The sequence below is a fragment of the Brachyistius frenatus genome, unplaced genomic scaffold (genome assembly GCF_029030835.1).
Source record: "Brachyistius frenatus isolate BFR_SWC_R1_liver_20210118 unplaced genomic scaffold, ASM2903083v1 Contig_12, whole genome shotgun sequence".
NCBI classification, from domain to species: domain Eukaryota; kingdom Metazoa; phylum Chordata; class Actinopteri; family Embiotocidae; genus Brachyistius; species Brachyistius frenatus.
In genome coordinates, this window is record NW_027210611.1 from 3957275 (window position 1) to 4083018 (window position 125744).

Here is a 125744-nt window from a genome sequence, read left to right on the forward strand (position 1 = left end):
TTGTCTTTTCAGGTAATAAATCATGGTGTGGTTGAGAGAGAAGGAGAGAGAGAGACATGGCAGTGATCTTTTGTCTGCTAGAAATCCTCCTTTCGGGTCGGATTCTGATACTGTAATGTTTTCGGGACAGATTTTTATCAAACTGTCCTCTGCCAAGACTTCTCAACTTTTCCTCTCTTCTTCCACGACAGTTCTAACGGAGTCAATTGTTGCAGTTGTTATTGAACGTGTTATACTTCTAGCACTGTAATTTGAGAGGTATAACAAATAGCAGAGGTTAGTGAATCCGAGTGTCTCGCTGACAGTTCTTGCCTGTCAGCTCTTTTAATTATCACATTATCAGCTTTTATAGGCACGGCGCGCGGTGCAGAGCTGCAAATGAAGGCGCCGCACATCGCATGCTGAGTTGGAAGCGTTTCTCAATTGATGTCAGCAGTTAGAGGGAATTTGTGTCGGGATGATGAGTGCAAGGTGAAGTGGTGGAGAAGATGATAATGGTGTGATAATACAACACGATCCTGTCCAAAACACAAATCCAGAGTTACAGCTTAGAGGTAACTCCTTAAGCCCAACCCCAAGAAGCAGCTACAAAGCGAAGTGTTTTTAATTCTGACACCGACTGTAATGAGCCCTGTAATGTAAATTTTCAGTTCCTCAATGAACTAACAACTCCCCCTGTTTATATTGCATCGCCTTACACAGAGCTGCATGTACAATTAACAAAATTCAAAACACTAAGTGGAAATGAGGATGTGTTTATGCAGCGCCACATACAAGTAAGTGCAAGTCATTTATTTTGAGTACTTGTTGATACGTAGATGAACACTTCCGTTGCTGTTGATAATTATCTCAAATTCTTGTTCTCACACCACAAACCAGTTGTTGGCAGATTTATTGTAATTTCAGTAATTCCCCCCCAAAAAAATGCTTCCACAAATGTTGCTCTCTTATAATACCTCAAGTGTACATAGTCTTTTTCCCCCTTTTGTGCTTCATTAAAAACATACAACTTTAAAATCTTATTTCAAAGAAGGCAGAACAAAATTGTCTTATAGTAATGAACTCCAAACAGATAACAACTTTGACATGCATGAACCACAAATTAGGTTTTATCAAATACAATCTTTTTTGCATCCTGAAATCAGCATGTGGTCACGTTTTGGCAACAAATGTCTTTGGTTTAGTTCGAAGGAGCAAATTTCGGTTTAAAGTTAAAAAAAAATAAATAAATAAACACGTTTCATTGTCGCTGAAATTTAAAAAACAAAAATGTAACTAAGACTTAATATCTTTCCCAAACTGTAGTGATTTCAGTGCCAAAGCATTAATGTGAAAAACTAAATCCTGCGATACTGTGACCATATATTGTGGAGAAAACGAACTGATTACTTTGTCAGTGAATGATTTGCAGATACATGCAGTGAGAACACTTTCCAGCTTGTGCAGATACGTTAGTTAAAAACATTTCTTCATAACATCAATAAATTCCATACAAATACAGGAGGCATTATGTTTGTCTACCCCCCCCCCCCCCCCCCCCCCCCCCCCCCCCCCCCCCCCCCCCCCCCCCCCCCCCCCCCCCCCCCCCCCCCCCCCCCCCCCCCCCCCCCCCCCCCCCCCCCCCCCCCCCCCCCCCCCCCCCCCCCCCCCCCCCCCTGACTATATTTTCCGTTACTAGGATATACATGTAGTTTCTAGAAGACAGTTGAAAAAACAAACTGAAAAAAAAACCAATATATACATATATATATTTTATCACACACAGCATGAAAGGACATACATCCAAATTAAAAACACATTTTCAACTAAGGCAACCGTTTTTTACGGTTAACTTGAAGTGACCTTTTACCGATTTAAAAACATCTGTGTGTTGTTTGAGGTGGAACGTTTTTATGTCCTTTCTCACCTGTTTGGAGAACTGAAACCTTGAAAACATCAGAGAGTCAATTTTGGCCATTTCTCTGCACAAATGTGTGGAAACTACAAAGATTGATAGGATTTATTGATTAATTATGGAGCAATCAGTCTTTGATTGGAAATAAGTGCTGTTCCAGGTGTATTAATTGATAAGCAATAGTCCAATAGTCCTTGTAACATATTAAACTTTCCAATAGAAAATCAAGCAGTTAAAATGGAGCTTTACCATGTACAACGTTCAACTGGACTAATAACGATCCAATAATATCGTAACCTCACAGTGACAGACACGAGTTCTTTTACTTTTGACATGCTCATTATGTTTTCGAGGTAACATTTTCATGTTTATTAATTATGTATTTTTATTGTGTGGTTTTGCTATTTTTGATTTTTTTTTTTGTAAATGAAGTGAATAATTTTTCCACCAGTGGAAACATTTTTCTAATTCTGGCCATAAGCAGTGGGTAGAATTGAGGTCCATATTGTCAGCTGCCACAGTCGTGCTTCCCAAATGAGTCAAAAGGGAAAACCTGTTGTGAAACCCTCTTAGTGGTCAAGTTTCTTGCTGGTTTCAGCAGTGAGATCTGACACCACCCACCCTCCCACCGAAGGCTCACACGCAGTCCGGCGGATGTGCAGAGGAGGGCTTAGGATTGTGGGACTGATTACCAGAGGCCAGTTCCCGGACTGGTGTCCTCCAGCTGTGCTGTTCTACCCAATTAGAAAGTCCATATGCTGCCCCACTCAGCTGCTGAGTGGCCACACCTCCCACCCACACAGGTGGGGCATTGTGTGTTTCTGTGAGTGTGTGTGTGTGTGTGTGTGTGTGTGTGTGTGTGTGTGTGTGTGTGTGTGTGTGTGTGTGTGTGTGTGTGTGTGTGTGTGTGTGTGTGTGTGTGTGTGTGTGTGTGTGTGTGTGTGTTTGTCTTTGTTGCTGTTCTCTATCAACACAAACACTCCCGTGAGTGGTAAAAGGGAAGTTTCTCCAGCGTTGTGTTTAGATCCATATTTTACGGCAACATAATCGCCTCACAGATCTAATTTAACTTTGCGTGAGGGGTCCACCATTGCTCTACTTTCTTAATCTCATTTCTTCACATGCAAAGCAACTCCAACTGTCACTGCTCCTTTGATAACAAACACACAGGTATTGAGGTGGGTGGCATAGAAGTGGTAATAGTATTAAAATATGGGGATATGAATAATGGATATGTTTTTGAAAATGTATAATGTAAAGATGTTAGTCCCGTTTTCAGGCAGAGACGGGATGCAGACGTGAAATGTTGCTGGAGGCGTCCGTTTCTTTTTCAAAGCACAATCTGTTCACACGCGTTCAAAGTGGCAGCGACAATCTGTTGTGGTAGAATGCGACACTTCCATACGCAGAAAGTGATAAGATAAATAAAAATGTGTCAGATATCAAATTTAAGTAAGAGTCACATCTTTACTTTTGTATAAGTATTTTAATGAAATGGATGGTAAACTCTCTTTGCTGCACTGTAAAACAGAGGAGTTGTGTGACAGCAGTAACCTAAAAGAACTAAATGGCATATGTCAAAAGAAATAAACACAAGATTTCGCATTATTTCTCAGAGACTCTTAAAGCAGCCAGCAGGAGAGGCATTTTCACGTTTTACTCTGCGATGAAGAACCTAAAACCGGAGACAAAAAGCTCACGATATCAGCTTTTTAGCGTTTTTGACTTGCTTTTGATTCTCCTGAATTTTACACATTTTTCATAGCAGCTCAGGATTTTTTTTCTTTCAGTGCTGGATGGATTGACAGGGCTGTGATGTCGTTTTCTCACCTAATCGACACTCTTGGTGTTGATATGATTTCGTTCCCCCTCTTCCCATTCCTTCACTTTTTACTCATTAGCCTTTAACTGTCCGTAACCCAATCAGCTCCTCTGAGGTGTCTTCCTTTTTTAATTTTTTATCTTTTTTTTTCTTGTGATGTGCGTTACCTCCTTTCTTTTGTTCTGTAACGTTGAGTGAAGTTGAGTTCAGAGTTCCCTCATCAGCTGTCTGTCATCAGCTCCCTGTCGCCTCGCTGTGTTTGAATCCGCTTCTCATTCTGGACGAAGCTTACGTAAAAGTATAGCATGAACAGTTTTTGGCTCGCAGCAGGATTTCTGTTGAAGTTTCATGTCATCGGCACGAACGTGTGCTTTTCTTGCCATAGTACTGTTGACACAGATGATGCCACTGCTGCCAGTGTCATCAGTCACACACAACAAGCTGCTTTTGCCTGGTAGCTTTTACTTATAACTTTGGAGGTTGAGAGGAGCCATTGCTTTGGTTGCGTAACTTTTCTTTAAGAAGATCTAATTCAATGATAAAAGAAACATTTTGGGACATATGTTTATTCATTTTCAACCAAACAACAACAATAATTAGAGTCGTGGTTTTTCTTTTTAGTTCGTTGGGTTTCTTGTTTTACTTTGAAATCACTCTTGTGTTTGTGTGTTTCACTTCCTGCCTTTGGTTTTTCTTCTGCCAGTTCTTGCGCTCACCTGTGTCTCATTCGCCCAACAGCGCTTTGTGGATTTAGTTCTGCCTCTCCCCTTTTAAGTTGCCAGATTGTCTGTGTTCTTCACAATGAGCTCAGAACTTTCCAAACGTTTTGTTTCTAGTTAGTTTTCCTTGTGGATGACTTTTGCCTCTTCCTGGTTTTTGTTCGCTCATTGAGTTTTGGGTTCTTTGTTAGCCTGCAGTTTACACTAAAACTCCCTTTTGCTTGGAGTGCTTGCCTCAGTGTCTTGTGTTTGGGTCCACCTCCTTGTAACACTGTAAAATATAAGGATTGGATACCACGCTCGTGCCATAAATAACTGTTTTGACATGAATTATGAACCAGACAGTCCAGTTCTATTAACGGATCTGCAAAGTTGAAAGCTTCTCAGACACTTAAATACTTCATAGTGGCTTCTACTCCTGTGAGACATGGTTTTACAACTCTGGAGAGTCCTTTCTCTCACATGACCTTTGTGTTGGTAACCCCACTGTATCACTGGACTGGTTTCATTCAGATTATGGAGGTGGTAAAATCGGTCTATTGTCGCCTTATTAACATGTCTCACGTTTGTTTCATAGACCGAAATGTAAAAACATCAATTTGCGGTTTCACAGAGAGTGACATGCTGTGATTATTATTTGGTAAACAACAGCCTGGAGCAGTCACTTCTCAGAGTGCTTTCATTGTCACAAGTGCCTGGCAAACAGAGTGACTGTCGTTCGTCAAAATATACAACTCTACGGAACTCCTTCTAAAACCACGAATTGACCTCCTTGCTTTTCCATTTTTGTACGAACTAAACAAATACAGTTTGACATGTCCATTTATGAGCTTTAGGGATGTTTTTTGGTGACTTTTCAAACTTTCGTCAAAACAAGACTACCTGTTTCCTTCTCTTCTGCTTAAAGTCTGAAAGTTTCATAGATCATTGAATTATCGGACAGACATGAAAGAGGTAATGGTCTTCTTATCATTGCAAACAAATGAATAAACATATCTCCAAACAATATTTTTAAGAAAACACAACAAGCAGGTACGATGTCCTTATATGTATGACCTTAAAAGTTACCATATATTTATGAAAACTCCACGTAAGACTATGCAGCAAAAAAGATGTTACTGCACAGTATGTCAGATTATATAACATATAATATATAGCAGATGTTCATTTCATTTAGTCTACCTCCTGTGTCTAAAATAGAGTTAAAGTTGAATGTTTTCTGTGCAGAGCAGTGAAACTGATAATGAAAAAAAAAAAAAAAAGAATTCATAATGAATGAATTCACCCCTTAAAACAAACCCATCTGAAACGTCGCTGGAAATATCTCCACGTGACATCATGCCATCTGTGTTTAACCAGTTTTAGCAAGAACAAGCGACATGGTGTTGCAGTGTTAAATTGACTTGAGGTTGATTTGAAGGGGAAAATGTTGTAAGATGAATGGGAGCTCAAAATAGAGTCAACACGACAAAAGGAACGAAATATTCGCTGATAAATGGCGGTTTGAAGTTTTAGGAGTTCTTTGTTTGCCGTTAGTTTCAATGGTGATTGTGTTACTCAGTGTATATCATACGATAATGTCAACATTGTGTTTACGACTTGCTTTTGCTGCTATTCTCATGAAGCGCCTTGCAGTAAGTGTTGGGATGCTGGTATTTTTCTAATCCATCACTGTGGAGTCGCTCACAGCAGATCTTTGTCTGGAGACATCTGGGCATTGGAGACAATGCCCTCTGCGACATGTATCATCTGCTGCGTGTCACGATGCTGCCGCCATGATGAGGGTCTGCCCTGCCCCTTGTGCACACCTGAGGGGGTTACAGTTGGCAGGCACCACTCCTCACCTGACAGGCTTCCAGGAAAGAAACCACTTGGCTGCCAGCAGAAATAGCTTCCTCCTATTTGGGGGTCGACCCCTAGTGAAGATTAGGGAAGCTTGGCTCTTTAAGAGTTGGGCCAATTCCCAGACATACTAGCAAGCTCGTGCCACAGGGCCCTTTGATTCTGGGCTCTCGATCAGTCACTCTAACTGCAGCTCTGTGCTCTTTCCAGTGGACAGACAGGGTTTAATTTTTATTAAACGGCTTGATATGCGGTGTCTGTACTTTACATGCTGCATGATGTGGCTGTGTGTAGTTAAGTGGCGAGAGCATGCTGTCAGTTCTGGTTAGGTTAGAGGATGGTTTTGTAAAAGGCAAGTCGTGCTGCCTTCAGTGCGACTCAATCACATTTTTTATTCAGAACAGGCACAAGTGGCTTCACCAACTCGTTGATGAACAGATTAACAATTGGCAACAATTTCACTAAAAATGTCAAACGTCCCCTCGATTGCAGCTTCTCAAATTTGAGGATCTGCTGCCTTTTCTTTTTTGTATATGATACGTAAACTGAACATCTTTGGGTTTTGGACGGCTGGTTTTACAACACAAGCTACTTGCAGATGTCCCTTTGGGAACTGGCAAATTGTTATGAACATTTGTCTCTGTTTTCTGACATTTTATAAACTACTTGATTAATTATTTAACTCCAAAAAGTATCAGCAAATGAATCGACTAAGAAAATATTTTTTTTCTCGGCTGCATACCTCTTTTACTTAGTGTTTCTCATCCCCGCGGTAGGTGAGTTTTTGTTTGGGTATCGATGGGTGTATGTGCCTCCACATTTGCATGCGTGCATATATTATACATATGTAATGTGCAGTTGAGCGCATCCTTCCCGCAGGTGTGGCTGTTTTCCTTTTGATGAAGGAAAAGCAAACTGATTAGCAGGCCCAGGTAACATCAGAGCAGCAGTTCCCGCCAGTGGCTGTGTGATTAAATCACACAGAGCGAGTCTCAGGGAGCTGGGTAATGAAGGGACAGGCTGGTGGATGCCTTCACACCCCACCCCCCCTCCACTTCCTCCTACTCTTTCTCCATCAAGCAGTACTGGAGCTCAGCCCGAGCCCAGGACAGGAGGTGGGGTGGAGCACAAATACCAACACACACTCACACACATGTGATCACTTTGGTTAATGTGTGTTGATTTGAAATGCACTCTTCTTCACTTCACTTAACATGTATGTGGACATGTTCATGTGGGTGTAGTCGAAGACCTAAACATACGTGTCCGTCTCTTAGGCTCAAAAGTCACGAGCATGACTCCACAGTGCGCACACGCAAAGCAAGAGTAGGATTTATGTATCTGTAAATCAGCTTTTTCATGACAAAATGATGAAGCAATCACCACAGGATGCATACTCTATGCAACCACCCTTGACTGGAGTTAATACAGCAAGGAAACTCATTTGCACATTTTACTTCCAAGCAGATTTAATAGAGTAATGATGAAAAACAGCAGCTCTGTAAATCAACAGTGAGCACAAACAAACAAACACAAAAAAATCCCACAAATCTTTCTTTGCAGTCCCACCAAATTCCTCAATCAAGCCAAAAATAAGCATTAAAAGCTCCTTAAAATACTGTTGATGGCTTTTGGTTACAGGCAGTCCCCATTCTCATCCCTGGCAATGGTCTTTTATGGCCAGGGACCTAATACAAGATTTCTGTTCTAGTGCAAACACAGTGGCCATGGGCACCAAGGAACAGCTGCCGTATAATTGAATTAACATTCGCCTTCTGCTCCGGCACTCAGCGCTGTGCTGAGAACTCATACACATCCCTCCATGAGCTCCATCAACCTGCTCCATGAATATGCATGCTACTGGTGATAAATATGCATTCTGTGTCTAATGTTTGTGGAGTTTCCTATATGGCGGATAAAGAGCTATACACTGACTATCTTGGGTGAGTGACACGATATACATCAAGTCCGTTGATTATTTTTAGTGCCACAGGCCCTCTGAGGTTGAGAGCTGAGCTGTTTGTAGAGTCTGTGTAAATTAAGGTCTGACAGAGACATCTAGTGGATCATTTATTACCATGCCAGTCATGTTTTTTTTTTTTTTTGCAGTTAAAGCAAATGACATATTGTAATCTTTTACCGATGGCAAATAGTCTTTTGGAAAAATCATCTTTCTTCTACTATGATCATTTTTATGTAAATCTGAAAACAAATATTTGCCTTTCACTGATCTAATACACAAGTCTGAAGTCAACCGTCAAACCAATGCTGGATTTGTTTATAACGGTTAAAAAGAGTCATAGAAAGGTCGATTCACACAAATGTACATTTCAAAGGTTGTTTAATCAGGCTTGAATATTTTTATTTTGATAGCTATTACTAAGATTAAAAATGGTCGATGAGTTAAAGAATCTTTTATATCACTTTCAGACTTTAAAAAAAAAAATATTATTCATATTTATGTCAATCTCTTCAAGGCATGTGTGGTAATTTGACACATAGAATCTTATCGTAAAGAAAGACTCTAGGACAAAGATTAGGGAAAGGAATGTACCAAACAAAATCTATCTACAGCTAGTCCATAACAATATTGTAAAAGAGCATTGAATGAGTGTATCAGTCATCTGCAATGTAGGTTGTGCATTAAGGTGGGACTGACTGTTGAAAGAAAAGAAAAGAACAGCGTCGAGGTCCTAATGTCATGGTGACAAAACCAAATGGATGTCTGCCTGGGGAGGGAAGTGGAAGAAAGTGAGCAACTGAGGTGGGTTCACAAACTGTCTGAATGATTTTTTTTTTTAGGGAGTTCACGCAAAAACAAATATAATTTATTGAAACAAAATCATATAAAAACATCAATGGATTGCAAGCGGAGGGTGTCACACTTGCTTCAGAGTTGTTGGAAGTAGATAGAAGCAATGGACAGAGTGAGCTGAATCACCTGCTAACTACCTCAAGACCATGTTGACGTGGCTGGAGGAGTTAGCAGATACGTGCCCACCCACAGTTTTGTTTAACTTCATTTTTGTTGTTTATGTTCATATTCTAATGATATTTTGATTTCAGTAAGTTGTTAAAAGTGGATCTTAGGCTCTTAACTTTTCATCCCTGCGTGGAAATGACATTTAAGGTCAGAAAAACAAGTCAAAGGTCTCTGGGGACAAAACAGGCACAGCAGCACGAGGAAAATAGTGATGCTAATGCAAATTTCAGATTTCTGTTTCAGACCAGCATCAACAACTGACAGCAGCACCTTCAGCACCCATGATGTTACGAGTACCTCGGAGAACTGTTTGGCAGCGAGAGAGCATGAAGCTATAGTTTATCAAACTACAGGAGAGGAGGAATTTATATGGCACATTTAATACTCAACTGCAATGCAAGAGGCAATACTGTCTTTCAAAGGTTGTAGCAGCTGAGTTCACTGGTATCATGTCAAACAAGATGACCAAAGTATCTATTGGTACCACCCAGGTCTTGTTTGTTGGGAAGGGGGCTAAATACCCTGACACACACTGCTGAGCTGCTTCTCAAATTAATCCTCAGGTGCCCGCATATTATCCTACTTAAATGTGGCATATATCCAAAATCCTCTATCCTGAAGCTGACTTTGAAGTTATTTGTGTGAAAAAAAGAGGGGCTCATGTTGGCCCAAAAATATTGTTTTGAAATGACAAAAACCATATTGATATTAGAGGTCATATTCATTAAACTAAATCAGGTATAATGTTTATTCTTTCATTTTTGTATACAATGCATTTTGGTACTTCAGCAGTCCGAATTAGACAAGTTAGTCTTTTTTAGTATAAAAATTTAAAAAAAGGAAAACTGAAAAAGGAAGATTTTAGACTATAAAGACAATAACCATGAAACATATACACTTGATTTCTTTTGTCAAACTATCGATGCCTCATATTAACTTCGGATTAACTGAAAAAAATATTTTTTTGCACAGCAGGAAGTCTGGTTTTTGTTTCTAATCACATACATTGAGATCAAGTTAGGAAGTTGCCTCTTCATGACCAGTAGGACCAGCAGATAATAACGTCAATAACAAGTGGGTTAGTATTTAGTGGGCACGGGACTGTTGTTTTAATAAACTTGAAAAAATATGAACTATTTGCTGACAATAACTACAGCCTTATATCTCACACTTCCCAAAATACAACTCACTTGTAGTATTTTGTGAAAACAGCCTAGGCTCCACACCCTTACTGTGTTACACAGTATAACCATTTTATTTTGCAGCTCAGAATAACTGCGGTCATTTTTTCGGACTTGACAAAAGTTACCCCAGAGCCAAAGAGAATCTCTATGTGTAAAATCAGTGGAGTGTCCCTTTAAATATGATAATAGTAGAAATAAAGACAGGCACACATGATCTGAGCCCTTTGAGTCCAGATTTATTGATACGGCTGTGCAGTGACAGAGCATGGTGGCACACACGGCCGCCTGGCCGGCACGAGACAGTGACACACACATACATACATACATACATACATACATACACACATACATACGCACACACACTCAGTCTCACTCTCACTTTCAGTCATTCTGTCCATTCAGGGATGAAGTGGAGGGTAAAATAAGGCGGTTTACTACTGGTTTGTCCACCTCGTTGTTTGTTGAAATGTATTGGCCACTATGTTGTAATTTGTCTGCTGTTGATTTTCATAAGCAAACATAATGGTGGTATCAGCCTGATAAGATTTATGGAACACGATAATTGGATTTGAGATGTTCACTCAGCTTTATTCAGTCCACCACATCTCTCGCTCTCTCTTTCTCATGCTCATCATCAGAGCAGGTCACAGTGAGGAGATCAGAAATGCACATTAAGTATTTTGTGGCAGTTTCTCTCTCTCTCTCACACACACACACACACACACACACACACACACACACACACACACACACACACACACACACACACACACACACACACACACACACACACACACACGATTAACATCTGTCTAACCTCAGTCACTAGTACAGGTTGAGATCAGTCATTCAAGAGTGATTCCATCTAAACAAGGAAAGATAGCACGAAACAAACAACAAATAATGTGTTTTATCGTAACCATTACAAAACTCCATGTTTAGAAGTCTTTACATGTCATAAATACAGCTAAGTTTCTTATTATGGTCGGTATAAATTCCTGTTAAATATTCATACAGTAGGCTATCACAGTAGCAAGTGGAAGGTAGAGCAAACTACAAGACTGTACATGTGTTGGTCCCTTGATACAGACAATACAATCTGCTTTACCAAGTGTCAGGCAACCTATTTTGAGGATACAGTAAGTTTTGTTTAATTAAAATTTTCCTAAATTGTTGCACTTTAAATTTACAATTTTTCTGACTTCAGAGCTGGTGGAATAAAACATGTCAAATGGACTGGCAGAGGAGAGACAACGTGAAAAAGAAAAATGTCCGTACATCATGTTGAAGACATGCTTTTGGACAATTCGTCCTCTTGGGTCAAAAAAGGAACAAACAGTACAATTAAACAAAACAAAAACACGTACACTTTGCAGCACAAAACAGCTAGAAAATAGACTTTTCTAAAAGAAAAAGAGCAAAATATACCAATATGACTACTATACTTCTGCAACATCAAACAGCTGTCTTGACAAACAGACTTTCCAACAGTGACTCTTTACTGTGCAATGTTGTTGGAAGATATGAATTGGTTTGTTTGACTGTACCTGGATCAGCACAGATTCAAATGACATCACAGAATTGTTTTTTTTCTACAGCTGGAAAGTGTGAAATGGAAAATACAGATAGAGGCACACATTCAGCCAACTGGCTCGCTGACCACTGACTGTAGTTTTTAGGTAGAAAGTAGCATGTGGTTACGTTGCGTGAAAAACTAGGGTACTATTGTTCCTGGGAAAATTAAATAACGGGGAGCAGATGTTAAAACAAGGAGGATAACAAACTAATTTATAATTCCTAGAATTTGAGTATGAATTTCCATGAATTTGAGTTACCCTTTTAAAATATAGAATTTTTATACTAAAAGAAGACAAGGAAAACTAAATCAAAGTGCACAGTTTTAGGAAAAACATATCCATCCTAATGTAAATCCTGCCAAAATGCATCTTTTCTTTGCTTCCAATTACACATATTAAGTATACAGTAAAAGCTGAACCAGCATCGCAGGGGTTCAATATGTTACATATGCACGTAAGCAATATTTGCATCGTCTACACAGGACATTATAAGCCTTAAAAAACTGGCAAACAATCAAGTAGCAGATACAGTTTGGACTCGTAGCCTCAGATGCATCACGGAAGCATGATGGTTTCGGCTGGCTAACAGGTGTACGAGCACACTGTAAACACGTCGATTAAACATTACACCAACAACCTAAGGAGGTGAAGCTGGTGTAACGTAACTGCACTGCAGACGAAAAGAAAAAAACATACAAGATTTGTCTCTAATTCAGCGACAATGTTGACTCTTTGCTACAGCTTGAATAACACATAAGAAGGCATCGAGAAGAAGACATATGGCGTGAGGATATTAGACACATCTAGTGCATGATTCATATGGGACGCAAAATGCAAAACAAGTCATTTTACAAAAAGGTAAACAAAGAGAGACTTTATGTATTACAAAAAAAATAAACTTGAATGCATTTGCGTGCGTGATATGTCAGAAATGCAAAAGCTGCATTCTAATTTTTGGATGTTTTTCACGACAATTATTTTACAATATATCTAAAAAAAAAAAAAATATCCCTTGGTAGATTATGGATAGATTTCTACTCCTTTTCAGGTCCTTACATATACAAACGTTTAATATATACAGAAAAGACGACAAACACACACAAAAAGAACTCGATATGTTCCTGGCTGCAAGGAAAATAAATGCATCAGAACTGCACAATGTCTGAGGAAAGCACAAAGAAAGTAAACATGTTCTGGGGGAAAAAATTTGCCACAACTGTTGGTAAAGATGTGTTTTTGTGGTAGCTTCAGCAAGAGGCTCTCAACAGGAGATCCCAGTTTACTGTACACATACCCATATATCATAGTTGTAGCAGTCGTAAAAGTCCCTCTAATGTGCATCTACTGTGTATTTCACACTGATCTGCAGTTATGTAATCATTTGCAAGGACCGAACTCAATAACTGTAACACAAGACCTTATGTCTTTTAATAAGTCTAATAAAAAGATGCCGTGAAAGTGGGACTCGTACAACGGCTACATGTCTACGGTTGTGTTGAACATACAACTCAGGGCGAAGTACAAGAGTGACAAACAAAAACCAAAAAAAACAATAGCAGTCTGTCAAAGGTTCCTCCTGACTGCTGTCATTTTAAGGTCATAAAATTTTCTTCATCATCTTTATCATTAAGCAGGAAGGGATGAATAATGCACACGGCTCTGCATACAAGAACCTGGCAGGATAAACATAGTAAAAGTAAAAACAGTTGATTCAAAAGAAACACAAGAGGAAGCAAATGTGTCAGTTTCTCGGTCTCCTGTAGAGGGCAACACAGTCCAACTAATGGCCTTCCCGCTAAGTCTGAGTTCTCCCACATGGGGTTTTAAAAGCAGGATCAGGTCGAAAGAAGAGCAGTAACAGTTGCAGCATTGAGGCCATGATGCCCCCCTCCCACCAGCTCGCTCACTCCATCACGACCTCTGCTTTGGAGGAAAAGGAAAAGGATTATTATCAATTTAGGGGATTTATGTTTCAACAAAGTGATCAGCTATTACGGGGAAATCCGCCTGCAGGCCCAGTGAATTATCTTATTTCACTTTAATCTCCTGATCAAATACCAGAGAGTCCAGTCCCCTGCTTCCCATTATTAATACGTTGTCCTATTTAAAATGTTGGATGGAAGTACTGTGTTTTTGTAAAGCCATAAAACAGATATTTGACTTTAATTTTCCGTCAATAGTTTTAGGCTGCGGGATTCAACCCACCATCGACTGCTTTGTTCTTGTTGTCTTCACCCGCTGGAGATTCAGCCCCTTCTAACAGCTCTCCTGAAAAAACAGTATATAGTTGTGACATTTGTCATCTGCACTTGACTGATATATTTAATGACAGCAAACATTCACAAAGTCTCAAAGCCTCATCTCGAAGCGTTTTTATTTTTTAAGTAAAACATTTTTCAGACCAAGAGAGTTTTTATTTGAAACTCTCGTGCAGATTTGGTAATTGGTGTATTAAATGATGTACGATCTACACATCTGCTGTATTATATCTGATGGGAATTTGCAGTTAGCTTTGAATGTTTTACTGTGTAAATATAATTTTCTCCATGAAGACATAGAACAAGCTGATATAAAATATGTACGACACAATCAGGACATTTTTTTAAAAATTATATTTCAAATCTTGAAGCTATTCATAGGAAAATATTTTTTTTTTTAATATAAATTAACAATAACATTTCTCCGTTTCAACATTTGACATTGTTTTTGGTTTATTTTCATTAAATATGGGTTCATCTGATTTGCAAATCATTGCATTCTGTTTAGTTTTTTTTTTACATTTTACACAGCGTCCCAACTTTTTCAAAAACAAGGTTGTAAACAAACTGGATATCAGAAATAAAGTTGCAACAGTTAGTCAATAAATTGAATAGTCAATCGACCCCAAATGAATCGGAAGCTTTTCTGCGGCAAACATTGATACTACCCTTGATGTCTTTGAATTTTGGAGTTTTGATTGGACAAAACCAGACATCTGTATTGCACCTTTCGCTTTAAGGAATTATACTTTAGAGAGGAATTTAGAAAAAAAAAAAAAAAAAAAAAACAGGGCAGGTTAATCGATTAATCTCGTTAAAACCTTCAAATTATTTAGAAAAACTCTTATATTTCTAAGAGGGATTGCATTAACACACTGGTGCGACATCTGTATTGTATTTTATCAATATTATACCTGTAGAGAAATATCCTCATGTCACATCTATTAAGACGGGCGATGCTGTGGGATTACACCATTAAAAAGATTTACCGTTCTGCAGTGGGGCATTGGACTTCGTGGCGCTCCCAGGCTGCGCTCCCTTCTCTGTCTCCCCTGTGTTGCCATCTGGTGGTCTGTTGACCTCTGCTGACTCATGCGCCTCAACCTCCAATTTGTCCTCCTTTGGTTCAGGCTGTTCGGTTTCTGTGTGGACCTCTTGGGGCTCCATAGCCTCTTCCTGCTGGGCTTCCTCCTCCGCTTCCCTTTTAGCTCGCTCTTCTGCCTCTGAGGGTCACATGGAGGCAATTTAACAAGAGTGAGTGTGTGTGTGTTTATGTGCATTAGTTACCGTTCGTTACTTTAAATCAGTGAAGGTTAAGAGAGCTCAGCATTTTTTTTTTTTTTTCTGTTTTAGACCGCAGATTTTTCAAACTCTGCTGAAACTTAAAACCGGCATTAACAATGTTTGGCCACTGGGTGGCAGCTTAAACAAGCTGTACAGATATTTTTCACTTTTAAATTGACAAGTACATTTATTTGGAAGCAGATGTCAAGCAATTTCAGAGAGACGTTGTCATTCTGTCACTTAATGCATTCAGGTCATATATTCACTCTGTTTTAGCTCTGTTTTTGGTCTTCACCAAATATCTGGCTGCTAAATGATTCATACGTTCACTGGCTCTAGTTGCTGACTAAGTCTGTTGATTGTTTTTGTATTTTATCAACTGAAAACAACTGCCTTATGCAACTGAATGCAGCACTCATCAAAACAACTAGAGGTAACCAAAAGACTAAACTTGATTGTTAGCAAAACCCCAAATAATAACCTGAAAATGCTAAAACACTCGTATATAAGCATTTGTTCCAGTGTTGAATAAATATAATCATGATAGCTGCAAAACATTGATCATTGGCACATTAACGGTCCTATTTTCTAACAAACACACTGTAGTTCTAATCAGTGGCTCTTGTATTGGTCAACAACTATTTAGGAAATAATTCCTTTGGCTAGTGTTTATGCTGTTGACTTGACGATAAATATTTATCTCTCACTCATAGACTATTCAATCTAAAGTTAATATTTAATTCCTTAATGCTCCTTATAATAACCCATCAACTTTCCAGTATGTAGATATACCAATATGTAAATGTTAACAAACTATTAATTTTGAATACACTTAAGTGCTTGTCTGAAAAATTGAAATAACTATAAAGTGATGTAAACGTTGTCCTTATTATTGGCTTATAACTGACATAAAACATTTACAAACAACAAATAAGGCTAGTGAGTTACAAATGATAAACTATCTCTCGGGGTTTTTTTTAGAAAGTGGTGTCAACTTGATTAAACATATGAAATAGAAATTAATGCGTGCGCTGATCAGCAGTGGCAGATTTTAACATAATGAATCAAAACAGATCATTTCCTCACAAATTCCACACTTCCACAGGTCAGTAAAATCCCTCTGTGATTAAGCTAAGAGCATTGCAGCGTTATAAGCCAATTTTCTCCACTCTGGTGGATTTCATGATCTGTTCGGACAGATCAGTTTTACTATGGCCACAAATCATCCCCATTTGACCAGATTTACGGTTTGTACGGATGTACAGTACCTTTACCAGCCTGTGCTTTCCACCTCTCTCTGTTCTGGTAAACCTCTTCGTTCCACAACGCCTTGAAGTTCTTCATGTCCACCACCAGCAAAGAACTTTGGCCTGAGGAGCTGCTGTCGGAGCCCATGCTCTTGACACTGCGCCTCTTGGCTTCATCTGAGCTAATACTGTTCAGACTGGACAGATAAAAATTTAAAAAAATAAGATAGAGGAAGGCAGTTAAAACAGAAGTCTACAGTCATAAAAACAGCTCTGAGGGAGAATTTTTAACATGAACTTGCAGGTAATTTTGACCAAGTTTTCTATCTTTGTTTAGCATATTAGCGTGCTAAAATTTTCGAATCATCAACAGACACAAAGTAAAACTGAGACTAAAGGGAAAGTCATTACTTGAATGGAAGTGTATGAATTCAGAGCCTTTTTTGGAGACAATCCCTCGCGTTTTTCTGACCCATAAGCCATGTCCACTTTTATATAGGCCTACAGTCAATGGTTTCAGCCCACAGCGTCGCTCACTGAATCTATGGTCACAATAAACTTCCTGTTTTGGTGGGACACAGTTGTTTTTCGGTTCTTCATGGGGGAAGGAAGGTTTTGGAGGTTTAATGAAAGACACTGTCAACTTGCATTATGGGAAATGCAGTTGTTGTTGTTTTTTAGGTCGAGCCAAGTCAGAGTATTTATGCAGCTACTGCTTCACTTTTGACCATTGTTTATTTCTTTATGTGTGTTGAGGGTCTTGAGACTTTATGAAAGTGTGATGGAAAGAACCCTTTAAGTTTATTCCAATTCATCATGTAGGGTATATGAATGTATGTAAGAAATGTTTCTAAAATCCTTCTAATAATTGCTGAGATTAACCACAAATGTCAACATCACGGTGGCACTAGAGGAAAACTCGGGAGGCCCTCAAAACCGGTAGGTTTCACCCTCTGAGGGCTAAGAATGCCCGTACAAAATTTCACGGCAATACATTAAACTGTAGTTCATTTTGGAGTTGTGGACTGATTAGCAGATCAACATTGCCTGGAGTCATATTCCTGTTTTGGCTAAAAAAAATTTTTTTTAAAAACACGAGTTTCAGATGAAGCTGTATGTTGAAAAAGAAAAGAAGCAAGACAGACGGATAAACAAGAGGCAGGCAGAGACTGCAGACACAGTTTATAGGTGATTGAAAGCAGCTATAAATGCTGTGAGGGAACACTGCAAGGAACCAAATAAGCACCCGGGTGTGTACGGAGACAAGGAGACTGCACAAGTGGTAACACTATCTGCGATTTCCACTCGGTTAACTGTGACTGGAGGCCCACTGAGTGATGCTAATGACTGCTGTTGGGGAGAATGTGGATGCCGACATTGACGTGCAGGTGCAATGGAAGATGCAGAGCCAGACTCCCTAAGTGCTGCATTATTTTCCAGTGAGATAACTTCACAAGACACAAAGTTTAAACAAATAAATAGACACAAAGTTTTTTAATTATCTTTGTCTGGGTAGTTTTTTAACGCAATGGCAAGTTGTGCTTTCTTATTTAGATGCTTTCACAGGCTTGCACACAGTGTACCTGATTTAATGCGATGACGGAGGAAAAGTATTGAGCCAATTAATTAAACCGGTGGGGACAACATCTCTTCCTTTTGCAGCTAAAGAGGCTGTTGTGTATGCCTGTCCGGCACCAAGGCCCATTCTTGATCAGGGACGGTGAGGTGAACTTCACTAACATCTCTAAAATGTCAATTTCAAGGTGTGTGGCTCTGCCTGATGAAAGGTGGAGACATTTCCACGCACAGAAATGGATTACTCATGGGAGACTCATCTGCTGTTCCCAATACTTCCATTAGATATGCTGTTGGTGCAGAGGAGCTGCTGAGTTTTAATCATGTCATTGGGTGAGCAGTTAGTCAGAAAGGTGTGAGAGCTGAAGGGTAGAAAACAGTACATTTTCCGTCGTTGATTAACCAGGCTTGCCGATTAATATCTTTTCTGATTTACATATAGTCACCCACTTCCATCTGCTCAGTTATGCTCCAGAGCAGCATTTAAAAATCCAAACTTTTCATTCACAAATATAATCTCACAGAGAAAGAGCTGCAGCTCACCTTGAGCGTCTAAAGCCGGCAAAACCTGCATGGGAGGCCTCGTCAATGAGCGGCGTGACGATGCGCTCCATCATGTCCGTCAGCACAGTGAAGGTGGGCACCACAATGAAGTCTATGAACCCTGGTGGTAAAGATATCAGCAAACATAATGTTAGTCTATATTCACATTGTACTGTAAGTGTATCCAAAGGCAACTGGACTTGCATCTTTAAACTCTCGTCCAAAAGGCTTCTTCAGTTCTAACTGAAAATTGTATTTAATTTCTAACTGTTAGACTAGAGTTTCTGTGTACTGACTGACCTCCACAGAACTGAAGATGCTTTTCGAATGAGCGGTGAAACATCCTCAAATCAAATAAATGCAGTTGCCTTTGGATAACACTAAGATTGACCATGAAATGGATGACTGAGAATCTTTACAGACCTATATTCACATTCTTTACTTAATTTGAAGTGTTTAAAGCCCAGAACAATCACTAAGAACACTGTGGAAAACACAATTTAATATAATTGATTTATTACATTATTATTATTATTGTTATTACTTAAAAATGGATAGCATCCCATGGAAATTGTTTGATTTTTTTTTTTTTTTTTTACAGAAGCAAATATTTGAACCTTTATGAAACTGAGATTAAAAAAAAAAAAAGGTTGTATACTTGGAACCACACCACAAGTTAAATTAGATTTGTCATTATTTATTAAGCAATAATATTAGTAAATGTCATTTTTTTTCCCCCCTGCGGACGAGGTAAGGACACAGTTGGCCTCAGTAGCTAGTACTGACACCTTTTTAGCAGAAATGACCTCATGCAGGCGTTTTGCATCATAGCCCATCACAAAGACTTCATAACATTTTTGACCATTCTTCAAATCAAAAGTGCCTCAGTTGCAAGATTTTTCTCAAAAGACATCATCCTATCCTGGAGTAGAACTTGCGTCCCCGTACGGGGAGAAGCCACTCACCGATCTGGGACTGTGCCACCATCGTGGACTTCCGGTCGCAGAGAGGGGAGAACGGCAGCCCGAGCTCGGACTCTTTGTCCCCCTGCAAACACAACAGCTCCCTCAGTACAGTCATTTAGTTGCTAGAAAAGGCTACCGCACCCTTCGGGCATGCGCACGCATCTCACTGGGCATGTAGACGCTCATAAACCCACACTTACCCCCGCACGCCATATGCTCACACTTCTATCAACAGACTTTGATTTGTCTGAGCCCCACCCAAAGTGCTTTTGGGCCACAAATGTGTTTCATTTTCTTTTCTGATTTGTCGCAAACAGATGAGTTGTGGAGTCGGGAGACAATGTTCTTTGGAGAAGCTATTTATTGACAATCCGTATCCCGAGAGACAAAGGCCTCGTGAAAGCAGCCACCATGACAATATCACTGATAATGAGAACCATGTGGATTAATAATGGAAGAGATGAAAGCAATGTGGCACCATTTAAACCAATGTAATTTTTGAAGACATTTTCAAATACATTATTTATTATTTATAGCCTAATGCAAATTAATTTGGGAGGTAGTGTTGTGCCAAAGCACCATATTAAACCAATGTTTCACAATTATTGTCATTATTTTATCCGTCATGTTTCACTGCAACTTCAGAAAAAAACAAAAAAAACACGGAATTTGTACTGCATTGACAGAATTAACAGCTTTTGTTGACAAAGCAGCCAGCAACTAATACAATCATAAACACAGCAACAGAGAAGCGACAAACAAAAAAAAGACAAATCAATTTTACTTTACTTCAAATTGTGTTTGCACCAATACAGCAAATAATTCACGCAGCAAGAGAATAGTATTCATCATACTTCGTCTGGTGACAAAGCTAGTCTTTTATTGTTGATCTGTGGATGGACCGTCTGCTCGGTGCTTCACTCCCAAATGACACAGTTGTGACTCATGACATGCTAGCTTTACCTCGCTGAGTTTGCACTGCACTTTATTGTCGTTTATTTTTTGAAGGAGTACCACAAAGAGCTTTTTGATTAATCGTAGTCTTTGCATGTTTTCTGCTGTTTGTACTGTAGCATCTAATCTCACAGCGTCACGTATTACCAAAGCCTGGAAGTAATGTGTTCTTCTTCTTCTTCTTCTCCTTTTTGTTGTCTATTTGATTTTTTTTTTTATTTCCTAAGGAATATTTTAAAAAATTGTAACCCATTCCTAATCTGAACCACAAAAGCACTAAAGCACATGTTTGGCTGCTGTCATCCTGCATGCGACTGTGACCTGACGGGTGAACCCACTCACCTGTCTGAAGAACTCCTCTAGTAGGGAGGTGGTCCAGCGGTTGTGGAGGTCCCAACTTTTGGCTGGGTGGCTGATGTCCGCCGTGTGCAGCAGCAGGGACAGGGCTTTGGGTTTGTCGATGCTGAGACGGGGAACATTGCAGTACGTTAGAGAGTTGTTTTCTGGAAGGGTCCGGTACTCTGGCTTTTTGTTGTTGTTGTTGTTTGGTTGTTTGTTTTTGTTTTAAATTGATTTGCTCTAGATTTTGTATTTTGACAGAAAAATATATTAATAATAGGTAATTGAAAAATACCAGTTGGGGGGAAGGATAGAAGTAAATGTCCCAGGCAATGGGTGTACCTGAAGACACCAAGGCAGTTGTTTGTGTCACAATCCGTGCACAACATCTGACACTTTGTGCAGCCTGAGGTGGGATAGCTTTTTGTTGGCATCATAGCCTACTGTGTACTCAGTGGCTAGAGTACAGCCCCAACACTGGGCTGTAGATGTCGTCCTCCATCCCTGACACTAGATTCAATTACAAGAAGGATCACTTTGCTGCCAGTATGGACAGAAGGAACAATTATTGAAACCATGAAACTGTGCTGACATGCTGATATGTTTTACGATAGACTTGGCAATATATATTTTGCGTACAGTGTGCACCAAGAACTTGAACTGACTAAATTTACTAAGACATTACAAGAGAGGAGTGGGACGTGAGCTGCAGGTCAAACTGCCGCATGATATCCCATTCAGCCCTAATAGGATGTGGTGCATGGCTGCAGGCTAAGTATAAACACATCACTGCTAAAGATTTGCTTACTTGCAAATTTACCTTTAGAGTTCATGTTTAAGCAAACAAAGAATATATAGTTTCATTTAAAAAATTTAAAAAAAAAAGAAAAAGGCAATTTCTTAAAACTAATTCTTCTCAAACCGCATGATATCCCATTCAGCCCTAATAGGATGTGGTGCATGGCTGCAGGCTAAGTATAAACACATCACTGCTAAAGATTTGCTTACTTGCAAATTTACCTTTAGAGTTCATGTTTAAGCAAACAAAGAATATATAGTTTCATTTAAAAAATTTAAAAAAAAAAGAAAAAGGCAATTTCTTAAAACTAATTCTTCTCAAACCGCATGATATCCCATTCAGCCCTAATAGGACGTGGTGCATGGCTGCAGGCTAAGTATAAACACATCACTGCGAAAGATTTGCTTACTTGCAAATTTACCTTTAGAGTTCATGTTTAAGCAAACAAAGAATATATAGTTTCATTTAAAAAAAATAAATAAAAAAAAAAAAGGCAATTTCTTAAAACTAATTCTTCTCAAACCGAAGAAAATAGTGCATCTGGTAGGGACTATTTGCAATTGTAGATTAATACACTTTCCTTAGTATTTCCAGCAGCAGAACAGTGCATGTGGGATTGTCTTAAAATAAACTAGTGTGTGTGTGTGTGTGTGTGTGTGCGCGCGCGCGCGCATATTTATGGTGTAAAGAAACATGACAACTAGTACGAGTGTGTGGCTCGCTTGGCACGGGCAAATGCAAAAATACTTCTCTGCTAATACGTCTTATTAGCATGTGTATACAACCGCGTGCTCCGTTGGCAACTCAAAACACCTCCATCTGAAAGGAGGGGGAGAAACAGTCCCCCTTTAATCATGCTGCCTCCATTAGGCTGGCCGGTCCTCTAAACTGGAACACAGTGTGAAGATGCACCGTCTCACCTCATCAGAAACAGTCGTGTCTGAGATATGACCTGATAACCATATCCAAATATCATGTTTAATGGACAGATGCGTGAACGGACAGAGTCAGGCCAATATGGAAAATAGGCGGACAAATGAAAAAAACACACACACACACACACACACACACACACACACACACACACACACACACACACACACACACACACACACACACACACACACACACACACACACACACACACACACACACACACACACACGCAACGCAAGGTTAAACAGAGGTGAGAAAGACGGCTCACATTTCCCCTCATTCCAGCGGAGGCAGATTGGGTTTTAAAGTGCACTCTAAGCAAGCCTGCAGCTGACTGGTTTGAATTACTTCACATTAGAGTCTATTCAGCATCGCAGCTCCCTGCAGACTGCAATCGCTTATTTATGTACTTGTGTGCATCTGTGTGTGTGTGTGTGTGTGTGTGTGTGTGTGTGTGTGTGTGTGTGTGTGTGTGTGTGTGTGTGTGTGTGTGTGTGTGTGTGTGTGTGTGTGCGTGCGCGCGCGTGCACCCCATACTGTAGCTTGATGATAACCTTGCACTCAGCACTTTTTCTTTATATTCACAAACACTGGAAGCATAATATTGTCGATCACAACATGTATTCTTCGGGAAGCTATTTATCTCCTGAGCAGTTTCCTGAACGCGACGCGTGCTGAGCGTTATCACAGTGAAAGCAATAATATCCTGAAGGTCAAAGGGTTTCTTAGCTTTCTCTTGTCTGTGCGGCAGCTACATCAGCAGCCACGACCCGTTTGCGTCGTATGATAGTTTGCTTGATAGCTCTTTTTTAATTTCTGTTCTAGGTCTGCATGTACAGCGGGTTTAAGTCACTGCCCACAGCATATGTGAAAAGGAAGTTGTGTCAGGAAGGAGACAAAGATATGCTAACCACAACAGTCCTTAAAAAGTCATTACAGCAAGGAGGGGGAGGGGTACAGTGTAAAGCTTGTACATCAATCTGTCACGTTTCTTTATTCTTTAACTACTGTTTAGTTTTGAAAAAGCAGCACTTTACATTTTTGTAATTCATGGCAGCAGCGTCACCTAGTTTAATTCATCTTGTAGACGTTGTCGATTTTTATTAGTGCAATTTTTTCTAAGGTATCTTGCTTTTATTTTTCCTTTTTTTTCATGGCTTCTTTGGGGTTTACATTGGGTTTTAAGATGAAATTGTATATTCATCATCATTTTCTTGATATTGTAGATCCCATATTAAGCCATCCTTGGTAGCTCTATTGCAGGATGAGAAGTGCTACATGTGTCACTGGGAATCCTTTGAAGTCCTTTAATGTGTATTTCACAAGTCTTTGCTATGTTAAGATATAACTGTGGATTTATTGCAAATAACGAAAATTCAAACAGTGTGTAAAATGATTACATATTTTAAAACTATGTATTGCTGCACAATAATCTATATGGAACCTGTGATCGGATGATATGAGTTTCTTTAATTATACCCATGATTTGTTCTCTTGCTTAAATTGTTAAAGTTAAGACCAACAAGTCCAGAGCCGAGTGTTTTGGTGTGCAGCAAACGCCTTCCTTTGGATTTCATTCTCCTCGCTCTCCTATTCTTAACCACAGTTTGACTGAACTATTTTCCTGTGCAGAGGACTTCTGATTTTTTTTTTCAACAAAATCACAATCCCCATAATCAATTTTTTTCTTCCATTAATCCATTTTTAAAAGAGAAAATTACACATGACGATAGAAATCTTTAATTTGAATGCAGTTTTGATGAATAAAGCCTAACTCGGGTTATTATCTGCTACAATTTAGAGATCCCCTGCATGCCTGACATAACAGGCGATTAGTAGACGGCAATGCAGCTGCGCACAGAGAAGCCTCCTCTACTCAGACAGACATTAGTTTGAACAGTGAAATAAGACGTTATAATGTAAGATTTATTTAGGATTAATCTACATAGGCAGGCTGGGCTTGTATGGGAAGCTGTATATTGTCTGGCTAACACTGATATAAGATTTACTCCTGCATTAACATAGTAAAAGTTGCATGCTTTGAAACAAAAACGTATCGATGTGGATGAAGTCTAAGTATCAAAATTGTGCACCGAATGACAAAGGCATTTTTTGATCGTCGCTAAAATCGACTGAAAGGTGTAAGGAAATATTTATGTGAAAGAATACAAGCAGTAAAACAAGAGTGCTGGTGAAGACAATATAACATTTTTTTGTGAAAGATGAATGTTTTCTTCCCACTCATCAGCTGTAGCAGAACTTCAGCACGCCAGCAAACCTGCCAGCATTTTCTAGCGCCAACTTTTTTTCACCGCAGTGTGCAAATACATTTCGCCCTGCCAAATCTGGTGTGACTACACCGTAACTCTGCTGCAGACATCCAGCACAGAAGAAAAAAACTGCCTGAGAGGGTCAGTATTTATACCCTGCTGGACAACACTGTATAATGCATGACATTTGGTACTATTTGGCAGCAAAATACTCGTTTCTCTTCTATTCTTTATTTTGATTAAACAACAATAACTCATCCTTTGTTTGTTCCCTATAAAACATGGCTGTTTACTGTATTTCTCCATGAGTACCCCCTTCTGAGCAGGGTTAATTGGGTTGTAAAAAGCAGGTGGTATGTAAATAGTGGCTGATAGTTGGATTAATGGGGATGTAAATTGCGCAGGCGAGGGCAGGCAGTGTCAACAGTGCTGAGGGAAAAAGGCGACTGACCCTTCGGGTTGTTGGAGGAAGTTCTTCATGGCCTTAACCTGCTGGAAGTGGCAGGACATATCCGTGGCCAGAACCATCTCCACCACCAGAGCCCGCAGCTCTCTGGACGAAAACAAAGGAGAGAGAAACATGAGCCACGTGCAGCTTGATGAACTGTCAAACTCACAGGTAATAAGAGACGGCTTATTTCGGAAGTCTCTAAAGTGAATGAAGACTGATTTTGAGAGCTATTTATGAAATCTGCTTTGACAAGACCCGGCTTATGCTATAAGAAATCGGATTGCAGCTGTCGTCTTTAGTTTGTTGTCACATAACAGTTCCATTTAGTACAAAGTTGTTGGACCTTAAAGGAAATCAATTTTGCTGATTTTGACTCTGCGCCTCCCCTGAGCAGAGTAAATGTAGAAAAATAGGAGATAAGTTTACTTTGAGGCTTGAAAAAGGTGCGAGATTGTTCCGCTTGACCTGCCTGGTTTCATGCCAGACACTCGTATCTGTCTCTATCTGTTCTCACAGCATATTTTTACATCCGAGTTTAAAGTTCCCTTTTCTGTCACTCAACTCTTTCCACTTCCTGTCTGTCTTTCTTTTATGGTCTGTTTGTCTCAGATTGAACTGGCACTTGAACCACAATGCAAATTCTTTTTGAACAAAAGTACTCGTGCACAGAACAACAGAGTGTTCTGTATTGACTTTGTGGCTTATTTGGATTTATTTTGAGCACAGTGGAACACGGCCTTCTCACATGCCTTACAGATTTATAGATTATGTAAAGCAGCTATTTACATGCTGCATGTAAAAGAACATTTTTATGGAGGCAAGTAATGTTGAAGGATGAATTTGTAGCTTTACTTCCTGACTACAATTTAAACGTTTTAACATGGTGAGAACCAAACCCACCACACACGTTTGAGTTCCGTGCTCGGGCCACTTAAAGTGGTGACTATCTCTTCAAGTGGCCCATGTACATTATGGAGCGTTTGTACAACAAACAAACAAACCGGACTTTGGGGGTCAAACATGCCCAGGCATGGTGTGAGTGTATCCGATGTTTCACTGACCTCCAGTCGTCCTTGGAGAGGTTGTACAGGATGTTCATTTCATCGTCGTCCTGCAGCAGGCGATAGGCTGCGCTGACATGGTGACTCTCCAACACTGAGCGGTCATTATACAGGATAGCCGTGTCTGACCTGTCAGTCAAAGAGAAAGCAAAGCAATAGCCTGTTATTAGTCTATACTGGGAGAAAAAAAAATTAGAACAAACATGGAACCTTTACTTTCTCAGGAAAATGTGTCATCTAATGACAATACAAATGTGATCAAACTGATTCCAGCATGTGACTAAGACCTCTGATCTTTCCCTCTTTTGTGTTTCATTTATTTGCCCATTTTCTTTTTCTTCAGTTCACAAAGTGTCAATAATCTGGAAAAGTTTCCCTCCCTGAAATGTATCTTGATTAGAAAAAGTATACATTTGGAAAAAAAAAAGTAATTATTATAAACTCAAAGGAATCTGGATACCTTATTAAGAAAATTGACTATTCCAAGTTTATAAAATGAAAATAAGCATAAATTGAAGAATATTTAATGAAAACAGTGTTGGTAACAAACCAACTACTAAATTTCCAAACAATAACAGAATGTTTTCTTTCCATCTCAAGTTTTCATGAATGAAGCCGTTGAGGAATTTTGAGTGCTGGAGGACAAACAGACTTTTTTTTTTTCAAGGGCACTGAGTCTGAAGTTCATCTGGACTCCCATTCTGCCTCAGTGTTATTACTGCACTGCAGGCGATCACAGTGTGAATGTAAAGCCCCCATGCTGTAAATTACAACATTGATCGGTGGAGTCAGTGCCATGCATTTTTGATTTTATGATCCATTACCTGGTTTGAATGTGGAAGTTGTTTGTGGTCCCCGTGTGCTCATAGTCGTGAACCGCCGCTGCGAAGATCATGGCGAAGATCTCAAGCTCGGTCAACCAATGCTGGGGGCGGGGGCGGGGACGGGGACGAGGAAGGACGAGGACGAGGACGAGGACGAGAGGGATATTAAGAGGATCATATAGAAGAGAGTAGGGTGTTGAGGAGGAGGAGGAGGAAGAAGGGGCAGCGAGATGGAGAGGAAAGAGACATTGACAGGTAAAAGAAATGAACACAAGAGGAGAGAATGGACAGATATTAAAGAAGAGAAATGAGAAAGCAGTGAATGGAAAAAAGGGGAAAGCAGGGAATGGTCCATCAGGGCATAAAATGGAGGAGAAAAGTGATATAAAGGATGCAGAGAAGTAGTTGGCAAGAGGAATACATTACCATCAGGGAAGAAAGAAAACAAATGGGGGAGAAGGAGACAGAGGACATGTTAGAGAAGCAAAAAGCAAACCTTCGATACGACATGCACAGTTGAATGTCACATTTTAAACTGTCACTTTATCACTCTTTAACTTCCTCTTTATCTCTTTGACAGTCTCTACCTGGTTTGTCACTGTTACCAAATCTAAATGAAAAGCTCAAGCTCTCTTTAAATGCTGCCACAAAATGAGACTAAACATTAGAAGTGTGCCATATCATATTGTTCAGGATCATATTGACATAATTCCCAAAACAATAAAAGTCATAGTTATTAAGGCAATATTCCGCACGTCATAACATTGCACAGAGTAACAGTAGGATGTATGTCATGTGAATAACTTTCACACAACAACAGTAAGTAGGACTGAAAGTTGCTATATTTTATACAGAATTTGAATCTCACTCCTCAATTGTTGTTGTTTACAAACTAAAGACCTGACAGATAATTGATTTGGGTTTTACTGAATATTTGAAGGCTAACTACCAAGTTTATGCAGCCAAAATCTTTTTTTAACACTTTGTTGCATTCTTTGTATTTTGTCATATCGTCAAGACCATCGTCATCGTGGAATATTGTGATTTTATTTTAGGGCCTTATCGCCCACCCCTACTACACATTGCACTTGCAGCTGTGATTCATCACAATAGTAAGTAAGACGATGATCTAAAAGTAGCAGCAAACGGTTCCAGGAATACTTTGAGATAAGTTTGTCCGCATTCTGGTAGTGACGTCAATTCTAGCCCTGCAACCATTTCTGCTAATATTCAATTATTGGTATATTGGCCAATTTTTTTGGTAAAAAAAATCAATAATTTGTTCTATCTATTAAATCTATTGATTAAAAGTGCCTGTTGTAATTGACTTGTTTTTAAATTTACTTTTACTTAGATCAGTTTACTATCACCTGCAACAAAGAAATGACATCTAAGAACCAGACGTGATGACATGTTTAATGTTTGCATGTTTGTGCTTTTATTTTTTTTTGTCTGCTCATGTTTAATCTGTGTACGTATGCAGCATCTATACACACCAGTGAGTGGGCATTTCCCTCTGAGATGTGCATGAATGAGAGTGAGCTCACGTCCACATAGCAAAGATTTCGCTCAGGAAGCCGAGTCGATATTGATGACTAATTAGCAGTGGGGGAAGGGGGAGTCATTAAGAACAGGGTGGGTGCAAGATGGCCAATCCAGAGCTCAGTGTATTTCCTCGTGGGCCTGCTTCGTGAATGACCTGTTGATTGTTGATTTAATGGAGTCTGGAGGGCCTGGGAAATGATAAATGTTGTTCTCCTGCTCTCCCAGGAGCCCGTGGTTTTAGCAGTAATGTGGTTTACTCCACGAGGCACTGCCCAAAGGAACACACCATGTCGACAGCTGTCGCAGCCACCTTATTAAGGTGATTAAATAAAAACACTAGAAGCGTGGGCGGCCGGCTGGCTGGCTGGAGACTTTGAACTGGTGGTTTTTTTTAGGAATGAATGCAGCATCAGAAAATGCCCTAAAGTCACTCCACTGGGAAAAAGTGAAATATAGGTCACCAAATGGAAAAGGAACAAAAACCACATGAAATATGGAGTAGAAGTGAAGCAATGTTGCAGCAAGAAATAAAGGATACGTAAAATATTTGACTTCAAACGTTGAAAAAAGGACCATTACCAAGAATCACATTTCCCCAGGCAAAACTGGAATTAAAGAGTGATTTACTTTGGGTATCTTGTTTTTTTCCATGAAAGGACAGTTTGTGGATTCTCCAGAATAAAAAAAAAAAAAAGAAAAAGCCATATTTAGAAGCTGCATGTCAGACAAAGCTGCAATTAGGCTGGCATACGTCAGCTGACAGAGATGTTCTGAATACCATGTGGATAAAATCCCCTTGATTTCACAGACTAAGCTTCAATCCAATGAGCTTTCTTTCTTGGAACTAAACCAACATGTTCAAATGTTTTTTTGTAGGTTTTTAGCAGGTTAGTGTCGTTAGCGTCGTTAGCTCCTGATAACTCCGATAACATTATGTCGTGTAACCTGTCCGTGTCCTACTCACCACCATGCCGGTCTTGAGTAGCAAGTAGTGTACGGTCTGTGTGACATCGGCAGCGTGCATTAGATTGTGGTAGGGGTTTTTATGTTTGCTGTATCCGACCTCCAGGGCCTCCACAAATGACACCACCGCAGAGATCGGGATCTGACATCAGGCAAAGCAACAGGAATTAGCTGCGAGTTAAAAAACCCGCAAACAGCAAGGAACTTCTCCAACCCTGATGATTTTAAATGACAACTGCATACAATTTAAATGTGAGCAGCAATCTGAAATTGATGTAATAAAATCATAGTGGATAGGATAGTGAATCATTTAGGTTCCTGCAGACTACAATTACATATTCATATCAGCTTCATTGCCTGTGTCATTTACTCTCAGATACTGTCACTTCAACTGCAGTGTCCTCAGCTATAAGATGCTGTGGAAAATGAGCTCCACTACTGTCAGACGATATGAAGTATGTCCAACCCCCACATGAAACGGTCATTGTTGAAATACAACAACATTATCGTCCTCCTAGGAGACAGGAGTGTACTCCCTTCCATCAAATCAGGCATGAAGCTTCTTATTTGCACTGAAAAGTTGAACTTTGTCCTTCTTTTCATGACATCAACAAAAGCATATCAGTGACCATATAGCCTTGTGACTTTACCTTGAAACGACTAATGAGGTCGTATCTTGTGAGCAACTCGTAGAATATGAATTTGAGAGCGTGATCTCCGCTGGCCTCATTCAGAGCGAAAACGTCAAACGACCACTTGTCAACGTTCTGTGTGAGAGAGAAGAAATTCAAATGATGACATTGTCCTTGTCAAACAATGAAGTCATCCTCTACGACAATAGGGGCTTATGGGCCAGGGGAGCTGTTTTATAGTTATAAGAACTATGTAAATGGAAGTACCCCTTTTTATATCTGCACAGTTCTTGGGGGACTTATTTAGCTTCTACTTCAGGATTGGTACATTCCCACTGAAAGAGGAACTAAAGCGACGTAAGCTTACGGTTCACTGCTTTACCTTGCTGTCAGACAGCCCTTTCCCACAGGGGCAACTGCATCATTATATTCCACTCTTCAGAGACACCAGACTCCATTGATAAAAAGTCATTTTACCTGCAGAACTTGGGAGTAGGTTGTCTACCGCTGCCTCAAATGGTTTGTTTGTTATTTTGTGACTTTGGTGGTTTTTTAACCAGTTAGTTCAGATCTGACCTAACTCAAAAGTCACATAACAACACAAAAGAACCAATTGAGGCAACGGTACACAAACAACTCCTGTGTTCTTTGAGGTAAAATACAAATTTTGTGAAAGGAATCTGGTAGCTTTAAAGAGAACAATATAACGATGAATTTCCCTGACGGAAAAAGCTGTCTGACGGACAGACAAAGCCCTGAAAATATTTTAAATATAGCATGCAGTTGACATTGATTTTTTTTTTTTTTTTTTTTTTAAGGTGGCTAAAATAGAACTTGCTGCTGACCCTGACCACAGCAGAAGATTGCTGACGGCGTCTATGCAGGACAGCTGCCCGATTCTCCAAACAAGGGACATACCAACTCTCATCTGCTGCAGGTAACACACTGACTATGGATACGTTCCTCACACGACCCTACTTCAAACAATCCCAAACTAAAAAAAAACAGATCAAATCATGAACAAACAGACTATTGTTGTTGCTATGTATTGTACAGAATAGACATTGCCAACTGATGGCTGGCTTATGTTATTTCAGCATTTCAGAACGTAAACAGAAGATATGTAGTTCCTCTCAGGGACTCCCCAGACTGTTTAATGCCAAAACATCTTATAAGGAAAACTTTCAAAACACAACCAAAAAAAACACCAAATATACCCAAAAGGACGGTGCTAAAAATCAACCTCTTCAAAGTAAATCACAGTACAGAGTCTTGATTATGGCATGTGTTTGTGTGTCTACATTTTTCGAGTGGAGTTCTTTTTTCATATCGGAGCGTTTACGCTCAAATGTGAGTGCACATGTTAATACCTTCAGCACAGATATAACAGAAGCCGGGTAGCTGAGTCCCACCATGTTGGAGGTACGTCGGTACATCCTGTTTGGGCGAGATAAAAACATCAAATGAGGAGCACCACAGAGATGAAACACCAGAGGTTAGCATACGTGCCCCAAACCACGTATGCAAGCTTCCCTACCAAGACTCACTTTAAACCTTCAAATCAACACAACTCAGTGGGAAACTGTGATAGAAAGGTTAAGTTGAGCAAAGGTAGATGCTTCTGCAAGTCTTTTTTTTTTTTTTTTTTTTTTTTTTGCACATGAAAGGTTTAAGGCTTTATCCATTGTGAGGGATACAATATAGTTTAGCTTTATCACAAACTACAAAACGGGCTGTGTAATTTCCCCTGAGATCGGCTGACTCATTAGATTCAGTTGTCTTGTTGCTTAGCATCTGAAAAGTGTTGTAGAATACAGCAAAACTAATCTTGCAATAGTTTCTATAACTGCAACTACATATTAGGCTGGATGTTTAATGAGGGAAGGTGACTATCTTTTCAAATAAAAGAAAATGGTGGACAGCTCATGCTGCACCACTCTGGTCCACCTTTTCATTTTCATCCTCATCCTCCCTTTTCCAATCTTTGGTCTTTGTAAAGACAGAGTGCCTTCTGTAAAAACAGATTAAGAAAGATTACAGCTTACATGTTGGAGGCTTACTGAGTTAAACAAATGCATGTTGCATGTTAGTATGATAAAGCCCTGCCTTGGAGAGAGAGATACTTCTAACTCTGAATGATTGTGCTTAGCCGGGCTCGCCAAGGCCGTGATGATGTATTGTCGACTCGGGTGAGGGGAGCCACCATGCAAAGGATGCACTCGCATTTCCAACAGATTGAAATTGTAAAGGACTATAGCAGTTTTGAAACCAAGCAGCACTGCTTTAGATTTTGAATTATTTTGTTCCTCTTTCCAGGCTTTGGTCATTTTTATTGACACATGTTCATGGAGTTTTAAGAAGCATGCACTTCATAACCAATTCAAAATAATCTAACCTTGAATTTATACATTGCAAGATACATAAAGTCGATTGGCCATTGGCTGACAGTCTTATCTACTGTTTCTAGTCTCCTGTATCTCGGCCTTTCACCCAGTATCAGCGGGGAAAGGCTCAGGCCCCCTGTAACCATCTATAACAATGCAAAGTAAAGTGTGTCTGTTAACATTTGCTAGAATACGTCACACATCACAGTTTCCCACTTTTACATTTTCAATTGACAGAATGGAAAGATTTCATTCACAGCTATCCAAACCCACAAAAGAATACACTTCAATGCCTTTTTAATAAATGTATTATTTGATTAAGGGTTTGATAATAATTATTTGACAGTCTGCTGTAGTGCAATATGGGTAAAATCTCACGAATGAAACTATAGCCAATCATAATGTGCATAGCATTCCAGACGTATATAATCGATAACAAACTTTGAGTAGGTGTGCCTTGATGTTCTGGTTTCACCTTTGATTTGCCGATAAATGGATGGATGGATGATGCATTCAATAGATATCCGCATATATTATCATGATAAAATAGTAAACATGGCTGGTGGATTTGCCTCTCTCACCTTTACTACTTAAATTGTTGTTTAATGTATTTGGAGATACAAAAAAATGTCTCATAATTTATAATATTTGTGATATAGATGCCATTATGGTGGGCACCACTGTAGTTATTGATATAAAAAGATTATTTTATAAAATCTAAAAATCTAAATATAGGCTGAGATAAAAAAAAAAAAAAAAAATAGACAAGCTTCAATAAGCTTGAAAATCTAAATTCAAAACGTTAAAACACCTCTGTTTAAAAAAAAAAATGTCAATAATGTAAAGTGTAGCAGCAGAAAAAGCTCTCGAACGTGTACAGCTGCACTTGACCATTTCTTACGCAAGGCCAAATGAAAGTTGTTGATAGAATTGCTTTCAGTCGCTCGGGGCTGCACTGGTTTGGGTTCACCAATGATAGATTAGCCACTTCAGGGAGAGAAAGATAAAGGTGACAGTCCATATGAATTATTTAAGATTGATGGCTGCTTGCTTGTTTGTGATTGTTGATGTGGTTTGTCAATCACAAAACAAATTTACCTCTCAACAAATATGCCCGCCTGAACTGCGTGGACGATGCTGCGGAAGCGAGGTTTTTCTTCAGTGCGTCGCAGCATCAGGCCCATCTGTCTGGTAAAGGTGGAGGCCAGCCAGTCCCGCACCTCTGAAGGCACAGATTCCGACTGGATGTCGCTGAGCTCATCCTCGGTATCCACCAAACGCCTGTAAAAAGGGATGTAATAAGTACGAGACAGGAACAAAAAAAAAGATGCCAAAACTTCAGGCTTAATAAAATATATAGATTTTATTGCAGCGCTACTCTCACAGAGGATAAAACTCAAATCCCAGCACTGTCCATCAAATAATATCACCTCTTATGTAACATCAAAACATCTCGGGCCTCTTGAAACACCATGATGCAGAACTCAAATCCAATTGTGGGATATAAGTCTCCACGGCTACCCTGTTGTGTTGACATGTACGAGGGATCAAGAGCAAAGCCTGCAAACCCTCTGAACTGAATACATGTTGTTATGGCAAAGAGAAAGCATTCACATCACACTGATAATCACGGTGCTACATGGATTCTGCACTGGATACTTCATCATCCTCCATCCTGGAGTGGTCATGCCATTGCTGACCTTAATCTGGCTGGATCTAGATGATGATAAATTTACATAATTCCATAAACCTGGTCATATCTCCCATTCTGGACCTTAGTTCAGCTGTTGACATTTAGTGACCCAGTATGTTTCCTAACCTTATCCATACCTTAACAATTAGTTGCCATGAAAACAATGTTTCCATGAATTTAGCCCAGTACTTTTCTATGTCACTTAACCAGAAGGGCAGCAGATTAAAAAACTGCCTTTTCAATTGTGCAATGTACTGACATTAAGACTAAGTCTCCGATATGACGTATTATTCAGCTTGAGGTCTTGTTAGTTGTACATATTTATCTTCCCACATTTGCCACAAATAAATTTAGTGGTGGAGGAAGTACATGTATTAAGATGATTAAGAAGATTTAGTTTACTTTTTTTTAAAGTGAAAGTTGTAATACCACACTATAAAATTATTCTATGACAAGTAACATATTGAGACTATCATTTAAATAAAAGGAAAGGACATAGCACAATTGCAAGCAAACAGTTGCTTATTTTCACACCCAGCAGTTACAGAGCAACATTAACATCCATTTTGGTGTCATGCCTGTGTCTACCTGATGAATGTGAGTCCAATATATGCGCTGTATATCTGACTCTTTAGAGACTTAAAATGTTAAAAGTAAAAGCACTCCGAAGGGAAAGTACTTCCAGTTGATGTTATTATATTACTAGATATTTAATATTGATGCATGAACATGTAGTAGGAGTATTTTGATGTCGCAGCTGGCTGAGGTGGAGGTCATTTTAACTATTTATTTACTTTTGGGTACTTTATGTACAGCAACATGCCATATCTAATAAACTATGTATAATTTACTATAAAATCGTGGTCAGATGATTATGTAATAATTGAGAAAATTCTAGTTTTGCAAGTAACACGTATCTATGCAGTAGGGATCTGATATTCAGAAAGTTTTCTCTTAACAGTATCCCACCGATAGTCTTATCTGACTGGTTAATATATCACAAGGGAAAGAGGAATGCTGAGAGAGAGATGCATTGCTGGCAGTACTGAGCTTAATTTTTTCATTCACCTTGATTGCTAATAATGAAAAACCTATGCTAATTCTATTGAGAGTAAAGAGTACAATGTTTCTCTATGAAATGCTGTGGAAGGTAATTTGGTGCAGTATCTGAGTAGATGTACTTCAGATTAAGATTTGGGTGGAAGTTTTACATAATTTCTGATATGGGTAATATTCTGTAACCAAGCAGAGACTAAATGGTTTAAATCAATTGCAATACTAATTACAGTCATCAATTTTGCAAAGTCTGGCCGTTGTCAGCGCTGTGCCGTGGTTCTCAATTAATGAAGCATGTCAAAACTTGTCCCCCGGTAGAGACCTGTTGTTTTCTTACCTCGTCTCCTCGATGTAAACGGATTCCAGCACAGACGCTGCATACTCAAGGTTTTTCTTGAGGTCAGCGAGGGAAGCCTCTCCTCTCTCCAGTTGCTTCACCAGACATCGTAATCTAAAACAGAGATCCAACAGTCATTTAACAAATGGGATTACACTCAGGGCCATCTTGACATGATAAATTAATTGCAACTGATATTGAATTAATGCCGTCTGGGTTCCTGCAGCACTAGGCAACATTACTTTTTCCTGGGAATATAAACCTTTCCGCTCAGTGGAAATCACAAAGTGGGGCAGCAACAGACAGACAACAGAATACAATTCAACCTATGAACTGAATGTAACTGTGCTCTGGGATATGCAGGGTTTCCCACCGACGCAAAGTGACTAAACAGCAGAAAATCAAAGAAAACTGGATTCTCAAACTTTCAGACACCTTGTTTTTTAGACTAAAACAAGGAATCTTGGACCATGAGTGAGGATGGGACACATTTTCTCTTTTTATTTCTACAGTATACTGCCATGAAAAAGAGACATTTCCTCCCTTTACTCCTCTGACTTAATCTCCTTCTTTGAAAATATTTTCTTCTCAAATGATTGGCGTAGGTGTAATACTATCCTACGGGTCTTTATTATAAAAGACATTCTGACTTGTCAAACATTGAAATTAATTAAAATGTTAAAAATGGCTGCATTCCATCAGCATACATGAGTGAGCTCCACAGCGCTGGTGTTTTGCATGCTGGATCACTACAGGGACACTTAATTGGAACTAAGCAATCGTTAACGTTATTAGTTCCACCTGAGCTTTTCCTGCTCAAAGTCAAAATATCCGCCGTCTGAAAGGTCTATTTAACTCTAAAAATTGCACGTCTTTGATGTCTTCAGACTCCGCTTTGATTTATTTGCATGTGTTGGCTATTTAATATAAAAATAGCATTAATATTGCAGTTCTAGGTGCTTCTATGAAATGGCTTTTGACACCATCAATGTCTCCATTTTGTTAAACTGCCTGCTAAATTAGTACATTGTCACTTGTTTTGCCCTCGATTGGTTCGGCTCCTACTTTTTCTTAACATTTTGTGCACTTTTTAAGGACTGTGTTGCGCTTTATAAAGTTAGGTAATGAAAAAATGGTATAAGCATTTGAGGTTTTTGTATGTAATAGTTTGCATATCGGATTGAAAACATTATGCGTACAGTTTAATGGCGTTACAGTAAATTATAATGATGCACAGTTTATCTTTCAATGTAGGATTAACAGAAAGCTATTTACTGATACAATTAAAAAACAAAAAAAAAAAAAAACGGTACACTTGAGTGACATGGCAATATACTATACACCACCTTCTCTGTATTATATTTCAATATAGATTTACTCGTAACCATAAATAAATGTGTTTAGTGTGTCATTTCCTTATATTTTCATGCCCTCAAGCCCAAAAATAACATTAAAGGGAAAAGCGACTTCAATTTTGGCACACTGCAACCTCTTGCAGTTCACCACCTGCTGCTGTGCTGGAGGTCACGCGTTCCCTTTCACAGTGAATGCCCAGAGAGGCTACGCTTGTTGTTGAATTATTAAGCAGAGAGAGGGGAGAGTGGGAGGTTTCCGACGCACTCATTGATTACATTTCCTGACAGCATTTGCTGTTTTTACTACCTAAAGGATCCAAAACGTTTATGTGAAGATGTCTTGAGAAAAAAATGCTTTTTATAAAGATTTACTTTTGTCCATTTATTCTTTTTTATGCAGTGATCTCTGCCAAGATGTTTAACACGACAAAGAGCCTATAGCCAGGCTCTGTGAGGCTGCACTTAAACACAGCAGTACTCTGAAAAACTGCTCATATTAGCATGCTATCCTGCTCGCAATGGTAATCTGTTTAGCATAATTTTATGTGGGTTATCATGCTAACAATGGCCAGCCTAAGGACAGCGGATTGGAAATAAATCAGTTTTGCAGATATTTGGTAATAAACTAAATGCACATAATCAAATTACTGGACAAACAACTTTTGACTTCATGATGGTGCGAGATGATAGGAGCTGTTAATATCTGCATTAAACAGCTGTGGAAATGTTTCTATAGAAAAACTAAATGTCAGCCTCACAATGGTGCTAGAGGAAAATTTTGAGGGTCAACAATGTCATTAGGATTCAACCTGTGGTAAACATTTTTTTTTTTTTTTTTTTTTACCAAATTCTATATAAATCTGCTCCACAGTTATCCATATATTTAAATGATAGCCTGCTAGTTCCATAAAATCAAAATCCGGGCCATCACTGAAGTCATTAGAATACGATGTCTGGGAACTATATGAACCAAGTCATGGTAGATTCACTGAGTAATGCTGGATTCAAATGGAACTTGTGAGCTCGTAGTTACAAAAAGGGAAGTCGTGTGCACCGTATGCTTGGCGTTCAAGTCGTAAAAAAATAGTTGCTAGGCAACGACAACATGGACGCCGTCTAGAAGCAACAGAGGATAACAATTTAGCAAGCTAACAGGGGAATAAAGTAATGCAGGAATTTCACATCATATTGTACCAAAACCAGAAACATAAACCTTGTGGCGACGCTAGACATTCGGGTTTAATCCTCTGGAGAGCACGAATCAAATAAAATGTAATACCAATCCACCAGACTGATCTTGAGATATTGGTGGAAGGACATTGCCACCCCTTGAGCACTGCTGCTAGCCACAAATAAAAGGGTAAACAATTGATCTGATGATATAAAACATTCGCATGAATGAGATAAATGCGCTCCTTTGAACCACGACAACAGCTGCTTCACGTGCTGATATCTCTCTTAAGCTGCTGACAACTATTTTAAGAATCATAAGGAAGTGAATGGATGAGCTGCAACTCTAGAATCACTGCATGTGTGATTTGGATGTCACTAATGATGGTTATTAAGAACAGCTGTGTGCCAGTGAGCCTCCCTGCTAATACACATGAATACAGAAAATACCCTCCCTCCTCAGAAAATCTCACTGTCAGACTATAATTCACCACTGATGACATTTCTTCTGCTGGCCATTTGCTTTGACTTTGTCTTTTATCCCAGTTGTGCTCATTTGGAAAGATGAATGGCATTAGCACATGCATTGAAAGAAACGTCTGTTACAGGCTCCTAGTTTTTGTTTGTGTAACAATAGAATAAAATTGATGTCAAAATCAATTTTTGTTTTTGGTCAATGAAAAATGATTTCACTAGATATGGAGCATCCAGGAGGGCTTTATTGTGAGAATAAATTATTTTTATAAAGTGTTGAGAATAAAGAAAAAGCAATTTAGAGTAAGATGGATTTTGTTTCTTCTCTGGAGAGGCTGATCATCACCTGGTGGTGAGTTGGATCAGATGGCGGGGGAGTCTGCTGTAAAGACCTGGCAAGCCCAAGCGTGTAGTGAGGGTAAACTGTGAACGTCTGGCGGAGGAACCTGTCTGAGTGGACCACGTTCAAACCCTCTATTGTGGATGCAGCCGCGAGGAGTTGTGGTCGGAAGGTCATCGGTGCCTGTCGTGGCGGCAACCCGAGAACCCGGTGGTGAACACCGGGGGTGAGGGAAGCTGTCAAACTTAAAAAAGGGAGGCCTTTCGGGCCTGGTTGACTCAGGGTTCTCCTGAAGCACCTGAGAGGTACCGGCAGGCCAGAAAGGATGCAGCTGCGGTGGTCGCGGATGCTAAAACTCGGGCATGGGAGGAGTTTCGGGGAGGCCATGGAGAAGGACTTTCGGTTGGCCTCAAGGAAGTTCTGGCAAACCATCTGACAACTCGGGAAGAGAAAGCAGGGACTACCCCAGGCTTTTGTCAGCGGGGGGTGGGGTGGGGGGTCGTGACCGAAAGAACGAGGTCGCGGCTACAAGCGGCCGAAATTAGTTTCCTCCGTAGGGTGGCCGAGCTCAGCCTTAGGGAGGGAAAGGAGCTCGGACTTCAGGAGGGAACTTGGAGTTGAGGCGCTACTCCTTCGCGTCGAAAAAAGTCAGCTGAGGTGGTTCAGCATCTGATCAGGATCCTCCTGGGCGCCTCCCACTGGAGGTTTTCTGGGCACGCCCAACTGGCAGGAGACCCCGGTGAAGACCCAGAACACGCTGGAGGGATTATATCTCCCGGCTGGCCTGGGAACACCTCGGGATCCCCCAGGATGAGCTGGAACATGTTGCAGGGGAGAGGGAAGTCTGGGTTAGCTTGCTTGGCCTGCTGCCACCGTGACCCGACCCCGGATAAGTGGAAGATGGATGGATGGATGGGTGGGGGTGGATGGATGGATGGATGGATGGATGGATGTTGTCCTTTTTTTTCTTTATGCATTGTAGGATACAGGGAAATCTGATATGACCATTCAAAAATCATCTTGTCAAGGCTGTACATTATTGAGACACTCCTTTCAAAAAAGTAGAAAGAAATGTTTGTGGTGATGAGGTGAGTGCCAGGATGTACAATAAACGAATGTCTTTGCCAAGCAGAACAGAATTGGGAGGCGACACGCCAGGTTAATAGCTCAGGTCAGGCCCAAAGTATCTCCTGGGCAGAGAGCCACCTGAAAAATTCTGTTTAACCCTGACAAAAAGCCGGTATGGAGTCACGGCCATGTAATTTGCTGTGGATAAATACTTAGCTGCGAGGCAGTGTAATAATTTCCTTGATGCCTTTTATTATCAACGACAAGCACATCTTTTCAATCAATTTTCTCCAATGCACCACAAAATGAAAAGGGCACCTTGTAAAAGCCAGACCCGTTGAATCACATGGATCAAAATTATAAATAAGCATACCAAAGAAAAGTAAAGAATAAAAAACAGAGACTAATGCATTTAGAATATTCTAAACATGATGTGATTTGTTTATGGCTGTAAATAAATGTAAAGCATCAGAATATTGTAATAATTCCTCCCGATTGACACGAGAAATTTTTGTTGCTTTCAGATTTTATGCTTTGTCCAACTGCCAGTCTGAAAATCCAAATATTTTCAGTTTACAGTGCGAAAAGAAGCAAATCCTGCATTTGACAAGATGGCTCCATCAGATTGTTTGGCATCTTTGTGCAGTAAATGACTTAAATGGCTAATTAAGTAATAACATTTCGAACAGTTAATTCTATTAGTTGATTAAGCACATAATGCTGTAGAGTAGCACAATGGAGACAGAGATATAAATGTGAATGCTGACACTGGTGAGAAGTTATTAACATAAGTGTATATAAAGACTATTGCTTTGAAATAATTTTTGTTCAAACTACTATCCTGAGAATATTGCTTATACATATACATGAGATACAGTTGACAGTAGTGATAAATATGGTGGATGTATTGGACTGAGCTGGCACTGTATGTGACTTACAATACAGGCATTTGAAAAAATAAGTGAATCCTATAAAAAGTGTTGACTTCTACACCACATTTAAACCAAGCCAATTTTGTATCCTTTTTCAAACAACGCTTATTAGTGATACTGGTGATATACTGAAACAACTGACACATAAAATTGACATTTTGTCATTTTATAATTTGAATAAATAAAGAAACTAAGATCAATCACAGTGAAAAAGTATGTACATTTATCACACCTTCAACTCCATATCATTGAATCAGGGGTTCCGGATTAAGTGGCAATGATTCAAACCTCTTTAGGGAATGACTGGAGGAACCTGTCTTATCTTAACCTCTGATAAATTGAGTCTTGTGTCCTCTTTGCAATCAAATTGTTTGGTGTTATCATGCCAAGATCTAGAGCTCTGTAAGACCTTCAGAAAAAAGGTTGTAGATTCTTATAAGTCTGGCTATAGGGATTTAAAACCGCTCAAAATAGTTTAAAAATAAATCATTTCCTTTCAAGGTAAATCAAGTGGCATAGATTTCACACCACTGCCAATTTGTCCAGGACTGGCTGCCACCGGCTCCAAGAACAGCAAAATCTCCTTACAGAATATGTACGTGACCTTTGTAACTGTTGCCGCCAAAGTTCATGCGTCTACAATCAGAAACAGATTGCATACAAAGTGATCTATATGGAAGGCCTGCCAGGAGAACACCTGAAAGATTAAAATAGAATACAAGCAGCTTAAACGTTTGTCTCTTTTCAGTCTGAATAACATGGCGTCATCTACAGACTTCTGCAGCCCTGACCATAGCTGAGGTTCAGGGTGTTTGATGTGTGCTGAAGCGATGTCTCGTGTTTGACAGCTCAATATTTCACGGGCAGTCGCAGTCAGGCGGGGGTCAGCTGGTGAAGCCTGACCTGCAGGACCATAAAATGTGTACTTGAGCTGTCGTAATGTGAGAAATAAAGCTGCAGTGCCAAGCTGCATAGCTCATTAAAGACCTTTAGCTTAGTAGGTGAACTGTGGTTGAATAGCGAGCTACTGCAGACAAACAAGTGGATTAGCACAATGTTCTTAATGGTGTTTTTGACTGCAGAGGTCAGGAAGGAAAAATGCATTTACATGAGTGTGACAACAGAAAAGGAGATGGAAATTTCCAAGTGAAATTTCAACATTCATGATTTTACAACTCCGTCTTGGAAACGAAACAGTAATCATTTGCTGCAGCTATACAGCTATTACTCCCCAAGTAAATAATTTCACTCATAAACTCCCAAATATTGTCTCATGGATGTTTTTTTCTTTCCTCCTCTAAATTGTCAGATTTAAGCAGGCCAGTGACAGAGTGAAGCAGAGACATGCGCCTCCAGCTGTCTGCTTCTGTATCTGAAGATGAGAGATTTATTTGTTTTCCCTCGTAGGGGTGAGCAGATAGCAAAGAGAGGAGATTAGAGTCTGAGTTCAGGTTGGGAGCGTTTTTCTCCTCCATTCTTTTTTTGCCCCCAGTTCATTGGCCTCAGCTGACCTGCTCAGAGAGGGGAACGGAAAATAAATGAAAGGACTTGAGCGATGTGGTGTCAAAGTAATGCCACCCGGCAGTGTACAGTCAAGACTCCACAATGCTCAGGCTCTCGACAGCTGTTGTGACAGGCAGATGTGGGAAAAAAAAAAAAAGGGAAATTAAACAGAAGAGGGTAACGTAGCAATAGTTTTCTCCTCCCTCGAACAATTGCTTTGTCACTGAAGCAAAAAAATAAGATAAAAACACTCCTTGCACACCCACTAGGAAAAACATTTTCAAAATGAAATGTATCCCATTCTGACCTAACTCATTATAAAAACAGGTCCTTTTCTGCTTTGAGAAGCTGCAGCAACAGCCGGAGCTTATTTTCCACACAGCCAAACACAGAGGACGCCGTAAATGGGGCTGGTTGAGCAGAGGGGTTGGAATGAGAGCACTGCCTGGATGAAAAACATTGGTCACGGCCTGCGTTCCAATGACATGCTAGCCTAGATGGTGTGTAATCAATGGCCTGGTCAATGCAATCACCCGGGGAGATTAGCGTGCTTTTAGGGAACACACACAGGTTTGGGGCTGATAAGAGGAAGGACGCCTGTAAAAACATGATGACTGAGTTAAGCCGTGGTGTCACATATTCTGCTGCCTGCACCGTGATTTGTGACTGCAGCGGAGAAGAGATTCATCAATAAATACCGCAGTTCTGGGGAATTTTAACGAGACAAATGGGGTGAAGCAGAGGCATGGTTTAATATGGAGTTTGTGTCTGATTAAACAACAACTAAAAAAAACAGCTGTGCTTAGATCAGAGTAGTTTTTTTTTTATTGATTATGACAAATAGGACAGGTTTTAAACTCTTCATCTAATCCATTGGTTGAGCCTCTGCAACATACAGAACTGTTGATCAGCTGCTATTGACAAAGAGAGATGCGCTTTATCATCAGTGATTGCAGCATCTTATTTTTTTTCTGATGGCACTGCAGAAGGTATTTCAAAATAAATGGCATTACACAAGACACAATTTGTAAAAAAGTGAAATCTTAAACAGTATTACCTTATTGGAAGTAATCCACTTGCAGAAAGTTTTAAATAAGTGGAACGTAACTGGGTTTGTTTTGGACAAAAACTAACTTTTTTCTTTTCAGTCTTTGATGTGATTAGTCTGGAAACCTTGTACGCATAAAGGTTCACTCAGCTACTCTGAAGAACCGACCAATCGGCGACCAGTGGGTGTGACAACTTTTGATCAGATTGAAGTCAAGGGTTTATTTTGAAACGTGGTTCCGTGCTAGACCTACAGTGGGGTTAATGCTAGATGAATCCATATGAACAGCTGTGGCAACGCTAACAAATATTAAGGAAAAACAATGATTACGGTGGAGGGTCTCTGTTGGGTACAGCTTGGTGACTTTTGACATAAAACATACGTCATGTGGTCGTCAATATCGATTGGTTAAAGGCTGCTCCATTAGATTCAAAATGAACCAGAGGTCCAAGACCATTAAGATGCAATGACTAGAAACAATCCCTAATGGAGCCTGACCAGACCCATATATTCACAGTCAATTTGGGTCACCAGGCTGCCATTAGTTAACAAAAGATTCCTATTTTAGATATATTCACTTATCAACAGTATGTTGCAGAGGCTCACCAATGATTACCCAGCAAACAAGTTTTAAGTTCAGTTTTATGTTGTTCTAAAATGAATGAAAAATATTGTGAAGAATATATGGTTCATATTGTAGAAAAATGCAAGAAAGAGTTTAACTTTCAAAGCAAGCTAAGTCATTTTCTTCAAAGCACAGTCATGTGTTCTTTCTGTGGGTTTAATTAAAATAATATGGACCAAATTTGTGAAAGAGAAATTATTAAATTTGAATGCATTGTTGCACATAGAAAAAAATGTGTCTTGGATTCCGAAATATCTCAAAGACAGACATAATAAGTAAGCCTTTTTAAAATGTCTCTTTCCTTCTTTTTTTGTGTTATTGAGCGTGAGCTAAATGCTTAATTGTATGAAAATACAAATGTTAATGTAACACCCACATTGAGCGTAGGTGGCCATTCAGCCTTGACCGGGAATAACCACAGCAGGAACCGGCTGACTGTTTCTGCCGCTGTTGATGGCTCCAAATAAAACTTACAAACACAGTTAAAGTGCATGCACACGCTCTGAGCAATATTGATAACTCCTTCAAAAAGTTCCAATATCTGTTCTAAACAAAGCCTTTCCCGTGGGAGGTTGCAAATGACAGATGTGACAAGAATGACGTGGGACAGAAGAAATCTTAAAAAAGATCAGTGGTATGCTGAATGCTGCCCACTCATGTCAACGTCTGCCAATCAAATCCAATAAATGAAGTTAAAAAAAAAAAATCATCCATAAAACTGTGAGCACAAGAGACAAAGAGAGAATCTATCCTTAATATCAAAACCCTTTGTTCATATCGTAGAAGTGAATTCAGTGGTTTCCATTTTAATGCAACAAAAACAAAAAAACTACACGTTCCCAAAACATTACTGTAGATCCAAAACAATATTACAGACATTCAGTGATTAGACCCTGGAACATATTTACTGGTCAGCCTTCCTCTTTTATGCAATGCGCCAAACACAAGCTCATGAGCTATTTTAAGAAAACAAATTTCTGTCATCTTTGAAAATCTATAAAATTGGCAATGCTGTAAGACACAATTCTCTCATCCCAGTACCAGTGGGTTGTTTTGAGCCATTATTGGCATTATTTTCAATCTATTATGGTCATTATGTTATTCTTACTGTGCCACAGTGTTTGACACAATAAGCTTTTATGTTAAAAACGGTCAGAAATGTATCAAATGGTTTACAAAAAGAAGTGACATTTACAACTTAACAGGGTATATTATTGACATTGTTTTAGGTTTTTCCTACTTTGTGTAGTGGGTATCATTAATACAGTTTATATTGACAGAAATCAGGTTTAACTTATTAAGTACAGATAAAAATGATCGATGGACTGATGCAGTATAATTATAATAGCACAACACTGCATGTACATAAAACAGAAACACCGTGCCGTTACGGCTTGACTTCAACCTTGCACACCATCACCTACAGCCATCAGCTTTATTTACAGTATGGCAATAAAGCCTTTAGTTGTGTAGCATCTGAACTTTGGTTCAAAGCCGCTCAAGGCAGGATTTTTGTGGAATTCAAATCTTATCTAAAGAGGGCTGTAAAGGGCACAGAAAGTCAGTCCGCCTCTCATTCACATGCTGTGAATTCTTCTTTTCTTCCTCAAATAAAATCCAGGTGTTTGGTTTGACCACTGAATAAAGGAGTTCTGATGGAAGTCGATTAGTGAACATACTTGGAGAGAGCGGGGTTGACACTGCAAGATCACTCGTTTAGCAAAATTCAGTCCATAGTAAAGGACATTCAAATCAGGACAACATTGAGACAGATGCACACATGCTTCATTGTCATACCATTTTGGATATTAAGCCTTAAGAAAACCAGCTTCAGCAGTTTTCAGCCTGCACACAGTGAGTAAGTGAAGCAATGAACCATTTGGCAACAGCACAGGGTGGGTGTTTGATTTACCAACAGCTAAGTCATCATTTAAAAGGTTGAGCATTCATCTGCCATATGGGCTTTTATCATGCCACTAAACTCTTTATAAATTTCCAAGGTGCATGAGAAATAAAGCACTATAAATTCACAATGCAATTCAAGAATGTTAATTCATTCACATCCTCTTATATCCAAATGAGGTTCCCTTTATGGTATATTTAAGAGCGGCGAACGCCCTCAGTCAAAAAACAAAACGAGTCGACCAGAATATTTCCCTACAACTTGTAATTCTGGCAATTATTTCAATGATAACAATGTTTTAATCAAACTAACTGTTGAAATCTGTTAACATGTCAAGGCAGCTACATTGAAATCTGCCAATCTGCCAGTAACATAAGTTTAGCTAAATAATCTACAGCATCTGATCATCTCAGGTGTTTTTTTGCACGTGACTGTTTTTTATTGGTTTTGACATGGTTTGAGATCTCAGGTCTTAACTTGGCCAAAACTAAGAAAATAACATCCAAATTGTAATATACTGTATTATTAAAATTATTATAAATATATATTATAAATATTATACAATTATTTTATAAAGCCACTCTTTGTAAAACTTTTAAATGCTTTGACTGTTGCAAAGGTAATATCAAAAAAATGACTGCAGCAGACGGCACATAATGAAAAATTCTGAGCCGTTATCACCATTTAACATCTTTATCCTTAGTTAGTGGGTCAGAAAGTTCAAGTTGTGTTTTTTAACATAAATTGTCTGGGTATTTGGATGTTAAATGAGAATGAGAATGAGATGAAAATTCTTTGGATGAATATTTTATAGACTGAAGACAATGAGAGTGTTCTTTAATGGGTAGTATGGCACCTCATCTTCCATGCAGACCAACAACATAAAGAGACAACATTAAGTTTTGGCCACAGATTAAAGAGGCTAACAATGATCATACAAATGCATTTGGTGTGGCAGTGGTTGTACTCTCATACTGTATGTGTGTTAATGAGCAAATGTGCCTGTATTTGTGTTGCGTCTGCAAGAATAAAAAGCTTTTCTAAACCTAAACTACATTTCCTTTAATCCCAGTAAGCAATTTGTGAGTTCTGGGAAGTCATTTGTTCTGCAGAGAAAAAAAAACCCAAAGCCATCAGCTTAAAGGGATAGTTCAGATTGTTTGAAGCGGGTATTATGCGAGTTGCTCAGTGTACTACCTGCAGTAGATGGCAGCCTGCATGTCCCCAAGTTGGAGAAGCAGGAATGGAAGCTAAACAATGTATTGCATTGGATGGGCTGAACAACAAAACATACTTTAGCCACCTAGATAAATCAAAATCAGTTCAAGTGTCTATTATATTTGAAATGTTTTCACCACTTTACCTTGCAGTCAAAGAGATTGCTTAGCTCCTGTGCTATTACAGTTCCATGCTTCTTCAAACTGGGAATCTGCCAACCCCCATATGCTGCAGTTAGACTGCGTATTAGTACCTCATATATCCACTTCAAACGAGCCAAACTCTCCCTTTAACAAAGTGCAGTCAATAAGCATACAAGCAGCATTACAGCACAGTGACAGTCAGCACGATATCAGAAAAACATTAAACTTTATGTACCTGTATTTTGTATGTGTGTACTGTATACTAGGTGTGTTGTGATCAGTGAGACTTAGTCCACACGTGACAAGAATAATGTAGCTGTGGTCCAGTAGGCAACACCTAATGGAGCATGAAAAACATTGACAGCAGCCAGAAGGAAACTCTGAGCTGAGTATTCAGCCAGGGTAACACACAGCCGGCAAGAACATGTTTATACCTGCTTTAAAAACACTTTAAAAAAAATATCCTGGTATGAAAGAAATACATACATAACCCAGTTAATTCAGATTATAAAATCGGATATAAAGTCTCCCACTCTGTTCCAGATTTAACCTTAATCTCAACCCCTGCATGTGTTAATTTTTGCTATTGTTAAAGTTTGATCAACTATTTTAATATATTTCAGTTTAAATGGTTCAAACTGATTCACACAATGCAAGTGGATATCAAATTATTGTCAGAGTAATGTTGAGACTGACTAATCCAATTTGTATAATTATTATTACTTTTTTTTTTTTGGTTTAAATTGTGTACAAAAAAAACTGAAAGCAAATTGTTGGAAGATGGTTTATGTTTGAGGTGGATTGTTGGCATAAAAAGCGGAGAACTTTGATCCCGGAGCCCAGACGTGTGACTATGTGTAGGCAACAAAACACTATGACTGGTCTCCCACTCTGTTCCAGTGTTTGAATAATGATCAGAAAAGAGTTTTTGCAGGACGTACGATGTCACAGTGAAGTCTACCTTTGACCTTTTAGATATAAAATGTCATCACTTCATTATTTTGTCCTGTTCAACATTTGCGTGAAACTTTGACATAATTGGTGTAAAACATATTGAGTTATGGCCCCAAACGTGTTTTATGAAGTCACAGTGACCTTTGACCACCAACTTCAAATTAGTTCACCCTCAAGTCCAACTGAACGTTTGTGCCAAATTCTAAGAAATTTCCTCAAGGCGTTTATGAGATATTCCCTGCGTTCCAAATCGCATAATATGTCTTTTTTTACTTTTAGTATGGACTGCAGCTACCCTTAAAAAGAATGTACTGTTGCATGTAGTATGTGTACAATTAAGCAATATTACACGAGAGCGTGTGCTTTGTGATTATTGGCACAACAGTAATGTGGTCAGGAACGAGTCCGTAAGCATCCCTGAAGTGCATATTATATGAAATTCAATTCCAATTATATATTCCCTGAAGGTGGAGTGATATTTCCAGTGATGAGCAGGGTGTGTTGTTATGCTGATTTGAGCACGTTCCAAATGTGCAGTTGACCAATCAGATCTCTGGGTCGGAACTACTTGCTGTATAATCGGGACATACTACTTCATCATAAAAATGCGTTTTGAACTTTTACTCATTTTGTCATATCCGTGGGTCAGAACAGCTCGAGTAGCATGCTGGCCTGCATACTGCAAAATAAGACCGGATGTAGTCGGACATCCTGGTACTTTTGGCATCCTACGTTTAACATACTATGTATTGGGACATACTAAATCATTTTTTGGCATACTAAGTAGTATGGTAGTATGGAATGCATGGTTTGTTCAAGAGAATGTTCCGGACATAAGGCTGGACAACACGAAAACATCAGCTGTAACTGTGAATGCATAGAAAGTCCTAAAAGAATGGAACCAATTGTAGCTCAAAGTGCAATTTACTAAATCCACAAAAATGTCAATATTATACTTCCAGATTAAACATTTAAACAACTGGGTGGGTTTCGCGGCTCTGATCCAGCTGCTTTTTGTCAGTCCACACTGCTCCTCTCTTTCTCAAAGTGAAATCTGCCTGAGTAAAACCACTGAGAATAACACAAGTCAATGAACATGCATGAAACCTGAAAAAGCAGACATAGCCAATTAATGCTGCCTTTCCATGATGAATTAACAGAACCGTTAAAAAAAATGGTAGCAAGGGAGATGAGGTCAAATAGCAGCAAATGAACTCTCAGTAAAAATGCGAGTTCACTGGAACGAAGACACCACTGCAGAATCGCATAATTAAGGATTAATGGGCTCAGTAATGACTGTATTGTCCGCCTTTTCTTTTAAGCCTCAAATGACAGCACTTACGGGTTTGAGTAACACATTATGGAAATAAGGGAGTGTTGTAGAAAGTTGATGTAGCAAACCTATTATTTCCCGTTGCAAAGACCAGTCACAGATCCCGGTGCTGCTTGAGACATGAAAGTTTGACGTGCAGATACAGATAAACTGCATTTCAATCGAAAGTTACACTATGGCTTATTCAGTGAACTTTGATTACATTTTAAAGCCTTTTATCCTTAGATTCATAAACCTCTGAATATCTTTGAAAAACCTTTGGTGAACTATTCAATATACTGTATATTAGTGATTGTAAATTTAGGAAACCAATGTGTAATACATTAGAAGTCCAGTCCAAACCTGTAGTAATGACTGTGCGTGTGTGTGTGTGTGTGTGTGTGTGTGTGTGTGTGTGTGTGTGTGTGTGTGTGTGTGTGTGTGTTGTGTGTGTGTGTGTGTGTGTGTGTGTGTGTGTGTGTGTGTGTGTGTGTGTGTGTGTGTGTGTGTGTGTGTGTGTGTGTGTGTGTGTGTGTGTGTGTGTGTGTGTGTGTGTGTGTGTGTGTGTGTGTGTGTGTGTGTGTGTGTGTGTGTGTGTGTGTGTGTGTGTGTGTGTGTGTGTGTGTGTGTGTGTGTGTGTGTGTGTGTGTGTGTGTGTGTGTGTGTGTGTGTGTGTGTGTGTGTGTGTGTGTGTGTGTGTGTGTGTGTGTGTGTGTGTGTGTATTATGTTGTGTACAGTTGTAATGCTTCCATGCTTTAGGCAAGACAAGGCACGGCAAGTTTATTTGCATAGCACATTTCAACAACAGGGCAATTCAAAGTGCTTCACATAAAACCATTAAAAGTATCAAAACATCAGGCAAACGAAAAGGACATTTAAAAACAATTAAAAACAGCGAATAAAACATTTAGTCAATTATAAATGAAAAACTTTACATTACTGGCATTTTCCAAATACATTTTTAGAATGGCCACCAATCTCTTTGTTTTAGACTTACATACATTTTCTGTTGACATTTTTGAAATTTGACATTTAACATTCATAAAGTGTTGTATGGCGTTGGAAGACCAGAACTGCAGCAAATATCAACATAGTGATAAGGATAAAGTGTATATGGCTTTTCCTTGCATTAAAAACGTTGTGGTCAGATGACATAACTGATTTAAACTGTTTTGATCGTTTTACCATTAATTCAACGTTCACTGAATGATCTTTTCAAAAATATGTTTTAAGTCCGTCCAAGTCAAACCAGCACCAGCCTGCAAGATTGGAAACCACCTAAAACTATGTATGCATTAAAAATGAGTCAACAGCAATGCTACGTATACCAATCTGTGTGAAATAAGGACAAATAAAAAACACAGACTCTTTAATATGCTAAAAGTAACATTTAACAGACTTTATTTCCACCAGGCCCTTGTTTCCCAGGTAGTATAGGGAGAACATTATCTACAATCATCACAGAGAAGCAACATGTGGTTCATATTTGCATAAATAGATGGAAATGCTGTACCCAGATAATATGCCGGTGTTGTTCTCGCTATTATACTTGATTAGCAAAGCCAGCAGAGTGGAGCAGCTCTACCAAACATTCAACACACCACCGAACAGGAACTCAGGTCTGCTGAAATGCAACAGACAAAGAGACGTTTGGAATTATGGAATTATAGATTACAAAATTCAGTGGTCTGACATGAAACAACCCAACTGTGCTAATTAACCTCACTGAGAATCTGCACAGCTCCCGTCACTCCAACAATTCACACAGGAAATGATAAACATGCAGAGCTATGGAACATTCATATTTCTTTCTCTATAGCATGTCTTCCACTAAAGTATGACACCGTTCTGTCCTCACCATATGCCATGTAACATATGTGCCACTGCAGTATGTGCACTGTATGAACTCACACTGTCTTTTCATTACTATATCAAATTCCTGTGAATTTATTGTAGAGTGATTCTAAAAGTTATGAGCCTCAAGAATTACAACTAAACACCGCAAAATAAAATAAACACATTGTAACTTTAATCTCTCTCGCACACACACACACACACACACACACACACACACACAAATCCCCTCATTAATTTCCCCTGAGTGACTATACCTACAGTTCTACTGTCAAACATGCTCTCTCCCTTGACATGTGTCAGTGCTTGAAAGTAATCCCTAAAAAGATGCAATGCACGAGTTATGTAATCTGACAGATTAAAGTGCATCCCATGGCCAGTGTCTGTAGTAGACCGAAGAAGAAAGAAATTGTAATTGTAAAATCTGCTGCTGTCAGGTTGAATATTTGTTGCCTTTTACTTTACCGTGTTTGACAGTTTAAATGTTTTATGACCTCCCAGTTTTAACCAGCCTAATGGCATTTTTTTTTTAATAAGTGTGAAGTGTAGTGTTAAACATTTAAATTACCCCAGGTGGCCCTGTCTACTTTTTTGAAATTGCCCAACAGCATCTAAATTGTGGCCAATGATTCAGGGTTGTGAATCAGGTTAGAATTTTAAGTTAGTAGTAAAATAGTGAGAAGAACATTTAAACATTTCAAAATGGGAATTTCTTTCAGGCGAAAGAGTACGAGTTGGGTATATGTGACAGTTTAACACTTTTATATGACGCCTGTCAAGCCTTCCAGTGTAGCATGCCAAATGTAAAATGTACCTCTTGAAAGTCCTGGAAAGTTTAAAAACGATCCTTCAGTCGATCGTTGACTTCCTTGTCAGCTTTAATGAAATGTGTTGATCGGAGTATCAATTAGTCCAAGCTAACTAACAAATTTTACTTCATGAGTTGGTTAAAAACAGTCTCCAGCTGATTTTGAATATTTTCAGCTTTCTCATAGCCAAATGAAAACCCTGTTTAAGTGTGCTACATATACATTTGACAACTAAACACTGGAAATCATGGAAATTCAGTACACTGTAATAGACATACGGCTGATGCTAAAGCATACTGGTCTCAGGCGACACCTTAAAAAAAAAAAGCCCTCGTACTGTTCACTGTTATAACAAAAATATAATATCACTATTTGTCTGTAAAATGCTTTCTTGCTTGCACTATGAATTTTGTACAAGAAATAGATGAGGATGAGCAGAACAGGACAAAGCTGCTATTGTCTGATAATGACGTTGTGCATTTGGACCAGTTTAGTGTTGAGCCATGGGTCACCCGCATTTTGGATTTAGACCTTAAAGCTGTTGTTACTCACATAAAATACCAGAAAATAGCTTAAAGTTATATTTTTTAGGCATATAATACAAATAAAATGTACGCTGTTACACAGACTGTGTAGTAGGAGTGTATCTTTTCAGATCAGACATGCGAGAGACAGACTAGAACTTTACACTTGCCATTTTGTACTCTTGTCCCTAAATTGTTTTGAGATTTGATTTGATTGTGTGCCATGTTTTAGCAACTGAGGAGGTGAGGGGTGGTGAGTCACAGCAATTTGGACATTAACCACCTCTCACATCCACATTCTTAGACCAGAAAGGAGGGGGAAAGAACTTCACGCACAAGCACACCACTTGTGGAAATTATAACAAGGGTTTTTGCCAACTTACATCTAAACACAGACCTCGGATGATATAACTCCAGGACATACCAGCTAACAGGGTAATGTGCAGCTGTATATGAACTGATAAGTCAAAACATTATGACAACCCTAATATGCTGTTAGTTATTTGCGTTCCACCAAAACAGCTCCAACCTGCCAAGCCATGGGTCCTATATGACTATAATCGTCTGACCATATCTGTTTGCCCCCTTCCAGAGATGCTCAGGTCTTTACATTGATCATTTCTCCTCCATCCTTCGCGTTGACTTCAAGAACCCAGACCTTGACAATCACCATTGGTGTCAGATAATTGCTGTTGCTCTGTGAGTGAATGTTGGCTCACTGCTACCACCCAGATTCACTCTTGACTCGATACAATTTTCATTTACAATGTAGAGTCATCACAAGTAGGCCACTTTTTTAAATGATATTTTACAAATACCAAAAAAAGCAACAAAATAGCTGAGCAGCTCACATGCACACAGGATATAAAACATAGAAGAGGTATTCCGTACTTCAATGTGTAATTTGGGTACATCTTTTGGTGAAAATAAGGCAAAATTAAATCGAATAAGTATTTTTAAGTATTGAAAAAAGTGCTTTTTTTTTTAATATTCTCTTGTAAAATGTGTCCATGAGAACTGTGTTTGTTTATATTTTGTCTGTTCATTCAGTGGAGTCCACCATGTCCCCTGTTCATAACAGGGTCATTAAATGCCAGTAATTCACTTACCACAATCTAATTAGGTAAAACCAGATTGTTAAAGGTCATTGGATTCCCATGTCAGATGAGTCATGCAGACCAGAGATTACAAAGGCTTTTTGTCTCTCTCTGTCAGCCACAAAAAAACACACACACACACACACACACACACACACACACACACACACACACACACACACACACACACACACACACACACACACACACACACACACACACACACACATTAAGTATACACACATACGCTCACAGTCATGAAGCTGGAGGAAGTGGTAGAGTCTGCAAAAGTAATATCGAAAATATACGTTTCGCTGCTTCAAATGGCAAACTGTCAAATGCATGAAACAGTGTAGAGAAGCAGGTCATTCTCCCCAAACTGTCACCAGCGTGCCCTTGAGCAAATCACTTAACCCCAAGTTGCTTCAGTAATGCAGCTAAGTGGCCAAAAGTTTTTTTTTTTTTTTTTAAAAACAGCTACCCAAAGTCAAATGTGTTTAATGAAGTAAGTCAGTTGACGCTGAGCCGCAATCTAAGAAAACGAATCAAAATATTCATACTTGTTAAACACCAGAACTAAATAGGGGTTATAGAAATAGGTTCCCGCTCACAAATACAACATACTCACATTCTACAATTAGATATATTTGCTGTGCGACACTTAAAATTTCTTAATAATCTAAGAATAGCAATTAACCCAGGGACACTATTTTTAGGAGTCTTTCCAGCCCTGAGTAGCCAGCACCGCTCTGGATGCCAGCAGCAGGTGTTGCCATTGCCAAATGCTAAAGCTAAGCTAATGATTTTAACATGGATTTCTTCCAGCACTGACGGGCCAATGTGGGCACATCAAACTAAAATCTCTGTACAATAATAACCACCTCAGGGCAAGAAAAAGTGATAGAAAACTTGCTTGTGCTGTGGAAAGTATAGTTCATTTGCGGAGTAATTCAAACACAATTACAGCTGAGGAGTAAATAAAATGAAGTAGAACAAAGAACAAGCTGTGTAAAGCAATTACACAGGAAGACAGAGAAAGGTAGCTCAAAAGAAAGAGAGGACATTCACTGTTGTTTATTTGGGCAGGTCCCAGCGAGATGTGAAATAATTCCCTCTGTTGGTTGTAAATTAGATAAATTTATTTCACACTGTAGATTTAAAAAAAATGCTGTTTCAGTAGCAGGCAGTGGGATGTATCAAAACGAATGGCTCCAATGTAAGAATGGTGCACATACACAATTACTAGAAGCTGAAATGCATCATATTTTCCTACCTTGTAGATTATTTAATATAAGCTATCATGTATTTATGTTGGACAGGAAAATGGCCCATTCATTGTGGCTGGACACTCTGAGACTGAAATAATACCTCTGCAAAATAAATGTCTCTACAGACAGACTGTATGCAGAATAGTGTGTTATGGACTAATATAATATATATGAGCGCAGAGACCAACGTGCACTCCTCCCAAATCTGAACCCAACCCATTGTGCAGACCCATGTGTTGTGAAGTAGAGCAGTATGCTATTTAGTAGTCAGACTAGTTCCTTCTTTGTTTTGGCTGGCTGGTAGTGGGCGGGGCTTGTCAATGAACCTGTTGGCAACTGCCGCTGTAGACGGGACCCCACAGCCCTGTGCCAGGATGTCATTATTGTAACAGTGTCAAGAAAGCTAATTGGTTGATCCAACGCCCACGTAGGCTCCGTTCTACTCCAAGCATTTGTCTGAGCTTGCACATTTGCAGGTTGTAGCCTTTCCACTGGTGCATTACCTTTTTCTCTTCTGACCTTCATAATTTGACATTCATGGTGTCCCAACTCAATAGCCTCTCTTTACTGTATTTTCCTTTGAGCACCTTCATTTTTGCCCGACGGATGTTGCTCATCTCGTTCTGTCATTCCTGCTGAGCTCCTCCTTGAGCAGCTCATTGAAGCCTTAGAGCATGTTTACCTCTTTCAGCTCTAAAACTCTTCTGCTTCCGGCTGTTGGATACCCTTCCCCCTGCGCTGCTCCCGGTGTTGTTTATCGTCACACAGCGGACAGGGAGCCCCACCTACACCTCTTAGCTTTCTTGGCCAAGTTCCTGCAGCTGAAGGCCTGCTCTTCTCTCCAGTTGTCTATGTTGACCCTCTCTCCCTCCCAGGCTCTAAGTTTCATGCTGTGCTCTCATTTTTTTTCTCTCTTCATGGAGGGTTTGTTTGTGAGCACCATCTCAACAGACCTTTGGCGGAGCTATTTGATGTTCGTGTAAAGGTCAGTTTTCTCAGGATGTTTGTCTGAGCCTGGGTTCTCACTGAGCAAACACTGACAGAGCTACCATCATGGTGGTCACTGAGCTGTTTCTGAAGAGTCTCTGCAGAAGGTTTATTCTCCGCAAGGGCCTTTTTGGCAGAAGGTCTCATTTCCTCTGACGAGAGTCTCTTGGGTCAGGAAAGCATTTTATTGCTCTACTTCTCCAAGTCCTGGAGGATGGAGCTGTTGGCTTGGCGCAGGCACTCAAAAAATTATCACTGTATTTGAAAATAAGACAACTGAATCAGATGTATCTCCAGTTAATTGCAAATATGCTGCAGTATTCCCCTCATGTTTTCTCTCTGTCATCAGTGCTGTCCTCGTCCTTCCTACTCCCCTCAGAGCAGCTTTCACTTCCCTCCCTCTATGTCCCTACAAATATAAGGAATACGGATTAGCCTTTTAATATTGATTGCAATCTATCTTGGTTTCCTATGTGCAAAATCAACCCAACTTCATACTCTCAGCTCTTCAGGGGCTTAGTTGCAGCAGTAACAGTTTAACTAGATAACAACTAACCGTAAACCAACACAAACACATGGATGAACTGTGTTGATGAACAACAAGTAATATTTTGATTGTCTTTGCAACTTACATTTACATCATTCTATCATCCCTAAAGACCATGTTATGCCTTGGTGCACCTTCTGTATGAGTGTATGTGATTTAATTCCTGGAAACATTTATTTTCATGAAGCTTCAATGAACAGGGAGAATACTAATTTTAGTGTAATTTCACTTCAGCTGCCATTATCTCAAAGGACAGACCCTGTGAGTTTGTATTTCCACAGTGCTGACTGAGGTTGTTTTGCACTATTGGAGGAGTAAATTGTATTTATACCTTTCTAACATTTGACAAGAATGCATCTTTCAGCCAAATTTCACTGGATTTACACTTTCTTTAAAGATTGAATTACAGTGTGAATGAACAAAATACTCGTGTCTTTAAACGAATGACCTTGAGAAAAAAAGAAAGTACTTTTTTTTCTTTTTTTTTTTTTTCTTTTTACAGCCTTCTCTTGTCTTATGAGAATAATGTGTCGGAGAGACAAGGTGTTAAAATCCTTGCTGCTGCCTGAGTCACAGCTGTCTGGTTTAGAATCCCAACACAATCTAACATCATTACTGTAATAAACAAAACAAAATAGCCTGTTACAGTACAGTTCAACCACATGTTTACTGCATACCAACGACAACGAGATAAAATAACCTTAGAAAACCTAATGTTTTAACATCTCTGATAATGTACGTAACATAAAGAGTCTGTACACCCTGAAATGGTAATAAAGCCACAGCTGGTAACTGATAAAGATGTACAGGATGGCAACAATAGACACCTCGGCAGGAGAACATATAAGACATAAGATAATGTGTGACTGCTCTATGTTTACTCCAGGGAAGTTCCAGCTAGAGAAATGTTGCCGTACTGGAGCATCGCAATCGACTTTGACTGTCCTTTCATGGGTGACTTGAGTATGTGTTATCTCATGTAGGAGACCCAGAAGCCCTGAGAAGTGCAGATGTGAATGTTGTTGACAGATAAAGAGGAGGTTGGGCCGACATAACCTTAAACTACAATTACTGTAAAGGCAATTACATCCCTGGAGCAAAAAAAAAGTGGCATAGGTGACTCGTGAATGGTCAAACCCACACACACACACACACACACACACACACACACACACACACACACACACACACACACACACACACACACACACACACACACACACACACACACACACTCACAGCCCAGTGAGATAACTCAATGAAATAGGAGCGGCAGAGAAAATAGCGCTTTCAATTAGATTATCTGTTTGACTCGGAGCCAAAGCACCAACATAATAATAGATAGTGCATAATGCTCTGAGTCAGAGATTATTACAGCAGTAATCCAGACATAGTGATGGCCAACTATGGCAGCCCCGGTGTTACTTAGACAATGAAAGCAGGTGTGCCAACACAGAAAACAAAGGCTGTGTCCAAAATACAGTGCCCTATCCTCTTAAGCTACATTACCTCCATGATGTTATTGGAGAACAGATATGTTCATTGAAACCCACGTAGAGATTATTCCGTTTCGTTCTAAAACGCAAAGAGGAGGAGACAATGGGAAAAGAAGAGGAGAGGGAGGGTGCACGATAACTCAGCTCTCTCTGTCCTTGTCCTTGTCTCACACACACAAACACACAACCACACAGATAGATCAATAAAAGCTGAAAAGTGGTACACTGTGGTGAGCGAGGTCATCAATGGGCTGTCCTTCAATCCCTGGACAAACAAGGACATCAGAGTGCACTTTATTTGGCAATGCACCACTTCACACAATGCAGACATTCATGCATTTTGCAAACGCACATACACAGAAAAGACCTTTCTGCATCCTTTACTCGCAGCGAACCACTTTTCAGCCTAGTTGGAGTGGAGGGTAAAATGTGGACATTTCAGCATTTGAGCAGCAATAATTGTCCCTGGTAAAAAATATGAATACCAACTTTCTGTGAGAGTTTTTCTCCAGGAATTGCTGGAAACCCCATAAAAATACCTCGAGTTAAGACTTTGTTATTCACTCAGATATTATGCGCAACTAGATATTCACCACAGTAAAGGATGTTTTTTCATCAACCGAAGAGAATAATTTTACAGTTTGAACAGAGAGTTAAAAATAAATACATACATATTTAGGTCTTAAATAATTTAAATAGCCATTATTTAACTGTTTTTTTTAACTTATTTATTTTTCAAATCAAAGTGGACACTTTAATCAGCCCCATCTATTTTCCCCACCGATTTCCCATTGTTCCTGAAACAGCGCGTTTCTTAGTGAGACAGCTGTTTCTAAAACCTACACACAGTGAGTGCTTTTTGGAGTCTGCTTCGTACCACAACAATCTTGTCCTTACAATTCATCTTTAAACAGATGCTGCTGCAGCCTCGCTCCTCTAAACTGCTACCATTTTATGTGCTGTGTTGAAGCAAGCGGACTGAAACAAATCCACTCTGATATAACATATGCACAAAAATGGCCTCTGATTGTGTATTTTCCATTAGTGGGTACAGGTTGTCGCTGATGTACGGCTCATTTATAACAAAGGCTATAAAATATTACCATGGCAACATCAATAGTGCTATAATCAGTTAAAAGGAAGCAAAATAAGGAGCACAGATTTACATTGAGAGCATCCATAAGTTAATTTCATGAAGCATCTTTAACTAAAGTGTCTGACTTTAAAATGAAGCCTTAACGTAAACACTGTAGTATGTCTTTACATTACGCCACAAGGTGCATAAACTATACAAATATGTATTGACATCTCTACTGTAGTTTTATTTCAAAAGAGTGTAAGAGGATTTGGTCTATATTTTTTCTGCCAACTCAGCATCTCTTATTCACTGAGCACTTCATTAAGAAAACCTGTACACCTGCCTATCATTGTAATTATCTAATCAGCCAATCACATGCCGGGGGCTTTGGTTAATATTTACACCAGACATCAGAATGGGGAAAAAGTATGATCTCTGAATGTGACTTTGACGGTGTTTGAAGGTGAGGAGTACCTCTTAAACGGCTCATCTCCCGGGATTTTCATCACTACCATCTCAAGAGTTTACTCAGATGGGTGTGAAAAACAAAAAAACATTCAGTGAGAGGCAGGTCTGGAGAAGCAAATGCCTCGAGACGCCAGAGGAGAATTGGTAGACTTGTACAAGCTGACAGGAAGGCTACGGTAACTCGGATAGTGGTTTGCAGAATGTTTTCTTGGCCCTTAATACTAAAATAATCATGATTTTAATGTCACAGCTTGTCTGAGTATTCTTGATGACTATTTTCATTCCTTTATGGCCACAATGTACCATATTTGAATGGCTCCTTCCAGCATAATAACGCCCCATGTTTCAAACTGGTTTGGTGACGGTGAGTTCAGTGGACTTGAGGGGTCATCACAGACACCAGATCTAAATCAAGTAGAACCCCTTCTGGGATGTGGACGAATGGGAATCACGCGGCATGAATGTGTAGCTAACAAATTTGCAGAAGTGATGTGAAAATCTCAAAGGAAGGTTTCTAACCTCTTGTGGAATTTGTGCAACAAAGATTGAGGCTATTATGAAAGCAGAGGGAGGTCCTACCTAGTATTAATAAGGTGTTCATAATAAAATGCTTGGTGACTGTATATAGTGCTGTTTAGCTGGTTGTTCCTGATACCATCTACTCGTTTATGTACACCAAAGCCTCGTTATCACTTTGCTTTGAAACAATAATCTTTTTTTGTGTGCTTTTTAACCCAAAATGTAATGAAATGATTCAATTAAACAAATCTAGAACCTTCTAGATGCTTCCGAACATACCACAACTTTCGATGCTAAAACAAAGCGAAGGCAAGCTAAATGTAGCACCTCTAAACCAGGTGTCATTTTCTACTTGTTTTGGAGGGCTTGTTTTCTGATCCTTAGCCCCGGCCTTTTCTCCCTCTCTGCTTTGATTCTCTCTTCATCTGGATATCGTGAAGTACATACATGCATTCTCAGTCAGGCGGACTGTATTTGGGTGAAGCCGTTAGGAGGTGACAACATAAGGTGATAAGCTGTGTTTGGGTTGTCGGTGAAGTCTGGAAAGCAGAAGGCTCACCTCCAGGCCTGCCGTACCTTTGCCAAAACTTGAGACTGTATTCCTGGCAAAAAGGAGTCAGGCACTGCTGTTTTATTTAGCCTCCCTAAAATTAAAACAACTCTTTTGTAGGCTCTTTATCCTCGTGGCTTGGTTTTGTTTAGCTGTTTCACAGACTGACACTTTCAAGCTATTTATCTCCAGGTTTTAACTCTTTATTCCTTCAGCTTGTTTTAATTTTGACATATTTTTGTAGATTAATTGTTTTTGATATTCTGTAAAAAAAAAAAATCTTTTCTTTGTAGGACGTTGCTAATGAGCTCAGCGGTGTTTCTGCTGAATGAGTGTGGCCCCCGTCCCCCCATACAATACAAAGGGATTTTATTAATGCTACATATGAAATATTTTTTGTATGACTGATAAGTTTGTGTCAAAGCCAAGACCATTTTTCTTGCCTATTATTGACAAACATAATGTATTTAGATGGAGCACCAAGCAAAACCATCTGCTTGACAGATATAGATTGCTTGGATGCCAGCACTCTTGTATCTTACAGCAGTCAATGGACCAGAAGCTGGTGTAGGAGGATCCTTTTCCTCTACTATCTTAGCAAATGCTATCCCTTTAAGCCATCTTGAAACACCAAGTGTCTCCATTAAACTCCATGGTTATCAAAATTTGCATGCCATTTATGGCTCAATTACGCTGCATTATTTTCAGCAGGAGCAAACAGCAGTGGAGAGGATTGAGCCCCCTGGGTTCTTCTCCATTTTCATGTCTTTGCTGCTGCCCCGAGGGCCACTTATTTACCTCAGATTGTTGAACTGGGAAAGGAGGTCTCAGTAAGATACAACCAGTTTGCTAATGAAGTGCATACTGGAGTAGACAGATTAATGAAAATGATTCTGACAAGCATGCAAAGTGATTGCGGAATCATTTGCGGAATTGTTTGGGGGAAATCTGGGAATCTTTTTAAAATTCTTAGTGCTCCATTCGTATCCAGGGCTTATAATTGCTAAATCATGTTAAAATAGCATCCTATTGCTTTGCAAGTAATCGTTTTGAAGCAAACATCAATTTAACTCAAACAGCTTAACGTTAGCTAGAGCTGAGGCATATTAGTATTCCAAACCAGTTTATACAAATATGCAGTATAATTCTCCTGTTTTTTTTCTTTAGTAAAACAAGAGAAGAAAAAAAAGTTCTGAAACTTGAGAGAAGAGTGAAAACCGGCATTGTTAGCGTGTGTGTCTGTTACACAATTCTCTTTGGGTCAGCCACCTGCAGGAGCTGCAACTAACAATTATCTTAGTTTTTTAATATGCTGAATATCAGCCCTGATAAATTGAATACATGTTGTGTCTTTAAAATGTCAAATAGTGAGAATCCATTATAATTTTCTAGAGCTCTTGTTTGTTCCCATTAACAGTCCAAAACCGAAATATGTGCAGTTGTGTATATACAATATATAACACAAAAACATGACATTTTCAACATACGATTAATGTTCTGTCAAATTACTGAACAAAGTGTTTGTTTACAGTTGTGGTCAGGAGTTAAATTATGATTGAAAAAGTGTGCAACATACATGTATGTGGCTGATGTGATCACTAAGGCAAAGCTTGTATATCAGACTTTCAGCCTGCTTCCCTGTGAAGCTACTTGTCGAACGGCGAACTGATGAACTTGAAGTTTATTTTCTGGGAAGGATGTTTAGTCCAGCATGTCCAAAAGAGCGTTAAAAAAAACTGTGACAGAACACAGATTCCTGTGTGTCTAACTGGTGTGATTTCCAGTTTTCCATAAAAACATTTAAAAAAAAAAAAAAAAGACTTGTGGGTTTGTACACATGCTCTCACAATAATATAAAAATAATTTGTGCTTTATCACACACACCAAAAAGCAAGTGTGTTGCATATTTTGCAAACAGTAGCATACAGCTTATATAGTATTATTAGTAATGTAGTGTATATTAGTATTTCATACATTCCTTTCCATCAAGTGACACGTTTCACTTTACAATGTACTGTCCATTGTTCACATAACAGCAAAGCACCACTTTACTTATCAGGCATTAGTCGGACTCATGTAGAATGTTGGTTGAAACCTGCCATTGACCAACTATTTTAATCTAGATTCTCCCAACCTTCAGCCCTCTTTGTGTCACCAATTTAAAAATTCACGTGGCAATGGGAAAAAAAAACCCAACAACAATCACCGAGCAGCAACCTACTCGTTGAAAATGGCAGCTTTTGACAAAGATTTTGTGAAATAAGACAGGCCTGTTTGGTTCTTTTCGGTCCAGGATTTAGACATTTTAATGCCAGGGCTTGCCTCCCTTTGTAGAAATGTGCCACAAAAGCACCCCTGTCCCCCAGGCTGGCATAATTAAAACAACCAAATGTGGCACAACATAAGTTAAACCAATACAATAGCCCTGCAGTAAACATTTTCCATTTTTGACGTGATAATGTTAAATTTGAACAGCAAAGTGTCAAAGACTTATTACACCGCTCTCCACATTTTCTATCACCCAGCTGTCTGGGAACATACAAATTAGGTGCATATTAAATTACTGGATTTGATGAATTGTGGGGCACCAGACCAAATATAACCAAAAATCAGACCCAGCCGAGGATTTTATGTTCATAGACATGAAGCAACACTTCTCATCCAGTCCTTCATTTGATGTACTGCTTGAGGATGTGTTTCTTGTACATTCAGCTATATGTTTATCTTGTTTAGCTAAAGCACTGACACAGACTTTTATCTAACTTTTTCCAACTTCTGGTCATGTGAGATCAACACCAGCTTCTTTCAAAAAAGTACTCGAATTCTTCCTAATAGCACTGGAAAGCTCACTATACTTAAACAATGCCTTGATCAATATCATTAATTATTCATTCTTCTTCTCCTGCTTTAGTAAGAAAAGCTTATTTTGGAAAAAAAAATTGTCTTTCACGTTGGTTATGACAGAGCTTGTGGGCCAGACGTTTTTTGACTGGGTAATCTGGAAATGAACGAGGAGATAGCTGAATGGAAAGAAAAGCACACACACACACACACACACACACACACACACACACACACACACACACACACACACACACACACACAGAGACACAGATGGCTGGAGGGCATCACACGAGTACACGCATTCAGTTTGCACAACACTTGAGGAGGCACACCGTCTTTTTTTTTTCCACATTCTCACAGTGTAAGCAAATTTTTTTTTTCTTTCTCTCTCTAAAAGTACACGAACAGATGAGTCACTTCATAACTGCCTCTATCCTGGCATAATGCCCTTTAAACAAACAGTCAGCACAGACCAGTGTAGAGTTGGGATGGTTGGAGGAAGGGAGGATATAAACAACCAGATTAAGGAGAATCTTCGCCATAAATCTGCGACATCATCTGCGGGGAGGGGAAGCCTGATGGGCTGGACCTGTGATAGCCTGTGACGTTCATTTGCTCATCTCTGCCGTGGCCTCAACTTAGGATAAAAGCCTATCGTTTCGGCTTTGTAGTCAATCTTCGGAATAGCAATACACTTAGCTCAATAATGTCTTTCTGAGGCAAAGAGGGAGAAAATAATCAGCGTAGAAGCTCTCTGCTGTTGAATGAAAACGCAGCACTCAACATACAACATCTCTGTTATGATGACTCTTGAAGCAAGAACAACAATCAATTGGAAAGTGATTTGCCTCTTTGTGTGCACCTACTTAGGGGTATTGTTTGGCCTGAATGGAAAATCCATGGGAATTCATCAGAAAATCCAAGGTCCATTTGTGTATATGTGTTTCTAAAACATTCACGTGTGCAAGAATTGCAGATCTGAGAATATGCGTGTTCCTCTGTTTTTAGTTTTTTCATGTTTACTGGTGCACAAACTCTCTCAGCACCTACACAGAAAACCGTTACGCGTTGTGAATGGTGCCAAGTCAGTCGATTACCTCAGGAAAGAAAGGAGCACCTGATGTGAAGCAGAGGGGAAGGGAGTCAGAAAAGGGAGGAAAAAGGTCATTTGAGAAGAATGTAATTAGATTGGTTTGAGTCGGGTAATTACCCCTGTAATTGTCAGGTAGTAGAGGAGAAGACAAGATGGGGTGAAGGGAGGAAGACGGAGACAAAGAGGGAAAAGCAGGAGAGGTAAAATCGTCAATGTGTCTGAACAGGAAACTAAAGCAAGAAAATAAACCACAAAATTTCAACATTTACACCCTAAAAGGCAATTTATGATAATGAAACATTCAAAATCAGTGGATGATTTACTGCTGCATTAGATGGTGTTACTCACAAAATGGGGAGTCAGAGACAAAAACAGCCACAAATGGAAAACTATTACAGAAGAAACACAGTCGGTGAAGACCGAAACTGATGTCTTAAACTCTTGTCGGTTCAACTCGACGAACCAACTTCTTCTTTCAGCTGAAATCTGAGCTACATTTAGAGGTAATCGTATGTGCAATGGGCGAAATTGACTCTAATTCTGCTTATTGCAAATACTGTAACTTATACTGGTCAAAATACAGGTAACGTTTTTTATTTGTCTGGAATTAAATAAATCAGTCCCACCATTTGATGAGATTCAAAATAATAATCTATTTTGAAAATACCCTGACTGTTAATTAATTGCAACCGTGAATCATCTCTGCTTTTAAATAATTATCTTCATTGCTGCTCTAATGTCTGCTCAATTACTGGTTTGCATTATGAAATATGATTGTATTTGTTCCAGTAACCAACTAATCCAAACATGAAACCAATAAAAGCACTGCAGTGTTGCACCAAATGAATCATCTTCAATATAATAGCAGTGGTGACTGACAAATGGTCCCCAACCACAGAAAGTGAGGCCCGGGTAATGGCATGTAATGGGCTGTTCTTGAAAGGCAGTCACTGCCTGAATTTGCTCCCTTGTTTTTGACATTAGCCAAAGAGTTAAATTTTCCCTCGTGAATCTCGACCCGATGATATCTCTCCTCTTCTCATTGCTCTTGCTCTTTTTTTTTTTTTCTTCCTCTGTCAATGTGCTGATTTTCTTCAGTCAGCCACCTCTCTGTTGGTGTTTGTCGGTAGTAGCCAGGCGTACCTATGTACCTTTAGATGTTTTACTCTCCAAAACGTTCTATTTATTACGCTTTTGGTGACATTTTGGATTATAAATTACCATTGCCGCATTTTCCGGGGACATTGCCAGGGCTGTAGAAATACTGCGGTCATAAGTCCCAAGTGCTACCCATTTCCCTCCACCCATCCAAAACCCCAAACATTCTGAATTATTTGGATTTCTTTTGACTTTTCATGTTGTCTTTAGTCTGGTAACTGCTCAGTTTTATTTTCTGTAAATGTCCAAGAATAAAGGCCGGTATATACCAAACATAATTATACCAAGTCAAATAATATAGGAATTAGCATATACATGTTAAAGCATATAAAATGTTAAAAGTGTAAATTCTCCCAAAGTTAGTAGAGCCCCCTCTCCCCCAAATTCCACAACCTCAACGTCTTCAATGGTTGCTAATACTCTGGTATTTTCCACTTTACTTCTTAGAAAACACTTGTCAGTCATTGTGGCCAGTCCTGAGAAGTTTATCTCTTCTAGTTTGTTAATGAAGTTTGAATTTCTGTTGGTGTTAATTTCTTCAACTGCTGCTCCCAGAAAAGAAAAAAAAAATAATGACTTCCTACTTTGCAATTCTTTAAACAATAGAAATAGAAATCTGCCTATAACTTAGTGTTCATCAGCAAATACCAGTCATTGTTACAAGTAAGTGACGGGAGTGTAAAAAGAGCTGAATTTTTCTAATTAATAAGAAGAACAACAGAGAACTAAAAAAAAAAAAAAAAAAAAGGAAAGGAAAATTGAATGCAAATCCATTAATTAAATGCAATCAAGTAGAGCTTAGATTTGAGACTCGTACTCCAGTCGGAGAATCACAAACGTGAAAAGAACATCAGATTTGACTTTGATTTGAGGAGGTAGACGCTGTGGCAGCCTGAATCATCGCCGCCACTACAAACACGAGCTGCAGCCCTGCGCAGCTTCCAAGGCTGCAGTCTGAACAAACACAGCAGCCCTGGGAGAGAGAGACAGAAACCTCCCGCACAAACACACACAGTTGGGAACTGTGCTGACTGCATAAGGCCATTTAAGGCTGGAGGCTTGCCTGGATCAGATGGCAAAACACTTAAAGCTTTTAAAAGCCGGGCGACAAGGAGCGACCACTGCAGCATATTTAAAGGCTTAAGTAAAAGCCTGTTTCATTCAGAGGGGCATTCAGGCGCCTGTCAGGGAACACAAAGAGATACTCAAGCCCTCTACTTGTTGCTTTGTTGGTGAACAATCACTGTAAGTGGTGGTGCTCGGCTGATCAGTGCCTTTTTGGTAAACATAAGGGGAAATGTTTTTTTGTTGTTTTTGTTTTTTTTTTCTTGATAAGTGGATACAATCATATTACTTTCTGGCCCATTCAAGAAGCACAAGATTAAGCAGATATTTGTCAAAGAAGTAACACATTTTTGAGTCGACCGCTCGCAAAAACCGTCCCCTGAACAGCGATTCTTCGGTCACGGTTTAGCCTAACGTCTGTGTTTATAAGCCAAGTATCCCAATAAGGTTTGGACACAACAACATGAGAACAAAAATCTGTAATCTAACAAGGCTAGTACACTGTAACAACCTTCTCCATGAGTTCATCAGCTGGTGAGCATGTCAGCTTTTTTTTTTTTTTTGCTGAGAAGATGTAGCTTTAGCTTCAGACAATGAGCATCATATCGCAGCCTAACATTTGTAGCCATCGTGTGCTTATTTGAGATCCACTTTATAATTTTTTTTTTTAAGAAAACAAGACGGTCCATGACAGACAGTTAGGACGACGCTGACGGTTAACGTTACCCTACTTACAATTTAGTGTGCGGAAGACAGACAAAAAAAAAAAAAAAAGCAAACCTTTATCTCCCTCCGTCTCAAATTCATTGTTTAGAAAAAAAAAATTAGGAATTTCAAACGCTAATCTGTCATTGTAAACTGCATATGTGCTATGAATGGGAAAACTTGACAGCCGTAGCAACAGCCACAAAAAGGGGGGCGGGGCTAACCAACCTGTCAATTGATGGAAGAGAAGATTACAGCAGCAGTAACCACCTTAATTTAAAAAAAAAAAAATGGCTAAGGTAAAGAAACGGGAAACTGCTTCCCTGCCGCCGCCGCCAACCCCGAAATAAAACACACAAACACAGACTAAATGTTTCAGTCTTTTTTTTACCGCCTCACTTCCATCCCTTTTCACCCTCCTTTCTAAACAAACCCGCTCCTCCCTCCCGTTGCTCCAGGCCACCCTCCGACGCGGATGGGGCTATCTCTCCCCTCCATCTGCGTGCGTGATGGGGTTGTCCTGGCGCGTTGGGTAACGACAATGTCCCAGTGTTCCTCTCCGCCAATTAGCCCGGCCGTAATTACACAGACACGTATGGGAGCTGTCAGTCAGCCGGCTCCTCCACACAGGAACTCACCCACCCAGCAGAGAGAGACAGCGACAGCTCGCTCTCTGCCGTTCCAAAACCGGCCGCACGCTGTGCCAATAAGAAGCACGAGGAGCATTTTGTTCAATTACTCTAACTGTGCAGCAGTCCCACAGTTCACGGGGAAATGCCACGAAACAGTAATAGAGCTGCGCCTCGGCGACATATATTTTGTTTTTGTTTTGAGCTCCATTTAGCGTAATAGTTGCAACGTCCCTGCTTACTAAGTGAACGCGATTTGTGTCAATGCATCCTTTCGATCGAAGCAGAAGCGGTCGACTGGTGCAAAAGGAAGTCGTGCATTATATGTAAGAATGGATTGTCTATGGTGTCTTATTATTTCAAGATGATGATATTTGAAAGTTGAAAAAAAAAATGGTTAGAAGCTGTATTTGTAAACAGAAGATAGGATTGACTGTGGTGGGCATATTTAACCTTCAAGTATATGGCTGGTGATTTTCTATATTTTTCTCAGAGTCTACAAATCCATAACCAAGACAAAAAAAAAGAAACACAAATGAAATGATCTTATTTTGTAGCCTGAGGTTTTTTTCTCTGTGCCATTATAACCCCAAGAGCTTCTTTAAAAAAAACACTCACTTATGTGAAATAGTTCCTTCGTTATGATGATAATGTAGATTATTTTGAGTGTTAATTCACTGAAAATTCCTGAAAATATTCCCTAACAAGTGCACAATTTACTCTTTTTAGTGTAATGTTTGATTAAAAAAAATCCCCCACGCCACTCTACACTGTAAAAGTGCTTGAAACCATGTATGTTTCATCCAATCTTAAAGATGTCTGTCCGCAGCAGGAAGTAATGTGCTTGGGGCTGAGTGCCACAGACAGGGGAAGTTGAAAAACTGTTGAGAGACAGACTAACACACTGTTGCTCTTTGTGTTTTCTGGCCTTCTGCCTTCATCAATGGAAACTGGACACATCCAGTTGTGCACAGAGGAGTAAACAAAGTGTCCCTTTGTGTAATGTGGATGAGATGGAAAATTAAATGCATTTTATATTCTGCTGTGCACCATCAAGTTGGGCGTTTTCCTGAAAATGTCTGCAAGACATCTCGGCCTGTTCTACACAACAGATATATGTCGACTTTGGCACAAGTTCAGAAGCAAAGATTTGTACTTAGTTCGGTTTTTGTTGAAGGACAATCACCGATGGTAATGGTGGGGTACGGATGACTAGCAGTGCTGTATGCAGGTTGCAAATCTAAGCATCAGTTGTTGAATAATTCACTCAATCATTCAAAAGGTTATATAGCATATTTTGCAGAAAGGTAATGCGGTGCACTTACATTTAAATGAGCCGAGCTTGTGATAGTGTAGAGATGTATGTCTGGGAAGATTTTCAGTATTGGTCATTATTACGTCTAAGTTTTTTTTTCCGAAGGCAACTGAACTTGCTTGACGTTCTTGAAGATGCTTCACCTTCAGCTCTAACTGGCTTGTGTTGAGTCCCTCACTTTTAACCTCTCATGGGGTTGTTAACACTTTTGAGAGTTGTTGAGGTCATGTGTGGTTCACTGACTCTGTTGGCCATCATACAGCTTGTTAGGGTCACATGAATCATAGTCTGCATGGACCTCGGGACTGCTTTGTAATGGCTGACAAATGTCTCGTAGACCACCTTTTCTGATTGGTGATGATCTTTCTAGTTTCATGTAAATTGACGAAATGTGTACATTGCCGTCCTTAGGTGAGTGTCCACCATCCCCTTACAGAAAGCCACATGATTTACCACATGTTGCCACACATAATAACATGAAGATAATATGGGGAAATGTTTTTACATGGGAATCTACATGACCTTCGCACATTACACCATGAAAATGTTCCAAAACCATGTTTCCCATCACATGTGTATGTGGTCACATGGGATTGCGTAGATTTTTGCACGTAAAAAATCACGTGTTTTTTCTGTAAGGGTCCTTCAGACCCAGTGACAGCTGAGTCCTGACCGGAGGAATTTGCTCTACTGTATTGTATAATGCATGTTCAAGAACTTCAAGCCAATCATTAAATCCTCATGGGCATAGACCTCGGGCTAATTTTTAAACTATCGGAGCAACCATTCGGCAGTGAACACCATGTGTGCCGAAAATCGCACTGAAACTGCTACAAAGAAACACTTGACTTCAACTTCATCACACTTAGCCACCCCCACTGGTCACTGATTGGTCCACCCTTCAGAGTGGCTGTGCAAACGTTAATGCCAATGCGGTTTCCAGACTATAATCACAGCAAAATAAACTGAAGCTGTGAGAAATAGCAAACATCCACCATGCTTAACAAAAGAAAAAAAAAAAAAAAACTGGCTTCTGTAACTTCTAAATCAAATCAAATGTGTTTTTTTTTCTTTTGGAGATGTCTCGTCATAGAGCCATTAAATACTGTATGTCCTTTGCACCAGGACAAAATACTCACGTAAAAAGCTGAAGACAAAAGAGTGGCATCGAAAGCGTGTTCAGTGCAGGGAAATCGTTAACAAACAATTCTTAAATCGACATTACTCACTTATCTAGTGGCATTAATCCCCTTTGTAAATAAATGCAGTGAAGGCCCAATTAATGGGGAGCCTGATTTCCCCTGAGCATCTCCAACTAAACAAAACAAAGGAAAGTTTGGCACTCAAGTTATTTGTTCGCCTTTCAAGTCCTGTGTGTTGTCTATGGAAAACTGTCACCATAATTTCTATCGATTATGGAGCCAGTTATGTGGGAATAATAACAAACTGTGAAGGTGAAGGTGTGTTTTGCTTGTTCAGCTGCAATATGTGTCTCTCAGGAATGGGAGTGGATGGACAATAATTGTAATAATCATAGCAATAATAATAAGAACTTTTATTTGAATTGCACTTTCAGAGTTGCAAAGTGCTGTGCAAGAAACACAACAATGAACAATGAAGAAAGAAAACAAAAAGGCGGGAGTAGTTCCATGAGGTCCAGTGAGGCAGTCAAGTGGGAGGAGCAGAGGGAGACGATCAAGACACAAGGAGGTGGGGGAGGAAAGGAGATGGTGGTGCGCGTGAATAGGAATGAGGGGATGATGAGGGGGAGAAGGAGGAGGTCCAGAGTCCCAGCAGCGAGTCTTACCTCTGGGACGTCTTCTTGTACTTGCGCCTGCCAGAGAGAACAAACATGAGGACAGTGAGGCATCGGAAAGACAGAAGACATCGGGGTTATGCAGGAACCATCTGCAACAACGGATTCCGTTTTAGAACATGTGAGGGATTTAATAGGATTTATCGCAGTCGCAAATTTTCACACGCTTATAATGAATATGAATATTGAATGAATGAATGACTATTTGAAGTGGTCCAACCCTGTTGTATGAGCCAAGTACTGATAATCTGATTTTATTCACACTTGTTTGATTAAAGAATTATAATCCTTAATCTGATTTAATCTAAATTAAACATGTAATAATGAAACAAAACATAATATACATTAGTAAAAGTGAACTTTATGCAAATTTAAAATTACAACATCATCATACTGAGAGGTCTGCAAATGCAGCAGAATTTGTAGCTTGATGTGGGAATGTAGGAGCATCAATAGTGCAAATAATAAAATCTCACGAATGCACACCTGCTCATGTAAAGAAAGCATTTATTGAAATGAAATAAGTAATTTAGCAGAAGCTCAGTGAATCCAATTTGGAATGTGTACGAGAAACTTCACAGAAAAGATAACATGAGCAACCAGGAGAGTGCTGCCGGATCAAATGTGAGCATTTATAGTAATTATATTTAAATTAGGGAAGAAGTGAACTTTAATTTGCACTGTTTGCTTCCTTCTATTTCTCAGCAGTCATAACTTTAAATTGAATTCACACACAGTAGAAAAGATGACAAATGCTTACAATAATTTATGCAGATGAGGGATTTAAGTGAGTCGTAATGATATGCAAAACACACACACACACACACACACACACACACACACACACACACACACACACACACACACACACACACACACACACACACACACACACACACACACACACACACACACACACACACACACACGTCTACTCCACTCCCTCACATCCCACTAAATGTACCACCACACACACTTGGAACCCTACACATTAACACACATACACTGTGCTACCACTTACACCCTAACATGTGGCCTAAAACACACCCACACCTCCATGAAGTGATAACAGCATGGCTCTAAAAGCTGAGTTCATATACACACACACACACACACACACACACACACACACACACACACACACACACACACACACACACACACACACACACTTACTGCACTCATAATAACAAAGTAGGGGGAAGGATGGACCCTCTACTGTTCGACTACAGACGTGGATTTAAATTCCAGTCAGGCAGAATTCACAGCACTTAGCTCAATTTGTTTCTCAGTCGTTTTTCTGTATCAATCTTTTAGAGCTCAGCATTAATCTGCAAGCCAAAGATGTTATCTCCTGTAAAGAAATGTTAAGAGCTCCCTAGAAACGAGTGAAAACAAAAGACTAAATCAATCATCCGAGCTTCCTCAAGAAAATACAATGAAAATAGTGTCACAGTCAGATGGTTGTCTTGGGAGTTTCAAACTGAGGAAACAATACAAAAAGAAGAAAGGAAGAGATATTTCCTCCATTTCTCACCTTCCTTCCGAATCTTTGTTTCGCCTTTTGCCCCTTACCACTCTTAATAAGCTCCCTGTATGTCCATGAGTCAAGAGATTTTCTTCATCTTTAATATAGTGTCTTCAGCATAATGAGGGTAATTCCAGGAATTACTGTAATCATAAAGGTCACATACTGTATGAATTATTAGGTGAAATGTAACCTTAAAGTAAATGTTACGGCCTTTTAAATGGCTGCCTGGACGGCTATCGTCGGCTTGTTTTTCTTGGGCAGTGGAGGGGGATGTTTTCAGTGTTTTTACTTGAGTAAAATTATTAATACCACAGGGTAAACACACTCCATTAAAAGGCTGGCACAGAAAATATTACTTCAGAAAACATACTTTGAATATCAAAACTACACCATGTGGAATATGGACCCGCTATAATGTCGCATACCATCTCATTACACCAGGGGTGCCCAAACTTTTTGGCTCAGGGGCCACATTGACGTAAAAAAATTGTCATACGGGCCAGCATGAATTTTACATGCTACCGACAGGGAATGCTTTTTTGTATTTCCTTTTATTTTGCTTTGTTTTACTATGCTGTCTGCTGCTAGGTAGATCTGATAACTGCCTGATCTGGATAAATGAAGATTATAATACAAATAAATTGAATGCAAGTAAAGTATTCTATGAAATATGACTCAAACTCAAACCTTTATTCACCAGAATCAACAAATAACATGTTTGCATTAATGCGAAGGGTGATACTGAGATCTCGACTGCAGTAAATGGGGCAGGTCTGGCTCAGAAACGGTGGTTTTAATGCGCAAGATGTCACGCAGGTGGGAGTCACTTAGTCTTGTCCTCACACGGTTCTTATTCATGTTCATAACTGAGAATGTCTTCTCGCACAAGTATGTCGAGCCAAACAAGCTCAACATTTTCTTAGCAAATGTTCGAATCTCTTGGAACCTGTCTTTATCCAGCTGCTGGTAAAAGTTGACAAGAGGGAGTTGTTGGTGCCGGCTGCGACACTCCGTGTCACAATGCAGCTCAATGAGCTCCAACTGCAGGTGGGCTGGAACGTCACTGGGATCCACGGAAAAAGGAGAGGAAAAAAGCGTGATGTCCTTTTCAATAGTTGCAAAATCACTGAAACGCTGTTGAAACTCCTCAGCCAGAGATGAGATGTTTGCGGCATACCTCCTCATTTGTGCACTGATATTGTGCGCTGGAAAACGGGTCATTATTGCTTGCAGAGGTTGGAAATGTGTGGTATTGGGCTGCGTTTGTGACAGGTGGCTTTGGAAAAGTAGCAGCTTGGTCCGAAAGGCTTTGATATGTGAATACAGTTGGCTTATCATTGCATTTTGCCCCTGAAGGCTCGTGTTCAAGGCGTTCAGATGTCGGGTTATGTCAACTAAAAATCCGAAATCAGCCAGCCAAACAGGATCGGTTAGTTCTGGCATCAGTTGTCCCTTTTTTTTCCAAGAATTGTCCAATTTCCTCTTTAAGAGAGTAGAAACGCTGCAGTGCAGACCCCCGACTGAGCCATCTTACATCAGTGTGATACACAACATGTCCGTATTCAGCGTGGATGTCCAGTAGAAATTGTTGAAACTGGCGGTGGCACAGGGCTTTGGATCGCGAGAGTTCGGCCACAACTTTACTGCCATCCTGTAGTGAAATATAAAATTGCTTTTTTTACGCGTGTATTTTAGACCGTGGACAACAGTACTGGGGGGGCCACATATTATTGATTTTATGACAGAGGCTTCGGGCCAGTGGAAATATGAACGCGGGCCGCATTTGGCCCGGGGACCGGACTTTGGGCATGTCTGCATTACATTCACCACTTGTACCTGCTTCAAATGTTCTCAATCCATTCAATAGCCGTTATCATTTGTCATCTTTCCCTTTAGACTGGGCAAACTGCTCCTCCTGGGCTTTGAACTCTGCCTCTGTCTTAGCTTCAGTATTTTGGTCGCCGGCTTGATCTTTGCAATTCAAGCCATTCCTTGGAAGTGAAGTTCTCTGTTTGCTTCACAACCTGCCTCTGCGTTGTGCGCACGGGTCGTCCTTTCCTTGGTAATTATGACAGGATCAAACACAGAAATTTCACCCCGGAGGCCGTTATTCATCAAAACAAAAGTCAACATTGACTCATTTTAAGTTACATACATAAACCTATTTAGCTTAAATACTTTAAGTAATGAAACTTACATGATGCATGTATGTAGTTTACGTAAATAACATACCTATCTCAACCCAAATCGCAATCTTTTCTGAAACCAAACAAGTCGTTTTGATGCCTGAACGTAACCAAATTGTGACAGTGTCAAAACGTTAACTACATGTCTTTTTATCGTTACCATGATAACGAAGGTCTGGTATGCTTGTCACAGTTACTTAAAGGTCATATATTGCATATAATAGCCCACTGAGAAATCTTGGAGGTGTAGGATGATACTACTAACCATATATATAGCCCCAATGACAACTGGGCTGACCACATTTGAAGCAGGTGTTTTTAGCTGCTTCACGTGAAACTATTTGTTTTGAGCGATTTCATATTGGGCTGCAACTAAATGTTATATTATAAATTCATTCACAGATTTTTTTTAAATTTTTTTATTTCTCAATTAATTGATTGTTTGGTTTGTTAAACTTCAAACAAAAAATATTCTGAATACATTTTCTTGTCACAAAATCTGAATTTTTAAATGATCTAGTAACTAAAGTTAAATTACAGTAGAGTAAAAAGTAAACTATTTCCCTCTAAGATGAAGCACAGTAAAATAAAGTGGCATGAAATGAAAATACTCAGGTAAAACGTTAGTACTTCAGTTCTTTACGTAACCATAGTACAGTTGAGTAAATGTACTTGTAATCTCATTTATTTTCCATATCTGTCCTCGGATTATTTTCTTCTTTTTTTTTTTTTTTAGTTAATATTTTAACAATCAGATGGTGTCATAAAGCGGTCAGCCACCCACCTTGATCCTCCTTGGGCCAAAGCAACATTGCCTTACCCTTAAGCGAACTCTCTATGATGAACTGTTGATCAATTAATTAAATAATTCATTGATTTCCATTAATCAGTGGGTGATGGAGAGGTCGGGTCTGTCGCAGTGATCTAATTTATTAATGGAAAACCATTGGAATCCATTCACTGATGCAAAAACATAAAGGGGCCATTTGTCAGAGGGAAGTAATAAAACACAACACACATGCCTTGATCAGAGGATGTCACCGGGCATTACACTGCGTCATTGAAGGTTGAGCCTGTAGATAACTGTCCGAAGCAAATGCTCTGTCTGTCTATCCATGGATGATTGGTGTACTCTGTGGAGTACCCTGTGCCAGAGACTGTGCTGTGATAGCTATCCAACACACACAAGCACACACAGACGCACACACACACACACAAATCATACAGCTGCCAAACAAATCTCCCAGGATAAGCTGGCAGCACATACATAAATGTCAGCAAGCTGTCATATACACTCTCAAATACACATTCAATCTGTATCATCCACATGAGCAGATGCCCAGTCAACTTTTCCCCATTTCACACACATACACAGTTCATAATGTCGATGGCTCCCTATACACAACATATACTGTGTGGGGTGTCAACATCTGTGGGGGGGCTGCCTGTCATTTGGAGCTCCCCCTTTTCAGACGGAGGCTCTTTGTGAGATTAAAGGCTAATGTGATCGCTGACATGCAACAGGAGCCCTCAGAGCGCCCAACAAACTGCAGAGTAGCCCCAATACCAAAAAACAAACAAACAGGGCCCGCGCTCCTGCTACATTCATCTGACTCACTATCCATCAACTATCCAAAAAGGACAGATGTTATGATGGTGTCCAAATGGAAGAGACAATGAAGTCATCCGAGGAAACTGGATGTGGCAGAGGAGGAGGATGGTGGAGGGACGTACGAAGTGGGCTTTTGACACTAGACTGAGAGAAACAATGGCTAATCACACAGCAAGAGAAGCACCGTGACAGGAAAATAACAGAGTTTTAAGTATTAAGGTGGTGTGGGAGTAGAAGAGGAGAGTAAGGCAGAAAATCGTCCACACCTCAGTTCATTCACTCTTTCTTTGTCTTTGGTTGCGGGAAAGAAACTGTATTTCATTCAGACCTCCAGCAGTAACATTAAAGGTTTTTTTTTCTCATAACCCAGCCCTCCCAGCAACAGTGGTGTCTCCTCCCCCTGCTGAGTAAGAATGATGAGAACTGAAAATGGATAAGAAAAAATAATTCACACTTCAACTTATATATAAAGTGTGTGGGGCTTTCTTCTCAGGGAGAAAGGTCATAGAGGTGTTGATTGGTTGGCGGATGTGGCGAAGTAATTTAGTAGTATTGGAGTATCTCTAAAGAAACTCTCAGAAATTATAAATTTGATGCTCAAAGAGGTTTTTTGTGTTATTTAAAGAGACACAGCATTTGGTGCATGACAGGCAAAAGACTTGAAAAATGGGAAAGACTCTTTTTCTATGCCTCAGTTTCTCGACCGAAAATACAAATATTTAGTCGCTGAAGTTTAAATTATAAATTACAATCACAATTCTAAATGGATAACAGGTGTCTGTTGCATGTTAGATGAGTTGTGAAAATGGCATCTGGCATTCAGAGTCCACCAAAACAATAACTTACTGGTCTTTCTTTGTAAAAAAAAAAAAAAAAAAAAAAAAAAGAAATTCTGGTGCATGAATATATATATATTTTTAAAGTACTTTAAATGAACCAAAATAACAATTTTTTTCTTGCATGAAAAACATGAGGAACTTTTATTAGTGTAACCTGAAAGTAAGCAAAATCCTGTAAGTTGAACAAAGCTGGGCTTTTATTCTGGCATTGTTACGTATTTTTAATTGAAATATGTATGTAATTAAAGAACTACAGATAAATTCACATGTAAATATTAAAAGCCTGGTTCAAACACAGACAGACAGACACGCACACACACACACACACACACACACACACACACACACACACACACACACACACACACACACACACACACACACACACACACACACACACACACACACAGCTTTGCTTCACACACTTGTTGAAAAGAGCAAAAGTGGGTATACTCACAGTCCCCGGAGCCTGAGCCAAATTTTCTCAATCTGTTCCGGCTGGAGGTACTTCAGGGCCGTGCTTTCAAACTGCTCGATCTCTTTAGTGGGAGACTCCATGACAAACAGAGTTCCGGACGAGCCAACAAGAGATCAAAAAAAGGAAGAAAAAAAAAAAAAGTTTAATCCCTCTTAAGTTTGAGCGGTGAGGAAGACGCAGCACGGAGCAGAGGAAGGTTGTGATGTGGTGGAAACCAGGATGTGACTGAGGTTTCCTCATTCACATTTGCTTCCGCAGCTGCAGCAAACTGTCTTCCATCCTTCCCTTTTCTCTCTTTTTTTGTTCTCTCCTGGTATGTGAAAGAGAGTGTGTGTCACTCAAACTCAACAACAAGCCCAAGCAGCTGTGACAGTCATGAAACAGTCCAACTGCACCTCTTTGCTTTCTCCCTCTCTTGTCTTGCTCTCTCTCTCTCTCTCTCTCTCTCTCTCTCTCTGTATCTCGGTTACTTGTTCACTTCTCTCCTGTGTGAGCACAGGGGTCCTGGAGCCTTGCCATGCTCTCCCAGCAACAAGGGATGCAGACGGCAGGGCAGTGCAATCCGGGATTAACGTTCACTGCCGAGCTCTCCACACAAGAGGGAGGGAGGAGAAACGGCACCAGTCAAAGAGAGGGAGGAGTCTTGGCTGATAATGAGAAACCATGTTCTATTTCATCCACTGGGAATACGGGAGGGAGTGAGGGAGAAAAATGAGCAGGGATGCGGAGGAACAGGAGGAGCGAGACCTTTCGGAGGAGAGATGACGAAGGTGCGCGTGCCGTGCGTTATTTTCCGGTTAAAGAAAATACTTTCAACAGGACATTATCCCCCTGAGGCACCCCGTCAGTCGCATAGCTGTTCATTTTCCTTTTCATCCTCTTATTTGCAAACAGTCGCTTATTTCATCGGGAATTTAAAACCAAACGTCATCCATCAGAGGCAGGCTACGGCAGAGGCAGGCTCCATCAGAGGCAGGCTCCATCAGACGTAGATCAACGTCTAAAGAGATGAAAACATTCACTGCAAATGTGACGGCTTAAGATCTGTTACGTATTCATCTGAAATGTAGATAATACATTTGCTGTACAACATATTAAATGCCATGCCAAGGGGGATTAAATAGCATGCAGACAGTGCGCTGACACTGATTTGACAGATTACTTTGATCCTTTGGGCGCATTCGGGACCGCCCCCTTATTCAATCCCCCAAAATACAAGCATTGTAATATATGTGAGATATTATGCTGTCTGGCTTTTTTTCTGGCTCTCTGTAACATACACACATCACAACACACCACAACATCTGTACACCAGTGTTCTCTGCCACATCTTTACGGTTAGAAATATTTTTTTCATATTCATTTGATCTGACATTGAGGTGGTTACTAAGATGGTAGTTTCAAATTAAGACAGTTTTATGATACCTCCTTGTATAATTAAAGCTGCTTCAATAATTATATACAAACACAGTGGGTGCCTAGTACTGGACATCCTGGTATTTTTTCTCTAAACATTTTTTGAAGAGTTTCACAGCAAAGTGTGTAACACATCTGCCAGTCCACTAGGGGGCCGTGTGTATCAAAATGTACTTTTCAAAATCGAGTGGTTAGGTTTCGGTAGCAAAAGTGCTCGGATAAGGTTCGTAAAACATTTCTTTAAAAAAAAATCCATGTCTCTTTGTTTTTGATTTGTATCCTGGCCTTCTGCATGAAGGTCTTCTGTGAGACCCATCCAACCAACCCATCCTGCGATGGTCCTATGAGGACTTTAGCAGTTTTGCACATCATCAAATTACTTCCGTCACGTGACCTTTCTCGCATGACCTGTGTCGTGTGACGCGCGTCTACGTTTCACGCCGACACGAAGCCTATAGTAACACGCTTTCCTATAGTGGACTGGCGGGGGTATTACACTCTTTAGCGTGGTAATGGGCTGACTTTTTTACAAAAATGCCAGCTAGCTGATAGCAGTTTCAAAATTTTTTACTTACCTGTCACTCTTGTCTTAGGAGACCCAGTAAAATGATGCTTTTTTTTTACAGTGTATGCTGGAAATATTCGGTGCAAACATCATAAGCTTTTTCAGCCCCTTAGCTCAGTGAAGGTCTAGCAAAAAAAAAAATGCCTGCTTGTTTTTTTCCAAGTCCAAAAGTTGCAAGGATGACTCAACCCACTGCCCCCTCCTCTTTTCTCCCCCCACCCCCCCCTACAATACTCTGCGGCCTTTCAATTACTTGATGCAGGAGGCAGGGATAATGCCAGGGCGCCACCTCAAAGGGGCTCCGGCTTTCATCTGCTGAGATGGGTCCTTGGTGAGGAGGGGGAAGAGAGGTTTGCCTGAGCACCATCAACCTGCTGATGTTCTCTTCAAAGGTGCACTTATCCATGTCTCTTTCTCTCTGTCTTTCAGTGTCTTTCTCCTCCTGGCTGCCTTTCTTAAATCCATTCTGTATCACTGTGCTTTTTCTCCCTCCATTCTGTGGAGGTATGCTGGCCCCTGGAGATCTCTTGCCACAGGCAGAGATGACAGGTCAACTGGAGGGGAAAGCGCAACAGCAACTTCACATTCGACTGCTCGCTGTTCACAGATTTACACCACATGGACTTGATGTACAGTGTCATCTGAATGTGTAAGTGTGGCACTGAGCAAGGTTGAGCCAGGCCACAGAGGTTCTGTCACCACAAAGACTAGATCAATTTAAGCTGCACTGCACTCACGATCAGGAGTTTATGCATAAATAAAAGAAGGTACGACCAGACTGAGGAAACAGTAGCAGCTTATGAGAATCAAACCATAGCCAAAGGTCCATTTTTCAATTACCTTCAAGTTTTTTGAACACTTACAAACTTACAATCCAACATCCACGTCATGCAGTGATTGCATTCACTGAGTTTAATTTTGTCCAAAAGTGTGCGCCATTGCGATTATCACAATAGATTGTATATAAAAGTGGATATAGTCTCTGGGTCTGAAAAATGTGGGCGATGCGGAAGTCCCTTAAACTGCAGTACCACCGAGGGCCATGAGGGGTTGGCTCCAAAAAGACTCATAGACTCCCATTCAATTTCTCATGAAATATAGTCTATAAGTCATTATGGTCTCGTTCACTAAATCCACTCCTTCTTTTTAGTTTTCTGGTGGTCCATCTGAAAATAATCCCATCATTAATTTGATATTAGACCTTAAAAAGTGCCATTTTTGGGGGGGTGTCTGTTTGAGTGACAGACATGTGGTGTAGTCAGGTTTCCGCTATAGTTAGGCGGGCGTATTATCTTCGGAGATTGAGTCAGATTCACTGCTCGCTCCTCCCCGGGTTAAGACTCAAAATAGAAATATGGCAACGCCCAAAATACCGAACTTGAGGCAACACAGACAGCACACTGCTTCCTGCGCTGACACTAAATGTCCTCAAGAAAAGTTTAAAACAACAGGAACTCAGTATTCATCGCTGTTAATGTGGATTTCTAAGTTTCATTTGATTGAAAGTTTCATTGCAATTCTGATTAATTTGAACACTATTACTATGACCAGAGGGTTAAAGAGAAAATATTTATAGCAGCCCACATTCACTAGAAAAACTCCTGTGATGTATGAAGCAGCGGGATCAAGAATGCAGCCTCGTTGAAAGAGACGTGGCCTACAGCCTTTGCAGCAAAAGAATCTCAGACAATACTTTAATTACATTGCCAACTGATGAATGAAACACCTTCAGGAAAAAGCACCGTGCACCAACATGCATTGGAGAGAGCACGATACAACAATGTTGAGTATGTGATGAAATAGTAGGAATAAACAGGTCATTTGCTTGTTGCTAATTTCCATACCATGCTGCACTGTTGCCAAGGAATAGGACTGTAAAATTGAGACTAATTATCAGTCTGAAGAAGATAGTTTAATAGATAAAAAGCCACACAAAGCACACAAAATTCGTCACATAGTCGGGTTAAAATAGTTCAAAGAGGGAGAAGCAAAAAAAAGCCAAAAGTGATAAAAAGCTAAAAGCTTTGCCTCGGTGGTGGTTGAGGGGTGGGAGTGGCTACGCAACAATATGTCTGAATGAGTGATTAAGGAGCAGAATTTATTCAACATTTCATTTAATTTTTAGACTGGTGAACCAACACAAGAGCTGAAACTGATTGTGTCCCTTCATGTAATGATAATCAAAATACACCCCGGATTAATTACAATTACAACAAGTGCTCACAAAAAAAAGACCCCAATGAATCAAGTCTTATGAAAATGAATTATTTGTGTGACTATGACAGAAGGACGTGCTGGAAATTATGATCTACTAAGGTATTCTTGTCACTGGGCTCGGGCTCCCTCGGAGCTCACACATTGAAATCAAGACATTAACAGCCCCGGCCATTTGGAGGTACATGAAAAATTCAAATCTCATTTAAATTTCCTGGCAAGTCGATAAGGATATCTATGCATCAAAATAGCAAGCGCCTTTTCAGTAATGACCACATTTTGTTGGAGGTCATCCATCACAAAAATATGATTCCACATCTATACTTCATTCCTCTTTTTGTATGTGAAGTAGAGGAGATCCAAAGATGGGTGGGAGAAATGAAGGTCACCCGGCCATAAAGCTATATTTATTTGCAGAGTGATGTAGGTGGAAAAATACACCTGACTGGAAACTTCCGATTACTTCATCCTCTAAATAGATTCTGACAGGTCAAAGGTGATGCAGCCGCAGAAGTGAAGTCTGAGGGGAGGAGGGAAGCCATCGAGCTGGAGTAGCGTAAAGACATTTTACACAAGAATAAGTCTTCCCTTATACAGCGCAGCATAGACTAACTACCTGAACTGGGTGTTTGTTCTGTTGTTCTGTTGTTTGGAGTACCTGGCAAACACTTATCAGTCGTGTAGTCAGTGGGTTCCCCACTTGGGTCTAGGCTGACATCATTCGAAGACGATGTGATGGATTACAATGCAATTTTGTAGAGATATTGATAGTAAAATCTGTGCCATTGATTTAAGACCAGGTTTTTGCTTTCTGCTGCCTCCAGATATGCTCAAGTACATTTCCTATTTAAATAACGTGGTCGCTGGACGTGAAAATGAGAGTTTTATCTAGCAAAAGACACTCATGTTGCGTTTGACGTCATATTTGATGCAGTTATAAATTGGGGCGACGAGTTTTGTCCTTGCTGCAACCTCAAATGAGCAGAAGGCTGACGTACTAACAGCTTGTATGTGCCTGCATGGCCAACATATTAACAAACACTCGCTTACTTACGTTAATACATAGAGCAATATTACTCTCCCCTTGCGGGCATATTTCTGTCCACCGGTTAAATACAATTCCAGTATTTGACCTCATTTCAACTCTAGTTTGGCAGTTTGCCTTGTCAAAAGGTCAGCTGTCCTCAAATACACCTGGTTCACAGCTACTATCTACCATTGACCCTGAACGCGTAGAGCACAGTAGGTTCTTTAAGCTTATTAGCTGGAGACACCTACAGAAGGAGTCAACTGTGGGCATTAGTGAAAGCTGTTTGGGAGGCAACTATGTGGACTAAATACAGACTGTTTACCTAACCAAAGAGCTAAAAGCATCTCAAAGGTTGTAAATAGACCCTGAGATGGGTGTTCATTTCATTTTAACAGCACTGAATGTATTTTTGGAAAAATTTAAGTCGGTGACAATATCAAAAATATCTTAAAAGTTGAAAACATGTTTTTGACACAAAAAAAATATTTTTAAACTCACTATAATAGGATACAAGCAAATACCTTATTTGAAACTATTTGAAAATGTGATCCGCTAGAATGATACTATGCAACATGATATTATAAAGATTCAAAGAAGAGTTAGGAATTAAAACATAAAGGAAAGTCTCTGTGCTCACCTTTTTAAGATGTTTAAGATGCAGTTTAAGATGTGTGTACATAAGTACCATTTTGTGACATCACACCTTGTTTGGAAACCAATTCTGTGTATTTACACTTAAGGCTTTAGGTTTCTACATACATAAGCTGTGTACGCTGCATATGGGACAAACAATTAACTTTGAAGTAGACATCTTGTGTCCAGCGGTTAAAATGTTTCGAATGAAAAATATTTGCATATCATACATTCTGGATTTTCCAATGAGTAACAGATAAGTAATATTGATAAGCTTGAACAAACCTTTTGTCATGGTCCATGTCTTGACCCCCGTCTTTCTCCTTATGGTTCCTTTGTCTCCCTTTTCCCTAGTGTTTCCTGTTTTATTTTGTAATTTTCAGGTCTGGTCGTTTCTATTTCTTCACTTCCTGCCCTTATAATTGTCAACTTTGTGATTTTACCCCACCCTGATTAGTTTCAGCTGTCCCTCATGCTCCTCCTTTCTGACATGAGTCCACGTCCTTCTCACATCACGGTTTGTGTCTCTGTTTCTCTGCATTCAGCCAATATCTTGCCTGTTTTTTTTTTTACTTCTTCTGTTTCTTGGCCATAGTTTGCTCCCTGTGTTTTTTTTCCCATTACTTTTTGTATCTGGAAACCTTTTTTTTCTAGCTCCCTCGGTTTGGTCTTAGTCTGTTGAGTTTTTTGTATCTGTGACCTTAGTTTGATTTAAATCCACCTTTTGTTTTGAACCTTAGAGTTGTGCTCTTGATTCCTCTCTTTGTGTAACTGCAACAATTGTATTATTCTAATCACAGCATTTTTATATATAACACTTGTTAGACATTTTGGGTTTTATCCAACAATCTTGAAATAGGTTTCATGAACTCCAAGCAGAGAGAAAAAACTCACTGAGGACTTAAATGTCTCTGTACAAAGGTCAACCCTGTGAAGTATCATCAGCAATATTAGGTCATGCCCAAATATAGATGGTTAATTTGGAAGTAAGTTTACATAAAAGCCAGTTTTCATTAAGGCCATGTGACAATGTCTACATGTTTGATTCTTGTTTTAACTTGTATATCCGTTGTCAGTCAATAAGGGACTCCAATGTTCCCTGAAAAAAAGTCTGTGATATATGGTGATTCTCTGTCCACAGTCTCATACATTTTAGCAAATTTATGCTACGTAGACGATATCCTCTGCTGCCCCCCTGTGTGCCCTCCAGCTTGTAACCGCTGCGGTTAGACGTGCAGAGCAAACAAAGGCCATCATCTCATGTCGTGAAGTTAAGAGTCAAATAGTTCTCAGCAAATATCGAACAGTATTTTTGCTTGAAATAGTCACCCCGTGCAGGCAGTAACACGAAGCATTGCATCGAAGTTACATCCAGAATGATGGCGTCACGCGTCCCACAGCAGTGACACAGCTCTTTAACATCATAACTGTGAGGTCACGGCTCGATCATTTTGATCTATAGCTCTGCCTTTCTCCGCGTGTGCTTCCAGTCACTCTGGCCAGCGGAGGCTCATTAGCCAGCTAGTGAGGCCAGTGATGGAGCTTGTTGCTGCACAGGGGATGTCAGTGGGGATCTGTGAACCTGCGGCTGCAGCCAAAGGAGGGGTCAGCCTCCGAGCCTGTGGGCTGCCACGATGGAGACAGCCGACTTAATCAACTACAAAGTTCACGGCGGCACGCAGCTTCCAATTACCTGTCAGATAAATCTAACTGCTGAACGTAAGTGAGCCTGAAGTGATTCTGGTCACTGCACGTCAGTTTGTGCACCAGCTCTGATGCTACAACTAAATGTTGTTAAAAGCAAAACGGCTTTTTTTTGTGGACATGTGGTGAGAAAGTATGTATTTTATTTTTATTTTTTTTAATTTTTTTTCCACAAGTCACCATTAGCCCCTCGTCACCTTTGGAAGCTTACAAGTCCTTATTTTCAAAAAACTGATCCATTTTTGTTACAAGACAGATTTTTGGTTTTGACAGTCTCTTTTTTTTTGTGGAGTAAAATATATTTTCTTTCATTATTGAATCTGTTTTCATTACTCATTACTTATCAAAAATGTATTATGCATTGATTACCTTTTTTTTTTCTTGTTCCTTGTCTTCTAACAGCCTCGCTATTTCTAATTAGTTTATTAATATATGTTAATACGGGAAATGTTGATTTTAATGTGAGTTTAATCACGATGAGTCCCCCACCAGCATTAAAATCTTAATGTATTAATAACTAAAGTGGAACGCAAAGGCAATATTTTTCTGATCTGTAACCAGAATGAAATAGGTTTCATGTTTTTTTGTTTCTTTTAAGATTTGGCTTCCGTAGCAGTAATTCGTCATTTTAAATAGAAACAATCAATCAATCCGTGAAACTATTGAATTGGATGGAAAGAAAGTGCTGATTAAAATGATGATACAGATGCTCCTGATCACACATTCAAATAACGTTTGCACTGTCAAAATCATCTAGGTAATGTCAGCAGGAAGTGGCAATTAAAATATAAATGGTGTCACTTGATGGCATTAATAGAGAATGGTCAAATTAAATTTCCAATTGAACTTGTGTTTAGTATAAAGCAATTAGTAAAAAATTATGCAATAGCAACTCGTCAAACTGACTATAAATAGCACTGCATATATTAAGCTGCAAGAAGCAAATTGCAGGTGATGTGACTTAAGTTAAATGATGACAAGTTTCATTCAATAAACGCCACAGGTTGCATGAAGAGACAGTGTAACCTATTCAATTGGTGGCCAGTGCTTGAAAACGCATAAGGCATCCCTAATGAGCAGAAACAACAGCATGACAGCAGCCCAGCAGATGAGTCAGCATGTGATTATACACTAATGGCTCCATATTGTTTTTTAGTCCTTCACTGTGTGTGTGTTTTCTGTTTGACTAAGCACGCATTCAATTGTGTTTCAACGGCAGCTGTAATCCTAAAACAATTTCAGCAGCAGCCGCGTCTCTAAAGCATCGGGCTGCCTTTCAGCTGATCCGAAAAAAGGTAAATAAGTCGCTTTGTGAACTAACGGAGTTAACCGGAAAATAAATTTCATTCCATCCACCTGGACCTCAGCTGACTTTTACCTCCATTCAAATCCAATTTATGACAGTCGACGCCTCGTGTGCTTTAACTCACTCACTCCAATCCTGCCTGCTCCACGTCATGGGATCCCTCTCCATTCTCCAATAAAATCTAATTATCATCACCTGGAGGATAACTGGCCTCCGAGGAGACACTGGGGTCACATCATTTTATGGATTACTGCTCGTTGCACGGCCATTTAATCACCCTCTACTGTATTCCTGCCACTTGTTTTTCATTTGTAGATCCCTGCGAGTCCCTGTGGATTTGCCCTTTATTAACCACTGATGGCACAGCCAAAGACATCCTCTTACTTTAGAGGGATTTCCCTGACAAAGGTTTAAGGAAAAATCACAGTCATTTGAGGAGTGTGAATGATATTTCAAATCCATGTATCCCCCTCTTCTTAAGACATCATTCATCAGCTGGAATAAATCATTCACTGCCAAATGAATTCTAATAAACAAGATATTGGAGTATTTGTTAGCATATTTTACTTTTATTTAAACTGGCACTGAAATGAATCATTCCCTTGCTGGCGAATAGACAGTTATGCAAATTATTCATCCTCAGCCAAAGATTTTGCTGCGTTTGCCTCACGCTTGGCGGTCGTTCCCCTCACTGATTACAGATAAATCTATGGCTTAATATACGCCACTGAAATAAGTCAGTGTCTTCAAGGACAAATGAACTGTTTCCTCTGAGGAAGGCGAGAGTGCTATTAGCTGCCCCTGCACTGGCTGTGTTTTTTTTTTTTATTTTTTTTATTTTTTAAGTCTGGGCTATAGCTTTTAAATGAAGGAATAGGCTCTGTCCAGTCAAGTGGGAAATCACTTTCTCCTTTTCACCACCCAACTCTAGAAAAAAAATAAAAGAATCTGTGTTCTGGAGAGGGAGACCGTGGCAGACAACAACACCACTGTAATTGAAGATAGCGTAGAGAAACACCGGAGAAGAAGCATGTGATGCTGCAGTTTGACTTTGGAAAGAGGAAATACAAAAAAAGAAAAACAATGCATGGGTGGGATTTCCACAATCTCATACCAAGCAGCCCACAAATTGTGCATCTCGGTCAATGATTGCTGTACACACTTGCTGAAACGGAAAAATAAAAAGCAGTGTAAATCGGCCTGCCATAGCGCTCGGTCTGTTTTGCATGTTATCAAAAGCTTGTTATCGAGTAGTGGGTGCATTTTTAGTATCCTCTGACAAATGCTCACTCTTTGCCACCCGCGGCATTTGTAACGGTCTCCAGAGCCATCAAGGTTAATTGGAATCAGGCGTTAAAAGACATTTAATATTCTAAAAGTGACAACAAATTATGTTAATGGCGGTTTGAAGTCCTTGTTATCAAGGTGGAATCAATCATGGCCACGTCTCTTGAGGTCAGCAACCATACATAGCAATCACCACCGTGTGTGTGTGTGTGTGTGTGTGTGTGTGTGTGTGTGTGTGTGTGTGTGTGTGTGTGTGTGTGTGTGTGTGTGTGTGTGTGTGTGTGTGTGTGTGTGTGTGTGTGTGTATCAAGAATGCGAAATGTCATACAGAAGACCATCTTCTCCATAAAACCCAAGCAGAGTTCAACTTCAAATCTTGCCATGTTGATAATCAAGTTTACACTGATCCAAAAATACAATACAAAATGCAGAATGAAGCCAAATTGTAAACATCGCCTCGTTTCTGGTCTATCTAGTACCCCTGAAAAAGGTGTATCGACTGAATCCAAATTACTCCTCGGTAAGATAATGAGCTGGACATGGCTGTCGATGTCGCGCTGCAGCCTGACACGGGATTCACTTCATGATAATTAACACATAATAAACGGTTAACCATTTTTGGGCTGACAGCAGCAAACCTGATGGCAGTTTTCTCTGTGGCATCTGGTTCGTCTGTTGTAGGAAGATCGTCAGCCAGGATCTCCTCAGGACTTCGCGGGTCATTCAGGGGGGCCTTCTGCTCTTTGCCTTTGATCCCCATCCCCGCCGTGATGGCATTCCACAAAGCACTCTGGGACTTTGAACCTGCAAAATAAAAGACAAGAAAAGCCTTCGTGGTGTTACAGTCATTTGGTTACAGTATCATAAGGCAAGCTTTCATTTTCCTTCCTGATGTCACTTTGTTGATAAAAAAAGAAATGGTGAATAACTTGTGTCATACAGTGGAGTGCACACAGTAGCTCTCAGAACTCAGTTAAAGGGAGTAAAGATTGAGTGCCTCTGTTATACTGCCCCCATGTGGACGAACGCTGTCAGTGGCGGAGGCTCTTTAAACGTAATTCCCTTTCAACACAGCAATGTTACTATTGAGGAAGTTTTATCAGCCTTCATCAGCTCAAAAACCATTTTTAAATCCCATGATGTCACCAATTACTGTATCGTATATTTGAAATTATAGTTCTATGAATAAGTAAAGCATCTTCTGGAATACACTGAAAAGATTATATTTGTTCATTTAAGTGGACTGTTTTTTTCTCTCTTCTATTTACCTTCAGTAGTACACTTTTCCTCATGTTGACAGAGGTATATGAAGTATTGTTAATACCGGTGAAATTGTTTCTGGAAAATCTAGTTTCAACATGGATTTTTAAGCTTCAGCAACATTTTCATTTCAACATCCATTCATCTCCAGTTCATGGAGGTGAGTGGAAATTTCTGACACTAAAATCTCATTAATTCTTGGTAAAATGACCCCTAAATGCTTTAATCTGACAGGTGAAATCATCTGAAGTTAAGTAACTAATAGAGTGCATATCACACTTACGTGCAAAACTGGCCTGAGGTCTGGCGGAGCTCTCTGCATCTTCATTTGCCACTGGAGGAAAAACAGATCAAACAAAAAGAAATGTAACAAAGGCAGCAGAAAACTGTTTATGAAGAATCCTACCTTCAAACTCTTCTGCATTCAGTTACTTTTAAATGTAGTTTCCCCTTTTTTTTTAATTTTATTTTTTATTTTGTAAATGTATTTTGTTCTCTTAGATTTGTTCTTTGATTTGTTTGTATTTGTTCTATTTTCTTACATGTGTCAAACACCACAAAAGCTAAAAACTTTCTACAAAATGTAAATGCATATTTGTCAATTCCAGAAGTCAAACAAATACACCATGTGTACACACTGATCATATATTAGTCTTAACTACTGCTAATAAACATTCCTACATCCGAATCTGTGTTTTGAGAATAAGTTGTGCCCTTCAGGTCATTAGTTCAGATAATTACCGTTTATCCTACATGCTGCATGATTAATGTAAATGAGACTCTCAAAATCCTGCCCCTCACTGGTTTGCTTATCTATGTTTATCGTTCTATTTTATTATTTTTTTTAGTCAGACAGAAGAGTCAGAAAGATAATTTACTGCAACATAAACCCTGGAAATGCCTTGAAGTGTGATTTAAATGATTGTGAAGGTACTATAATTGTTGCTGTCACTTCTGAGATTGGAGCCCCGCTGTAAATTCCTGCCCACTAAACACTGCACTCAGTATGTAAAACCTGTGCAGAACAACCAAATAATTCAGTCAGCCGCAGTGTTAAAATTACTAATATTTACCCTGGGTGGAGTTAATTAATCTGATCAAAGGTGAAGCGATCTATATTTATGAGAGAAGAGCTTGTTGAACTTTGACCTGGCTGAGCTGCAGCATCAGGACTAAAAGAAATGCACACCAAATCACTAACTCTTCACTATTACTAACCGCTGTGCCCGGTTTCTGTTGTAACACATGTCATGCTCAGAAGTAGATGCTGAGATCATATGAACTGGTCCATTAGGTACTGCACACCAACACAAACTATAGTGCAGTACCTTATAAATACTGAGGGCAATGTTTCAGTGCCTCAAGATGTAGTTCCTCTTGTGGCCACTAGATGCTGCCTCTAAAATCTCAGACTAAGACTCAATAGAAAAGTTCCTCTCTAACAACAGAGTCAAATGCTTTTTTTTTTTTTTTCCTCAAGAGCTTGAATTGTGTCATGGTGATAATTTAGAAAATTACTAAATTCTGTTAAGGACAGAGTTAAAGCTGAAGGAGGAGTGGAGCACGTTCGCCTTGATAGACCGTCTCTAAGACTATAAACCCAGACACTGAGTGCTACTGGCTCAACCCAGCTCAAGGCCTTCCTACATCCACCACTACGACGCTTATGTTAATTATACATTATCAGAGGGTGGGACTGTAATATCTTCATACCAATATCAGGTACATTTGGATTCATGAACAGAGATCAAAGAAGAATGGAAGAAAAATCTGCCAAAAGAGGTTTGCAGAGGATTCATCTAGTCTGTATTTATTTTGTTTTTGTTTTGCCCCCCCCCCAAAAAAAATGTTTTTACTTACAACAATGAAGAGACTGGTTTGTCAGGCTATCAGAGAGGTCTACCTTTTATTGGAGCATTTATTGTCCAATCACATGTGCCCATTGCTGCACACAAACCGTGAAACTCATCAGAGGAGAAAACTGCAGAATTGCAGCGCTCTGGGTTTTAACAAGAAAGGATTCTATGTGCAGGGGTTTAAGACATGGTCAGAGAATTATATTGTAGACTTTCCCCGTGTAATTGGTTATACTCGCAAAATTTCCATAGTGTCCCAGTAAAGGAAGGAAACGGTGACTAAGAAGTCATTTCGGTGCATTAATGTGCAGGTGAAGACAGAGACGGCTTTTATATTCCTGTGGAAAGCTACATTTTGTAGTTTACGTCAACTAATTCCTCCGACTCTTTTGAACAGTCCTCCTTCAACACTTCTAAGATTTAATTTGCGTCAAAACTTAGCAATAAATTTGCACCGATTGAGTCACAATTTGTAACAAAAAAATGCATAGTTTGAAGGCGATTGCACCCATAAAACATTGCTGAAATTCATGGCACCTGCATCCTCAAGGCTTATTAGTACCTGCAGCCCGTTGATGTCTGAACTCTTGGGAGAACGATGCCCCATTTCTCTGGCCTTTGTAACGCTAACTGTGAGTATGATAAAAAAAAAGAAAATTACCTTCCACCACATCCTGCAGATATCTGCCATCAAAGAACCATCTGATACACCGTTTTCTAAAACCCTCTAACTGGGCCACCAAAATCCTTTTTGCTTTTAAATTAAGACTAGTTCATGCAATTTTAATTCTATTGGGACTGAAAAAGCAGTGGCAAAATGCTTTAATATTCTGTTAATGTAATCATCTACACTTGTCCACCCACCTTTAAATTCTGTGAGTGTGTAACGTTCCTGTGACTGCATTTCTAGTTTTGTCCTTGTGATCTGGAGTTTCTTGTGTTTCATGTGTTAGTCAGCAATTCCACATTTATAATTTTTGTCTTAAAATTAACATCTTATTGTAGTAAATAGACATTTGAAGACATTCTTTTGCTGCCACGCAGGCCTTACAGTCATTAGATTACAGATGACAAAATATACCACAGAAAAACATGCCGTCCATCTACTATCTGTCATGGTTCTTCCTTTTAGTTTGTTGGGTTTCCTGTTTTATGTTGTAGTCACTGACCCTGTGTCTTGGTTTACTTCATTTGCTGCCATTGCATGTTTCCTTCTTGTCTAATTGTCTGCACAGCCATGATTAGTTTCAGCTGTCCCTTGTTGTCCTCCTCTCCCTTGTGCATTTAGTCTGTTTTTCCCCACTCTTACAGTCAGTTTTTCATTTTGTCTTCTCTGTTTTCTCTCTCTGTTCTTTTTGTGGAAGATTTGCATGCCTAATAATCCTTTTATGATTTTTAACCTGAACCTTTGGCTACCACCCCAACCAGCTCCATGTGTTTCAGTTGCCTTTTTGTGTGATAGTGAACAACCTCCTGTTTATTATCTTGACTTTTTTTAATTGGCTTTTTTTAATTGATTTTGTATTGCTTCTTCTGCTGACCTCTTGGGTTGTGCGTTTGCATTCTCTCCTCTGTGTTGCTATCTACTTATGAAGCTCAAGTCTGGTGAGTGTTGATTATGTGCACTACATTTCTAATGCTGGACACTAAAGTGTCAACACTGGTTTTTTTTTGCCCCCACTTAAACTCCACTGTTTGTCACTGCTGCTGTTTTCCAAAAAGCGTGTCTGCAGCCTGCATACACATTCAGTAATATTTGTTGACACACTGAAGTGAAATGGGAAGCTGACAAATCAAAATGTTTTGAGTGCTGAAATGACAATGCGTTTTAATATTCATGGTGAGCAAGCTTTAATCAGAATTAACCTACAGTTATTTCACTTGAACAAAGTCCTGTTGGGAAACCAATGACTTGTCTAGTTCAATCAACTTTGAGTTCCTGATTCGTGGTTTGTTACACCACCCTCCGAGAAAATTTCCTGCTGACTGCTTTAGACTGTTTAAAGCAATTGTACCTTCAAATTCTTTAGGATTTACAGTTGATTTTTAAATATAGTTTCACCTTTTTCTTGGATATTTGTTCCCTTTGATTTGCTCTTGTGTGTTCTATTTACTTTACATGTCAAATACCATAAAAACGGTTTCTGAAATATGGAAATGCATTTTTCACATTTCTGAAGATGGAGACGGCTTCTGTGAAAAGCTACATTTTGTAAGTCACTGCAACTAATTACAATGACTGTTCTGAACAATCCTCCTTCCACACTTCACCGATTCATCTTAAGTCTAAACTGAGCAATAAATTTGCACTAATTAAGTCAGATTTTGTAACAACAAAAAAATGCTCTGTAGTTGGAAGGTGATTGCACCCCTACAACGTTGCTGAGGACCTCAGATGTCTGATCCTTTCATTCTGGCCCACAGTTGGACTAAATTCAAGGCATCTGCATCCTCAAGGCTTGGTAGCTGCAGCCTGTTGATATCTCAACTCCTGGGAGAACAATGCCACATATCCATTGGCTTTTTGACACTAACTGTGAGGATCATAAAAAAGAAAATTACCTTCTACCACATCCTGCAGATATCTGCCATCAAGAACCATCAATTTCCTGAAACCCTTTTTCCAATTGGGACACAGTCCTGTTTGCTGTCAAATTAAGACAAATTCATGCAATTATAATTCTCACCGAAAAAGCAGTGACAAAATGTTTTAATATTCTGTTATTGTAATTAACATCATCTACACTTGTCCACCCACCTTTAATTTTTGATCCAGGGACTGTATTTATAGTTTTGCCTTTGTGATCTGGAGTCTGCCGTCTTTATGTGGCGACTGCATTTTCCATTTGTGTTTGTGAAAGAACATTTACAAGCTTCGAAGAAGCTTAAGGTGTTTGTTCAGCATTTCAGTCTGCATTGTACGTGTAACTTTGTAGGCCTCAGTAGTGAGTTTCTTCCACTAGCACATAATACAGACCCTTCGTCATCTTCCTTTCATTGAAGGAATAGAGTTTCATTTTAGCTTATAGCATTTATGAGATTATCCTCAGATTGTGTGCGTAAATAAATAAATGTAAGAGGAGGAACAAGGTTAGATACAAAAGTTAGTGTTCCAACAGTGGGGTTTGTAGGGTGAAGGTTTTGATTGCTTGAGCTTCTGCCTTTTGTATTGTGAGTTTGCATTCTCTCTTGGGAAGAATTTGGGAAGCTTAAGTCTTAAGTGTTGGCTGTGCGCACCATGTTTGGTACAACTAGTGCTGGAAACTTAGGTGTTGACGCTGTCAGTGTTTTGTTTTTTCACTTAAACTTCACTGTCTGCCACTGATGTGCTGGTGTTTTCCAAAAAAGTGTGTCTGCATTGTGCTTACATATTTAGTAATATGTGTTGATACACTGAAGAGAAATAGGAGACTGACGAGTTTTAATATTCACAGTGAGCAAGGTTTGATCAGAATGAACCTACTCTGATTTCACTTGAACAAATTATTGTTGGGAAACCAAAGACTTGTCTGGTTTAATCAACTCTGTGTTCCTGATTCGTGGTTTGTTTCACCACCCTCCTGGAAAATGTCCTGTTTACTGCTCTAGACCATACTAATAGGGGAGCAAAAACTTAAAAAGCATTACAAAAAAACATCAATTGCATAGATTTAAGTCTTATCTATTGTTAGTATGTATACTAAGAAACCACATGAAAAATTATACACTTAAAGGCCAGTGTACAAGGACCACTGCTTGTTAAAAAAAAAAAATGTCTTCCTGCATCACAATCTGGGGACATGGAGTTTGACAGCCATTATCGTAACAAAACGACGGCGTTAAAAACTACGAGCTGATTTGCAGCAAAGGTTTTCTTTTTCTTTTCTTTTTCTTTTTTTTTACCAATTTAAACAAAGTTTCAATATGCATGTCATCAGAGGAAAGAAAAGAAGATAGAAAAACAGCATTGTGGTCTCACCATGGAAACAAAAATAAGTGTGTATAAAGCTTGTGTGTGACTTCACCACAATGATGTTTGATAGTGTGCCCTCCTGCTTTTAGCTGCTTTTCTTTCCATGCCAAACAAGCAGACAGGCACAGCAAGAAACAGCCTCAGAGTTACTATTGGAAAGATAATCAAAGGGGGAGGGAGGGTTGCACTTAAAATTAGCAGTTTGTACGACATGTTGTTCGACCACATCGGAAATCAAAAGCAGGCATAGTAGTTTTGAACGGCCTTTCTGGAAGGTTGAGTGAAGAGACAGAGAGGGTTTTGTGATATCGCTTAAATATGGCTATGACTGAGCACATTATCTGTAGGAAGCCATTCATAGCATTACACTTGGTAGTTTACTATAAAATGGACAAAAAAAGAGAGTAGTAGTGAAGTTATTTTCAAATAATAACATATTTAATTGAGGTGACGTACATAACGCTACTCATAAAATTACTTATTTTAACCCAATCTGTGATCTTTATCTAAACCCAACGATGTGTTGTTTTTTTCTGCCTAAACCTCAGGCACCTTGTGTGTGTCTTTTGAGATGCCAGTGAGTTGTGACAAGATGACAATATTTAACTCCCAGAGATGAGAACATGTTGACCAATCCTGCATCAGGTAATTATCAAGGGAGGTGGTCTGAAGCTTTCTGACTGACATGCAGCCCTTTCAAGAGCATCTTTAGCCAACCTGTACAGCCTTATTTTTGCACTGTCTTGCAACAAATGTAACTTCATAGCAATTACATGCTTATTGTCTGACCAAATAACCTTGTATTCAGTCTAATATGTGGGAAGAAGAAGGGAGTGCTGAAAATCCAGGACTGGTTTAATTGTCTGGTAAGGTTACATCATATATCAATTTACAAGGTTAAATTTGGTACATTTTTCTCTTAACTCATACAATAATGTTGTAAACTGCTCTATTATAGAGTCTGCAAAAAATACAAATACAAACATGATTTAGGTAGAGAAGGTCAGTGAGGATTTTCTTTAATCCCAGATGTCTGAGGGGTGATATTTACAGGCAGAGTGTTGACATGTTACCAACTTCTCCTGTTAGGTTAGGTAGTTACTTTATTAATCCCCGAGGGGAAATTTTGTATATATTATATTTATATCTATAAAGAAAAGCACCCTGTGTAATCCCAGATTATTATATTTATATATATTTATAGACTTCAAATATTCTTAAAACAAGCAATATTTTTACTAACAAATCTATACACACCGTGTCTACATGGTGTGTATTTTGTGAGTTTATCGTAATTCATCACTAATTGTGTTTGTTTTAGATGTGCTATTGAAGATAAGACCCTTTATTGTTATCTATTGAAGTTTAATTTTCATGCCAGAGAAGGCAAAATAGTTTTAGGTTTTAGTAGAGAAAATTCAAGAGTGTATATTTCTTCACTTCCCAATGAACATAAAAATAAAAGAGATTTCTCATAGTCTGGTATTAGACTAACAAAGTCAAATTCACTGTGAATATATGGGTCTGGCCATGCGCCATTGGGGATCGTTTGTGTATCTTAATGGTCGTAGACCTCGTGTTCATTTCGAAACTATTGGAGCTGCCTTTTACCAATTGGCATTAACCAACATATGGCATGTTCTGCGCCAAATCTCACTAAGCTGTAAACAAGAGACCCTCCCTCGGTGTGAGCACAGTGCAACATCATGTCAGTACATTAAAGACTTTTTTTTTGTGTGTGTTAGGCAATGTTCTTGGTCTGGTTCAAATCCTCAATATTTGCTAGCATTGCTACAAATGTTCGTATTGCTTTATCACCTCTGCCGCCATTGTTCAAACTACATTTAGAAACAAGTGCTTGACCTAAACATCATCGCACTTAGCTACCTCCACTGGTCGCTGATTGGTCCGCCCTTCAGAGTGGCTGGGCAAACCTTCATGTGAACAGAGTTTCCAGACTTTAATCACAACAACTTAAACTGATGCTGTGAGCAACAGGCTGGCGGATCAGGCATGTTCGGGGAACAATACTCCAGGAAAAGATCAAGAATCAAGTGTCGACAGCAATTAAGAAAAAACAGACAAAAGAGCTTGCCATTAATTGCAACTTTTGTTTTTAAACATGCTTTGTTCAAAATTGGCACCCAGAAAAAAACTGAATTTCACAAAGACAAATTCTGACATAAATTGAAGAGAAGATGAATCAAAAGAAATGGTTCAATTGGATTAAACAAAAAGCAACAACAAAAAAGACTTCATGTCTGCATAAAGATCAGAGCCTGAATGTTCAGTACCGATTAGATGAGCTGAAAAGTTCAAATTGTTTTTCTCCACATGAGCCTTGTAACACACCAACAGAAACATAAAGATAATAAGCCTAACACATGACAAAACACCTTAGTTGGACTCTGAGCTGAGGCTGCAGGCTACAGTTGAGATTCAGAGTTTAATAGAGGAGAAAACACAAGGAGTCCAGCCAGGCAATGAGGTATCGGCGCTTAGGAGTCACGCTTCAGAGGAGGTGTTTGGTAAAATGGTGTGCAGACCTAGGCCCAGTGAGCAATTGATTGTGACACTTGTAGGTTACCATGACAACTGCCATGCTTGTAGGTAGTATGGCCGCGATAAAGGCCACATGTGATTGAGGCAGTTTTTTAAAGGTAAGAGAATATAGTCATGTAATCTTACAATCTAAAGTCTATTTTTCTTTGGGATTATAAAATGTTTTAGTGGAGATTTTAATGCATTTTTTTTTCTTTTTTAAAGGAAATCATTTGCAGCATTTCTCTTCCTGTTTTTCATCTCCTGTGCCACTATAAACCTTGAGGCTTTCCTCCTCTTTATCAATAAAATCAAATCATTCAGATAAGCAATGTGTGCAACACACGACCACGTATTAACTGTGTCTTATGTTATAATAATAGCGCTGAGTTTACAGTGGCCCTCAGTTCAACCAAAGAAAAAAAAATTCTGTTTTGTTACAAGTGTACCATGTTGAAACTATGCTGCATCCGTATTATTGGTTACTGACCAGGCTGATAAGGAGAAGTTGGTTTAGGATGTTTTGGAATCGGTTAAAAGGAGACGTCTGGAAAAAAGTTCCAAACTTGACAGAAATTTCAAGCATAAATAGAGTACCTGGTGTGCATGGACTCAAACATTTCCTGTTGTGTGCTTCAGCTTGCATGTCTCTTGCAAAGAAATGCTTGAAAAAAAAACTTGCAAATTAACATATGGACTGATGTATACACTATTAACATCTTGTGATAAATATAGTTTAAATGTTAAGTAAATACATGTATGCCACTATGTTCACTATTTGATCATTTTATGATCTCTGCCAATAGTTGCTGGGCAGTTTTGTGTAAGCTTATCTGAGCTCGTTAACTTAAAGTCTGTAAAAGCACAAAAATGAGCTGAAAAGACACCAAAACAGAGAAAAGCCGAGGCGAGTGTTGAAGTTGGGCGATGACCCAAGAGACTACTTTCACATAACACATAGTCATCTGCATGAAGTTAGACTGCAGCAACTTTAACAAACCGCACAACACAATTTAAAATATATACAGCAAATATCCATATGTTGTCATGGTAAAAGTTTGAAGCAAACTTTCTATTTTCCTCAGATTACCAAACAAGACTGAGCAAGACTTCGACAGCACATTTTGTTTATAATCACAACTTGTTCTTTAGTGACACCAGGTTAACACTGCTGTGTACAAAACAAAGATCTCAAACAGATTCTCATGAACTACAGCCAGTTTTAAAGGGACACAAATCTTCTCATGTCTAGCAGCACAGAACCTTCACATCGCTCTATTTTCAACACCGACTCCCGTGAGAGTTTTCACAAGTGCCGCAAAAAAAAAAAAAAAAAAAAAATAGATTAGCATGGTGGCGCATAAGTTCATCAACACTCTGGTTATCAAGACAATAGAATGAATTCCTGGTGACGTCAGCCGCACGCAGCTTTGTCTGAAGCCCCCTTGTTACCATGGTGTAGTTGCATTAGAGAGGCAAGAACCAACTTCGGTAGAATGGACTAATGTGCCAAGTTGTGCAGAGAAGCTGGAATGTGATGTGTTTAACGATGCCGCTGTGTCGGTGCCAAATGCTTCATTTGCACTGCCTCACACTCTCTGCGCACACATGTATTCCTCTGCTCTTCTCACGCACTTTCCATGCATCTTCCTCACATACAAACACACTTAACCTTTCCTCATGCTGTGCCTGTCCGCTCAGATTCTTACCTATGGTGATGTTGAAGCCATCAATGCTGAAGGTGGCACTCCGACCCTTCCTAAACCGATGCTTTTTAGAGTTAGCCTCCATCTCTTGGCACCCTCCGGTCGCCCCCTTGCACCTTTTTTTTTTTTTAAATCTCGTTCTTAATGTGTCTTGTCAGTTGCGGTGCGTTGTTTCAGTTTCGTTTGGGTAACTCTCCTCATGGAGAGAAAGAAAGCTGCCGTCCTCTGACTCCGGTTAGTGCCGAGCGCTGGAGGAGAACTGTCAAAGACTCACCACTTCTCGTTACAGACACCGAGAGGGAGAATTTCTCTCAAGTCCTTCTCCACCCCCTGTCTTTGTTGAACATATCTTATTCTCTCCGTTTTCTCACACCTCAACGGGCTCATTTCAAGGACCTTACCGCTCTTGATTTGTTTTTCTTCTCTGTATGTTGCTCCACCCCTCCCTCCCCGCTCTCTCTCCTTGTTTCTCTTCCCCAAGAGGTACAGTAGGTGTGTGTGGTGGTGGTGGGTGGTGGTGGTGGTGGTTGGGAGGAGAGGACAGGACATCTCTCGATGTGTTGAAATGAACGTGACTCCTCCTACTGTCAAGAATTTACAGCAAAAGCGCTGGAAGTTCAGAGTTGGCCTTTTCGAGTCTATTCCTAGTTTTGCTCACACACCCTCAAACATACAAAAATGGACTCTAAATTCATGTAGCGTCACACATGCATTTGTACATGAGCACCAAGAGGAAAGAAAAAGGTAGAAACGCAGATGGGTAGAGAGGGAGAGATTATGTGTTTAGTCAAAGGCAGTCATTAAATCAATGTCTCTGCTTTTCATTTTGCAGGAGTTATTTGCTCAGGCGCAGACAGATGAAGGCCATTACAAGCATACATACTGTTCTTTTGACAGAAGAAGAAAAAAGCCTCTACATTGTCATATTTGTGAGAGTGCACACACTGCCTCGACTCTTTATTTTTCCTTTTCAATGCCAGTTGATTATGTGACACTGGAGCACAAACACTGCTTTCTTTGTTACAGTATATCAAATCGACTATCCAGTTAAAATCCTCCCTTTGTGCTAATTTAAACTTAATTTCATTATACAAATACCCATCTCCTCACGTATGCTAACATATACACACACATTTGCACACACCGAATTAACAAAAGATTAAAAAAAAAAAAAAAAAAGCTCACCACATTAGCGCCACCTGACATTTGGGTATGGAATTTTTTTGTTTGTTTTTTCAGTGTTTCATTTCCCCCCTGATTAGTGTCTGCGAGGGCTCTTTATGAAGGCTTCTGCCTTGTTTTCACACCTTCTGCCAAATTCAACACATGCGCTTATAATGGCACGTGCACGGATCAGAAGACATGATGTCGTTTAAACACAATTTCAACTCCTAATTTAAGTACAAATCACAGTCATCTGCTAGCATCCTCTTGGTGCTTTTACTCCTAATGTAGCAGCTTCTTTACACTTTCTGCAGAATGCTCATGATCTAAGATAATACTGATCTAAGTGTGTTCATTATGTTTCTTTCTTTCCCTCTTTGTTCTGTCCGTTCCTAATAACAGACGCAATCACTTTAATATATTCGAAGCGATGTGACAACAAAGGCAGGGGATTAAGAAGTATTACCGCATCCCCACTTCATTAAAGAGCTAATAAACAACCATGACAACGAGACATTATACAACTTAATAGGTTGTTTTTTTTTGCAATTAGGCTCGTAGGTGCAACATAATCACTGGTGGGATTTCATTAAGAGGCAACTTTTATTTTTGTATTTGATTGTACAAAGTGCTGCACTTATAAACTCTATTAGAGTGACTGGGAGGTGGTTGTGGTGGATGACAGGCGTATTAAACGCCCAGCTACCCCACCAGAGACCATCCATCGAAACTCCCATCTGTGACTCGGTTTAGGCAACAAAAGCATTTTGGATAAAGTTATGGAAGTTTGGTGGCACGTAAATAAGCATATTGTGTCTCAAGTTGCTGCCTTTAACCAAGACCTCTGAGTTGAACTTAACCATAAAAATGTTCAAGGTGAGAGCGTCGGTAATTTCCAACATTGCATGAAAAAAAGGTTGTCAAAATATTAATATCCTAAAATGTTACCATTATTATTTGTGAATTGCGACATGCATGTGTGCATGTGTTTGTTTGTCTTGGCACGTGCATGCAGCAGTTTGTGTGGTTCGTCTTTCTGAAAAGACGAAGTTCTTGGCACAGTCTCTTCAAGAGCTACATGCTTATTACCAAACTGTTTACGACAGACCCGATTTCCTTGTTACTAAAACCGATTCTGAAGTACATTTGTACGAGATGTTGTACACGAGGCATCTTGTGTCACATGCGCAAAGCAAATCATTTGGATTGTTTTCATAGTTTCACTTTAATGTAAAAATGTTATTTTATTCTGGATATATAATTTGAGAACAAAAAAATGCATTATTTAATTGAATTTGTTTACAAAAACAGTACGAACAACATTAAAAAAAAAAATCTGCACAGCAATCATATGCTTGATGAATGATCAAACACTGAAAATGTGCGTGTAATATCAGAGATCGATCTTCCCCTGATAAGTAATCACTTAAGTGTCAAATAGGAACCTGCAGTATAATACAGTCGATAGTAATTAATGCATAACTTCTGAGTGATGGAGCACTTAAGGTGTTTAGGGAAAAGGATATCGATCACGATCGGGACAACTATCCAGTTGTAACAGAGCCAGTTTGAGTCAATCAGTGCAGTTCCAGTGGACACATTATACACTGTTCAGATAATTACCTTCCCTCGCATTTTGTTTGCGAGCTACAGTATGAGCTCTTTATGTTCTTCCTCTGTCAGCCGGCTCTCCCCAGCCTCCAATTCATTCGGCATGTAGCAATTTGTGAGGATGCTAATTTTGCAACACTTGAGCAACATCAAGTGGCTGCCTGTTCCAGGGCAGCTTTTATGTTAACGACGGCATGTGTGGGAATATTGTTAACTTTGTTATCCTTTCCTTTTGTCAGTAGACTCACGGGTAACCATTTTGTTTAAAATGCCCAGACTGGTTGCAATGTGTGTTTAAGCCTAGCACGGGCTCAGTTGTGTCAATATGATTGATGGTATTATCACATTACGGCACAGGTCTCTCACTGAGCTTGGACTGAATAGAGTCTCAATAATGTGTATAATTAAGAGAAGGAAATGTGCGATGGGGCAAGATTTTCTTAGCATGCAGGTGTCATGGTCAAAGTGCACTGCAGTGTGTTCGAAGCTTCCCCGTTTAATGCATTTTGGGGTTACAGAAGTCAGCGAGGAAATTATATAATACACTTAACTGAAGGAGCGTGCTTCTGCTTTTATTTGTATGATGCTTTGGAGGGCTACATCGTGTTCTGTGACTTTATGCATTTCCCTATGAAGGCAGCAGTGCAGGCTTTTCATAGAACATTCAGTCAAAAGCCTGAATAGGTACAAATGTAAGCATTGTGGAGGCGTACAGTAGTTTGATTTCTGCACAACTGGCCAGACTGCATGAACTCCACTAACAAAGATGTTTTGCAGACTGCCACGGTCAGCAATATAATATAAATTTGTATAACACAAAGTGTTAGTTGGATCTTTTTTTTTTTTTTTTTTTGTCTTTTGCAGAGATTTAGACATGTTAATGCTAAGACCAAGCAGCAACCAGCAGTAGCATCACCCATTGGTTTGTGAAGCATCGAGTTCGTAATTTGGTCGGCGGCACCTTGCCAGTCCTGAGCGTTTTGGAGCCGGTAGTGACCATATTTGGGCGAGATGGAGCTGGAAGCTGCGTCCACTTTTATATGTATGCGATTGTGAAACATTTGGATGGGGGGAAGGTTAGTCCTAACCCTTTTAGCAGAATGATGTATGGGTGCAGCCAGACCACTCTTTAGGACTAGCATAGTGCAGTGGAGATAGGTCTGGCTCAGCAAGACTACTTCGTAACTGACGATATAAAAAAAAAAAAATTTTTAAATACGACAACAACAAAATATCAAGATTGCCATTCGACAAGACAAAGAAAAACATAAAATCCAGACACTTGCAGAATTTGAAACAAGCGGCAACAGCGACGTCACCCATTGATTTGTGAAATCCCGTTCTGAGGCCTCGAGTTTGGATTTCGGCCATCTCGGTCTTGCTATTTCGGAGTCAGAAGTTACCATATTTGGACAAGCTGGTGGGGAGCGAATGGTGGATCTGACTCGATTTGATTGGGAACCCAATGACGCCCCGCCCACCGATTAGGGGAAACCTGACCGCACCACAGGCCTGTCAATCAAACAGACATGCCCACAAAAATTCAGCTTTTTATTGTATAATATCTCATTTATGACCCTATTTTCAGATGGACTGCCAGAAAACTAATGAGAGTGACTTGAGCGAAAGATACCATAATAATTCGTGGAAAAAAATGTATGGACGTAGAATTTCACGAGAGAAGTTGAATGGGAGTCAATCCCTAGCGGCCTTCAGTGGTATTGCAATTTAAGGCATTTCCGTATTAGTGGTATTTTTGTACCACTGCCCACAAAAACGTGTGTCACTTGGGTACCGTTTTTGATCAAGCAGTGAAACTTGGAACACTTACTCATGAAGGTTATAGCTTTCCCTTGCTCCATGCATCTTAGGATGCTTTGTTTTGTTCACCCAGGACAGGTCACCAGTCCCTCACAGTGCCAACACAGAAAAACAGACAACCACTCACGCTCACCTCACACCCACAGTCAACCCAGCACGCACGTCTTTGGACTGTGGGAGGAAGATGAAGCACCCAGAGAAAACCCACACAGGCACAGGGAGAACATGCAAACTCTCCTCCACTTTTGCCCATTAGATAACCAAAACAAGGTAGTGAAGTCAAGACAAGTCAGTACTGCATTACCAGAAAAGCTGCTGAAGTATCATCAGTAACAAATATAGGAAACAACACAGTAATCAGTCGAAAAAATAAGTAACACATAAAGTCCACACTCCTGTGGACTTTGTGTGTTACTTTTTTTTTTTTTTTTTTAATTGCAAGTATTAACAGTAACTTGTGTAGCAATATATTATCCCCTGGCAGCTGTTGTGGATCGGTGGATAGTTTGATTAGCAGGAAACTGAATCAGACAGCTAAATTCCCAAGTCAATAAACACAACACTGCTATGACATAAAGAGTACCATTAGATAATGCTCCAGCAAGGGCATTTCAAATGATAAAACATGTCTGTCAACATTGCTTGGTCACAGATCTGAAGCATGCGAATTTAACTGTTACAGAAATATAACAGTAGTGGTTGCTACTAGCAACAGAAAGCTCAACTAAAGCCAGCTGCTGCTGAAAGAGAGGGGGGGGGGAAACAACTAAACCTGTCATCTTATTCACAAAATTGAATGTTGATTTTTGTTTGATCCCTTTATAGGTGACTACTTTTACAGATGGGGCGTGTGCCTTAATGAGGGAGCATGTTCTACAACAGCTGCTTGGAGAGGTGTATCGTCCACCCATACATCTACTGAATCCTTGTCAAGATCCATTTTCTTCAAGGGTCATTACTAGGGCAACGTCACTGTCACCAAGCAACGGTAAGACCTTTCAGACATATATTGCATACAATACAGAGGGAGACAAAGGGTTAATATGGCAGATGGCCCTCATTAGGCCAGTTTTTATCTGTATACTGAAGTCATTTTACTGTCTCATTTTTTTTTTCTGTCCGTTTTCACCTGCATCTGTGCTTGTCGGAATAATACAGAGACTGAACTCATTCAGCTTTGATTGAATATCGGTTTTGCTCTAGTGCTTATTTTTTTTGTGGAGATATAAACAAACTTCTCTCTTCTTTTCTTTTTTTTTTTTTTAAACAAGCCAGTACTACAGTAGATTTTTGCCACAAAAACACACCTGCTTGCTTTGCTGATGTCCATTGAGGATGAACTATTGCTCAACCTTTGATCTGGCCATCAAACACAGGGACAGGCCATCACCAATAGACCTTAATTATTAGTGAAGATAAAGGGGAATTGAGGACTAACTAAGGGGATTAGAAAGAGTCTCTGGCACCACATTGAACCGAATGCAAGAAGAATCCCATTTTTGTTTTTTGGTGAGTTAAAGTCCCATCCACAAACTCAGTTATTGTAATGCTTTTCATTCATAAGGTTCATATATTTTGTTTAATTGAAACTCAACATACAGTTTAAATATGTTTACTGGATATTTTTTTTTTTTTTTTTTTTTTTGACATTGATAATCTGACATTTCATGTAATTCATCCAAACATATTTAGGTTTGGGTACTTTTTTCATTTTGTAATTTGTCCCAGTAGCACATCACAATTCAAGACAACAACTACGTAATCGGACAGAAAAACAAGCTCATTAGAGGTCTCCCCTAGACTATGGAATGACACGCACTTTGTCAGTCCCCACACCACTGTCACCACAGTGACATACTCGTGTAATTAAGACGCACAGGGTGCCAGGGAGCTTGCCTTTTCCCCTGCTAAATACTCATTAGAGGCACCTTTAAGGGTAATGTTAGCCTGTGTTGCAAACCTGAGGGAAATGAGCTGACAAAACAGAGAACTCCATGAACTGTCATCTGAATCCTGCTGCACAGACACCCTGAAGAAAAGAGGGGGGGTGGGGGGGAAGAGTCCTGAGCCATATTGAGCACAAGTTTAGCTAATGATTTTTCCACCAGCATGGTTCCAGATCAAAGACGCAAAACCAGTTGGGTGAGTGTTAGGTCTGCAGGGCAAGCAAGTGTAAACCTTTTCATTAGAGCCAGACATCTTACAAACACCAGACATCCTCATCCCAACAGACCAAAGCAACTAATCTGTGCTATTTGGACTGAAAACTACAGCAATCCTGCACTTCTCATTTAAAATGTCACACAGATTAGAGACGCAGCAGACTGTGTAAACTGTGGCCCACTGGTCACGGTCACAAAGGAAACAGTGTTTTGATGGCTCTAATGCCAGAAACGGTGTTGACAGTAAAAACAACACTGTGTTCTGTAAATCATGTGCTCGGTTTCAAATGTTGTTGTTTTTTTCCTTCTCTTTAAAGGTCCCACATTGGATAAATTCATGCTTCGATTTTATAATTGATTTATTTGATTATAAAGCAGCTTGCTTTATAATCAAATAAATCAATTATAAAATCTGGTTTTGTATAAATAATGCGAAAGTGTCTAAACGCTCAGTCCACAGGGAAATGCACGTAGCCCATATTCAGCAACAGAGCTGTTTGGACTTCTGCAAGTTTTTATATCATTGTAAACTGAATTACAATCATTTTCTAACAAATTATTGACAAAAGATTGACTATTTGCGAAAATAATCAGCTGATTACATGATAATGAAAAAGGATTGCTCGGTGCAGCCATCATTCAAGCATATTTTTGGTTGTCAGGCTTTAAAAAAAAAACATGTATGGAAGCTAAAAAAACAACAACACTGAAACGACCATTACAGAAGCGCATGGTCAAGGGTGTGTCGCGACATTCCCCCATAATACAGAAAATATCTCTAAAATGTTCAGTACCGATGTACAATGGATAATAACTGCCTGTGGCAAACGCATTGAGGTTTTAGCAAAGCAACTAAAGCTCAAAGGAAAATGACTATTAAAAAAAATGTCAACAACATCTAAGACAATGGATGTGAAGCAGAGGCACCAGTGTTGAAGGACATTTATCCATGACCACAACACTTGCGTACGTTTACCTGCGCGGTGTGATCGTCACAACACTTCCTGCATTGTTGAAAGTAACGAATGAAAACACACATTAGCAATAAAGGAGACGGAGTTGCTGTTATCTGCTGTTCCTGATTTATGCACCCTGTCCTCCTTCACCTGCATATTCTCCTCACTCTCGAGGTTCTCCTCCCACTGTGAGGCAGATGGAGGAAGAGATGGGACACATGTTTGCCACATGGGGTGTACATTATGGATCCAAATGTAATTTTTAATTGAAATCAATTACTCATAAGATGTCATCAGGGTTTTTTGTTGATTATTAAAAAAAAATTAAAAAAAATTCTTAGAGTTCAGTTTTGGTTATTATTGATAAAGTTATTTACTTGTGCACTAACAAATGATTTTCATTCCTTTTCTACCAGTCAAAAAGACAAATGTCAGAGTAAACAGAGAAATTAGTATTTTGTCCATTTAAAGTTTTACGTGCAATCTCCCCCTGATTCACTTTAAACACTCAAATGTTTAGTTTGTTTTAAATAAGATTAGGACTATAACCACTAATCATTTCCAGTAGGTATATTGTATTCGTAAAAGTTGAACAAACTAATATTTTATTGATATCGTGGTGCCTGTATTCTGTTATTATTTTTTTTAAGTCACAGCAAATCAGCTGCAGGTTTTCAATTACAAAACAGATTTGCAACCCGAAGGCCATCTAATGCCTTTTCATTTATTAATAAAGCCTGCATCATCGTATAGCAGTGGAAACAGTGGCAGCAGTGGAATACATTGGTCTGCCTTTGTAACATCACTACATTGCACACAATATAAAGACATTAATGAAGGGTTGTCCACATTTTTTCCTTCAGTGCATGATGGGATTTTTATACATGATGGCTTCCTCGGATATTCTTGCTGTTCACTTTGGGCCTCCAATTTCTCATTTATAAGCACAAGTATATCAACATTTAGACTAGTACGTGGTTTATAGAACAACATAATGTAGTTGAAAGCAGATGTAAGTGTTCATGGTTGCATTTGTCAACAACTATATCTCCTCCTGTGGGCGCTTGTAACGTTAGGATATTCTATAAACTGACAAAAAATGACAATGTTGTAAAAAACATTCATTACATCTGCTTATCATTATGCCACACTGTGTTATGAAGCATGTTTTGAATGTTTACGCTAAATAACGGCGCTTAAAAATTGTAAATGGACTAATTTTAAACTCTAAATAATTAACTTTTTGGAGAATATATTCTTACACTTAAAGAAAATGACCATACTTTCAGCATGCTGCTGGAAGACTTTTGCTTTTTGAACAAACGTTTTCTCCCCCTAACTAGTATTTTATTTTATTTTTATGCTGCTCAAAAAAAATGGCAAATAGAAAATCTATTAGAAACGTATACTGTACATGAATTAGGAAAAAATGTGTGACACGATGTCCTCTAGCACAACCCACTGCTTTGCATCCAAATGTGCTATCGTAAAATACCATTTCGTATGACTAATATATGCTATGAGAATGACTTCAGCTCCTCATACACCACGGGAAACTCTCTGAATATGATCTGGTTTTAGCGCTAGTAATGAAATCGAGACCAAGGTAATTGCAGTTCTTCAACCTCACTACTATCACAGAATCTCTCCAATCAGTTATATTCACACCTGACCGATTGTAAGACAGCTCCTGACACACAGGTCATGTTCTCAGGGTATCTGAAACTGCATTAACACAGTTAAAAACACCTATCGATATTAATCATGGGGTGTATAGTCTCATTTGGAATGGCAGCTTAGATAATAGCCTCTAAGTCCAAAGTTATCAGAGCCAAAGTCAGACTGCTCTCTGCCATCTCTTAACTTCATAAGAAGTAAACCCCTCTGGGTCTGTCTGACACTGAAGGGACCCAACCAGATAAGCTTGTAGGGAGGTAGGTGTCTGTGTTTTTTATTCCTCAGGAGGCAGCACACGAGTGTACAGTGAGGTGAGAGTCAGGGAGGAGTGTCCTCAACACACATGAGCATCACTGGGGAGCAGGGAGGAAACTCAACAGGAGTCTACACAGTCATATGGTCATGGAAACACAGAGGTACAGATGGTATTTTAGGAGGCAGCCAGAGAGAGTCGTTTTCCTCTGGGACAGATATCCAGGGAGTTGGAACTAGAGGTGGCAGCAGTGGAGTCAAGCAAAGATAAACAGGATTAACTGAAAGAAACACTAAGTAACATAAAGGTGAAAAAAAAAATAAATTTTTTTTTAAACGGCGTGTTCATGGTAAAAAAAAAAAATAATAATTCTATCGCAATATCTAAAGGGAATTTTGACCAAATACACGACTGAAGCAAAACTGCAGTTTGATTTGTTGATTTGTACTTACGACCACTACATTTTTTTTATATATTTTAATCTGAACAGATCAGGCGACTCAAGGTGATTTCAATAAAAAATTTCTACATTTGTCTCCATAAAAAAAACATCTCTGCCCAACTGCCCTTTCACACGTGAATTTCTTCAAATGAATAGGACTGTCAGTTTTAGTCTGAGGGACAACGCAAACATCAAAGAGATGCTTTGGTAGTGGAGATATGTTTCATTGAGGCTGGCCTTCAAAGAGATCAGCATTCATTCTGTGAATAGCTTTTCTTCGGGAGCATAATTCACATGATCCTCTGAAGTGACCAGTTCTCTCTCATCTAGAGACAAATGCACAAACTGAACCACAGTAATCAGCAGTATTAAAGTAACACAATGTCCCCAAAAAACTTGAAAATGTCGCTTATGTGAGTGAAGGATTAAAAAAAAAAAATAAGTGAATTTGCCCTGTGAGTGGCCGTTTTTATGATGGCTTAGCTTTTTTGGCACCCACAACTCTGTTTCTCGCACTTTGAGTCAGTGCACTGTGTTGTTGATCAAAACAAAGAATTAAAGTGTAAAGACAAATACAGATGGCTGACTGCATGTCTGTGGTGCTAGATTGTACTCGGGTGCTGGTTTCGTTTGCAGGATTTAGGAGGCTTTATTGGTAGAAATGGAATATAATAGTCCTTATTATGTTTTCATTGGTGTATAATCACCTGAAAGTGGTCCCTAATCCTATCCCTAACGTTAACCTCCCCAAAACTAAGCAACCAATCACAGGCCTAGCGTCCCTTCTGTCGATCCAATCTAGCGCCAGCCAACAGACAAACCAAACACGGGCTCTAGAGAATTTTCCACTTTTTCCATACAATAGAATCAAAAGCAAAAAAAAATACTCTGCCTGCAGAATGGCCCGTTATGTCATTATTGATGTGAAAAATGCAAGCGGTACCAATGTTCATATATTGACCAGTGTATATATTACAAATAATCGATAGGCTGGTCAACAGAAAGTTAATCACCAACTATTTGAATAAACGATTAGTTGTTTTAAGTCTAAAATGTTCTGATAGCAGCTTCTTAAACATAAATATTTTCAGATTACCTTAGTGCTTCATGACAATAAACTGAATATCTTTTGGCTGTGACATATTTATCAGGACAAAAAAAAGACATCTTAGGCTGCAACTTAGGCAGTGAGAATACACCAGTGAACATTTTTAACCACTTTGTGAAATTTTAAGGACCAAACAGCTAAACGATTATTAATTGACAGATCAATTAATAATGAAAATGATAGTTATTTGCAGCCCAAAGAAATCATCAAGCTGCCAGTTACGTAGTCATAGATCCATAACGTTGTGTAATATTGTAGTGTAAGAAAAGTAGCCTAAATGTAGCTGTAGACAGATGGAGTAAAATGTACTAATATCGGTATCTGAAATGTACACGCATGCTCCCATAAAACTACAAACTTGAGAAACTGTATTACAACTTCCTACCACGCTTCATTTATAATGTATTTTACCGAATGTCCCCACTTGTGGGATTAATAAAGTCAATCGTATCTTATTGATGGTTGTTTTTGTTTGCTTCAGCTGCTCTTTGCTCCAACAGGTGCCTAACTTCCATGACTTGGGGTGGGGGGGGAAGTACGGAGACATTTCTCGACACAACTCACCGCTCTGTGCCTTTTTCCTTGAACTCTGTTTGCTTCCGTCGGAGTCTCGTCTGCTGAGGACCTCGGACAGCGACTGGCGGGAGCTCTGCCGCCCGGTTTGGCTGGACACGTTGAACCGCGCGTTCTTCTTCTTGGTCCGGTCCGATTCCGGAGCGGACTGCCTCCTCTCCGGATCATGGTTCTCCGGCTCGGAACCCACTTTCACCAACGCGTTCCTGGTCCTGGTGAGAGCAGAAGTCACCGAGCCCATCACCAAGAAGAAAAGGGGAGGGGGGGGGGGACAAAAAGTCTAAAAAGCTTCAGTCGGATTCGGTAACTTTGCTCATTTGACTCAAAACCTGTTGAAACTCTACTTTTGTTCTGCTCTTCGCGACAAAGTCTGAAGAAAAAAAAATGTTCTTGTCACTCCTTAGCTGTCAGCTTCATTGTTAGTTCACTGACAGCAACCTATAAATGTGATTACAGGACCAAAAATCGGAGTTTGGACGGATCTTGTCTGCACATCTTTCTCGATTTCCTCCGACAGACACGTCACATGGAGAAAGTTGCTCTGTCGACAAACACGCTGCTCTCCCGGGACAAGCAGGCGAAAACAAGCCACATTAATTACCCGACAACTGTCCCGGATTATTAAAATCAGCGACTGCCCTCATTTTAAACAGGCATTTATAATTACAAAATACCTGTAGTTTGGCGTTGTCAAACTTGCGTTTAACGAGGGAGAAGTGATCGCGAGATTTGGACGCGGTCAAATAAATAAAAATGTGGTTTTATTGTGAAGCTGCTGACTATTTCTGGATAAACGTAGCCGGTGTCATGCCAAAATGTGACCGTCTGCCAGGAACTGACCGTCTTTTGCGGGAGCGCGCTCAGCCTGTTAAAGCAGTACAGCCAGTGTCTACATGTCTGAGACCAAGACCAATTAAGACAGATTATAGTTCACTCAGTCCTTTTTACCTCTTAAAATACGTGTGTTTTAAAATACGTTTATGAAAGCATTTTTAAAACGGGTATAAAAGGGTTGAGTGAGTTACAATTTGTGCAATATGACTTCTTATTGATATCGACATACGTTGAGGCAGAAACGGCCTTTCAGTCAACAGGCAGGACTTGAAATCGCTTTTTGGCAGCTGGAAAAAAAAAGAAGCATGTTTTGGTTATATTGGCCCTTCATACGTATTTTAAACGGGTATAAAGGATTGAGTGAGCTATAAATTGTTCAATATAACCAATGAGTGAGATCAATGCACTTTGAGGTAGAAACAGCCTTTCAGTCAACAGGCAGGTGAAAAACTGCTATATTTTTTTCTTGATAATATTGGGTTTTTAAAAGTATTTCTGCAGGTAAAAAAAAAAAAAAAAAAAAAAAAAAGGCTGGGCTATAATCTGTCCGACATAATTAACCCTATTTGTGCTATAAATCGACTAAAAACGACAGGATTAGTTAATAATCACGCCGTCCGCATGATAATTGTGTTAAAGGTTACCTCTTTATTTTATATTGCCTCTTTTCATTCATTACAATCAATTACAGTCGAATAGACAAAATTGATGTAAAATACCAAACGCATATAATCATGGAAAGCAGCACTGCCTATCTTCGCGGAAATGCACGCGAAAACAAGCAATATTGCAAACACTTCTTCGTCCACAATTGTGAATTTTCAGTCAAAAGAACCATGTTGTCCACGTTATTGCGGTTAGATCTCAATGAAAGCAGCTGCAGACATGTAGACACTGGCTGTAAGTGCTTCAACAGGCTGAGCGCGCTCCCGCGAACGACGGTCAGTTCCAGGCAGACGATCACATTTTGGCATGACACCGGCTGTAAATGATCCACCAGAGGGTTCAGCTGCACCTGTCACCGACAGATGGCAGTCAAACAAAGCAGGTTTTGTACCTTGAGCAGATGCAGTTTCCTGGATTTGTTCGTAAGTCTTTGGTGACCGCCACAGCTTCTCTGTTTTGTTTCGTTTTTGTCTTAATGTACAGGGTTCAAGACCTCCTACGTATTGATCGTGATTTTGTGATGACGAAATTCAATTTTGTTCAGTTTACGCTTGACAAAAACAACTTATTGTATGCTTGCACTTTATACACTAGTTGAAGAACTATTCAGAACCTCGAGTGAAAGTAGCAGTGCCAGTCGAGTGTAAAAGTCTTCTTTAAATCTGCAAAAATGTGCCAGAATATATCAAAAGCAAAAGTACCCTTTGAATGAAACTGACTTAACTGTGTCCTCTTTTTTTTTTTTTTAGTCTGACAGTGACTCAAATACCACAAGTTTGACACTGCAGCCAGTTTGTTCAAATCTGCACAACTCAATGCAGTCCAGCACACAAACCTTTTGTTGTTTTCGTTGTTGTTGCTCTGTCAAAAATGTTGATGCCATCGAATTTTATCTCCGAGACCAAAAATGGAGGCTGCTAGTTGTGCATTGCATTACATTGAGAGGTGTTTCCGCTACTCTGTCTCCCTTGTATATGTAGATACCTTTGAGTTAAAGCTGGTAGCGGGTGGTTAGTTTGGAGCTACAGTTGCATCAGTCCAGAGATCCTGCTGAAGCCCGAGAATATGAACAAACTGTGCTGTGTCCCCACCTGCTTCGGGATTATCCCTTTGGAAGGCAGTGACTGAAAAATGATTTACCTACGTGGATTACAAACGTCCCATCATTATTACTTGCATCATAATTAGCTGATAATGCAGGTTAATTTACTGCACAGTCAATCTGGATGTTTTTACCTCCATCAAGGGCGTTATGTTTTGGGTGCCATTTGTTTGTCAGAAAGATGATGAAAATACTACCGGCCTGATTTTCACGAAACTTGGTAGAAGCATGTAGCCCACCATCCTGTTATGCTCAATGGCCAATCACAACACGGTGGATCACATGCAGACAGCGGTTTCTTGGGAGAGAACTGGAAGTCATATAACATCGCAACAAATGTAAAAAAAAATATCCAGACATGCTGTATATAGTGGTTGCGGTTGTATATTGCGTTTCATAGACAGAGATCTGCGCTCTCCAAGTGCCCTTCTAGTTTATTATTTTGTCCCTGCATGATTCATTTACCCGCTAAATGTCTCTTTAGTGTCTTACTTCTGCTTTCAAAAACATAAAATTAGTTATGCAATGTGATGCAGGTGATGTTATTACCTGATTGAGAAAAAAGGAAAGGTTTTCAAATGTATTGCTAGAGTTGAATACAGTTATACATTCATGCATTGCTTAAATTGCAAACAATTTTCATAATGTTTTAGCTAATGCTACTTTATTATCATAATGCGATGAGGCATTACACCTTGAGCACAGTATTGCGTTACAGTCTTCATTGTTTATTGCTGCATACAGGCAATTGTGACATCTTTAGCATACAGGTATCTTGGAGTGTGCATGCTGTATCGATCAAAAATACTACTTTGGTCACAAAAATATTTTTGTAGACCTCAGTGAAGGTTGCTATGTTGTGCTGATTTCATTATTGTGTTTAAACAAGTGTGACAAAATACTTTGAGCAGAGGAGGAAGCAAAATACAGTGTGTGTCAAATAACAGGCTTACTGGATCATCACATGTAAAGGCACTTTTCGAAAGCTGTTTGCTGTTTGTGTGTTGTTGGTTTGTTTGCTTGCTTGTAGCTCCAGTGAAATGTGTTTCTCCTTATTGCTTTTGTTGGTTGTTTGTCAAAGACAAAGACATTATTAGTCCATGTCATCGTGGTTCTGGGTTGACTCATTGATCACCTGAGCAAGGACACAGAGGGCAGAGAAACAATGATGAGCGGAGGTGTTCCTGAGCCCAAGCAACATCAGAAAACTACTTGATTAGAAAATCCCTTCAAGCTTATTCTACCTGACCATCCCTGGTCTCAATGGTCTTGATGAGAACTTTCTTGGTTGTTGAAGTTTCAACATGGGGTTTGGAATCAAACATGGTTTCTAAGAAAGAGAAAAAAAAAGTGGGACGTGTCAATGCCTGGCATCCCTGCCATGAAATCAACATGCAGAATGTGTTCTTACCTCTCAGGTTTAGAGAGGAGAAGTTTGGCAGGGGGGTAGAGATTCTGTAAATGAAGGAAGAAAAGCCCACAAGTTTATATCTGCATCTTTGCTGATCAAATCAAATGAATGCTCATATCTCTCAGCTTGTCACTATAACGGTCTTTAATTTCTACAATGCTGAGTTTTTGCAAATGTAAGGCCTCCATCCATCACCTGCTCTCCTCTCCTTCCAGCAGCTTCCTGTAGGTGGCAATCTCGATGTCCAGGGCCATCTTGACATTCAGGAGGTCCTGGTACTCCCGCAGGTGACGGGCCATCTCGTCCTTCATGTTGTGAATGTCCTCCTCCAGACGGCCGATGTTATCCTGGTACCCACCCGTCTCCAGGGAATAGTTGTCCTCTATCTCTCTCATCTGGCGCTCCAAGGATTCATTCTGGGAGAGGTAAGAAAATGACACTCAGGCTGAGAAAACAACTTGTTTCATATGAAGATAAAATGCAAAGGATATTTTGCATTTGAAGGCATTGCTCTCTTTAGTGGCAGGTTTTTGTATACTACATTGTAAACCTAAAGTTGCACACTCACAGTTCCTTTGAGGGCATCCACCTCACATGTGAGTGCCTGAACTTGGCGTCTGTAGTCATTGGCCTCCTGCTTGGCCACTCTCAGAGCATCGTTATTCCTGGTTGCAGCATCGGTGAGGTCAGCAAACTGGCAACCACAGTGACAAAGAGAGAGGAGAGATAAACAGAGCGAGAGAGGGAAAAAACAGAGAAATCAACTGTTCAATAAATGATGAGTCAGAGGTTGAAGAAGAGCGAGTATGGCAGATCTCGTGAAGAGTGGAAATGATGAAAGATGTGGCCACGGCGGAGGCTTGCAAGCGGTTTTAAAGCAGCACTGTGTTCACTGAAACTGGAGTCATTGATGCTTGTACCTGTGTTCAAATGTCATAAAGAAAAAAGGATTATACTTTACTGGTTTTCAATGCCTAATTAAACATTGCATATGTTGTTGTTTTTTCTGACAGATGAGGCAGTGGAAACAACAGACATATTTTCAAGTTAATATGGTGAATTTAATAGCAGTCAGTTGCTTATTTACACATCCAGCAGAAACAAACAAACATTAGGATTCATTCAAAGTCTTTTTATGCCCTCCAGATGAATGTTAAATGTTATATTTACTCTCCTCTTTGCTCTGTTTTTGGTCTCCACAAAAATAGCTAAAGGTTCAGCTGCTTAATGCTTCGCTAATGTTCACCGGCTAATCACTAACTTTGTCTGTGCGTCGTTTGGTGCTTGGCAGGTAGCACAAGTTTTTAGAGGTTTTCAGTGCAACAACATAAACCACGGTTGTGAGCCATGAAGAACAGTAAAGTTGTGAGTTGTAAAACCAAAACAAAAGCTAAGGGATACTAAAAGCCTGGGGAACTGGAGAGTCTTGTGATAATTTACCTTTGGTTCATCACCAAAATTGACCCTTTTGACAAAGATGTGGTCACATGGTCCATAGTTAATAGAAAAATATTGATTATAGCCACTTTAATTATCATCTGAAATGTGCTAAATAAAATTATATTCAAGCTTTATTTCACTTTTTTGTGTTTCTTTTGAATTTCTTCAAACATTATTTACATCGGTTGTGTTTTCTCTGTAGAAATTATTTACCTTGGATTTGTACCATTCCTCTGACTCATGGATGTTTTTGGAGGCCAGGTTCTCGTACTGCAGACGGACATCCCTCAGAGCTGCTGTCAGGTCGGGCTTAGCCATGTCCATATCCACCTGCACGTGCTGCTGCTGCTGCTGGATCTGGCTATGCAGCTCCAGCATTTCCTGCAACAGAATCAGCAAAGCTTAACAGCATTGATTTAATGTTTTTTTTATTTTATTTTTTTGTCTGCTCTTCTGCAACGCTGCTGGTTGCATTAGGACTGCTTTGATGAACTAATTTGGCATTTAAGCAGATTAAAAAATATTTCAAATGATTTGGCCTAGTTTTTCTGAGGGTGCTTTTCACTTATCAGGGAGTACACGTGCAGTCAACTGATTCAGCTTTGGCCACAAAAAAAGGAAGCTTACCTCATCATGCAGCTTCTTGAGGAAGTTGATTTCCTCCTGGAGTGAATCGACCTTCCGCTCCAGGTCCAGTCTGGACAGGGCAGCATTGTCCACATCCTGTACCGTGACACTTACTCTTAATAAGGTGACTTGTGAAGGTGACATGAATTATGCATAGTGTGTTTGCTGATACAGGAAAAAAATAAAATAAACACCCTTTCACATGCTGTAAAGAGCAACTCACACAACACCCACACACACAAATGACCTATTGTGTAGTCGGGCAAGGTCACAAACAAATGTATCCAATAAAAATCAACTGTAGGCACATGACGTGTCGCTGCAGATGTTGGCAACAGACGAATAGGTGTTATCTCGTGATTTTCATGTGTTGTATACGTTGCAGCAGCAGTTGGGTCACGCTCCCTGAACGCATCACAGGCAGATTTAAAATGGAGAAAAGTAACTAAGTGGATTTACTCAATGTATTTCTATTGTATAGTACTTTATACGTCTAGTTCACAAGGAAATATCTTACTTTTTCTTATCGACATTTCCTCAACACTTAGACTTTATTTTCTAAATTAAGATACTACATGAAAAACATATGACGAGCCTATAAAATATGGTGCATTCATATTAAACGAGTGTATAAAGGAATTTGGCTCCAAATTGGCGACACTTTGGCAGATTACTTTAGTATCAATAGAAAGGATCTAAATAAATCATCCACTACTGCAGATCTGCAGGACAGAGTTTGTAAAATAAAACCTGAGGCCATTTATTGTACAATAAAACAAGCAAAGTACACGATATAGTTGCATGTCATGCCTTCAATGCGATTTATTCCGTTCCTGTTTAATTTGATAAATGAAGCACTGCAGAACAGCCAGAAAGTATTAGGGATCCTTAATCCCATTTGTTATTGCCTAACTGCATTCTTAACATGAAATTCGCCACTGATTGTTCTTGTAGATTTTCGTTTCTTCTACTGCAAGCTCTAATTTTGTATGTTATTATTTTATAACTACTTAATTAAGCTTTAAGGCAAATTTTCTCTTCTGAACATAATCATATAAAATGCACTCCAAACAACCCATTCTGGTTGATTTTATTGCTCTGTGGCACCACACCAGTGCTGTCCTTTGTTAGGGCGTTGGCAGGCTGGTAATTGAGGTATCAGCAAATGAAGCAGCTTGGCCCCTGCCCTAATGCCACAAACAAAGTGCGCTATTCAGCAGGGTTTCCCAAACAAGCCCAAGGCTGGAAGAGTGACTGTCTGCCTGACTGAGCAAGAACCCGTTGCAGGCCCTGCATTGTTGTCTGTGTGCCATGGGGACTTCCTTCCTGCCATTCATGAAGACAGGGTCACGATCATGGGACATATTGATAACCTAAAGCATTCTTTAAAAAGCATATAATCACTGGAAAATGTCATTATATTCCGAGCAAAATGCCTTTTTTTCCCACTTTTTTTTGTACTATGGGACGCATTTAAAACTATTTGCTCAACTCATCAGCTCTCCATTATTCACCGTGAAAGCCAGTGACAGAGAACAATCTCTGACAAGACCATAACAAGGGAGATTCTTATGCGCTGATGCTGTCCCAGAACGAGACAGCCGGATCACATGGTGGCTTGTCTTCTCGCTCTGATAACCACATTGGATCCACACTGTTGTTGTGCTTGTGTCCAGCTTATTCACTGTGACCAGTCAGACTTAAAAAGATCTCCTCTCATTGCAGGCCTGATTGAACTCAACAGCCACAACTTAGCCTTTTGTACCAGGCTGGGGTCATTCGCTGCACTACAGCTATTTTGGATCATGGCTAGGACCTACTGTTGTGCCATCAGAAGAGTGCATTCCTGTTTCTGCAGGTCATGAAGAGTAATTAGATAAAGAACACCTAGAAGAGAGAAGGGACAGTTACACCTCATACTTGTTAGAAGTGAGGCTTTTAGAGAGAAATTAGGCTGATCTCATTTCTTTGACATCATTTGGGGGTTTAAACCAGGAATAGATGAGAAGGCGTGGCTGTGGAGGAGCATCAGCATCCTCTGCTAAGACCTAGCAATTCACATTTATACCCGTTAAAATTCCCATCCATTACAAAAAAATATGATAAGAGGAAGAGTTTAGCCTGACGTCAACAGTGAGAACTTTATTTCCAAGGTGGGAAATACTGTACCTGTCTGAAGCTCTGCATGTTTGCCTCAGCCTCCTCCTTTTGGGAGATTTCATCCTGCAACCTGCAAAGACAGACAAAATGTGCACATTTTATTACAGCAGCAATGGGGACTCTCCCCCACCCCACCCCCTGCAAAACCTGCCATGACCATTTTTTTTTTTTTTTGCCTCTACTTCTCTTTCACGCACGAAAAATTTTGAGAGAAATAAACTGAACTGAAACACAAAGCTGCGGCAGCTCTTTTTGCGCAGTCCCTGGCACGCAGTGACTGAACTGGCAAAAGTTCAGCCGGCATGGAAGTATAACTAATAATGGGATGTGCATGTATTGATTATAGATCTGACCTACACAACAAAAGAAACGATACATGCAGAGGACAGAAGTGCCACGCCTCCTACTTCTCTCTCAGCCGGTCGATGTCATCTGCCAGGTTGTCCCGGTGAACTTCCACCCGGGCCTTCTCGTTGGTGAGCTGGTCCACTTGACGCCTCAGCTCCCGCATCTCGTCCTCGTACAGATCTCCGACCCGGGACGTGCCTTTGCCCCGCAGCTGCTCCAGCTCCGCCAGTAGGATCTTGTTCTGCTGCTCCAAGAAGCGGACTTTCTCGATGTAGTTGGCGAAACGGTCGTTGAGCGACTGCATCTGCGCCTTCTCGTTGGTGCGGTTCGTCATGAACTCGGTGTTTATGGCGTCGGACAGGGCGAAGTCCAGGTTCTCGGAGGCCAGCCGGGGCATGGCTGCGCTGCTCCGGAGCCTTTGGGTCTTCACTGCGTATACGTTCGGAGCGGAGGAGAGCCCGAAGGATACCCGGGAGGAGCGCACTGGGCTGGAGAACTGGCGGCTCGAGTAGCTGGTCCTGACCGCGGCTCTCTCCCCGCCAAACATCTTTTTGTAAGAAGAATGTGGCGTTGTTCTATAAGACATCTTGCTTGATTATTTTCAGACAACCAGAACAACGTCACCGATCTGGAAGTGCTCTTGTCCCGACAGCATCAGCAGAGTGCGCCTGGGAAGGCGTTCCCGAAACCATTACTGATTTATAGTCTCCTCCTTATGCAAATAACTCAAGGGCTGCTTGAGTGACACATCGAGAGTCCAATCCCAAATCGGAACGCACACATTTTGCATTTCAAGTCCATAGATACAGATCCTGGATCAATATTTAGGCCAAATGTCTGCGCACTATAAAGTAAGGATGTGAGGCCATGGCATGTCCAGTTACATCTAAGATCTTATATCTGGTCTCACATAAAAGACTGTCCTGAAAAAGTACAACATGGACTTTGATCTCCAAGGGTTTTTAAGCTCAATAAAATATTTTTAGGGACACAGAAGTTTATGATGATAAGGTTTTAGTGGAGGAGATCCCATATTTGTATTACTTCCAGATGGAAAAAATGGCATTTGTGTTACCATGAGAGCAGAACCACCCTCACGTCTAATTTAACATAATGCAATGCTTAGAATTGACCCATGATATTTGATTAATTCATTCAGTAAAGTTAGTTATCCTCTTGTCTCTGATAAACACACACTCTTTGACTTCTTTGTTTGTTCCTTTTTCAAGTTTTCAGTCAACTTCAGGCAGCATGGTGTCATAAGACAAAATTGTCACCCACCCGTGTAGATAGATTAGAATTTAGCAGCTTATCTGTGTGTGTGTGTGTGTGTGTGTGTGTGTGTGTGTGTGTGTGTGTGTGTGTGTGTGTGTGTGTGTGTGTGTGTGTGTGTGTGTGTGTGTGTGTGTGTGTGTATTAGAGGGCATGTGGGTATTTTATTGTAATGTCAGAGAATGTATTAAGGATTTTCTAGTCAGCAGCTTCATGTTAATCAGGTTTAAAGACCATCACAAGTCTCTGATGGTCTCAGAGAGAGAGTGAGACAGAGAGGTCGGGGTGGAGTACAAATCAAAGTCATTCAATACTGGCAGGTTTGCCGCAGCCTTTGGATAGCAGCCGTGTTTGCAACCGTGTTTGCAGCCTATTATTTCCTCAGACTGACCTGCAGCAAAAGATAAACATGTATCAGATGTGTCAGTCGCAACTATTTATGTCTAAAAGCTCCTTCTTTCTCTCACTCTGTCTCTCTCCCCTCTCAGCATACAGAGCTGTCAGTGCTGCAGTGCTGCTGACTTGCTGAGATTCAGTGATTGTGAAGGGAAACGCAGGGCAGCAGAGCTGAGCCAGTGACACTCTACACCTCCCAACCACGCCGCACCGGTGCTGGTGGGTATACTGTGCTCCTTAGAAAACATAAAAAATAAATTAAAAAAAAGTCAGGGTGGGAGATCCAAACTGGTGTAGTGATGTTTGTTCATGACACTGAAAGATGCACAAATATTTCTTTCAGAGAGATATTCACGTTTTTGCCTTGTGGGTGTGGGCGGCTGCAGTGATTTGACGCTGGCATGCTGCCCCGGAGATGTGACTGTGAACGGGATAAGCCCAGCTTCTCTATGAGCTGATCATATCTTTGTGAAGCACTGCAGGCGTGCAGTTTTAAATGTCAAACTGTGGCTTAACTTTGTAAGACCATTTAATGGTTTTGGTTGTATCCTTACTGTCCTTATACTTACAGTACCTTTCAGATTATGTAGACCTATTATAACCCACAAATATGAGCACATTTGCAACAATATGTGAAGTATCAAAGGTACACTGTACTCAGAATGGCATTATATTATATTACTGGAAGATTGTTATTGATGCATGAATATGTAAGCTTTACTTTTGATTTAGTCTTTCAAGATTGAACCCATTAGCACTTTGTGTTTTTGTGTAGTTTAATTAATAGCGTATTGTATGACATTTGAATATTTAATCCTAATTTCAAAAGAAGCTGCCTGCAAAGTAAAAGTACAGTGCAGTTGAAAGTACTATATTTTTGTCTTAAACATAGTGAATTATTAAGAAGCATAAAATGGAAATAAGAAAAGTACAAGTGGCTAAAAGTTGTACATAAGTACAGAACTTGAACAAAACTAGATTGTAACATTTTGGAAAGTACCACTAAGTAAGCAGAGCACAGTAATTTACGCAATTACATTAAGAAATCCAGTAAAGTCCTGGTATCAGGAGTGCGTAAAAGCAAATCTACTTAGCTTTGAAGTTATTGTTGGATACAAATCTCTCTGTGAAACGGCCCTGTTTGAAGCCGGACCACAACAATCTCGTAAAGTGCGTTGTAAGTAAGATTAAGTGTACATGTGTTTTTCATTTCTTCTTTTTTAAACAGTCTTTGAATTGATTCACTGTCTGAATGGGTCTGTGTCTAAAGCCAGCGTAAGATATTACATTTCTATGTTTAAAACCGCTATATAGCTTAGCATGTTGCTCAAGAATTAGCTGAGGGAAGTACTGAGATATTTTATGAGTACTTGCAAGTATCTAACTTGTTAATAATAGCTGGTATATTACGATGTATCAACATATAAGCAGTATTTTAATATTTTCTAAGTTAGTAACTATATCTAATCTATAAATGTGCATTGTTTTGATGAGCATCTGTTGAAGATGTAAAATCGAAATCTGCAAAGTAAACAATGTTAAATCGTAAACGTAAAGTATCAAAACTAAGCTGTCAGAGTATCAAATGGAAATATATATATTGTATTGGAAATATGTTGTGTAAGGATAAATAAAGTAACCAGATAAACCCAGGCACACTCATTAAAGCCTAAAATAATGCTCAAATGCATCAAGCTCAGTGGTACTGGAGGGCCCACACAGGAGCCCCAGTATGAGTAAACAGTGCAACCCCTTTACTAAAACCAGCGATGGAAATTCACATGATAAACACTGACTTAGAGGCAGGGGGGGGGGGGGGCATAAAAAATTCCAGCTCCCAGACCCATTATGATCCCGCTCTGCCACTGTTGGCCACAGAGACAAACAGAGGAGGCCGGGATTGTCACAGACAGAGCAGGGATTGTGTATTGCTGATCTGTCACCTAACTGCAGCATCAGAATGCAGACAGTGGGCACGTAATTATTGTTTGTAGCCCGGTGCTGGCCGGTGCCACAGTTTGGGCCCAAATAGCTCCCATTCTTGGCAATGTTTGGAATTTATCGTTCGGTCCTTTTTATTGCTGAGATTCCTTTTTTTTTGTCCAAAGCAACAGCGTTGTAGGGGGGCTCTTTAACACAAGCAAGAACCAAATAAGTGGCGGCATTAGTCAGAGTCAGTCAGCCCGTAACGGGACAGGGCGAGAGATAAGTTAAATCTTGTTTCAGGGTGTCATCGCTTTAAAACTGCAGGCACTAGGCAGCAAAGAGGCACCCTTTGTTTCATCTCCCATGATGGTGAATCACTGACCTGCGAGCCCAGTCGCCATAGCAATCGTCCCCAACATTACGGTTTAAACTGAGACCGATAGTCTCAGAGGCTGTCCTGTTCACAAACCCACACAACAATTTAGTGGTTCATTTTAATGTTGATTGTAAAGTTAAAATTTGTGTTTGTGCCAATTGCAAAAGTGTGTTTCTTTTTGAGTTTTATATTTTTGCCCGTTAATATTTTTGGAGGCGGCTGTCTAATAAATTGGTGAACTTCTTTATTGGTCATGACAGAGCAGATTAAGTGGAGGGAATGATGCAGCAAAATGTGTTTGTTGCACTGCAGTGAGTGCACAGAGAGCTGACTGAAGTAAATCTAAATGTGAAAAAGAAAGGTTGTAAATTCATGCAGGGGCCCTCTGATATTTTCCAGGTCTTTCTGTAATTATCAGGTTTTTATCAGTAGTGCAAAGTAACTAAGTGCATTTACTTGGGTATATTGTACTTTGTGAGGTAGTTGCATTTTCCTTGAGAATTTCTATTTTCTGCAACATATTGCGACTTCACTAAATGGACGTTTTATTGAACTGTGTTTATTTTATTTTACATTAAAAATGCAGCTATTTTTGGTTTGTGAAAAAAAGGGGTCCATTGTCACATTTCAAGTTGTTCACAGACTAAAGAGACATTCCTCCTCTAAACTTCTCAGATGAATCCCTTTGAAAAGATTTTTCAGTGCCCAAAGAGATCTCTCAAACCTTTCAAAATAAAGCAAAGACTAAATCCACAATCCACAAAATGGAATTGAAGTTCTCCCCTTAACAATTGTATCATGAGCCCTCATGTTTACCTTTGGACCTTTTGGAAGGGGCCCAACACCCGGGTTTGAGCCACTATGGACTGAATTACAGAACTATAGGGTAGAAAGTAGTTAAAGTTGGCTCCACTGCAACAACAAGAAAATGCTAATTACTTATTATATTATATCTTAAATGGTAACAATTTACTGCAGAAGTTCATTTTGCTGACACACTAATGTACTCCGACATCAGATTGAGTTTGAATGCAGGACTTTTGCTTGTGCTATGTACTTTGATTAGTAGTTTTACTAAATAATCTTGATACGTCTTCAACGTCTAGTTTTCAAGAGGAATTTACTCTTCTTCACTTGCAGTGAGTTGTTTTCTTAAGCATACTCAACTTTTTTTTGTCAGTTGTAACCAAAATCTGCAGAGTTCAGACAGGGTGCTTGTTTTGGGGAATGAAGCTTCCACTGTATAACTTTGGACCATCGTAACAACAGAGGAATTAAACTGCAGGGGCTATTTTCCA

The 125744-nt window shown here is 39.7% G+C and overlaps 2 protein-coding genes across 7 annotated transcripts; both read right to left on the reverse strand.

Annotated features, from left to right (window-relative positions):
* Positions 1–13300: 13300 nt before the first annotated feature.
* pde1cb (phosphodiesterase 1C, calmodulin-dependent b) lies at positions 13301–112237 on the reverse strand. 6 transcript variants are annotated; one of them, XM_069692334.1, is made up of 18 exons: positions 111880–112236; positions 90350–90400; positions 89445–89610; positions 36138–36251; positions 34150–34332; positions 32038–32104; positions 30686–30802; positions 30037–30177; positions 27528–27628; positions 26704–26832; positions 25643–25744; positions 21190–21310; positions 19894–19975; positions 18929–19049; positions 16832–17007; positions 15269–15502; positions 14227–14289; positions 13301–13944 (listed from the first exon to the last, which is right to left on the reverse strand). In XM_069692334.1, the coding sequence occupies exons 1-18, from the start codon at positions 112127–112129 to the stop codon at positions 13925–13927; spliced, it is 2238 nt and encodes a 745-aa protein (XP_069548435.1). In that variant the 5' UTR covers positions 112130–112236; the 3' UTR covers positions 13301–13924. The 6 variants fall into 6 exon arrangements, with proteins under 6 accessions (XP_069548435.1, XP_069548436.1, XP_069548440.1 ...); XM_069692335.1 differs by having other exon boundaries at positions 13301–13941; positions 111880–112235; XM_069692339.1 differs by lacking the exon at positions 111880–112236 and adding an exon at positions 100125–100597.
* A 2960-nt stretch (positions 112238–115197) lies between these two features.
* LOC138617357 (vimentin-like) lies at positions 115198–121151 on the reverse strand. Its single transcript, XM_069692310.1, has 9 exons — positions 120536–121151; positions 120138–120198; positions 117969–118064; positions 117555–117722; positions 116470–116595; positions 116097–116317; positions 115902–115945; positions 115735–115820; positions 115198–115625 (listed from the first exon to the last, which is right to left on the reverse strand). The coding sequence occupies exons 1-9, from the start codon at positions 121060–121062 to the stop codon at positions 115584–115586; spliced, it is 1371 nt and encodes a 456-aa protein (XP_069548411.1). The 5' UTR covers positions 121063–121151; the 3' UTR covers positions 115198–115583.
* Between the last annotated feature and the right edge of the window lie 4593 nt (positions 121152–125744).

What these genes read in the sequence shown, in the direction of transcription:
- pde1cb (XM_069692334.1), bottom strand. Translation starts at nt 112,129, where the DNA reads ATGGGCTCGGTGACTTCTGCTCTCACCAGGACCAGGAACGCGTTGGTG. An exon ending in AACTTCCACATTCAAACCAG is followed by an intron (nt 26,833 to 27,527) that starts GTAATGGATCAT and finishes TTTGACTGACAG; the next exon opens with GTCAGACACGGCTATCCTGT. An exon ending in TAGAGGAGTTCTTCAGACAG is followed by an intron (nt 19,976 to 21,189) that starts GTGAGTGGGTTC and finishes TTGTGTTTGCAG; the next exon opens with GGGGACAAAGAGTCCGAGCT.
- LOC138617357 (XM_069692310.1), bottom strand. Translation starts at nt 121,062, where the DNA reads ATGTCTTATAGAACAACGCCACATTCTTCTTACAAAAAGATGTTTGGC. An exon ending in AGGAATGGTACAAATCCAAG is followed by an intron (nt 116,596 to 117,554) that starts GTAAATAATTTC and finishes TGTGGTTGCCAG; the next exon opens with TTTGCTGACCTCACCGATGC. An exon ending in TGGATGCCCTCAAAGGAACT is followed by an intron (nt 116,318 to 116,469) that starts GTGAGTGTGCAA and finishes TACCTCTCCCAG; the next exon opens with AATGAATCCTTGGAGCGCCA.